Source organism: Trichosurus vulpecula, chromosome 5 (genome assembly GCF_011100635.1).
Source record: "Trichosurus vulpecula isolate mTriVul1 chromosome 5, mTriVul1.pri, whole genome shotgun sequence".
Classification (NCBI taxonomy): domain Eukaryota; kingdom Metazoa; phylum Chordata; class Mammalia; order Diprotodontia; family Phalangeridae; genus Trichosurus; species Trichosurus vulpecula.
In genome coordinates, this window is record NC_050577.1 from 289,754,341 (window position 1) to 289,898,519 (window position 144,179).

Genomic DNA, 144,179 nt, shown 5'->3' on the forward strand with positions numbered 1-144,179 from the left:
ATTGACTCTAGGATAAAATATACTTAAGTCTTCTGTTGATCTTTTAAAACCCCATACAAATTGACACCAACCTAGCTTTCCAAACTCACTGGGCATTACTCCCATCTCTGTGATCCAGCCAAATTTCTCTTCTCTGTTCCTCACCCATGACACTCCATCTCCCATCTTTTGGATATCTACCCTGCTTATCCCTGATACCCGGAATTCCCTCCCTCCTCACCTCCCCCCAACAGCATCCCCCTTTTCTTTTAAGACTCTGCTCAAGCATGACTCTATACAATAAGCCTTTCCTGACCTCCCTTTCTGCTAGGGCCTTCCCTCCCAAACAACCTTGTATGAAACTACTTTATATGTCTTCACTTTGTATTTATTCAGTATATGTTTATATGTGTGCAGCTTGTCTTGGCAATTAGGGTGAGCTCCTTAAAAGTAGAGATTGTTTCATTGCATCCCCAGGACCTGATATAAGGCTGGCAGTAATAGGTGCTTAATAAATGCTTGCTAATTAATACATTTGTGTTGAAGTGATGAATGAATTAATGGAAGGATTGTAATTTGAACCCCCAAATTCTCTAGATTCCAAATCCAGTACTCATTCCACCAAATCTCACTACATTCTTTCTCTGTGGCCATGGCAATGTGTTGTTTTGTTTTCCTAGGAGCTAGTCTAGGGATTCTTCCTCTTGAAGTAAGCCTCGAAGCCAAGAGCACCAGTCATGAGTGTCCACTTTTATGACAATATCAGGGTCACAGGTTTAGGGACCTCTGAGTTCATCTAATCTACCTCCTCCATTTTACAGATGAGGAAGCTGAGGCCCAAGGGGGTTAAGGTCACATAAGTAGTAGGCATCAGAGGCAAATTAAGAACTCAAGTCTCATGCATCCAAAGCCAGTGTTCTTTCTATTGTACCATGCTTCCTGAAGTCAAGAATACCAGCTGGAAAGCTATTGTGGTCATCAAAATGCCAGGTAATGAGAGCATGGGGAAGGAATGAAGGAGGAACAGTGGGAATGGAGCAGAAAGGGAGGAAGCCTCTTCTTTTGAAGGAACATATGGCTCTAGTTGGTGACAGAGAAGAGTAGTTGAAAGAGATCGCCACCAGATGAAAAGCCATGACTGCAAATCCAAGGTACTCAGAGATGTCTCATGCCAGGGAACCTGGATTGCATGGGCAAACCATATCAGCATAACCACCGGGAATGAGAATGAGAAAAAAAAAGTTCCTTTTCATTTGTGTGCAAAATATGAGGGCTGCTCAAAAAGTTGGTTTACAACATTAATTACTAGTGTATTACACGGAGCACAGTAATTTTATTGGTCATACAATATTTTGTTAGGCATGTGTGGCAATCCTGTAAATTGGATCAGCTGTGACTGCGTTATTTTAATGAAAGATGGCTGCTCTCTTCAACACGTGGTCTCCAGATGAAGTGCACAATGGGATCTACTTTTTAAAGGGGAGAAAAGAAAGTGAGAGACTTGGGGTGGGAAAGGGGAGAGACAGAGACAGAGAGATGGAAGAGAGACAGAGAGAGGGAGAGAGGCAGAGCAATAGAGACAAAGGCAGAGAAATGAAAAAGAGAGGGAGGGAGAGACAGAGAGAAGGGAAAAAGGAATGGAGGGAAAGAGACAGAGGGAGGGAAGGAGAAACTACACAAGAAAAGAATAGTAAGATGCTGTTGAAATACTTGTAACAATGGCCTGCCTTGACATGAAATTAATTTCTTAGAAACACATTTTAGGGTTACTTACTATCTTTGTGACTCTGGGCAAGTTACTTGGCCTCCTTGGTCTCTGCTTTCCTCATTTGTCAAAAGGGGCTGGACAGAGAGGGATGTGAAACTTGGGAGTTTTCTCCTGGCTTCTACACCTGCATCTATGATCCATACTTCCCAACTCCTCCAATCACTGGCTAAACCTTGAAATAATGCTTACTGGAGCTCCAAACCATATCTTAGCTAAACTTTGCACCTTCCCAGCACCCACAAAAAGTAATCTGCAAACAGTTGGTGCTGAATAAATGCATGTTGAATTTAATGCTTTCAAGTCATTCTCCCCTCCCCTACCCCAGTCCCACCATATTGTCTTCTCATTTTAAATCCTAAAATTTGGTCTGGCTTCCTAAGGAGTTCCATCCACACTGACCTTTCTGATTCCCAGCCTCTCAAAGCATCCCACCCATCCACCCCCAAATGACCAGACCTTTTAACAGTAGGTTGCTTTCTTCCTCAACATCTTTTGTGGAAGCATTTTATTCACTGTTAGTGTCCTACATGGGCTGAAATATTACCAGTTACCTTGGCTATGTCTTGTCTCCCCATTCAGAGTATAAGTTCCTTGAGGTCAAGGAAGACAGTCATGGGCTTCTTTTCTCTTCCCCACAAGGGAAGGCACACAGTAAACACTCAATCATTACATAATGAATCTAACCTCATTGTTTTAATCCTAGCACCAATTTGGCAGGCCCCAAGTCCCCATGGGTCACTCTTTGACCAGTCAATCTCTTTTTGACTTGTACATATTCATATAAAATTCCCCTTAAAAAACTGGTCAAAATGAGTAGTAGTAGAAAGTTTTTAGACTTTAGAATGAGTCAGAGGACACTGGTTCGAATCCTTCCTGAGTGAACTTGGACAAATCATTTATTTCCTTGGCCTGTTTCCTCCTCATGTATACAATGAAGGACTGAGCTAATGGCTTATGAGTTCTTCTCACACTCTAGATCTATGGTCCTAGGACGCTATGTATGAACTGGATGAGGTGGTCCCTGCCAATTCCAAGCTCCTCCAGTTCTGTGATGGCAAAGCTCATTCATGCTTTATTCCCACTAATCATAAGTTATGGGAGGCCCATGGCGCAGGAAGGGGAGAAGAGAAGAGACCAAAGACAACAAAAAGATGCTAGGTCACAGCAATTCAGTTCAGCTCGTTGCATTTTTTATTTAACCTTAAAAAAAAAATCAGTATCCAATGAAAAATCCACTTTGGGTGAGTTCTCCAGCTTTTTCCCATGTACTGCTAAGGTCAAACAAACCAATGAGAGAAAACCAATTTTGGCTGGAGCCTTCAAACGCACTGCACCAATTAAATTACACCAAATATATTATTATACCTTTGAAATGGCTTTCAGACCAATAAATAAAAAAAAAGACAAATTCAAATAAAAAAGTCAACTTTGTATTACAAAAAAAATAGAAATTAAATAAAAACACAACACCGAGTGAAACAACTATGTGCAGTCAAGTTTTTCCTTTCTCTCTCTCTCTCTGTGTCTTCTTTTTTTAATCTTCTAGGAATGATAACATGCCAGTAAAACCCCTACAGAACATATCCAGTCTGACGATAAGCAGTCGACCATTCATTCACATTTGTACTTGAGAGAGCAGGCCTGGGCAACCCCCTCCCCAATTTCAACCTGAAAAAAAATGCTTCTGCTACCCAAATCAGCTGCATGAATGTGGAAGCTGATCCAGGTAACCACACTTTGATTTCTACCTGGCATCTCAAAGCACTTTCTGAACATTAGGGAAGATCTGCAGCTCACCCATGAAGGGAAGGACTGGTACACCCAATGGGCAGATGTGTAAACGGAGACACCAGGGGGTCTTGCCTAAGAGGGATGAATACCTGGAACACCAGGCTCCCTTTCCAGCATCATTAATTCCATGGAAATTAATTAAACATCACTCCTGTGAGGACTGGTTAAGAGGCAGGCTAGAATCCAGCAGAGAAGTTGGCTGAGGTGTTCCCCGCTATTTCAAGCTTGCCTTTAAAAGAATCCATGAACTTTTCTGCTCTGGAGTCAGAGGTCCCGGGTTCAGAATCCCACCTGATAACGACCTTTGTGACCTTAAGAAAGTCACAACCCCCCTGGGCCTCAATTTCCCCACCTGGAAATGCAGAGGTGGAACTAGATGGCCCCCGGGGTCCCTTTGGCTCTAGGTCAATGATCCTATGATTTTGAAAGTCTTGGAAACTTCCAAGGCCTCAACTTCTCCCTCTATAAAATGAGAGGTTGGGCTAAATGTCCTCCAAGGACCCTTCCAGCTCTAAAGTCATCATCACCTTTGCCCACAGAATGGAATACAGAAGTACACTGAGGGTGGAGGTGTGGGGGAGTGCATGGGAACAAGATGGTACTTCAGTGGGTCTGGAAATACACTGCGCCAAAGTGCTTTGAAGGGTATTAACAGTTGTTTGGCAAAGAAAAAAAAGTTGGTACTGAAAGCAATGGGCACATCTGCCACCTTTGTACTTGAATCACACAGGGGGCTTCTTGACCAGGCCAGCTAGGGTCCAAGGACAGCTGGCAGCAAAGAAGTTTTGGTCTATTGTTTGTTGCATTTGTGATGTACAAGATGGCACTGGGCTGAGCTACCAAGAGCCTTTGCCCCAGGGGCATGCATTTTTAGGAAACATCCATTTTCCTGGTTAAGTGCATGGTGGGGGAGGTGGGGAGATTAAATCAAACAGGGAACAACAGCATTAGGATGCGGTGGAAAGAACATAGATTGTTTAGCAGTCCTGAGAACCAGGTTCAAGTCTTGCCTCTCCGGCTAACTCTGTGGGACATTGAGGAAGGCGCTTCACCTCTTGACTCTTCATTTTTTTGATATGTGTGATCCCCAGCATCCTTTCTGGTTCTAACAGTCCTATGGGGCTGGGCCCTTCCTCTTGCCCGATCAGCTGGCCTAAGAAATCCAGGGGGGGATGATCTCCTAAAAGGCAGAGACTGGTTTTTGCCTTTTTTCTGTGCATTCCCATTGCTTAGCACAGTACCCAGCATGCAGTAAATGCTTAGTAAATGTGTATTGGTTGACTGGTGAAGAAGGAAGCAAGGCAGTGCCCTCCTGGCAAGGAGACAGATGAGCTCTGGATGGCATTCGTGATGCTCCAAAGTCTCTAGGGTGCATCCTCTTTCACCTTCCTAAGTCATCTCAAACAGCTACGTCCTCCCTCATTTCTCTGCCTCCCAGAATCTGGCAGTTTTCAATCAATGATTCCAATCTGTCCAGACCTGGGGACTCTGCCATATCCTCCCAACCACAATAATCCACCAGGAGGATAGAGAATCATCATGGGTTCTATCTCAGTGTTCCTGAGTCCAATCATCTAGCTTTCTTCCATTTCGGAGTCCTGAATCCTAACCGACTGAACCATGCTGATTCCTAACTTGGGAATCAGGAAGATCTAGGCTCAAATTCTGCCCCAGACACCTAGTACTTGTATGACCCTAGGCAAAATGCTTAACACGTCTGGGCCTCGGTTCCTCATCTATAAAATGAGGGGATTGGACTCAGGGGCTTCTCAAGTTCCTTCTATCGCTAATCTATGACCCCATGATCCATTTCAGTTTCCATTTAAAAGCCCAGAATTCTGATGCATCCTCCAAGCTTACGACCTAATGAGTTACATTCTGTTTGGAGGGAATGCACATTCCAGTGGCTTCTCCATTTCTTGACCCAACGCTATACCCTTCCCATATACTAACATTCTAGAAGCAACCTACTCTAACTCTCCAAGTCCTGTGCCCACCCCCTCTAGCAAGAGGGCACTGCTTGCAGACAATGAATTCAGCCGAATTAAACCCATAAACCCTTTGGAGATTAAAGACATGAACAAGGACATCCGGTTGTAAGACTGGGAGCCTGAGAGGCAGCATTCCAGTTAATACTACAACCTTAGAAAAGATTGATGTCTGTTCCTGAGGGGTTGGGGGCAGCTCTCAGTCACCTAGGCTAAAACTCAACAGACGGCTCCCCCAGCTTTATGTCCACTGCTAATTTTATTCTCTTGCTCCCGTGAAGCCTCTTCTCATAGCTAAGGACAAGTAGGACAACCAAGAGGCTTAACCCTCTCTTTTCCCCCCAGTTGCTCCCCAGGCAGCTATGAGAATGGGGCAGTGAAATAGATAAGAAGGTGGTAGGCAGCAAGAGGGAATGGAGAGCATCCATCTGGAGCCAGGAACCAAGCACTGGTTACATGTCTTTCCCACCAGCACCCAAAATACTCTTGTGACCAAGCTCAAGCTTTCTACTTAGAGTGATTATCAGGGCACTTACCCGATGGCATCCTGGCAGCCCAAGCTATGGATGCTCCTGCTCCCAAAGGGAGTGAACTCAGCTCATGGAGCAGGGCTTGGGGAGGGACTGCCTTGGGAAGCTCAATGGTTGGTTAGACTGACCCATTCCCACAGACTCCTAGGAAGAAAGAGTAGCCTCATTCGGGACTGACTCTCCCCAGTCTTGCCCAGAAGCAGCCTAAATGAGATTTCTAAAGAGAGACCTCCCAGACACTCATGCCAGATGCTGTGTCCTCAGAACAGATGGCATCAGGTATATGCTAATCAGACCAAATGGGCAGATGGGCAGCACTTCCTTTTCATGCGCCCTGTGTGGCTTGGCATGCTCACAGGATTTGGCAAAGGAAGACCCCCCCCAACAGGTTTTGAGATCCTTATTATCTGTCAGTAAACCAGTAACCAGGTGGGTATCACCACCAGCACAAAGGTGATCCCTCTGCCCCTACCCCCCCTCCCCATGCTCCCCGCCCACCCAGCTGCTAATTAAGTTTGTTGCAGATTTCTAGGGCTTTCTTATACACCTGAGTCACATCGTCCATGTCTGTGAGCAGGGAAAAACTATTGTCTACCAGCCGGTTTCGATACCGTTTTAGGTACTGAGGCCTTGGCCGGTTCTGAAGCCCCTCAAAATCCTGGATCTGGAGGAAGTTTTCGGCAGAGACGCAGCTCCGGATCCGCTGCTGGGCTGGCCGGCTCTCCTGCAGGTCGAGCAGATCAAAGGAGTCACTGGACAGGATGCTGTCGTCGCTGATCACGCTAGATGGGCGGCTGTAACTCCGAGAGAGCCCTTCCCCCGGCACGCCCCTCTCCTCCATGGATTCCAGCATGGGCACCCCAGGACTGACAAGCGTAGAGTCCGTGCTACTGGCTGAGTACTTGCTACTGTGTTTCAAGATGCCCTTCCTCCGGTAAGAGAGGTCGTGGGGGCCCCCCGGGGCTGAGTCGGGGACCCCTGGAGAGGGGAGGTTGGTGCCTCCTGGAGCATCATTACTATCCAACAATTCGGATGACTCGCTCCGTTCCGGAGAGGAGTAGTAACCAGATTCTCTCTGCTGGGTCTTCTTCAAGATGCCTTTTTTGGGCATCGTTGCCGACTGCTTGGGTCCAAGTTTGCTGGCTCCCTCGGTCTCCACAGGGCTCTTCAGGGGCGTCCCAGTCCTACATATCTCCTGTTCCATTTTAAAGCCCGAGGGCAGCGTGGGGCTGACCACCCCTTCAATGAAACCTGCGCTGTGAGACCGGTGCTCACTGTTGCTTCTCTTCTTCAGGATGCTCTTGGGCCTCTTGGAGCTGGATTTGCATGGGCTCTCCACTGGCCCATCCTGGCCCGATTGGGCAATGTCATTCTCCTTCTTAGACTTCTTCAGTGACCTCTGCCTTTCCAGCGCCCCTTCCGTGGCACCAGGTTTGGCCGAGCTTTTGACTTTGGTCTCCCCCTCCGCTTGCAGGCCAGTGGAGCGGTGGTGCCAGTCAATGATCCGCGCCAGCAGCGGGGACTCCGAGTCCCTCAGGGCATCACAGTCACACACACTGCTCCTGCAGCCCCAGTTGACCCACCAGTGGTTGGCGATATCCTCAATGGTGGCACGGCGTTCGGGGTTGACCATCAGCATCCACCTGATCAGTCCTCGGGCATCTAAAGCCAAGAACAGAAAAGTCTCTGGTTAAGAAACAAGATGCAAATTTGACTATGAAGAATGAGAGCTGGGCAGGCAGATGATTAAAGAGGCTCCAGGAAGGAAGGCCTTAACAGAAGCTGTAGATGAACCTATGCTACTGGATCTGAAGTGGATCGGCTTCAGGATTCATGCTGAAGGCCCATGATCCCCTCAGAGAAATGCGCTAGTGGGTTATCAAACAGCTGAATGTTCTTCCATATTAGTGAAGGAATGTCATAGAGCTTCGGACCTTTCCATCAACTCTGGTCATTTCTTTTTTAATGGAAAGGGGGGAAAATGGGCAGAGAGAGAAAAAAGTTCTTGACCTAGTTCTTGGCCTATCAGATTCTTCCAGCGGGTATCATCCCCCCTCCCCCCAAAAAAGGGAAACACAGATAACCAAATATTCCTTTATCACTTGGAAGGAACACTTATACAAACACACACATATGTATGCATGAATATCTGTGTATATGTATGTACATATATACATCCATATATGCATGTGTGTACACACACACACATCATTTAGAAATGACAAGTAAAATCTTCCCTGGACGGATGAGCCTGGGGCTAGGCTAAAACATACCCATGCATCAGAGTGGGGAAACTGAGGTCAGTAGATACCTGCACAATTGTGAGGACTTTCTCTTGGGTTCCGATGTACTTCAGGAAAGCAACAACCAATTGGGGACATGTGGATACTTAAAGATTGTATTTGGTTGGAATGGGTTATGGTTCCCTATTCCATTAGCAGTCAAATCATTTTTTCCATGTTTTGTTTAATTAGAGCATGGCGGTAGAATGCATAGGGAGCTCCCAATGAGGAAATTCTCATTCCCGTGCAGATTGCCTGGGTGACCCTAGATAAGTCACTTAACCTCTGTGGGCCTTAATTTCCACAAATGTGAAATAGAGTGATTAGACCAGGTTAGTGGTGCTAAAGTGGGGGGCCACATATTGACTTAGAAAACTACATATTAAACATTACTTTATTTCTATAAATATACTTATAGATTACATATAATATATTCATATATTTTATGATATATAAATTTTATATAATATATAATTTATATATAATATATTATATTACATATAATTTATCTATTTATATATTATATAATATATATTTGTATTTATGTATTTGTATTATATAAATGTTTATTTATATTTATATAAAAATATTTCTATTTTACTTTGGAGGGCAGCTAGGTGGTATAAAGGATAGAGCACCAGGCCTGGAGTCAGAAAGACCTGAGTGCAAATGTAGCCTCAGACTCTCACTAGCTGTGTGACCCTGGGCAAGTCACTTCACCCTGTTTGCCTCAGTTTTCTCATCTGTAAAACGAGCTGGAGAAGGAAATGACAAACCACTCCAGTATCTTTGCCAAGAAAACCCCAAACGGAGTCATGAAGAGTCAGACATGACAAAAAAAAAAAAGACAGACTGAACACACACACACACACACACACAATTTTACTTTTATCTATCTTGTTAAGTGTTTCCCAACTACATTTTAATCTGGCTCAGGTCACAAAGAGCTATGAGTGTTTGACCCCTCAGGACTGGGTGACCTCTGAGATTCCTTCCAATTGTTACTCTTTGAACATCTTCGGTCTTAAAGAGATGCCTGGGGCATGGAGACATTAAGTGACTAGCCCAGGATCATGAAGACAGCAAGAATCAGAGGTAGTACTTGAACAGAGGCCCTTTTGACTCCAAAGCCAGCTCTTGGTGCCATGCTATTCCTCCAACCCCTCCGGTTTTCACATAACCCACCTCCCACCGCAGGGTCAGGCAGGAGAACTGATCTGTATCAGGACCTGCTCTCAAATTTCAGTTTGTCTGTACTAACCCACTGGGAAACCTCTGCTCTCCCAGACCTAGCTGAAAAGACCCTATTGGAACTTCCGGGAGGCCAGACAAACCTACCATATATCTTAGTTTATAGGGTTGACCTTTTGAGGTTAAAGGGGGGAAAATAGTTCCCAAATTGGGGTCAGTTTATAGGCCAAATATTCCAGAAGCTAAGTCCCTGCCTGACCCCCACCTCTACCCCTCCCAGAGGCCTCAGGCCTACAAAGTTGCTACCAGGCTACCTTAAGCTAGCCCTTTGCTACATCCTCTGCCTATCAGCCACAGCTGAATAAAGAGGTTTCTCTATAGGCTGACTAGAATTTTGATCCAAAAAACTTCAGGCTGGATTATATGTCAGGTGAATTTAGACTGAGAGATAGAATGGCTGCAACCAAACAAAAGTTATTTCAAAAGGAGAGGAAAAGCAGGGAACGGGGAATGTTGATTGGTTAGAACGGCAGGGGAGGGGGACTGTAGATATGGTGGCTGTCACCAGCATAGGGAAGGCACCAGCTGCTGTAACTTCAGCAGCCATCCTCATGGCTGTGAGCAGAACCATTACCCCTTGGCCCAGTCCCTAATTCTGCAGCTATTTCAGAGTGACAGGGAGCAGGGTGAGGGTGCAGAGACCCCCTTTGTAGGAGGCTCTTCTTGGATGGCTGCCTCACCCATCTTTCTCCATAGGGTGTAGTGTTCTTTGTTAGGGGATGGAGAGGGGGGTAGAGTTGGGAGATGTACTTGCTGCAATAAAATGATGCCCAAGGTATTAGCTGGGCTTGGCAAGGTAGCAATGCTGAGCCTCCCCAGGTGCCCCTGGTGGCAATTCCCCCAGCTCTGCCACGCACCTGAAGGCTGGGTGGGTTCCCGGTATTCACCGCTGCTGATCTGGCGGATGAGGTTCTTGTGATCAAAGCCATCAAAGGGCATCGTCCCATAAACCAGAGTGTAAAGCAATACGCCCAAGGCCCAGCTGTCCACCTGGAGCAGGAGAATGAGAAGCAGGAGACAGATAAAGGCCAACCCCAGCAAAGTCTCCTCAGACCATGGGTTCTTACCCTTTTGGGGCCACGGCCCCCTTTGGCAGTCTAGTGAAGCCCATGGACCTCATCTCAGAATGTTTATAAATATAATACATAATTACATATATTATATATAATACATAATAAATAAAATACAGAGGATTACCAAAAAAAATTAAACTTTAATAGCTTAACATTTCACAAAGACTTTTGGAACACCCTGTATAGTTATCCAATTTTTTTTTCAAACCAAGATGAACTTTATTTCCAGGTCTTTGCTTCGACAAAAAGTGCGGTCACACAGATTTTGTTGTATATGAAAACTTTTTGTCATTTGTCATTTGTCACCTAATAGTGTTTTATTTTGTCCAATATTTTCTAAAGATAGTTTTCAACATGGATCCAAATATTAAAAAAAAAAAACAAACAAGTTCGTAGACCCTGGTGAAGAACCTCTGACCTAGATCATCAGCAGAATTAGGGGCAGCTGGCCTCCACCCTATTCCCACTTAAGACTCCCAGGCTGCACTTAGCAACTGTCATCTAGTAACTCGCTACAATCTGACAGAGAATCTCCAAAGCATTGCAGCTGAATGTCACAGGGGCATCCAGTAGGGGGGCCTGATTCATCCTTTCAGTGAGTGTGAAACAATAATTAAGTATTAATTAGTAATAATTTTTAGCAATTAGTAATAATAAGTGATCAAAAATTAGGCAGCTAGACGGGGCAACAAACAGAGTGCTGGGCCTGGAGCCAGGAAGACTTGTGTTCAAATACAGCTTCAGACAATTCCCAGCTCTGTGACCCGGGGTGAGTCACGATTTCCATCTTCCTCAGTTTCCTCATCCACAGAATGGGTGTAATTATAGCACCCACCTCCCAGGATTGTCGTGAGTACCACATTCATGATCACATTTGTGAAGCTCTTAGCACAGTGCCTGACACACAGTAGGTGCTTTATAAATCATCATTGTCATCAGCTAGCGATTGGCCTCAGTTTCCCCATCCACAGAACGGCGGTAATAGCAGCACCTCCTTACGAGGCTTGTTGTGAGACTCGGATGAGACAATACACGTGAAGCGCTCTGCCATCCACAAAGCCATGGGGTAAATGCTAGCTGTCATTATCACCCATCATTCAGTGCCCTCGTATGTATCCTTCTGGCTCGACAAGGGACTCACCCAGGATCACAGAGCCAGCACATATCAGAGGCAAGTCTTGAACCCACATCTTTATAACTCCCAGGGGAATATGGTGGCCCCAAAAAGCTACGGCTTGGCCTTCCTCGATGGCAGCAGAGGAGCCAGGACAAGGGAGGTGGCAATGCCACATCAGGAGCGCTGTGTTCCCTTGTTTGCGAATGACATTGATAAGCTGGGAAGTGTGTTCATATGGTGAAGACGATGATGAAGGCACTTTAGGTCATGCCTTATAACAACGAGGCAGGCACACAGTAAAAACAGAACTCTCTTTGGGGTCCGAGCAGTGTGCATTTACTAGCTGCACGACCTTGGGCAGCAATTCCAACTCCCTGGGTCTCAGTTTCCTCATCTGTAAAATGAGAGGGCTGGCCTAGATGAGGGGAGTCTTCCCCTTCTGTGTGTCATGGACCTCTCTGGGCAGTCTTGCACATAGACCCTTTCTTAAAATCATGCTTGTCACCCACATTCCTAACTGAAGAAATGCTCGATTTCAGACAGAGGGTAGTGAGAATGAAGATGTAAATGTTTGCCTGTCTGAGTTCACAGACCCCCAAACTATCCATTCACCCTAAGTTAAGGATTTCTAGCCTCTGAGGTCCTTTCCGGCTCTAATCCAGAGTCTATGTTTAATCTTTGGGGGACACAGCGGCCTACAGAGCTAAGGCTTAGGCTGCCTCGGTGGAAGCACAGGAGCCAGGAGGCCAATAAGAGAAACCCCAGGGAACATGCTGGCTATCTTCAAGTGTTTGAAGGGCCACCGCATGAAAGAGAGATTAGATTGTTTGTGTTTGGCCCCAGACAGAAAAACGGGGAGGATTCGGTGGGAGTGACAGAGGCAAATATAGGTTAGATTTCAGGGGAAAAACATCTTGATGATTTTGGCGGCCCAGAGGCTGTCTCCATAAAGCTAGTGAGCTTCCCATCACTGGAGGGCTTCAAGAAAAGACTGGATGGGCACTCATCAGGCCTGTTATAAATGGGACACCATTGGGATTGGAGTAGAGTGCCTTTGTGGTTGGGTCCTCCAAGGCCTTCCAGTCTGACCTTCTCATGTTATAGATGAGCAAACAGATACTCGGATGCAAAATGACTTCCCTGAGGTCATACTCTAGAAATTCTTTCTGATTCTCACACTGAATGATCATATGTGTGTCCCTATTAATATTTAATCTTCTTAGCTTGAGCCCAACATTCTAGCCCATTGAGGTCTTTCTGGATCCTGTCATCCAAAATATCCCTCTGCCTTTGTGTCATCTACAAATGTGATAATCACGTCATCTGAATCTCACATCAATCTGTTTAAAGAAGCCTTGAGACACAGAAAGGGATAGGTGGAAGAAGAACGTAGAGAAGACAGAAAAATGCGTGTGTGTGTGTGTGTGTGTGTGTATGTGTGTGTCTGTCTGTCTGTCTGTCTGTCTGTCTGTCTCATCCATTAGAAGACTCCATTGAAATCTATTTTTGTATTTAAATTCTACCCATCACACCAGCCCCATCACTCACCTCAGGGCCTCGGTACGGTCTTCCATTGACAATTTCTGGGGATGCATAAAGAGGGCTCCCACAAAAAGTCTGCAGAAATTTATCCTTCTGATAGAGGTTAGAGAGACCAAAGTCAGCAATCTGCAAAGAGAGTCAAGACACCATTCTGCTCATTAATTCAATTCAGATCAACTCAGTTCACTGAGCATTCGTTAAGCCCCACAGTGCCAACCGCCTAGTTCACCGGAATTCGGGCCAATGTTTCTGACATCTACACCTTTTTCCAACAAACACTGGCTATCTGTTGGGACAGGCTCATTTCCCATAGGAGTGTTCCTCCATTAGAACACTGGGTTGCATTGCCATTTACTCTTTGGCATTCTTTCTCCAGGAGAAGGTCCCTTCAACTTAGGGAAAAAGAAAGTTACAGTAGGAGATAACAGAAATGTCCACTGTCATGTGTGTAGCTCAGATGGAGTCACTCACTGGAAATTGGCTCGTAAAAATCCTGTGACCAAAAAGTCTATAAATAATCACGGCAAGTGCCTAATGACACATGATGTATAATCACTTAATTGGACATCTGTCTAGTAGAGTGAATATAAAATAATCGGTCCCCATTTACATTGTTAGTACAGTTTTCCATTTACTTTAAGTATAACATTTTGTATCAACTCCCATTACGGACAATTGGTGTGTGACCTTAGGGGTATATATATAAATAGAATTAAAAATGCACCTCCCTCCCTTCATTGCAGAAGTGGGGAATTATGGGTATAAAATATTGCATGTATGGTCAGATACCATTAAAAGGTTTGTTGGGATGCCTTTTTGATCCTCTTCCTTTTTTAATGTCTGTTACTGGGGATGGATGCATGGAGGAAAGGGGAGAACAGATACAGTTGTAAAGAATGTGATTTAACAACAAAAAGCCAATATTAAAATACAAGTAGAACGACCACCACTGGGCATTCACTAGCAGTATGACCCTGGGCAAGTCACTTCACCCTGTTTGCCTCAGTTTCCTCATCTGTAAAATGAGCTGGAGAAGGAAATGGCAAACTACTCCAGTGTATTTGCCAAGAAAACCCCAAAGGGAGTTGGACACGACTGAAACAACCCAACAATTAACAACAATTAAAAGGTAGCATCATTTCTTTCCAGCTGCCCAAGGATTCCTTTGGCTCCCCGAGAGCCATACTGCCCCCCTCTCATCCCGACCCCCACCCACCTTCCCCTTGACGTTCAGCTGACCTGGGGACCATATCCTGGGCTGGATTCTCTGAGAAGCAGCTTCTGTATTTTGAAACTTTTCTGTTCTGCGTGAACTATTTTTGTGACGGTGAAATTTAAAAACAATGGAAATGCTGAGGCTTGAAATTGGAGACTTTCTCCACGGTGCCCAAGCCTTACCATGCATTACCCGAGACAGACTGAATCATGCTGAGTATCCAGAGGGAGGCCCCTCATGGGCCCCTACAGGCTGGGTGACCTTTTTTATACTTCAGGCAAAATGTTAGCCACAATCTAGGGGTAAAACCCACAGCATCGGAGGATGCCAGATTAGAGCTGGAGGGGAAGAAGGCATGCGGCCCAATCCTCTCATTTTACAGATGACCAAACTGAGACCCACAGAGGTCAAATGACTTACTCGAGGTCACACAGGTGGCATCATGTGATTATTATTAAGGCATCAAGGCAGTATTGCCTAGTGGATAGAGAGACAGCCTCAAAGCCTGGATTCAAAGCCTGCCTCAAACACTAGCTACATGAGCAAGTGAGGGCAGAGAAGGTGCCAAGCTGAACTGAGAAAGGAAATCCCCTATACCAAAGGGAATTCCCTGCACCAATGAAGTCACACAGCCCATCCCTACGCCCCTCCTATTATGTGCTAAGTGTTTACATGCACAGAATCACAGATGTCGAGCTGAAAGGGACCTTAGGGTTGTCTCACCCAACTCCTTCATTTTACAGATGTGGACACAGAGCAGAATGAAGCCGGATGACAGAGGGCCTTGAATGCCAGATTAAGGTTCTTGGCCTTGATTAAGAAGGCTTCAGTGAAGTCTCTGCAGAAGGCATAACTAGCCAAAGGTCAAAGTTAGGTGATGCCACAGCAGATGAACACAGGGCCTGGAGTTAGAAAGACCTGAGTTCAAATCCAGCCTCAGATACATACTAGCTGCACGACCCTGGGCAAGTCATTTTACCTGTCTGCCTCAGTTTCCTCATCTGTAAAATGAAGATAATAATTACACCTCCTTCACAACAACCCCAGGGTTGTGAGAACCAAAGGAGATAGTATTTGTAAATGCCCAGAGTGGTGTCTGACTCTTTGTGCCCCCATTCGGAGTGTTCTTAGCAAAGATACTGGAATGGTTTGTCATTTCCTCCAACAGGGTGAAGTGACTTGGGCAGTGTCTGAGGCCAGTCTTCCCACCCGCTTCATCACCTAGCTGTCCCATTGTCTGGCACACAGTAGATGCTTAATAAATGCTTCTTCCCCATCCCCCGCCCCCATGCAGTTCCCTTTCTATATGCCATTGAGGAGTTTTGGCCTAGAAGTCTCCCTTCCTACCAGTCCAGAGCCTAACCGGGACACTGCGGATGCTCGGCTGAAAAGGCAGACACTATAGAATGAGCCTATTTTGTTTAAAAAAAAAAGGAAGAAAGGAAAAAAAAGAAATTTCAGTTGAATGAATGGAATGTCATTGAAAGCAGCTGGGGCACGAAGGCTGTCTGAGAACGCCATTCACTAAGCTCGGATTGCACTTAATTACTGAAATTCCACTTTCTTATCAAGCCCCCCTGAGGAGCTGGCAGAAAGCTGCTCTGAAGGCCCACGAAGTGTGCCCCGTCAATCAGAGGGCCAGTGGAGCTGGTTCAGGGGCCATTCTTAAGTGCCACAGTCTCCAGGATGCCCAGGGCCGAGGCCATGCCAAGGCTTCCCTCCCCCACACCTGTGGGTACAAGTATTGGATCTCACACACACATACACACACACACCAGGTACTCCAGCACATACATATACATACATGTGCATACATATACACAAGGCACACATAGACATGTATGTGCACACATATACATATACACGCGCACACACATGCAGTTACTCCAGCACAGCACACACATGCATGCATACATGCATGCTTGTGCACATACACACAGGTATTCCAACATACGTATACATGTGCACACATACGTACACACAGACACAAGCAGGTACTCCAGCACACGTGTAACACACACACACACACACGCACACACAAAAACAGGTATTCCAGCACATTATACATGTGCATGCACACATAAATACACATACACACAGGTACTCCAGCACACATATACATGTGCACACATACGTACACATACACACATACACTCAAACACAGGTTCTCCAGCATACTATCCACGTGCATGCACACAGGCACTCCAGCACATATGTACACATACATACATATACACGTATACGCTCACACCCAGGTACTCCGGCACACTATCCACATGCATGCATACATATATACACATACACACAGGTACTCCAGCACACGTACACACACGCATACAGCCAGCGGCTTTCACACCGGGGCAGGGCCGTCTTGTGTTCACTGTGGCCGGCTCAGGCTGAGAATATTTACATTGGGGCCAACTCCCATCCTCACAGACTGATGTTTATCCACTTCCCTCATTAAAGCTGTCAGAGCCCCGGACACAAGATTAATAGAAATCAAGATGACTTCATGTTCTGGGCACTTCCGTGAAAATGTATGAATTCCAAAAAACTGAAACAAAACAAGAAAAAACAAAACTCCCCTCGTCTGAGGAGTTGAAAAGCTTGCATGTTAAGTCCAGGCACCAACATCACAGGAAGATTTATTCATGTTTACAACTGATGAGATCCAAGCAATCCATTCATTCAACATTTATTATAGACCTGCTTTCAAACAATTAATTAAGGAGCATTTATTAAGCACCTACTATGAACTAGGCTGGGCAGCTGGGTGGTGCAGTGGATAGAGCACCAGGCCTGGGGTCAGGAAGATCTGAATCCAAATCCAGCCTCAGATATTTATTAGCTGTATAGCCCATGGAGAGTCACTTAACCCTGTCTGCCTCAGTTTCCTCATCTGGAAAATGAGCTATAGAAAGAAATGGCAAACCACTCTAGTATCTTTGCCAAGAAAACCCAAACCAGGTCACAAAGAGTCCAACGTGACTGAAATGACTCACAACAAAAAATGAATTAGGCACTACAGAAAGATACAGAGACAAAAATGAAACAGCTCTGCCCCTCAGGGAGCTTATATTCTCCTAGGACACTAACACACACATGCTCAGAATAAGTCAAAACAAAGGAATTTCAGATGGAACAGAGCACTGAGAATTGGGGGAATCAAGAATCCTGGGTGGGAACTAACGTATTAAGGGCTTTCTATGTTCCAGGAACAGTTCTAGGCACTGGAGATAAAAAAATAAAATAGTCCCTCAGAGGTTTACATTCTATGGAGGGAGACAACATTTAAATATATAACTAGATACAAAGTAGACACAATGAATACAAGACTATTTTTCCCTGGGGTATGATACAAGTGCAAAACGCATAAGATTTGGAGTCAAAGGACCTGGGTTCAAATTTTGCCTTGGCTACTTTGTAACCTGGGGCAATTGCATCTGTCTCCTCATCTGTAAAATAAAAGGGACTCAGACTTTCCAATTCTCAATCTGTGATCTTCTAGTGGATGAGAAAATGAATGCCCAGAGAAAGGGCCCAATATCACAAAGCTAGTAACAGGCAGACACCAAGAATTCGAACCCGGTAATCATACGCTATACTGATACTTATCCCCCAAACCCTAGAAAGTTCGGTAGTGCTGAAAAGACCTTTAGACACCAACACGTCCAGCCCCCTCATTTCTCAGATGGGCCCGGAACAAGGTCACGGAGCAGTAAGAATCAGCGGCGAGTCGAGGGCTCCCTGAGGTCCTCTCCTACACAACCCCCATTGTTTGCTCAGGAAGACTCTTTGGGAGGCTCTGGAAGAAGACATTGCATTGACCCGGCTGGGAATCTCCAAAGAATGTATGTATTCTCTAGTTCCCACTGATGTCACAGCACAAAACCATCTCCCTTCCCCCAAGTTGCCAGACAACAGCGACTCATTTGCTTGGTGTCTTTGATCTACCAAGTAACATTCAGGTCATGGTGATGCAAAGAGACAGTGGTGGGTAGAGGGGCAGACTCTAAGACAGGGGCAGGGGCAAGGGGGACCTTGAAGGAGGGTGAGCTAGACAGCTTTCAGTTCTCAATCTGTTCCCATAACCTCTCTAAGCCTCCATTTTCTCCTCTGTATAATAGGCATACCTGTCAAAATCACCTCACAGGACTGTTGTGAGGCTAGCTAGGATTTCATTTACAAAATCAGCAACTTTCCAAGAATAGCTTGACTGGGCAAAAAGTGTGAGTTCAGATCCTCCAAAGTGGCTCCAATCTACTTCTCAGACTTAGCTCCCATCATTCATCTCGAGCCCAGACGGATTACTTGGCGTCCTCAGAATCCATTTGACCTTACCTTCCTACTTTAGCTCAGCAGTTGGAGCCCCACCTCCTTCCACCCTATCCACTAGTTCATAATCCAGGGTGCAGTGGATAGAGCGCTGGACCTGGAATCAGGAAGACTCATCTTCCTGAGTTCAAATGTGATCTCTGACACTAACTGTGTGACTCTGGGCAAGTCATTTCACCCTGTTGGCCTCAGTTTCCTCATCTGTAAATGCTGGAAAACAAAATGGCAAATCACTCTGCCAAGAAAATCCCAAATGGGGCCATGAAGAGTCAGACACAACTGAAAAAAACTGATCACTCTCTTGGTTCACCATCCACTTTCTCCATGAAGCCTTCCCTTTCCTCTGCAATAGGAAATAAAAGCTCTGTGCACCTTCTATACTTTGTTCCTAGACTAATTTGTATTATCTTACCATCCCAGCTAGACTGTATGCTCTTTGAGGGCAGGGATGGAGTCTTTTCTCTGCATATCCCTCCCTCTGACCCCTAGCACCTGGCACAGTGTATGGTTTTTAAACTGTCTATGGTTTCATCAACATAGAATGCTTCCTCTACCAATGCAGATCTGGGTCTCACCTTCCTCATCTGTAAAATGGTAGCAGTGTCATCGTATCTATCTTAAACACGATGTTAGACAGCTTGTTGGTATAAAACAACTGAAAAGAACCAAAGAAAACAAAACCAAAAAGAATCCTCTTCCAAACCCCTAACGTCATCTAACAATTCTTGGAATAGAATTAGCTTCCTTCACTCTCTAGCAATCCATCAAGGATCATTCATTAAGCCTTTACTATGTGCCAGCGATTGTGCAGAGAGCTGAGGTCACGAGAGAAAGCAGGACGAGCTCCTGCCCTAAAGGAGTTTGTGTCCTTCCCGCCGTCCGTTTCTTTATTCCGACCTTCCCCAACACCCAATAACATGATGAGCGTTTCCATATGAAGCCACAAACGGGTGTTACTTTTGTCTTTAAGAGCATGACCCATTTGGCCTGATCCAACCAAAGCTGTCTTCTCTGTTTGCTACAAACCGTTCTGCTCTTTTCACTTTTTAAATATTTTAATGACCCTTTTTTCTTTTATTTTCCTTTTCCCATTTTGGTAACCCTCTCCTTCTCCAACTCCCCCTCCCCTGGGGAAAGAAAGAAAAATAAAACCCTCATATCAGATATGCATGGCCAAGCAAAACAAACATTCAGATTCTAGTGGGAGAGGCAACATGTAAAATCATTAGGTATATAGAAGCTGCAGGAGCAGCCAGGTGATGCAGGTTTGAGTGCCACACCTGGAGTTAGGAAGACCTGAGTTCAAATCCAACCTCAGACACTTACTAGCTGTGTGACCCTGGGCAAGTCACTTAACTCCCTTGGCCTCAGTTTCCTCAAATGTCAAATGAGCTGGAGAAGGAAATGGCAAATCGCTTCAGGATCTCTGCCAAGAAAAGCCCAAATGAGGTCACAAAGAGTTAGACACAGACTGAAATGACTGAATACAGAAGATACATATAGAAGAGATAGAAAGTAAACTTAGCCAATAAGGAGCTGGGAAGACCAATTAAGACTGAAGAAAGTGGGATTTGAGCTAAGTCTAAAAGGAGTCCAGGGATTATAAGAAGTGAGGAGTGAGTGCAGGCCAGGCATGGGGCACAGCCTGTGCAAAGATGCAGACATAGGAGAGGTATGATGCATGTGAGGAACAGCAGGTAAGCCAGGCCGATGGACTGAAATGTTTGTGGAAGGCGGTGACAGGTAATGTGGTTATGAAAAGCTTTAAATGCCCTCCCCATGAAAAAGGACCTTTTTTGAGGGGAAAGGACTTTTTTTTATTTTAATGAAGGTAATAGGGAGCCACCAGGAGTTATAGAGGGAGATATGCCATGGTCAGATCTAGGCTTCAGGATAATCACTGTGAGCTGAATAGAGGCTAAGTTGGAGTAAAGAAAGACTTTAGGCAAGGAGATTGATCTCAAGGGTTATTGTAGGAAACAAATGACATGATGCATGTAAAGTGTTCAGTAAACCTTCAAGCTCTTTATAAATATCAATCGTCATTACTACTATCATTCGTGCCATTACTTTCATCTTTTCCATTGGTGTTCAGATAGACGGTTCTGGGACAAGTGGCCATCAGGCCCCACTGAATATACAGGCACATAAATGACTCTTTCAGAGTATTATCATCATTATTAGTGCCTACTTTGCAAACTTAAAATCTTAGACTTCATTTTTTTTTTGTTTTTTAGTTTTTGGCAGGGCAATTGGGGTTAAGTGACTTGCCCAAGGTCACATAGCTAGTACATGTGTCAAGTGTCTGAGGCCAGATTTGAACTCAGGTCCTCCTGAGTCCAGGGCCGGTGCGCTACTCACCGCGCCACCTAGCTGCCCCTAAAATCTCAAACTTTAGTTGGCTTGTTTAGAGTCACATGGTTAGTAGGTATCTTGCGCAGGATTTGAACTTGGGTCTTGCTGACTCTAAGTCCAGCAAAGATCCACTCTGCCATCTGGCTGGTGCCTGTGTTTGTCCCAATAGAAGTGCTGCATATGGGGGACTGGCCCATGACTGAGACGTGTCCCAGGGACCACCTGCTTGGTAGCAGATAGTCCTCCAGTGAGTCCTACCACAATGTTCGGGCATCTTTAGCCCAGCTGTTTCACCATGACTGGAATCAAGCCAGACAGTTTAGCTCTGTGAACGGATCTCAGGGCCAGTCACTTTGAGTCAAGACACAGACTAGACAGACTAACCAGGGAAGCTTATGTATGACCTTGGACAAGTCACTTAACCTACTCTGTAAAATGGGGGGTTAGATTGGTTGGCCTCTATGATACTATTAGATGTCAATATTCCAATGATCTCCCTGGTATATATTCTACCAAAAGAGATTTCCATCCAGTCACACCCAATTGTGGGGTAACAGATTTAAAAATAGAAGCGACCTCAGCAGCCACCTGGTCCTACCCATTCATTTTACAGGTGAAGAAACTAAGACCAAAGTGCCCTGATACAGCTTTGGTAGTGAAGCCAGGATTCGAACTTGGCTCCCATGCCTCCAAATCCAACACTCCACCAGGGGAGGGTTTGCTAGGACCCCCATTTTGCTCAAGGCAAGAACATAACCTTGACCTGGCTAGAAAGCATCTGAGGTCCGATTCAAATTCAGGTCTTCCTGACTCCAGACCCAGCACACTGAAAAGAATGATTGACTCATCACAGGCATTGATTTAGAGCTGGAAGGGACCTTAGAAGTCAAGAATCCAATGCTCCAATGGAATGCACCAACTGATTCTGAACAGGCCACATCATCTCTCTAGACCCTGGTTTTTTCATCGATAAAATGAAGAAATTGGCTCTAAATCGAGCTCTGAGTCTATGATCCTATGATCCTGAGGGCCGGTGGAAAGAACAGTCACCAGTGGGTCAAGTCTTAAATCCAAATCCCATCTCTGGAACTTCCTATCTGTGTAGCCCTGGGCACATCTCCAGGTGTTCCTTTTCTGGACCCAAGTTTCCTCATCTGTGAAATGAGGTGGTCTATGAGGTCCTTTCCTGCTTGAAATCTAGGCTCTTTCTTGTTGTTGAGCTCTGTTAAGGCCAATCTGCCTGTTTAAGTGCCCACAGGTTTCCATTTTGCTTCGGGGGCCAATCCCTTCAGTCCTCCTACATTTTCATTGTAGCAAAGGGCAACGGGGTCTGGACACAGTGACCAGGCAGCAAGAAAGCTTCCCTGCCTCCCTTGAGGAAAGTCCCCAGCCCAAGGCCACTGGGACTGAGTCCTCATTACAAGTCACTTTGCAGGAAAATGCTATGAGAATTGTCAGCATTCCATTCTCCCATCATTATTAATTGCGAGCTAATGACCACGCTGGACTGGATTCTTATTTTAGAGACAGGCTTCCACAGAGTACGGAAATGCAGCCAAAGGAAGAAGTGCATTTCTCTCATTTTTTTTTCCTGTCGACCGACGGGGGCGAATATTTTTAGAATCTACACCCCTCACAACTGCCAGAGAGCTCATTTCCAGCTCCAGATGTGCTGGGTGTAGAGGCCTGTCAAGCATGCTACACCAGGGAAGGGGGATAAGCTTCCCTGCAAACATGGAGACACAGGACACAGTGGGCATCCACAGGATGTGAGCAGGCTTTCAAGTTACAAGGCCCCCCTAAGCATGAAGGGAAAACGGGATCCAAATCCTAAAAAGTATTGTTGGAGGTGGGCTCCAAAATAGAAACTGTTTGCTGGCATGCCACTGATTGCCTAAGAGCCCATCTGTTAGGTTCCTCTAAACCAGTTTAGGCTGCTGACTTTCTGAAGGCAAAGCCAACTTGTACATCATGGGCCTGCTGGCCAGCTTGTGGCCATGTGTTCGTCTTTGGGTGCAAATGCCTTTTATAAATGTTTCCTGCTAAAAGGCTGAGTCAGGAGGAGCTGAGAATATGGAGTGATCACACAATCAAAGCCTGCAGGAAATGCAACACAAGTCAGGAAGCAAGAAGATAAAATGGCTGGGGAGTCCAGAGGCAAGACCCAGTTCCCCAGCTAAAGCAAGGGTGGGCAACCTGTGGCCTTCTAGGTCCTCTGGTGCAGCCTTTTAACAGAGTCCAAGTTTTACAGAACAAATCCTTTTGTGAAGGGGATTTGTTCTATGAAGTTTGGATTCAATCAAAGGGTCACACTTGAGGACCTAGGGGGATTTCCTCTGTAAAGTTTGAATTCAGTCAAAGGGCTGCACTTGAGGACCTAGAGGGCCACATGTGGTCTCGAGGCCACAGGTTCCCCACCCCTGCATGACGAGAGGATCAGAGGCAAGTTGTTTTCTCTTATAAAATGAGGGGAGTGGGCTAGCTGATCTCAAGGTTCCTTCTGGCCACCAAGGTCATAGGAGCTTAGATATAGAACTAGAGAAGATCTTAAAAGCCATCAACTCCAATCTCTTAATTTGATAAAGAAACTGAGGTTCAGAGAAGTCCCCCAAAGTCACAAAGGCATCAAGAACCAGGGCTGGGATTCGAATGCTATCATTCCAATTGTGGTTGGTGAATTCAGGAGAACTAACAGGGGTATGGCATAAGATCATATTTGTAGAGTTGATAGAGACCCCAGAGGTGGTCTAGTCTAATCACTTCATTTAAGAGAGAAGAAACCTTGGCTTCTAGGAGGGACCTTGCATGCATCAGTAGTAGGCCAGGTGGGCTTTGAATCTATGTACCATGCTACATCAAAACCACAAACATAATGGAATATTACTGTGTATAAGAATTGGCAAAGATAATGAATTCAGAAAAATTTGGTTAGACTTCTACAAACTGATACAGAGTGAAATAAGCAGGACTAGAAGAATATCCACAATGATGATGTAAAATTAAATGACTAAATGAAAACTTAAAAGCCCAACTCAACAACTGAAAAAACCAACAATGGTCCCATAGAATGGATAATGCTCTCTGGTTAGCAATGAGGTGGGGGACTGCTTGGGCAGAACGTTGTATACATTGCCACATTCAATCACAACACTCTCCATTAGAATGCAAAACTGTTGGAAGTAAGCACACTGTGCTTGTATCCCCAGCGCCTTATGGTGCTTGACATATTGTGGGTTGATTGATTGACAATGTTAGTTGTTTGCAGTTAACTGCTTTTCTTTTATTACTAGGGAGAGTTGGGGGGAGGGAGGATATATAAAAACGACCATGGTTTTTTAAAAAGATGCCAATAAAATTTCTCTAAAAAAATAAAATATGTCAATGATGTTATCCCTTGTACAAATGGACAAAAGAATACAGTGGCTTCTTAGGGTGAAAGATACATTTTCCGTTCTTTCATTTTAATGGCAAATGGCCAAAAAAAAGAGCCATAATTTCCAAGTACAAGCCAGAGTCTGGGCTCATCAGAATTTTCGTTTTAAAAGCGCTACCCCGGGCAGTTTCCCTATCCAAGGTACAATGGTCCCAGGCTTGATGCGCTCAGCTCCCACTGAACCGTCTGACCCAACATAGTTTCCTTTCTAGCTTATGCAAATCAGTCATTCTCCTAGGATTCTGGCTCATTGTCCCTGTCCAATCGCAGTGTAGAATTGTAACCATTCTTCTTTTCCCACTGGGGAATTTTATGACTAGCTGGAAAGCTATTTGGCTTACCTCTACTGGCACTACATCATGCAGACCAAAAGGTCATGCCTTGCTGGAAGACCCGATGCTAGCTCATTCACTGCCTTGAAAAAGGCTCTTTTTTGTTTCGAAAGCGATGGGGGAGGAAAGCAATGTTCCTAACTGCCTCCCTCCTATTGAAAAGAGATAGGAAGGCACCCACAGAAAGGAAAGGCTCATATACAAGAACATATTCATAGCAGCACTTTTGGTGACAGTGAAGAAACGGAAGGAAAGTGGGTGCCTGTAACTTGTGGAATGGCTGAACAGACAAAGATTCGCAAATTAAAGGACATAAAAAATGATGAATTCTGAGTAACCTGGGAAAATTCTCTGAACTGATGCAGAGCAAAGTAAGCAGAACCAAGAGAACAATATATGAGGCAACCCCAGGCATGTAAACAAAAAGAACAATAGAACAAAACCAAATTTTGTGTAATTATAATGATCAGTCTCAGTCATGGAGGAGAGGTGAGGTAATGCACCTCCCTCCTTTCACTAGAGAAGTAAGGGACTATGGGGATGGTATGTTTTATATGCTATCAGATACATCGATTGGTTTTGCCTAACTTTTTTCTTTGTTTCAAGACAATGTCGGGGGAGGAAGAGGAAGACGGAAATTGCTCCAATATAAACAAAATAAGAAAATAATGAGATAATCTTTTTAAAAGGAATCATCCCTATTCTTTAAGCCAAGTCATCCTCAAGAATATACCCTTTTATTAGATACTGTGTTTAGAAAATCTCTTTATATTGTTTAAAATCATTGTTTATTCAAAGGTATGTTCCTGTAGTTTTACTGCATATGATAAAAACTATAGACCTTTAGAGTTGGAAAGGGTCTCAAAGGTTGTCTAAGATCACATTTCTATCCCCATCAAGGCATCCCTACCAAGTCATCCCTGACAGATGTTTGGACACATATACTACCATATGGTTTGGATGCATATAGTCCCAGCCTCTGTCTGAACACATATAGTCCTATAAGAGCTCAGTACCAAATAAAGTAGCCATGACCATTAGACAGTTCTAATTACTAGAAAATACTTTCTTACACTGAGTCAAAAGCTCCTTCCTTTTAAGTCCTTCTCAGTTCTTCCTTCTGGGGCAAAACATCATGTATCTAAGCCTTCTTCCACAGAGAGCCCTTTGAGTATCTGAAGACAGACATCATAGCCATCTTCCCTAAGCTCAACACCGCTGAGCTCTCTGAGCTACCAGCCCATATGACATGGTTTTCAGGTACCTAATCATCTCTCATTTGTCAATGTCCCTCCTAAAACATACTACCAAACACTGAACCCAATACTCCAGATACAGGCTGTCACCACAGGCACTACTGAGACTGTTTACCATGATCTAGACACAATGGTAGTCATCACCACATGGTCAAAGCCTACTTCTACTGACAGTCAAAACCAATTAAGATACACCCACCCAGAATCTTGCTCTTTGGACAGAAGTGAGGAGTCAGCTCAAAAGCTGAGCATTAGCTTCTGGGGACAGTTATATAAGATTATAGGATGGCATTTAAAGCTGAAAGAAATCTCAGAAGTCATCTAGCCCAACCCCCTTATTTTAGAGATGAGGATACCGAGGGCCAGGCAGGTTGATGTGACTGCTCAAGGTCATACAGAAAGTGGTAAAGCTGGGATATGAGCCCAAGTCCTCTCATTCCAGAAATAAAAAAATGTATTATCTCATCTGACCCTCACAACATCCCCAAGAAGTAGAGAGTGTGGATTTCATTATCACCATTATGGGTTAGGAAATTAAAGTGTAGAGGTGATGGTTGGCCCACGGTCACCCAACTAGGTAAGAGGAAATAGGGGTAACCAGGTCTTCTGACTCCAATTCAAGTGTTTTTGCACTTTCTTACAATTATTGGGTCATAGATTTAAAGCTGGAAAGGACCTTAAAAATCATCAAGTATAAACCACTCATTAGATAGAAGAGGAAATGAGACCCAAGGAGGTTAAGTGATTTGTCCAAGGTCACATAGGTAGAGTCAAAGCTGGGATTTGAACCCAAACTCTCTGGCTCTTTCCATTATCACATACTGTCCCTCTCTGTTTCAACAGATGGCTGTCCTTTACTGACATTTTCTTTTTTCCCCATGGATTGCCCATTAGACTGGGGGAAGAGAAGACTGAACCAGGATGACCCTTCATTCATTGAGGGTGAAAAAGATAACCAAGGCCTGGGAGCTGGGAGTCATGGCACATAAACAGAAACCCGGAAGGCCAAAGCAACTCCATCTGAGTAAAGGAAATCTTCTCCCCATGCCTCTCAGTTCCCTGGACAGAAATAACAACAAAGGAGGCAGAGAAGAACCCTTCCCATGCTTTGTCTGGGGATCACTGACATGACTCTGACGTCATGGATGGCCAATTGGGAAGCCCTGACGGTGCCTGGAGACCTAAGGCCATTCCATGCTCAAGCTCATGTGGTGTACAAGGTTTATTTTAAAACTGCATTTGCTTATTTTCGAGACGTGATCAAAAGGACACTCGGCGCAGTCAGTAGGAGGTACTTGAATCTTGTAGGCCAAGAAAGTTTTTTCTAACCCCAGCAGCCGCCAGCAATAATACTATCTAGCAAGTAAACTCTTCAATGAACATACTTTGCTCTTTTCCACAAGCAAATGTCGATGCTGCTGCCATAATTTGTTTTATCAAGGGCTTGGCGGAGAGCTGGGAATGAAGCAATGGTAGGGAAGGATAGTGGTCCCATAGATTCTAAAATATTTACAGTGGCATGTACCACAGTAGCAAAGGATGGAAAGCAAAGTGGGTGCCCACTGGCTAGAGAATGGCTGAACAAATCAAGGTCTGTGGATATAAGGGGATATTATTTTGCTATCTTTTTTGTGGCAGCAAAAAACTGGAAACAGCCTCAATGCCCATCATTGGGCATTGAATGGCTAACCATATTGTGGTACGAGAACAGAACAGAATCGTAGTGAGCTGTTAGAAACGATCAAGGTGATAGATGCAGAGAAGCATGGGAAGACTTATATGAACTGATGCAGAAGGAAGGGAGCAGAGGCAGGAAAGCAATGTACACAGTGACTACAGTAATGTAAATGAAAATGAAAAGAACAATTAACAAAACAAAACCAAATACACAGAAAGTATAATGACCAAGCTTAGCTCCAAAGAATAGATATGAAAAGGTATCTTCTCTCTTGCTTTGCGGAGGTGGGGAACTATGGGTGTGAAACACTGCTTATAATGGCCTTTTTCAATCTTGGCTGAATTCTCTTCCCACCCTTTATTATTCTCCGTTATAAGGGATGACTCTCTGGGACAAGATGAAGGGAAGGATACATTGGGAAAATATAGGTAATATAAAAACAAAAGGTAGAAATAAAAATTGACTTTAAAAAAAAGAATATTACTCTGCCGTGAAAAATTATGAACATAAAGATTTCAGAGAAACTTGGAAAGACTTTCACAAACATACAGAGAAAAGTAAGCAGGATCATCAATTTCCATGATGGCTAGAATAACATAAGGGAAAACAACAAAGAAAGAATTCATAACTCTGAATGATGTAGTGATGTAACTGCAGAAGGATGGCTGATAAAGAAAGCTTCAAAGGTCTAGGAATAGAAAGGAAAAAAATGACACCAATCCTGCCCTCATGGAGTTTACATTCTATCACTTATCTCAGTGGGAATCTTCAGTGGGAGGACAATAAGCATACTTCTATCAGATGGAGAGTTATGTTGATTTGTTTAGCTTATCTGAGTTTCTTTTGTTACAAGGACAGAGGAGGAGGGGAAGGGAGAGTCATTGATTGGGAAGTGACAGTGATGCTTTAAAAAGCACATCAATAAAATATGTCCTTTAAAAATGATTCAGAACCCTACAACAAAGCCAAACTCTATTTAGCCTCAGTTGATTTCAGTGTTCTTAATATGGGATTTTGAGCCAAAAGGGACTTTAGTTTAAACCTCCTCATTTACAGATGAAGAAACTAAGTCCCAGAGAAAGGAAGTAAGTTGTCCATGGTAGGATTTGAACACAAGTCTGGATGCCAAATCTAGTGCTCTTTCTATAATACCACCTTTCCCTTCGAGCCAAGGTCGTAGAGGTACTGACCCTTTTATCTATAGAATGAGTAAGATCATTCAAGAGCAAGTCCAGCCCCTACCTCATTGAAATATCCCCCAAAGCTTACATCATGTATTATGGGCTAGCTCTGCTCAGTAGCAACTAAAGACCTCCAAAATGTTTGAATATGAGAGGGGCAACCCCAACCCCTTGGCAACCAGTCAAAAAGTGAGAGTCGGTGAAGGCAGAGCTGGAGTGAAGCTATTCCCTTGTTGAAATACCCAAGGCTTGTACATTTATCAATTATCCCAGAGCCTTACCTTAATATTACAGTTATCATCAAGCAAGATATTCTCCAGCTTCAAATCCCTATGGACAACACCGTTCTGAAACAAGAAGATGGGACACGGGATGAGAAGAAGGTTGGGGGGAGAGAGAAAGAAAGAGACAAGGGAAATGAGGAGGGGGCAGAGAGTGATGAGACAGAGAATAAGGCAAAGACAAAGGGGATAGACAGAATGAGACGGGGGAGGGGAGAGAAAAAAGCATGAGTCAGAAAGAAAGCTGCAGGGACAGTGAATGAAGAGACAAAGACAATAAGGCAAAGACAGATGGGGATAAATGGAATGAGACAGAATGAGAGAGACAAAGAAAGACGGGGGAAGGGAATGAGTCAGGGACAGACAGAATAAGAAAGAATGAGACACGGATGGTGAAAATGAGAGAGAGAAGAGATGAGACAGAGACAAAAAGAATGAGACAGGGTCAGCAAAAAACAAAGAGAGAGGAGCCAGGGACAGAGAACGAGAGAGTGACAGAGAGCCAGAGAGAGACAGGCAGAGAGAGAAAAGGAAGGAGGTCTTTGAACAAAGGGAAATGTTGGACAGATTAAAGAATTGGGCCAGCAGGGGTGGTCTTTGTATCTATACTTTGGGGCTGTTTTTTATGGTCATAACACTCCCAGCCCAGGGACTAGTGACAAGAGCCATATTAGTCACTTGCTGTGTGTGGTTAAGGGAAAAATGACTGGAATCCGTTTCTCCCCCAATGCCTGTAAAACAGTGGAGGGGAGGGGGGAGAACGACTCTTTTTTGGAATGTAATTCCACTGTGCGAATACAATATATTCTTCCCAGACATCAGCAAACAGTATCTGCCGCTGACATCAGTCCTGAGGAAAGCACTGATTTTCCCCCCTCTCAGGTCCTCTCGGATCTGGAAAGCTCTCACCTTACCCAAGCAAAGATTGGCAATCAAAAGGAACAAGTTCATTTGGGGTGCCAAGCCTTTCTCTAAATCATTCAAACTGGGCCCAGACAGCTTTCAGGGAGGATTTCTGAGCTGTGTGGCAGGCACTGGCTGTGCTTCACTCCACTGAGCACAACTCAACGTGAGGGTCTGGAGGAGACCATAAACAGAGGGAGGGGAAAGGAGAATGATAACAGCCCAGCAAAGCAATGGCACTTTTTCCAATGGAAAATCAAAGAATGGCTCTGAAACTAGGCTTTCATGATTCCCAAGTGACCAGTCAAAAAGTTGGTTTTTGGTTTTTTTTTTTTTTTTCACAAGGGGGAAGAGGAAGGGCAATAGAATCTTAATGCCAGAAGGGGATTTTTAGATATCAGAAAGTCTATCATTATTTTACTGAGGGGGAAACTGAGACCAAAAAGAAGTAAGCACCCAGCCCAGAGTTACATCGTAACAGAACAAAGTCACAAGCCCAAGCCTAATGACTCTTGGAAAGCGGCCCATTCCACCACAACAGAATTGTCTTATGGAAAGATCCCAGGTCAGCTGCAGTCAGAGGTATGTGACTTGTAGCTAAGTATCATAGTTCTTTAAATCTTGCTCCTTATTGTATTACATCAGCTGGTTCTTTTGTTCTAATAGGCTCAATTTTTTTTTTAACTGAATCGACTTTCAATTGATACACGCAACAGAGAAAAGAATCCCCAAAGCCCATTCTGTCTCTCACCTTATGGCAATAGTGCACTGCAGAGATTATCTGCCGAAAGAAGTGTCTCGTCTCCCTCTCGCTGAGCCTCCGCCGCTCACTGATGTAGTCATACAGCTCCCCTTTGCTGGCATACTCCATGATGATCACAATCTTATCCTTATTCTCAAACACTGGAGAGGAGAACAATAGAGGGAAATACAAATTCAGCCAAAAAGCTCACAAGAAAACACTAGAGGAGACCAGAAAGTCTGCCAGAGAGCTCAAGCGTGCCATGAGAGGCCAGAAGGAATCTGGCATTTACAAGGTCAAGGCAGCTCTCCACAGACAAGCAGGTTCCTTATTCAGACAGACCAACAGCACTGTAGAATTAGTAAGACTGACTTTGTTAAATTTTAAAAAATGTACTTAGTCAAAAGCTTTAGAGCTAAAAGGAAACTTAGAGGCCGCAAATGTCTAACTCCCTCATTTTACGGATAGGGAAACTGAGGCTTGGAGAGCTGTAAAGTGTCTTAGAATCCTAGATCCAGAGCAGTTTTTCTTTTGAACCCCAGAAGGGACCTTTGAAAGCCTTCTAGATCAACCTCTTCATTTTACAGAGAGGGAAACTGAGGACCAGGAATCTTTGCTCAAGATCACACGGTTAGTAAGGAGTCTCAGCAGGATTGACACCAAAGTCCTCTGACTCAATCCCATGTTCTTTCCACTCCTTCCATTCTGATCTAACTAGAAAACATCAGGGCTAATGTTAACTATTTATTCTAGGTCACTCAACCCAGGAAGCCCAGGCATGGGAATGCTACATTGTCCAAGGCAAGGATACTTTGGGTTCCTAGGTACCCTTCAAAGTAATTTCAGTCTACTCTACCACTCTCCATTAGCCTACCAGTCAGTGGTTAAACCAATTCAACAATTTGTTAAGCACTTATTAAGTACCACTATGTGCCAGGAATCCAAAGACTGAAATGACTCAGTCACTGGAGCTAATATTCACCTGAAGGAAAACAATGTGTGCAAAGAGAAGTACGTACAATCTTTAAACACCAAATAATTTGGTTGAGAATGGGGCACTACGATGGGAGGAACCAAGAAAGGTGTCTTGTGTGAAGTCACTTAAGCTGAGCCATGAAAGGAGATAAGGATTCCAAGAGGTGGGGGTGGAAGAGTGGCAGTGGGGATGAGTAGCATGAGGAACAGCTTGCACAAAGATATGGAATTAGGAAAGTTAGCCAGTCAGACAGGTGGGCTAATACACAGAGTTCACTGAGGTGGGCTGATCTGTGTAATTAGCTGGGAAAGACAGGCTGGAACCAGATTGTGAAGGGCTCGCCAAGTAGGGGAGTTTCTAATTTTATCCTAAGGTAATAGGGAGCAACAGAGACTTCTTGAGGAAATGAATCACATGATCACACCTAAAAAAATGTTTGTAGCAGGAAGGAAGGAAGAAAAGAAGAAGAGAAGAAAAGGACAAAAGGAGGGAAAGAAAGATAGAGGGAAGGTGGAAGGAAGGAAGGAAGGAAGGAAGGAAGGAAGGAAGGAAGGAAGGAAGGAAGGGAGGAAGGAAGGAAGGAAGGAAGAAGGAAGGAAAGAAGGAAGAAAGGAAGGAAGAAGGGGGGAGGGGAAGGAGGGAAGGAGGGAGGGAGGGAGGAAGGAAGAAAGGAAGGAATGAAGGAAGGAAGAAATGAAGGAAGGAAGGAAAGAGAGAGGGAAGGAAGAAGGAAGAAAGGGAAGGAGGAAGGCTTCTCCCCAGCATCCAAAGTTCCACTCACATGCAGACATCCTTCATTCATTGTTTGGTCTCCCACCTAGACACAAGGCTCTAGAAGTCCCTCCCTGTCCTTTTTAGCTCCTAAGCCTCAGTCAGGCCTCTAAGATAAAATGAATTGAGAGAGAAAGAGGAAAGACAGGAAAAGCCAGAGAAAATTGGCTGCTCCCCATCGGCTGGCCTCCCTGCACCCCGAAGCTCAGGCTTTTGCCAGAGACCTTAGCCTGCATGCACATTCATTAACAATAAACTTTGGAAAGTGGGAGAGCTATCTCTGGATGCAGCTCTGGCTCCTAGTCCAAGAACGATTAGGCCGCTGTACCCTAGGGAGGCCTGGTTTCCACGTTAAAAAAAAAAAAAGGAGGAATACAGCTTTGACAGGTTGGTGGGCCAGTGTCAATACACACAAATTCCCATCCCTCAGAACTCAACAGAACAAAGGGTCACTGGGCCGCTCAGTGGATAAAAGGCAAGGCCTGGAGTTAGGAAGACTTGAGTTCAAATCAAACAGCAGATACTTGTTAGGTGTGTCTGCCTCAGTTTCCTCCACTGAAAAATGGGGATAATAATGCACCTATTTCTCAGGGTTGTCATGAGGGTCAAACGAGATGGCAATTGCAGAGTACTCGGCAGAGTGCCTGACACATAGTAGGTGCTTAATAAATCTTTGTTCCCTTCCCCTTCCCTACACCAGGCCAAAACCAGCAGTCAGACCTATTGTTGGCTCTGCATAGACAAAGCGATTGACTAGAACCGTTGAAATTTTCACTTTTACAACTTTGGAAAAGTTTTCTCTGTGTGTCTGTATGTGTGCACACACACGTGTGCATGTGTATGTAAATGCACATGTATGTAATGTGTGTGTGGTATGTATATAACACATGTGTATGACATACATGCATAAAGGGAAAATGTACAATTCCACCTTCATTTTTATGTTTATGCAAAGGGGGAGTATAGAATGACAAGACAGAATCCAAGACAGTGTCATTGATTTATAGACACCCCATTTAACATTTGTTATGACATACCTACTATGCCCAAAAAATCTTAGTGAGGTTTGAAGCTTAGCCTCTTTATTTTCCTCAACACTTAACAATAGATTATATAGGGCAGGTGCTTAATAAATGGTTTCTGAATGAATGAATGGTTTCTCTGGTACCTTCCAGCTCAAAAAACATGACCCTATGACCTATGAACTTTAAATTAAAACACCCTAAACAACAAAATCTAGGCTGAGTGTGTTAGGTCTGAAAGTAATTAGGGATAGGGAGAAGGAGGCGAGATCAAAATGGCTAAAGGTCATCCCCAACCTTGCTAGCATCTATATAAGGTTTGCAAAGTTTACAAGTTAATTGTTTTAAAATCCTGATTTCTGATTTGGAGACAATCAGCTATTTGGGTGTTGTGTTTGGTTTTGAGTGCCTTAAGTAAAGAGATGGGTATTTCTTTCTCTCAAAGGCTTAGGTCCCGGGATGGTCTGCTTACCGTATCTGAAAGTTTTTTTGAGGCAGCCAAGGGGCAAGAAAGTCAGGCAGACCTGAGTTTGAATTCTGCCTCAGTCCCTTGATCAGTTCCATGAGTCTCTTTACCCTGTCTGCCTCAGTTTCCCCATATGCCAAATGAGGTTAATCACAGCCCTCTACCCTTACAGGTTTGTTGTGATGACAGTGCTTTGTGGAAAGTGCTCTGCAAATTTTAAGGTGCTTTATAAAGATTAGTTATTATTACAATGACTCTTATTATCATCTTGTCCACTTGCCTCCCCACCTCAGCCAGGACTGAGGATTACCTCCAGGAATTCTCAACCCTTTGTCCAGCAGTAAATCATGTGTCTGAAAGTGGCTTGTTTATCCTGCTCGACTGTCAGCTCTTTTAAGCACCTGGAACACTCACAATGTCAAGTTTGCATTCCCAAAGACACCTCCATGAGAGGCTGTTCTGATGCCTCAACATGGAATGGAAAAGGCTACGAATGCCAGAAAAGCACAAACCCCAACAGGTGGTGCCATGACAGAGAGTCTTCCAGGACAGTCTTGGCAACAGTTGGTGTCTGCTTTCCAAGGACCAGCTTAGCTAAGCACTGGGGCTCATCTCCAATAGGCTGGCCACTTGGGAATGAATTCCTTGTCCATGGCAACCAGTGAAACAAAGAAAAATACAAGACAGCCCTCAGCACTGCCTGGCCCCCTTCCGGTCCTAGACTGACAGGGGGCAGACAAGGCCAACAATCACTTTTCAGAAAGTCTCTAAACATCTACTTAGAATTTACAGGGGCATGTAGAGGGCAGCCCAGTAGGATGGGCTGACATCTCCACTGTTAGAGATGGCATCGACAATCCAAAAGCATCAGGAAGAGGGTCAGAATCACAGAAGCTGAACTCAAAAGTCAAGTGTGGGACAGGGCAAAGAGCAGTCATCAATCAGGGGGCTTGAGTTCAAATCCAGCCTCAGATACTTATTAGCTGTGTGACCCTGGGCAAGTTATTTAGCCTTGTTTGCCTCAGTTTCTTCATCGTAAAATGAGCTGGGGAAAGAGAGGGCAAACCACTCCAGTATCTTTAGCAAGAAAACTCCAAATGACAAAGAGTCAGACACGACTCTGAACAACAACAAAACAGCTTTCAGTCTAGAATCCTACGATGCTACCTATCTCTGTAACTCTAGAGAAGTTGGACCAGATGGCCTTGGAGGTCCCTGAATCTCATAATCTGATCACACCTGGTTGTTAAATATAATCAATTGGGGGGAGGGAGAGGAGCATCCCCTGCCATCTTTGCACAAAGATGAAGTGACAATAGCCAGCATTTATACAGCACTGACAAAGCATTTTACACATTTACCTCACAACAACCCGGGGAGCTATAATTATATTTATTTTACAGTTGAAGAAATTAAGGCAGATAGAAGTTAAGTGACTTGCCCAGAATCACACAGCTAGCAAGAGTCTGAAGCTGGATTTGAACTCTCTTCAGTCCTGGTGCTATATCCTCGCCACCCAGCTGCCCCAAAAAATGATTCATGGAATTGGATTATAATGGGGTTGATATAAATCAAAGGATACTCCACCACTCTCCTGGCAGAAAAAAATGTTACTTCCCCTGAGTCAGTGTGCGGCCAGCTATTTATAAGGCTCTGAGAGTGGATGGAGCGTGTGTTTATGTTACTAGTCATGAGGCAAAATTTTCTTTTCTACAAGTAGGGAAAGGTTTCCTTTCTGAAGAGCCAAAACCTGTGTCTCCTGCCTAGACCATCTAATCAGGAGCCTGACAGCCCCCAAAAGGGTAGGACAGGCTTTTGTCCATTGCCAGAGAGAGTGGGAAGCTGTAAAAACCAGCACAGAAACCCAGCTCATCACTCAGAGTTGTTAAGGCAGGCAGGAGTGCCGTAGTACCAAGTCCTTGGAGGGACTTATCCATGAAAGAATCTAAGTCCTACCTCCTCCTTCAGGAAGCCCACCTGAACTGCCCCAGCTCACAGCACTCTCTCTGCCTCATGAGAAATATAACAGTCATGAAAGGCTCCCTGGCAGATGTGAGACTTGAGCTAGGCCTTGAAGAATGGGCCCAATTCTGATTCTCTGGTGATTCCCACATGATCTGGACACACACTGACATTTGACAAGCTTTGCTCTTAAATACAAAACTCTCTAGAAGGAGGAACTCTCTCCCTCCCAAACAGAAACTTGGAGGAATTCTGCTCCTTTGGAGGCCCGGTTACTCCAGCAACAGTCCTTTCTTCAAACGAATTGTGGGTTTCATCAGATGTTGAATCTAAAAGTTTGCTTTTGCCCCCAGTTGTCTGGCTTTCAACCAGTTAATGACCCTGCCCCTAATGATTCCCTCCCCACTGCCCTGAAGGTCAATACCAAAATTTGTGTTACAGCTGAAAATGACTCTCATATAAGAAAAACAATGCTTTGGCCAAAGGGAGGGGGCCAAGCACATGGAGCAACTATGTTACTACCTTTTTAAAGATAGAATCCACAGTTTTTTGTTTTTGTTTTTATTTTAAGTAACTGTCAGAGAAGACCAATTTCCTATACAACTGCACTTCCTGGTCTCCCTTGTATATTGCAGTGGCTATGTTTGTTGATCGTTATTAAGTTCTCAGTGAAAGAAGAACCATTTTTTTTTATGCTTTGATCCCAGAGAACACCAACAGAGGAAAAAAGGGGTCTGCTTTTCTGTGTCAGTTTCTAAACAGAGCAAACTCTTAGAAGAAATGAATTTCTAAAGGCAGAAGAAAAAGGAAGTCACTTTTCAAAAGAAAATCTCTTTTTAACACAATGCCAAAATAAAAATGCAAGAGACTGCATTGCTTTTTTTTTTTTAATTAGAGAAAATGGTGGCTACTTTATTATGCCCTGGTTTCCTTTGCTTTCATGTAACCCCAGGCTAAGAACGCTCATTTGTTGGTTTTAGGAAAGAAGGATGGAGCACCTAGGTTTGGAACAGTTCAAATTCTCCTCATGCCTTCCCCTTCTATCAAGGCAATCTGCGAGAGCAGCTCCAGGATGTTGACATTCCTTCCATCTGGTGTCTTTCCACTCAATGGTATTTTTATTACTTGCTGAGCAGTCACAGTCCCTAAGTACCTTTCCACTGCTAAAGAGAGTAGCCTGATTAAAGGTCTTCCGATCCAACCATATGGGCTGCCTCCCCTTTAAGGAACACAGGCTGAGAGCAAAGTATCCAGCCCAAATCCAAGCATCTGCAACTCGGCTCAGCTCACAGATGCAAAGCTGAAAGAGGCTTATAAGCAAAGCTAGTCCAACCCCCTCATTTTACAGATGAGGAAACCGAGGACCACACAGATTTGGGTTTGGATGGAACCCTATAGGTCAGCTAGTCCAACTCTCTCATTTTTAGAGGGGGAAACTGAGACCCCCAATTAGAATGTGAGCTCCTTAAGATCAGAGACTGTCCTGATTTGCTTTTTGTAACTTTGGGGCTTAGGACAGCATTTAGTATGCGGAAAGCATTTAATAAATGTTTTTCATCCATTGACTAGCCCGAGCTCACACAGGCAGCAAAGTTGAGAACTGAGCTCAGGTTATCAGACTAAATTAAGCACTCTTCTCATTGACCCAAAGAATAGCTAGGAGATACAGAGGATAGTGTCAGACCTTGAGTCAGGAAGACCTGAGTTCAAATCTGGCCTCAGACATTTACTACCTGTATGACCCTGGGCAACTCATTTAACCCTGTTTGCCTCAGTTTCCTCATTTGTAAAATGAGAAGGGAATGGCAAACCACTCTAATATCTTTGCCAAGAAAGATGGGGTGACCCCCAAATGGGGTCATGAAGAGTCAAACACGACTGAATAACCAATCACCCTGTGTTGTCTCCTAATGCACATATTGGATTGAGTGATGTCTAAGGTCACTTCCAGGGCTAAACCTTTAATTCTAAGAACTTCCCTGCAAATAATCATTGAGCCTCCATTTGGACTCATCCGAGGCTGCCATTTTGCACCAGCATTAATTATTAGAAAGCTTTCCCTTCCATTGGGCATAAATCTATTTTTCCAGATCTCTCACCCATTACCGTCCCCTACGGCCAGGCAGAACAAAGCTAATTAACCTCTCTTCCACATGATAGTCATGCACTTGCTTATCTTCTGCAAGTCTTGTCTTCCAGGCTGAGTATGAGCAGCTCCTTCACTGTTTGCTCATGAAGGAGTCTTCTAAGCACCAATTCTGGTTATCCTTTTCTGGATGCCTTCAGGCACTGTCAAGCGTCTCTTCTGAAATGTGTCCCTGTGGCGTGTGATAAATACTCGAACCATTAGATCTTAGAAAAGAGTGGGCAGGGGGATGATACAGCCAGAAGAACTGGCGGCATCTTGGCTTGCACTAAGAGGGATGTGGCTTCCAGGAATAAGGAATGTTAGTCCCCCTCCCCTCTGGCCTTGTCAGTCAACATCTGGAGTCCTGTGTTCAGTCCTTGGACCCACAGTTTAAGAAAGATATCGATCAGCTGCGAAGTTTCCTGAGGTGGGCAACCACATTGATAGAGAAAGGCTCTGAAACCTTGTCATATGGAGAAAGTTTGAAGGAAGTGGGCATGTTTAGGCTGGAAAAGAGAAGATTCTGATGATAACTGCTTGCAAGTATTTGAAGGGGAAAGAGGGATCTACCTTGTTTGGTCACAGAGGAGAGAATCAGGAGCAGTGGTACAAATTAGAAAGAGGCAAACTGAAGCTTGACATCAGCAAAAATCTTATAATAATTAGAGCTATTCCAAAATAGAATAGGCTGCCTGAGACGTGATGGGTTCTCCCTCCTTGGAAACCTTCAAGCAAAGGCTGAACGACCATTCACATCTGTTATAGCAAGGACTCCTTTCACCTATGGGATGGACTAGATGACCACTGAGGTCCCTGCCAACTCTCGAAATTCTGTGTTTCTATTAGCTCATCTAATTCAGTCCTTCCTTTTACATATAGGAAAACTGAGGCTCAAAGATATAAAATGACTTGTCTGAAGTCACAGCCAATCAGTGGCAAAGACCCATTCCTGCCTGGTCCTACTTTCCTAACACCATGCTACCATGCTATTGTTGGCCAAGGAAAGTCGATAAGCATTTATTAAGCACCTACTCTATACTAGACACTTCCCAAAATCACTAAAGTACAAAAACATTTTCCATGTTTTATTTAAAAAAAAAAACCATACACAACTTGTTCATGTAAGATGCAGTATTCAATCAGCAGGAGAAAACATTAAATTCCAGGAAACTCCAAAGGGTGAGGTGGGACAGCTTTATGTTCTCCTTAATCACCAAAGAAAACAACGAAAATGATAGACCTGAAGGTCAAGCAGCTCATTTAATAGGAAGCTAATTAGAAAAGTAGCTAAACAGCATCAGAAAAAAAGGGTCTTTCTTAATTGAAGGTGGAGAAAAGTCATAGCTACTTTCAAATGCCTTGTCATGAACCTTGATTTTGATCCAATAGATGGGGACTTAATATGTAACTGGTGAAACTTGACATCAAAGGGTAATTTCCCCCCACCACTTGACAATTAGCCATGGGAATAAAAGAGTAAACACAAGTACAACATATCTCTCTGCCAAACTCAACAGCCTGTTTTAGTGTGCTGGGAGCCCCAGGAGAAGGGGAGTTGACATGTGAGTAACTAAACAAACCACTGGGTTGGGAACTGGACCACAAAAACATCAATACTCGTTGGCCAATTGCTGTAGGACCCAAACCAGAAAGAACATCAGCCCTGGAGTGTGAGGACAGCGGATGAACCCACACCTCTGATGCTTACTATCCATGACCTTGGTCAAGTCCCTTCAGTTCCTGTTGCCTCAAGTTCCTCATCCCTCATTTCCTCATTCTGGAAAATGAGGGGCTGACCAAGAGGGTCTTTGAGGTCCCTTACACTCTGAAATCCTTTCATTCCAGTGACCTCGTCTGCTTCTAAACCTCTATCATCATGAGAGTGTACCTGTGTTGGAATTAATGAGGAAGGAAGACTAACAGATTTCATTCCCTTTTGCCCCTGTTGGTAAGGACCTTGTCCTTGGGACATCATACAGCAGCATGTTTGGTACCTCCATTACTCTTATCATATAATTTTTATCAATCATAGTATACAGAGGTGGATGGAACCTTAGAGAGTCTCTCTCATTCTAGTTATCTGGAGCTATATCTTTGCTCTATTTCCCATGCCTGCGATACCATCCCTTCTTACTTCCACTTATTGCCAAGACTCAGTTCCAATTGGACCTTCTGCAGGAAGCCTGTCCCAGTTAACCCTTCCCTGGCTCATTCCCCTGAGTGACTTCTCTGAGATAACTTTCCATCTACTCTATCTACATCTGTACCTGGTTGTTTGCATACTGTCTCCCCCTTCAAATGAGCTTGAGGGCAGTAGATTTTTTTCCTTTCTTTGTGTCCCCCACATAGTAAGGGCTTAATAAATCCTGGGTGCTTGCTTATTTCCTACTAGACTGTAAGCCTATAGAATTACACAAAAACTATACAAGAAAGATCTCCACATCACTGATAACCATGTGGGGTTACTGACCTAGAGCCAGACATCCTGGAGAATGAAGTCAAGTGGGCCTTAGGAAGCCTTGCTACCAATAAGTACAATTGAGGGAATGACGGAATTCCTGCTGACCTATTTAAAACCCTAAAAGATGATACTGTTAGAATGCTGCACTCAATATGCCAGCAAATTTGGAAAACTCAACAGTGGCCACTGGATTAGAAAAGATCAGTTTACATCCCAATCCTAAAGAAGGGCAATGCCAAAGAATGTTCAAATTACTGAATAACTGCACCCATTTCGCACACCAACAAGTTATCCTTAAGATTCTGTAGGTTAGACTTCAGCAATATGTGAACTGAGAATTGCTAGAAGGAGAGTCTGGTTTTTGAAGAGGCAGAGGAACTAGAAACCAAATTGCCCACTTTTACGGATCATGGAGAAATCAAGAGAGCTCCAGAAAAACTTCTGCTTTATTGACTACACCAAAACTTTTGACTGGGTGGATCACAATAAAATGTGACAAGTCCTAAAAGAGATGGGAGTACCAGATCATCTTACTTGTCTCCTGAGGAACCTGTATGCCGGTCAGGAAGCAACAGTTAGAACCAAACATGCAACAGCTGATTGGTTTAAGATTGGAAAAGGATAAGGCCGTATATTGTCACCTTGTTTATTTAACTTATATGCAGAGTACATCATGCAAAATACCAGGCTGGGTGAATCAAAAGCCAGAATTAGAATTGCTGGGAGAAATATCACCAATCTCAGATATACAGACGATACCACTCTGATGACAGAAGGGAAAAGGAATGAAGAAGCTTCTTGATGAGGGTGAAAGAGGAGGGTGTAAAAGCTGCCTTGAAGCTTAACATTAAAAAAATTGAGATCTAGACAACTGGTCCCATCACTTCCTGGCAAACAGAGGGAGGAGAAATGGAAGCAGTGTCAGATTTTATACACTTGAGCTCAAAGATCACTGCAGATGGTGACTGCACCCATAAAATTAAAAAGATGCTTCCTCCTTAGAAGGAAAGCTATGGCAAACCTGGACAACACTAAAAAAGCAGAGTCATCACCTTGCAGACAAAGTTCTCTATATTCAGAGCTATGGGTTTTTCCAATAGCAATGTGTGGCTGTGAGAGTTGGATTATAAGGAAAGCCAAGCACTGCAGAATTGATGCTTTCAAATTGTGGTGCTGGAGAAGACTTTTGAGAGTCCCTTGGACAGCAAAGAGATCAAATCAGTCAACACTTAGAGACATTAATTCAGGCTATTCACTGGAAGGTCAAATACTGACACTAAAGCTTAACTACTTTTGTCACATAATGAGAAGCAGGACTCATTGGAAAAGACCGGATATTGGGAAATATTGAAGGCAAAAAGAGAAGGGGGTAGCAGAGGATAAGATGGATAGTGTCATGGAAGCAATGAACATAAGCTTGGACATTGGATGATAGAAGGGCCTACTATGCTATAGTCCATGGGGTCACAAAGAGTTAGACACAACTGAACAACAACAGACTTTAAGCCATGCAAGATCATGGCTTATCCAAAGTTTGCATCCCCCTCAGTGCCTAGCAAAGTGGTGAGCACACAGTAGACAGTTTCCCCAACAGATTACTTTAATTCAATTAGACAAATATTTACTAAAGACCTACTATAGGCAAGTTCAGGCAGTTATGTGGTACAGTGGATAGACCACTGAGCTTAGAATCAGGAAGATTCATCTTCATGAGTTCGAATCCGGCCTGAGACACTTACTAACTATATGACCTTAGGCAAGTCACTTAATTCTGTTTGTCTCACTTTATTCATCTATAAATTGAGCTAGAGAAGGAAGTGAAAAAAGACTCCAGTATCTTTTCCAAGAAAATCCCAAAATGGAGTCACAAAGAGTGGGACACAACTGAACAACAAACAATAAGCAAGTTGAGGTGAAGTGTGGCACAGTGGATAAAGGGTGAACCTTAAAGTCAAGAACTGGAATCAAGTCTTGCTGGCTGTATCACCCCGAGCAAGTCTCTTAACCTCGTAGTGCCCCAAGCAACCCTCTAAAACTGTAACCAGTGAGCTGATGCATAAAAAAAATCAGCCCATTGGCCACGTCTGACAATTCCACACCTATATTCCACCAGGCAAGGGGCATATTTCACCACCAATCTCTAAAAGTCATTATTTAAATCTATTTTTCCAAAGCTGATCTCCCACAACTCCCCTTCACAAACCCACCACTCTAGTCCGACTGTCTACACCACAAACTGTCACCTCTTTTGTTACATCATTTTTTTTGACATGGCATGTGATATTGCATTCTCTATATTTGAATTCTGTCCACCCTTCAGGGCCTGGCTCCAATCTCACCTCTATGAAGACTTCCTGGACCATTCTAGTCTAAAATGACCCCCTAGTACCATAAACTTCTTTGTCTCTTCCTCTCAGGAAGTCTTCATTATTCCATACTTGCCTCTTATATGTGTCTGACACATAGTAGGTGCTTAGCAAATGTTTGCTGACTGATTGATAGATTACAGAAGTGGGAATCATTATCACCATCATGCTGAAAAACCAAGACAAAAAGCTTCTGGTCACAGAAATGAGGGCCTGGAAATTACCAAGGGGTGGGTGGACACCAGACTTCCTCAGTTTTTTATCTTCACGCATAGGATGATGACCAGATGGAATTCGGGAATTCCCTAGGGTCGTCTCAAGAAAGATATGAGCTACAAGATTTCACATATTGGATATCATGGGCTTTCAGAGAAAGGGGCCTGGGGAGGGTCCCATGAAACATCCCGCTTTGAAGTCAAAGCTCAGGTCCTGAAATGAGAACCAGGGAGATCTGTTTTTATCTCTCCCAGCCGATTCTCAGAACATCAAAGGTTTGACAAAGCCCTTCCTTTTCAGCCACTCTCTCCATATCACCAATTACCTTCCTACTGAGAAGATGGAATTTCTTTTGACTGAGAACAGGGATCCCACCTCTTGAAGATCAAGGGGGAAGATAATTTTTCTCCCACCCCATTACAAAATATATCAGCCAGGCTAGAAAGCTCACTGGAATCCATTTGTGTTTACTTAGCATTAAAGACAGGGGCCCGATTCTGGTTGGAGCAGAGTTGACAAATTTGGGGATTAATCACCTACCATTCACTCCCTCCCAAGGGGTCAAAAAAATACTGATTGTTGTACGACCCAAGGATGGTGGTCTGGTATGTCAGCCTTCATCTGTCCTGAGAATCACAGATCTGGAGTTGGAAAGGATCTCAGGGGTCACCTGGTCCAATCCCCTTATTTTACAGATGCGATAACAAAACCCAGGAAGTTAAGTGACTTGTCCAAGGTCACCCAGGTAGTATGCATCAAAAAGTGGGGTTTGAAGCCAAGCCATCTGGTTTTAAACCCAGGGCTCTTTCAACAAGTGCCTGCTATGTGCAGAGTAGCTTAGAATCACTCTTCTGTATGAGCTGGTCTTGGAAGATCTGGGTTCGAGGCTAGCCTCTGGCTGCATGACCCCACTAAGTCACCTAGGTTGGCTCTAGGCAACTCCCCAAGACTGTCAGTTACAGAAGGTGATGACTTGCAATGGTAGAGGGACTTTCCTCCTTTGGGAATCCCCTCTACCAGTGAAATCACAGGTTTGTTTGTTTGTTTGTTTGTTTGTTTTTATCACTACATGATAGACAAGAGGGGAACAAAGACAGAAGTGAGGATAATGCCTGCCCTCAATGTGCTAGCATTCTATGTACATAAAAGAGAAGTCGATTCAGAGTACATACAAATGAAATGCTAAGCAACTATTTGGAGGGGGGACCAACAACTTGAGGGATGAGGTTAGGGCTCCTGTTGGCAATGGAAGTCCTTGAGCTAAGCCTTGAAGGAAGCCGGGGCTTTAGAAGGTGGAGGTATGGGAGGAAGGGCACTCCAGGAATGGAAAGGCAGGAAAGGAGGGGTGTAGATGGGTCCCAGAACATGGCTGCCATCCAGTACAACATGGAGTTTTGGAAAAGACAGAAGACCTGGGTTCGAGTCCTAGCTCTGAAAACAACATGCAAGGTGATCCCTTCTGTTGGTTTTTTGGATTCTCCTTAGAAAAAGAGACAAGGAGGTTGCGCCAGATGAGCTCTGTCTGCCCAGCATGGCCACTCAGTATGGTCTTGGTGAAATAGCACTTTACAGGCCTAGGCACTTCTTACATCTGAGGGGCTAAGAACATCCAAGTTTCCACCTGGGATCTCAGCAGGAAAAATGTTTTAAAAATAGTTAACCAAAATGTCACATCTCTAAAGCCTTTAGGAGTTTATAAAACAATACCCTCCTAAAGATTCCCAAAGAGCTGGGTAGTAAATTTGATCACCATTTTTTCTGGACTCAATTTGTGATGTCGTTGCTCTGTGGCTTATAGCCTCAGGAAGCTGCCTAGGGCTCTGACAGTGACTTAGCCAGGGTCACACAGCCAAGATGTGACAGAGGTGAGGTTTTATCACTATCTACTATGCCATCTGTTTCTCATTCTCCTTTATATAGAGGAAGAACCTGAGGGTCAGAGAAGGGAATTCACTTATCCAGGATCATAAAGTCACAGGGCACTTTCTGGAGCCCAGTATGATGGTCTTTCTACTAGTCCACACCAATGGGACAAAAGAATTGATGAGAGGCAACGGGGGATAGGAGGACACCGGACCGGGGAGTCAAGAACTCTTGGGGTCCAATCTTGCCTTAGGTATTCCTGGCTGTGTGATCTTGGACAAGTCACAAGCTTTGGTTTCCTTATCTATAAAATGAGGGTGAGAGTTAGTCTGACATATTGGCTAGAACATCACCAGCTTCGGCTCCAGGAAAACGCCACTGACAGCTACCCCTGCATGACATGGTGCAAGGCTTTTCTCTGGTTTCAGTTTCCTCATTGTGAAATGAGCAGAGCTGAAGTAGATAACCTTCTGAGTCTTTACATTTTCAGCTCTAACATCCCGTGAGTCTCAGTACCTGTTAAGACATCAGGTTTTTTTGGACATGGCCAATGTAAGAATTTATTTATTTTGTTCTGACTATACATTTTTGTAGCAGGATATTTGTTTTTCATGCTTTCTCATTGGAGGGAAGGGAAGGAGAGAAGGTGAACTTTGAGTGATTAAAAAAAGAATTTAAATTTTTTTTTAAAAAATGAAACTATTCTATGAGTCTGTTATTCTCTACACCATCCAAATTCTGACCCTATTTAACCTTCCAACAGCCGCTGATAGAAACATTCAAGCATACTCACAGTTTGACAGCAACCACGACCAAAAAACCTCCAAAAACACTTGAGAAAGGTGCACTAGCAAACACTCAGGATAAGATATTACCAAAGTCAGTTTCTAATATTAGGAATGGCTGACATCACTTATATACTTCATGGGGACAGTGTTCAGCACACAGAAGAGCACAGATGGAGGCTGGGAGAGACCTCAGAGGCCTCAATCATCTCTCCATCTTACAGGTGACTCAGACTTAGGTCTAAGGAGAATTAAGTGACTTACTTAGACAGGATTTGAACCCAGATCTTTCTGACTCAAAGTCAGAGGCTCCATTCGCTGCACTACCCTGCCTCTCAACCCAGTGAGGCACATACTACAGATATTACTGTCTCCATTTAACAGCTGAGGAGACTCAGACTCAGACTGACTTTCTGCCTTTCTCCCTTTCCTTCCCCCTCCCCATCTTTCCCTCTTCCTCCCCTCTCTTTCCCCCTCTCTCACCCTCCTTCCCCTATTATATTATACCAGAGATAACTCAGGCTACATTTGCAAACCATCTGCTGGACAAGTAGCCTCCTCTCTCCTGGCGTCCCTTGGGCCTGTTTGGAGTTTATTCATTTATTCAAGATCAGGACATGTGTTTATCAAAAGAACAACATTTTGAACAACTCATGGCTGCTCTAAGACAACTCCATCCCAAAGCCGCCTCCTCTCTGAAATGGGATCCTAGCCTGGGTGCCATCTCCTCTGGAAAGGCTCCCTCCATTCTCCCCAAGGGCTCACAATCGCTTTCCCCAAATTCTCTTCTGTTTGCTTATCTGTGCACAGGCTATACACAAGTCAGCTCAAGCCAATGTACATTTACTAGGCACTTACTTTGTACCGGCCACTGTTGTAATTGCTGAAAAGGAAGGAAGGAAGGAAGGAAGGAGAGAGAGAGAGAGAGAGAGAGAGAGAGAGAGAGAGAGAGAGAGAGAGAGAGAGAGAGAGAAGGACAGAAAGAGAAAGAAAGAAGGAAAGAGAGAGGAAGAAGGAAAGAAGGAGAAAGAAGGAAAGAGAGAGGAAGAAGGAAAGAAAGAAAGGATATAATCTGCTCCTTAAAGACACCAAGGGGATAGGTGCCAGACCTGTTATTTCCCTGGTACAGGGAGCTCCATACTATAGTCTATACACTCTATACACTATATTCTACACAATGTATAGTCTCAATTGCTGCCCAGGGCATTGGAAAGTTAAGTGATCTGCCCAAGTTCACACAGCCAGTATACCTCAGAATCAAGACATGAGCCCAGTTCTCTCTGGCTTTGAGGCCAGCTCTCTATCCACTCCACCATACCGAGGACAGGGACTATTTCATATTTGTCTTTTAATCCTTTGCCCTTAGAATGATGTATTGTACACAGTAGGTATTTAATAAATGCTTGCTAAATTACACATGTCATCATATTCTTTCAATGTATTGATCAGTTTTGTGGGGTTTTTTATTTGTTATAAGGGATAGTTCTCTGGGAGACAAAAAGGAATTTCAACGATATAAAACCAAAAGATATCAAAGAAAAATATATATTAAAAATAAACAAATAAATGCTTGTTAAATTAAATACACAACCACCCCACTCCCCAAATAGCTGTCTTGGCTTGTTTTTGTTTGTTTATCTTTCAGGGAAATCTGTACGCAGACTCTGTCCTAGAAAGCAGCCATGGTTGTTGGGTTGCTGTGTGACAAGAAACAGTTGGGACACAGATCATCACACACCAGTGATATTTTACAAGTAGGTCTAACCAGGTGCATCTAAGGTCACCATGAGGGTTAAGTAGGCTGCCAGCCCACCTGGCCATTTTATAAACCGAACCATAAGGACTGGCTTTCACCAGACACATAATCCCCTGAAAGACTCTTTGGTCTGAAACGAAGGGTTGGTGGAGGGTGCCAGGGAAGAATCACTGACCTTCATAAATGCTGATGATATGGGGATGGCTGAGAGACGACATGATCTCAATCTCCCGTCGGATGTGGACCATGTCCTGCTCATCTTTAATCTTATCCTTACGGATGGATTTTATGGCAACCTATAAAGTCAGGAAATGAAATGTTATTCAGGGATCTAAACAGATGCAAATCAGCCATTGAAAGAGTTGGGAAAATAAATACAGATGTCACTTGGCAAGATACACGATGAAGAAAACAGAGATTGGGGAAAAAAGAAAAACTCCGTCATTTCTTTCGTTTATCGCAAAAACAACCTTTCCACAGACACAGGGAGCATGAATTGTGACCGGCAGGGCATCGAGGATTTGGGGTTGGGGTCTTCCTATGGCTGATGCTTAACAATGATTGCAGCATTGACAATAGAAAGCAAGATAAAAACCCATTTTAAAGAGTGCCAAGGACTAAATGGGCCACATACGCCAACGGATCCACAACAGGCAGCTGTCACATCTGTGACTGTGGAACAAAGACCTCATCGCGTGCAATGGGCATGACCCGTTTAGACACCACTTTTTACCCTGCTCACCATGTTTCTGAAACTGATAAGAAACTTCAGCCTTCAATATGGCAAGTGAAAAAAGCAACAGGAGTCCTGGGTTGGAGCCCAAGCTACATATGTAATTCAGTCCAGCTCTGTGACCACTTCCAAGTCACTTTGCCTCTCCTAGCCTCAGTTTCCTCATCCCTATAATGGGATAATAATCCTGCACTAACCCATCTCAAAGAGTTGTTATAAGGAAATCTTTTTGTAAAAGTTTTGCATTTGTATCCAGGCACATAATAAGGTGCTTAAGAAATGCTTATTGATTGACTAAACTTGAGATTCCACCAATAAAGGGAATTCCCAGTAAGTGAACCAAGGGAGACTGACACCTTCTAGGGAATTCAGTCTTAGAGAGTTGCTTGCAGCATTGAGAAGTTAGATGACTCACTCAGGGTCACACAGTCAGTATGTGTCAGAGGAAGGACTCAAATGTGATTTTCCTGACTCCAAGGCCAGCTTTCAATCTCAGATCTTCCTGACTATGTCTAGTACTTGTGCCAAGTTGACCCCCAAGAAGGGACTGACTGAGCTGCCACCCAAAATCAGATACCAAAAACTCTAGATAAATGTGGTCTCTGAGGGGAGTTACTGTATTAAATGAAATAGCTAGTGAAGAAAACCACCATGGGCCAGTTTACCCAGCCCTCATGTAAACCGAAATGATAATAAAAGGCCAAAAATTGACAACAGACAATCTAACAAGGAAAAACCTGCTTGCCAATGGAACCATCTCTGTCTGTAAACAAGCTGGTAATGTGATCTGTCTGTTCTGGCAACAAGAAAAAGAAAAAATTAACTACTTGGGTATAAGACCAGAAAAATTAATGCCAGCTACAGAAAGCCTGGTTCTGCTGTGCCCGCAGCTCTCTTGAGACCCTCCTCCTATGACCTTAGCTCTGACCCGAAGGCCTCCTTTCATGGATGACAGACAGGTCAGCCAACCGTCTGGACAGTGAGAGCATGAAACAAACTCCCCAGAGAAAACCCGTCTTTAGTCAGTGACACTCCATCAAACCAAGCCTCATCTCCAATTCACAAAAAGAACAACCAGCTTCAATGATCCTCAACTTCTGTTTTTTAACTTCCACAGATAAAGGTAGTGACCATCCCAACTACAGATTTTCTCCCCAACTCCAATCCCCAATCAAGAACCAAATTGAAACATTACTGGAACATAAACATCAATCAATTCATCATAGTAAGGTCCAGTATAATTGAAAGACTTGGAGTCAGGAGATCTGGGTTCAAATCCAGCCTTGACCAAAATCACTTTACTTCTCTAAGATTTGCTTTGTTATATCCAACAACAAAATAAAGAAGCTGAAAGTGATCATCTCTACAATCCTTCCCACTTCTGACATTCCACTTTCTAAGTGCCATCCCAACTCTAACTTCCCCTATCCTAACACCCCTCTAGGCTCTGACATTCCCTATTCTAAGCTCCCTCCCAGCTCTGACATTCCTGTTCTAAGCTCCCTCCCAGCTCTGATATTCCCTGTTTTAACCTGTTCTAAGCTCCCTTCCAGCTCTGACATTCCTGTTGTAAACTCCTTCCCAGCTCTAACATTCCCTGTTCTCAGCTCCCTCCCAGCTCTGACATTCCTGTTGTAAACTCCTTCCCAGCTCTAACATTCCCTGTTCTAAGCTCCCTCCCAGCTCTGACATTCCCTGTTCTCAGCTCCCTCCCAGCTCAGATATTCCCTGGAGTTCCCAGCTCTGTTTTATGTGTAATTCCAGGCCAAATTCTTACTGTAGCCTAATTCTATTCTCAGCCCTAGGTCCGAGGCTAGTAAAAGCTCTTGGGACTCTTTAATGCCACTGCTTGCATTTATGGAGTAGTTTATAATCTGCAAAGTGCACTCCTCCTCTGAGAGAGGTAGGGAAAGTGTTAGTTCTCTCATTTTAGAGATAAGAAAACTGAGATTATCTGGAACTTCCCAAGGGCCAGGAAGCTAGCTAGTAAGGAGCAAAGCTATGAGTGGAATTCAGGTCCTTTGGCTTCAAATTTTGTGTTTCTCCCCCTCCCCCCGCCCCCAAGGGGCTTAAAGGTTTTGTTTTTCTTTTTTTTTCTCCCGATGGGGAGTTGATGAAGGGTAAAGAGAGCAAATAAATTGTTAATTGAATTTTTTTTAATTTAATTTTTTAAAGTAAGACCTTAAAGACCATCTGGTCCTTTTGCCGAGCTATTTTTTCCTCTCTTTTTTACTTCTATAGTTCTCTGGGAGGGAAAAATACATTGGGAAATTTTGGTGATATAAAAATCAAAGATATCAGTTAAAATGTATTTTAAAATTTTTTTTAAAAAAAGCTTATTTGGACCAATCCCTTCATTATACATACAGGAGACAAAGGCTGGCCTTCTCTTACCTCCCCACCCCATATCACCAGCAGGGTGGAGGGGGCCTCACAGAAGGAACCAGAAACAAACCCTACCAGAGTCTCATTATCCCCCAAATGAGCCCCAGGGCTCCTTCTCAGCCGATGTTATAACACCAGGCAGCATCACCCTCTCTAAGTGCCCCCAGGCCCTGTCATCCTGCTCCAACAACTGTAGAACTCTGCCTCCAAATCCTTTATTTTCCTCTTTGACCCCTGGGATCCTTAATACTTTTTCCTGGGGGGCGGGGGGTGGTGTGTAGGCTGTGAACCCATGTCTAGACCATGTAGACAACCAGGATGTGGGTGGCTCTTGGACTCACTCCTGCATTCTTATATGAACTAAATACAGGCCTGGGGGTGGAAGGGGGGGGGACACCCCTCTGATTATGCAAGGGTTGCACTTGGCTGTGCAGAAGAACTCAAGAAGGCCCCTATTGTCAGATATACAATAAGGATAAATTCCTTCCCCATCCATGGTCCATGGAGGAATAATACCATTCACGGGGGGGGGGGGGGGGGGGGGGGGGAAGGGGGGAGAACCAGCTGGCTTGTGAATCCCAGCTAATAGTGAAGAAACAGGCAATCCCACCTCCCCCTCTCCCCATCTGCCAAAGGGGATGCTGAAGACAGGGAACAAAAGGGAAAATGTTTGGATTCTCAATGCAACTCCATTAAGTGCCAGGGAAACTTGAGGTGTCCAACCAACACTGGACAAGCCTGCTCCCCACAGCTCCATCAAAGCCCCTCCTCTTTCCACTATAACCCTCCCATTGACCCTGTAAAAGAAGGATGATGGTTTTGGCTCCAATCACCTCCCAGGGATGCTGTGAAGGGAGTACCTAAGAGGGATGTGCTTCTTGGGGAGGAATCCTAGAGTGTTTAAGTAGGAAGGAAGCTCAGAGACCATCCCTAGCAATGGAGGCAGAGAACCTAGGTTTGAAGCCTGCCTCAGATACTTAGTAGTTGTGCCTCAGTTTCCTCATCCGAGAAAGTGAGAACTCAATGGCCTCTAAGGTTCCCTTCCAGATCTAAGACTATCATGTGACCTTGGCCAAGTCACTTAACTTCATTGGACCTCAGTTTCCTAATCTGCAAAATGATCAGGTTAGTCTAGATCTCACCCAGCTGTAACCAGTGACCACACTGGACGAGCCCCAGACAGATTGGACCAACTTTCCTAAAGTCACCCAGCATCTTGGCCAGTAGAATGTTATTGTTTGAAGGCTGGAGTTAGGAGGAGATGGGGGGAGGACAGAAGAAAGTTTTTATTTTATTGTTTCTCATCTTTGTATTCCCTAGGACCTAGCAGAGGGCCTTGTACACAGAAGGCACTTAATAAATGTTTGTTGACCTGAATTACAAACTGAACCGGAATGAGAATCCAGGACTCTAGGGTCAATGCTCAAACACTGAAGAGAAGAGAATAGGCTATAAGTCTTCCAGCTAGCCAAATGAATCATAAAATCACAGATTTAGAGCAGAAAGAGATCCATGAGGCTGCCTCATGCAATCTTCCCATTTTACTGATGACAAAACTGAGGCCCAGAGTGTTGAATGTTTTGCCCATGGTCAGTGAGTGGCCAAGTCACATTTCAAACTGAGGTCCTTTGGCTAGAAAAGCAGGCTTTGCCCTGCACTCCGGAGGTGCCACAAGGCGGAATGTTCCAGGGACAAGTGATTGGTGTAGACAAGGAAGGACAGAGGGTTCAGAGGAGGAAGAGATCGATGAGGGCTGGTCAAGAAAGGCTAGGGGGGAGGGGGAGAAGTGGGAAGAAGAAAGACATTCTCACCCTATGGTTACTTGGGGAATGAATCTTGGGCATGGGAGCTCACCACACCCATCTTCGCCCTTCCATCAGTAAATCTGCTTCCTTGATAAATGCTTTTATTTAATTCAAACACTCTGCCAGGTATAATGGAAAATACCCTGCATTTGGAGGCTCTGAAGATAGATACTGTGCCAAACAGTCCTAGTCTTCAAGGGAGTCATAGTGTACAGAACTGTCGGGCCTAGAGCTGGGAAGTTTAAATCCAGCCTCAGATACTTACTATGTGACCCTGGGCAAGTCACTTCACCCTGTTTGCCTCAGTTTCCTCATCTGTAAAATGAACTGAAGAAGGAAATGGCAAACCACTCCAGGATCTTTGCCAAGAAAACCCCAAATGGGGTTCACGAAGAATCAGACATGACTGACTAACAAAAATGGGGATAGTAAAAGCACCTCCCTCCAGGGTCGATGTGAGGTGCAAATGACATAATTGTAAAGTGTTTAGCACATAGTAGGCATTATATAAATGTTAGCTATCACTAGCAATATTCACCTGCACTTGCTCTAAAATTTCTAATCTTATAGAGATGCTTGGGGCATAACGGGGTTAAGTGACTTGGGTCATCATGTGTCCAAAGTTAAACCTGAACCCAGATCTTCCCAATTCTAAGGCAAGCTCCCGGTCCCCAATGCCTTGCAAGCTCTCCCAATGTGGTTACTGAGTTACAATTTAATTTTTTTAAATGTCTGTTATAATAAACTTTTCAAAGAGTTATAGCTTGCTCTCAGAGAAGGCAGAGGAACCTCACCCATGAAGGAGACCTGAGTTGGCCGGCTCAGGAAATCAGGTGTTACAGTTAAGATTACCCAGGATAGCCCATGTAAAATACATTCTGGAGTCTAGACATTGCAGCCGGGCTTATAAAAGGATCTCTTTTGCATGGACCACCCTACAGTTTGATACTTCAAACCTCTGCAGAGCACCTGGCTTAATATTAGACCCATGGATTACCCACCTCCGGGGCCTGAAAATTTAAGAGAGATTTGGCCAGGCCAATTCCCATCTCTTGTTAAATCAAACAGGCCAGGTCCTCTCATTGTGGCTGAATATTTTTCTCCTTTGAACAGTTATACACTCCGAGTTTTGCTGAATGTGTTTTTCCCACTGTGGCTGCTATAGATGGGAAGAGCTTTGATGGTCATAGACCACAGTTATAAATCTCTGTTAGATTCGCTCCCAGAGGGGTCCAATGTACAGATGCCATGACCAGGATAAATAGAGGTTGGGGCAAATCATACTGTATCCCAACCTCAGTTCTCTTTGCTCCCCAACACATACACACGTGCACATGTGCACACACACACATAAACACACGTGTGCACACACACACGCACTCGCGCATACGCACACACACAGACACACACACATTTTTATTCAACGAACACCTAGTTAACATTTTTCAGATGAGAAAAATGAAACCCAGAGAATTCAAATGATTTGTCCAAGACCATACAGTAGCTAATGTAAGATGACGTGCGTACCCTGATCCTTTGACTCCAAATCCAGCACTCTTGGCATTGAATCATGAAAGCAAAAGGCGTTAAAGTCAAAGGCATCCTTCCGGATCTTAATTCAGCAGCTGAGGTTCATCCCATCTCCAGGGTCATTTTTGTTGTTGGTGGTGTTGAATCATTTTGGTTGTGTCTGACTCTCTGTGACCCCATTTCGGGATTTTCTTGGCAGAGATACTGGAGTGGTTTGCCATTTCCTTCTCCAGCCAATTTTACAGATGAGGAAACTGAGGCAAACAGGGATAAGTGACTTGCCCAAGGTCACATAGTTAGTGAGTGTCTGAGGCCAGATTTGACCCTAGTCATGATGCTCTATCCAGTGGCCAGTATGGGAGCAGCCAAAGAAACTCTCTTTGACCTTGATCCTACTCTTGGTTCCACTACTAACAATCTAAATCACTTTCTCTCTCTGAGCCTGCATTTCCTCTTTTATAAAATGAGGGGAAAATAAAATCTAGATTTTTGCCTAAAGCCCATTACAGCTCCAATATTTCACAGTTCTATCAAAAGCAGGGATAAATCAAATCCTACAATTGAGGTTCTGGGTTTGTTTGTTTTAATCAATTGCCCAAGTAATGACTTAAATTTATGGATTTTAGTGCCATGAAGAGCTTTATTTATGTTTTCAAAACTGTGACCAACACAGTGCCCAGTCATGATTTAAGAAAAATGATGGTGAGGAATGTACCCTGATACCTGGCAGTGAGGTGGTGGACTAGGGGTGCAGAATAAGGCATACTTTTTCATATATAGCCAATGTGTGTATTTGTTTTGGCTGGCCAAAAGTATTTTGTTACAAGGCAGGGTTCTTTGAGGGAAGAAAGAGAATCATTAGGAAAAATTACACTTTTTTAAACAAAGTAAAAAGCATTGATAAATTATTTTTAAAATGAGGCAGTATGTCACAGTGATTAGAAACCCAGGAAGAGCTAAGTTTAAGTCCCATCTCTGACACATACTGACTGTATGATCCTGGGCAAGTCACAACCACTCTGAAGCCTTAATTTCCTCATCTATAAAATGGGGATAATTACAGCCCCTCTCACAGGTTGTTGCAAGAATGAAATAATATAAGTGCTTTTGCAAACTATACCATAAAAATAATAACTGTTATTATTATCCTTGAGGCAACTCTATGTAACAATTAGGCAGGATTCTTTAAAAACACTTTCCTAGGAGCAATGTCATCATCATCACCATCATCATCACCACCATCATCACCATCACCACCATCATCATCATCACCATCATCATCACCATCATCATCACCACCACCACCACCACCATCATCACCACCACCACCATCACCACCACCATCATCACCACCACCACCATCACCACCACCACCATCACTACCACCATCATCATCACCATCATCACCACCATCACCATCACCACCACCATCATCACTACCACCACCATCACTACCACCATCATCATCATCACCACCATCATCACATCACCACCATCATCACCATCACCATCATCATCACCATCATCATCATTACCATCATCACCATCATCATCACCATCACCACCACCACTACCACCACCATCATCATCACCACCATCACCATCACCACCACCATCATCATCACCATCACCATCATCACCATCATCACTACCATCACCATCACCACCACCATCATCATCATCATCATCATGAAGCAAACTGCTGTTTAGCTTGGAGAGAAAGTTTGGGGGAAGGAGGAAGACAGTCTAGTTGTCTTCAAATAGTCTAAAGGTTGTCAAAGGGAAGATCTGTTGCATGTAGCTCCAAAAGGCAGAATGAAGACTAATGCACAGAAGTAACTGGGTGGGGTGGGGTGGGAAACCAGCTCAATGTAATCAAAACCCTTTCCTAAGAATTGGAGTTCTCAGAAGATAACTATCTCAAAGTTCTCTGACAATGAAAAAGCTATCTCAGGAAGTAGTGAGCTGCCCAGCTCTGAGTCTTCCACCATTTCTCAGGAATGCCACAAAGTCTCTCAACAGGAGTTAAACTAAACTCTCTCTTGCATCTGTTCCCATGTGAAGATTCTGCAATTCTAGGAATGGATGCAAGAAGACTTGCTTCTATCTTGTCAGTATTTCAGATAAGTGAAGACAACTTTTATTTAATCCCAGGCAGGGTTGGCAGCTTTCCAGCCATTCATATTGTGAATCCATATTTAGAACAGGACACAAACTACATAAAATGCCAAGATCTTTACAGACATCTGGGGGAGGGATTTGTTTTAGAGAAGGGTCTAGAGGCCACTCTCCATAAAGAAGGAAAAATAAAATTACACTAAAGGCCAACCTGGGCAGAGAGGTGGCACCATAGTGATGAGGGCACAGTCTCTGGGAACCCCTTGAACCCTTGAACTCTCCTTGAATCTTGCCACTCGACCTGGCCTTGGCCTGAGGCTATAACCATTAAGCCCAAATGCCTACCTTGCCCAGTCCTCTATTGTCCAGCTGTTTCCCACCCTTAATCCTGTTTCCCATCCTTAATCCTGATCAAAATATCTATACCCTAGCTCTGTTACCCTAGCCCTTCATGGTCTGTCATTTCCATATAGCCTTCAGCTATTTCCCCCACCCTGGAGTCTGACCTCGTCCTTAAGTCCCTCCCTAGACCCCTCCTCTGGTCACCCCAGACCACCCCTCAATCCCTCCCACAACCTTTGTGTATATAATCTCCATCTTGCCTCCACGAGGGTGGTCAGAACCAATCTAGCTCAGATGGGTCTGGCCCTTTTTCCTTACAGGTGTCGCAAGGGGTGGGATCTCTCGGGGCAGGCTTATTTGGCTAACTCTTAATAAACTTTATCCCTTCCCTTGGCTGAGAAGGCTTGAGTCGAATTCTTTCGGCAGGACCCGGCGTGTCGGTACTTTGGGGTGTCGAGCACCTCTCACCCCAAACCCTCATCAATAGTACACCTGGAGTCAACAAGACTCCATTTCATGAGTTCAAATCCAGCCTCAGACACTTACTAGCTGTGTGACCTTAGGCAAGTCACTTAACCCTGTTGGTCTCAGTTTCCTCATCAGTAAAAAGAGCTGGAGAAGGATATGGCCCAAACCACTCCAGGATCTTTGCCAAGAAAACCCCAAATGGGTTCATGAAGAGTCAGACATGACTGAAAAATGATTCAACAACAAAAGAGGCCAGCCTAAGTGGGGCTCTTGCCTTTGTCTAAGACTGAGCAGCAGCGACTGCTGGAGGTTGCTTAGGAGGAGGGTTGTCTAAGGAGCCTTGTCCTGCTTGGCCCCAGAGGATAGAATGGGAGCTATGGATGGAAGTTACAAACAGGCCCATTTAGTCTCAATAATGGGAGGAAATGTTTCCTAAGAAGGAGAGCTATCAGTAAGTGGAATAGGCTAGCCCTTGAGGAATTCATAGATCTAGAGATGGAAAGGACCTCAGAGATCTTGTAAATCAACAAACTCATTGTTTTCCCTTTAGAGAATGTCAACATACCCAAAGACTCGAGGAAACTGAGGCCTGAGACCTAGAAAGGAGAAGTGATTGACCCAAGGTCACACAGCCAGCATTTGAACCCAGGCCCTTTGTCTCCAAAGTCAGCTTTCCATGATATTATAGGTGTGGGTTCTCCCCCCAGTGGAATGGTCTAGTTGACCACTTGTTCAGTTTTCTCATTGATAGTGGAGATTCTTCTTGGGCATGAGTTTAGTGGGATAGCATTCTAACTTTTTGGTCATTGCCATTCACATAAGAACAAGACTAATGAACACAGCATGGGGTGGCTGCCCAGGAGAAAATCATGGCACCAGAGTAAATCTGGAAATCAACCAATGACAAATGATCAGAGGCCATCATTGAGCCAACTCTATGTAACACTCAGGCAGGTTTCATTAAAATCACTTTCCTGGAACAAGCTGTAATGTGTTAAAACCCTCAAGGGGCTCTGGGAGCTGTGCTATGGGGCTCACAAGACTTTTTCATCTTTTAGACTTTTTTCCTTGGACCTTTTCTAAGAGCAAATCTGTTTGAGAACCAAGAGTTACATGTTTGACAACAAAAACCCATTCCCCAGGGGGTTGGGATGGAGGAGGGTGGGGAGAGCCAGGGAAGGGGCTGGGTGGAGAAAGGGTTCCACCCATGGGAATGGCAGGGAAGGTAGAAGTGAAATACCCTCCAGGAGTTGTTTTCCCCTACAGAACGTCAACGTACCCACAGATAATTACTAATGTAATAGTCATAATTATAGCCCACATTATACAATACTTTAAAAGTTTACAGGTTTTTACCCTTTTGTCACCAACACTGTTTTAACCTATGAAAAGAAAAAAAACTTGAAGGTGGATTAACTCATAACTTTTTTGCTTCCCAGAAGCAGATATTTTGGTCCTATCAATGACAATCGATGTTTTAGACCCCATTTCCAACGTATGCCCCAAGGAGATCAAAGAAAAAGGCAACATACATACATGCATACATATATATGTGTGTATATATACATGTATGCATATATGTATGTGTGTGTTTTTACCCAAGTATTCATAGCAGTGATCTTGGTGGAAATAAAGACCTGAGAGCAAAGTGGGTGCTCATGAACAAGGAAAGGTTGACTAAATTACAAAAGTGCCCTCAAACTCAAATTGTGCCACATACTCCCATAGAAAACTGCAAATTCACGTTATCTATGTCATATTGTACTTTTAGTTATTTTGTTAAACACTTCCCCATTATATTTTAATCTAGGACAGGCCGCAAGTTTGACACCTCTGAACTACAGTATCTGAATGTGATAGAATATTATTTTGTGATAAGAAATAAAAAGTATGAGGAATTTCTAGAAGCATGGAAAGATTTGTCTGAAATGATATAGACTTAAAATACAGATACAGAAGAAGAATAAACTCAGGTACTGTTGTTGTTCAGTCATGTGTGACTCTTAGTAGACCCATTTGGGGTTTCCTTACACTAGAGTGGATTGCCATTTCCTTCTCCGGTGGATTAAGGCAAACAGAGGCTAAGTGAATTGTCCAGGGTCACCCAGCAAGTAAGTGTCTGAAACTGGATTTGAACTCAGGTCTATCCACTGAGTCACCTGGCTGGAGTAAGTGACATACCCACAGTTGTAAGTATCGGAGTCTGGATTTGAAATCAGATCTTCCTGACTCCAGGCCGAGCTGAGCTGACTAGCTGCCTCTCAGGGACTACAACAATGTAAATGAAAAGATCATTAATAGCAAACTGAATTGAGTAATTGAAAAACAAGTGACAGTCTTTGAGAAAAGAGCAGAGAGGTGGGGCATTATGAGGGCAGAATGGTATATACATATGGATAGATGGATATAGCTATAGATAGATAAAGATAGATATATACAAAGATACGTAAAGATAGATATAAAAATAGATGATAGAGAGATATGGGTATATAAAGATATAGATATATCAAAAGATAGATATAAAAATAGATAGATGATAGAGATATGGGTATATAAAGATATAGATATATCGAAAGATAGATATAAAGATATAGATAGATAGATAGATAGATAGATAGATAGATAGATAGATGGATAGATAGGATAGATAGATAAATGGGATGGGTAGATAGAGTCAGTTGCAGTCACACTACAGTGAATTTTTTAATAATTATTTTTCTTTGTAACAAGGGAAGGTAAACTATGGAGATGGGACATTTCAGAAAGAAACAAACTGCATCAACAGAATATTTTGTTTTGTTTTGCTTTTTTTAAAAAAAGATTCTGATTCTTCCTCTGAGTCCTAACAGTCAGGGTGGTTTGATGCAAAGAGCACCAGACATAGGAGGACCTGGGTTCAAATCTTGACTGATAGCCATCTAACCTCAAGGATCATTTAATCCTCAGGGCCTCAAATGTCTCCATCTGGAAAATCAAGGTGCTGCCTACCTGCCTTACCGTGTTCGTGTGGGGTCTCTAATCTATAAATAGCAGCTAATGAGGGTTGGATGGAGGGAGGTAAGTAAGAGTATTGCAAGCCGTGTGGATAAAATGCCCAAGGAGAGGGAAGCAAAGATCCGGCCTGACTCATTCCCCTGCGGTTCTGTTAACTGCCCCGAGACACTTTTTCAGGATTCCACTGATGCTTTCCATGTTTGGATGATAAATGTCAAGTCTGGTTTTATTTGAAGAGGTTGAAGTAGCTTGGAATCTCAAAGAGTTATCAACATGGAAATTTATTCCCTTCCCTCTGCTCGCCCTTCAAGGACTGAGCTAAAAATGTCAGCCTATCATTGCAAGAGGTGATTCTGCATGAGGAGAAGGAATGAGGAACTGTGGGATGGCAGGAAATCGGCTCCTTTTCCTCTGCATTTTCTCCTTAGGGTTTGAGTTCTGATAGCACTGGCCAAAACCCAAAAGTCAGTTTATGAGAAGGCTCCTGTTGAATGGTGCATGCATACCCACCAAAAACAAAGCAGAAAAAAAAATTCAAAAATGGTGTTGAAACCAGGACTGGAAACCAGGGCTTTGCCCCAGGGCACCAGACTTGGAGGATGCCAACTACATTCAGCAATCCTTAGGCAACACAGAAACAACAGTGTGGTACCTAGTTGGGAAGACTAATGAGTGAATAATCAACCAGCAAGGATTTGTTAACTGCTTGTGATGTACCAGGCACTGTGAGCTTCCACTAAGCAGTGGAGTACAGTTAAATTGCATAAGGTGTATGTAAGCAGACTGGGAAGATAGGAAGAGACAAGCTTATGTAGGGCTTTAGAAGGCCAAACAGACAGACTTTCTATTTGATCCTGGAGGCAATAATCACTGGAGTTGACTGAATAGGGGGGATAACAGTCAGTCTTGAGCTTTAGGAAAATCAATCTGGCAGCTGATGGAGGATGGATTGGACTGGGAAGTGACTTGAAGCAGGCAGATGATGAAGGCCTGTACCAGTGTGGTAGCAGTGTCAGAGGAGAAAAGGAGGGATATTTGAGAGAAGTTACAAAAGTAAAATTGACAGGAGTTGGCACATGATTGGCTGGGGATGGAAAAAGTGAGAAGTCAAGATGAAAGTTCAGCTTTGGACATGTGGATTTTAAGAGACCTATGAGATATCCAGTTTAAGATGTCCAATAGGGAGTTGGAGATGCAAGATTGGAGGTGAGAAAAGAGATTAGAGCTAGAAAAATAGATCTAAGAATCATCAGCATAGAGATGCTAGTTCAATCCATGGCAGCTGAGTATAGAGGGGGAGGAGAAGAGGCCCCAGGATAGAGTCATGTGGGGGCACCCATAGTTAGCGAGTGTGACCTGGATGAACATCCAGCAAAGAAGACTGACCAAGAGGTCAGACAAGTTATGAGGAGAACCTCGATACCAATGTCTTGAAAACCTAGTAAAGAAGATGGTATTATCAAGGAAAAGAGGGAGCTCTTGGCAAAGGTTTTGGCATTGAAAGGCAGATGGAAACTGTCACCAGATAAAGGGATTTCAGAATTCATGAACATGGAGGTGGTACAGTTATGAGTTGTGGCAAGATCCAGGGTATGATCATCTTTGCACATAGCTTTGGTAGGTTGGAGTAGGAGTGATTCTATGGAGAAAAGAAGCATGAGTTAGTGGGGAAAAATTAATGCTGGATTTGTCTACATTCAAATCCCTTTTCTTCCATTTATTAGGTGTGTGTTGACCATGGACAAGTCATTTAATCTTTCTAAGATTCGATTTTCTCATCTGTTAAATGGCATTAATCTCTCTTGTACTATCTATGTCACAGGATTGATGTGAGGAAAGCATTCTGTGAACTTCGGGGTGCATGTGTGTGTGTGTGTGTGTGTGTGTGTGTGTTAGTACAGTATAGCTGACAGTCGGTCAAGTACTACCTCCAGCACATATTGTCTCTCTAAGCAGGGGGAAATCATCTCACTTTACAATGCCTTCAGGCAACTTTCTAAATCTATTCTGTTCCAGGGAAGCTGATAGATCTACATTGTTAGGGGGTGTGGCCCCTCCCTCCCCCAGAGGTTGTATAATTATGACCAAGCTTATCCCCAAAGAAATGAAACAGAGACCTCCTCCTGCTTTGGAGACGTGGGGGACTATGGGTGCAGAATAGGGCATCAACTGCCAGATTTGGTGGATGTGTCATTAATTTTATTCAATTGCTTTTTTTTTCTTTCCTTTTGAATCTGATCCAGTGGATAGCACAATGGGTATGGGAGGAAGGAAGACTATATTTGGAAACCAAAGTGATGGAAAAACTAAAAATACAAATTTTTTTTAAATATAGTTAGGCAGTCTAGGCTGAACATACCCAAAAGACAAGTTCCTGGCAGGAGTGTGGGCTTTTATTCAGCGGGTAGAGGGTTCAAGTCATACATTAACTGGTCTCTACGAGTCTCCTGGCCTTCCTTGTGTGCCAGTGCCGTGGGTTAACACAAAGACCAGTATGTGAAATTCCCCTAATTCAACTTAAGACGCATCTAGGAAGGCCAGAACCAGAGAGCACAAAAATGAGGCAATCTCAAGCGTGTTTCTCCAGTTGCCAAACAGCTGCTTACTTCTTCTGCCTTCCCCCACTGTCCAAAGCCAAATGCAATATCCGATCGGAATTTCTGCAGAAGAGAAGTCAACTCACTTTCCTTCCAGGTTACAATTTTCCTGGAACACCACAAGGCTAAGGTTACATGTAAACCGGAGGAACAAAACGGGTAGCGTCTGATTGTTCTGTGTCTGTTTATGTCGTGGCTTGGAAGAGCCCAGGCTTATACAACTATTATCTATCAGCCTCCAAGCACGGCACAACTCAGCCAGCACACACGTGGCAGAGAGACAAATTCAGTGTCGAAGAGCCTGGTCCATCGTCTACACTGAGAGAGCTTTCCTTCCAGAAGAGGGAGATCCTAGGATTTAGAGCTGGAGAGATCTTCAGAGATCAATTCTCATTTTAAAGAAAGGGAAAATGGGGCCCAGAAAAAATAAAGTGCATTAAGACTATAAAGTCAACAGTAGGCACTGATTGAGCACTTACTGTGTGCCAAGAATTAAATAAAAATACAAGCAGACAGTCCTGCTCTCAAAGAAGTTTGCATTCTAATGGAGGAATACAGTGTATAAAGGAGAGATGAAGAGGGATGGGAAGAGAAAGAGAGGAGTTTGGAGAGAGAGCAGTCATCAAAGCTGCCCTGGATCCTTCCTTAAAATGGAGATTCCAGGAGGAAGTCACCAAGAGGAAGAAGGGGCATCAGAAGAGGGGGATCTTCCAGGGTGAGAAGCTGCAACAGTATCTTCCATAAGGAGCAGCTCACTCTTTTTAAAGAGAGACAGGGTGGTACTATGTAGCACTAGCTTTGAAGTTGGTGGACCCTGGTTCAAACCATGCATCTGTCACTTACTACTTATGTAACACCTATGAGTTCATGCAGTTGCAGCCCAAGAGAAGGGAAATGGCTTCAGGCAAACTGCTTTCAGGCTAGAAGGAAGCTCGGCTAGTCCATTTGACAAGGGAGGAAACCAGGGCCCAGAGAGGAAGTAACTTATGAGCATAGATTTGGAGCTGGAAAGGAACTCCGAGGGCTCATCTAGGCCAACCCCCTCATTTTACAGAGGGAGAGGCAGGCCTTGAAGTGATTTACTCAAGGGTCACAAGGGTAATAAGTAGAAGAATCAATCAGGATAATTTGAACCCAGGGCCTTGGTCTCTTTTCAGTGTATCAGGATGGGTGTTACCATACATCTAAGTATCACAGATATTTAACCTAAGTCCCATGACTAAGTCCCTATCCAACGCTCTTTATTTTCTGTCTTCCCCATATATCCTCTATTCCACCACTAATAAGCTAAGCTAGAAAGTGACAGTCATAAATCTCCTTCCAAATCATGTTTTGTTTGGCAACCTGCTGAGCAGACTTGCCTCAGTAGAAGGGCAGGGCAGCATTCTTCCAAGTCAGCCACACCCAGGACTTCACTTTCCATCAAAACTCCCTGCTAGTTTCCAAAGCCCTATCTGACAGCATCCCACGTGAACAGACACATTGCTAGAACAGTTTTATTCGCACCTGATTAATTCGTTGAGGACATTTCTTTTAATTATTAACTTCATTCTGAAGACACATCAAGTCTCCTCCCGCTCCAGTCCATCCACAGGGGTTCCAGCTATTAAGGTGCAAGGTGATCTTCCTGAAGCACAAGTCTGACCATGTGACACCCCACCCCCACCCCCACCCCCATTCAATGAATTCCAGTAGTTCCCTTATCACCTCCAGGATCAAATAGAAAATCTTTCCTTTGGCTTTTAAAGCATTTCATATCCAGGCCTCTTCCTACCTTTCTAGTCTTTGATTCAGTGATGTTGTTTGTCCTTCCTTCTCAGAGAGGATCATGACATTAGCAAAGGTGATGCCATGACTTGCAAGTGGATTGGGTTTAAGTGAGGCAGGGCAGTGCAAAGTTACCAGCCTCACTTTCTCCTCTGGAGCCATCTAGGTCCACTGGCTAGACAAAGATCATGATGCCTGAAGACAGCCCCAATCCATTGGCCTCCTAGCTAACATTTATGTAGTACTTACCTATGCGCCAAGCACTATGCTAAGGGCTTTACAAAAATCTCATTTGATCCTCACAACAACCCTATGAGCTAGGTGCTATTTTTGCCCCCATTTTACGGATGAGGAAATTGAGCAAACAGAGGTTAAGTGACTTGCCCAAGATCATGACACTAGTAAATGTCTGAGGTCACATTTGAACTCTGGTCTGTCTGATTACAGGGGCAGTACTTTATCTACTACACCACCTGACTGACAGACAGGCAGTGTCTCTAGCCAACCTCCATGCCTGGAAGGCTCTTCTTCATCTCTACCTCCCTGATTCCCTGGCTTCCTTCAGATCTCAGCCAAAATCTCACATTCTATAAGAAGCCTTTCCCTATCCCCCCTAATGATAGTTCCTTCCCACTGTGAACTGCATGTACATGGTGGTTTGTATGTTGTCTCCCCTATTCGACTGTGAATTCCTTCCTTAAGGATGGAGACTATTTTTTTGTCTTTCATTGAACTTAACACTATGCCTGACACACAGTAGGCACTTAATAAATGCTTATGGATTATTGACATCACTGGCCTTATAGATCCAAGATACAAGTGTAAATACCTTTAGACAGAGCACAAAGCTGATGTGAAATCTTGATCTTGTGACAGAGAAGCAGAAGAGGTAGAATGGTACATACTTGCTAAGAGGTAGTCACTCTTATTTTTGCATAACTAGTTTGGAGGGAGTGTTCTATCAATGTAGGAGATGGGACGTCCAAATATGACCATGATAGAGGAAAAAAGGAATCAATAAAAGTTTTTTTTAATTTATCCTGAAACTGGTCTGTCTGGTTTTGGCATCCAAAATGGTCGGCTCGAAGAAAATCCATTGCAAAGCACAACCCATGGTCTCTCTTTAAATAGCCTTTTAAGTCTAAGCCACAGAAAAGGTTATCTTAGTTAACCAAAGGAAAGGTTTTGCTACAGAGCTGTGTCTTTTGATATTGTCATTCACGGAATCCTAGCTCTAGATCTGGAAGGGTCTTCACTGGCTACCTAGTCCAACCCCTGACTTTACAGAGAAGACCTAAAAAGGTTAAGTGGCTTGCACAAAGTCACACATTAAGTAACTGAAATAGAATTAGAACCTAGGTCCTCTCACTCCAAAGCCTGTGCTAAGCTGAGTGGAGAAGGTCTGGGGTGAAGCAACCTGTGTTGTAGCATGTGTCCTACCACTTGTTTGCTTTGTGTCCATGTGTCCTTCCTGTTTCTGGGCCCAAGCTTCCTTATCTGTAGAATGGGTGAGGGAGTTGGCCTTATAACCTCTAAGGTCCCTTCCAGCCTTGGCCATAAGACCCAGGGTGGTCATTCCCCCCTATCTGAACCTCAAAATAAATTAAAAGGAGTTGAACTAGATGACCCTTCAGTTCCCTTCTACATCTCCCAGTACGTGATCCTGTGACTAGGAAGTATATAAGGACACCGATTACATGGAATCTAAGGCTGATTTCTTTCAGCACTGCCATTTTATGAGGGTAGCCCACTTGATTTATAGCATTCAGGTTGGGCAAAGGTATGTGAATGCACCTGGGTGTGGAGACCAGCAACAACTAAGCCCCTGGCAAGAACTCAGCTTTTCATCCAGGCCCAAAACATCATAGACACAAAAGCTCTTCCAGTAGGGGCTGCTCCAAGTAGAAGCTCTGCCCTCTTCCACTGAGTGCAAAACCTCTCCCTGCTGTCTGTCCACCAAACAGAGGATCCAAGCTTAGTAAAGGTAGGATCTAGAAGGGACCTCAGGAATCGAGTCCTACAACAGACAAGGAAACTGAGGCCTGGAGGCAAAGTCACAGGATCACAGAATCACTGACCTACAGCAGGTTCTTAACCCACAGGCTTGTCAACTTGCTTTAAAAAAAAATTTGATAACAGTATTTCAAGAGTATTGGTTTCCTTCATAATCCAATGTATTTTATTTTATGCATTTAGAAGCATGATTCTGAGAAGTCATCCATAGGCTTCATTCCAAGTCACACCTCATCCCTCGACTTGGCACACTTTCCTTCAATTAAGAAACATTCGTTAAATGCCTACCATGTACCAGACACTGTTCTAGGCACCAAGGATACAAAGACAAGAATAAAACAGTCCCTGCTCTCAAGGAGATTCTATCCTACTGGGAGAAACAAGTATACATCTAAGGGAAGACAAAATATATTCAAACTAAACACAGGGTATTTTTTTTATGGGGAGTAGGGTGGGACACTACTGTCTTGGGGGATCTTCATGTAGAAGATGCCACTAGTTTGGAAGGAACTTAAGGGTACTAAGAAGAAGAGGTGAGGAGGCAGGACATTCCAGACAAGGGAGTCTGCTCATGAAAAGGCACTGAAAGAGGAGATGAAATCTCTTCAGAGTTTGGGCCACCAGGAAAATTGGTTCAGACAACATATTGTAGAAGCGTCCACTGAGCTGAGCTGAGAATAAGAACAACTGGAATGCCAGGAGAAATGAGAAGGACAACACTCCTTCTTGGGGTTGGCGCCGATTCAATGGCAATACTTCAAAAGAAGCATCCCCTAACAACAGCATTGTCATAGCCAGCAGCCACAGCCCAGAAAGCTGCCTTCTGATGTTGCCATACACCCAAATACCAATACTCCCCAGATGTTCTCTATGTAAAACACTTGGTTGGAAACACCCGGCCCTGCTTTCCAGAAAGCCATTACATTTGCTTAATGGTCTTGTACGGTTCAACTAAAGTATCCTGGAGCCGACATCTGAACACAAGCCCACTCCAATGTGTGCGCCCCATCTGAGGGAAAGATGAGAAGGCAAAAGAGAGAGCACTTTCCATGATTTATGCAGCTTTTATGATGGGGCGGTCCATCCACAGTAAGCCAGGCTGCAGACAATAGCCCAAAACGCTTTCAAGTGCATCTCGGGGCCCAGCCCGACACTAATCCTGGCTGATGTTGAAACATAAAGACCGGACACAGATGCCAAGTAGAGCTGGGGCCAAGATAAATACTTTCACCTGAACTCTCCAGATCATTAAGACAAAAAGGAGGCTTTACCGGGTTTGGAGCAGCTCGCTTATCTGGATAGAAGAAGGACGGGATCATGGGAAGCAGGGCTCTTAGGTTAAGATTTCTTAAGACTACCCATTATCGCGAATCCTTAATAAACTGTCTTTTTCTTTGGCTGAGAAGGCTTGAGTCAAACTCATTCAACAGGACTCGGGGTGTTGGTATGCTGGGGTCTTAAGCACCCCCAAAAACATATGGTTCCCCAAACTCATCATTTTCTTTAACCTCATCAGCCCAGACATAAGGTGATGGGGGCCTACCCCAGGATGGTGGCAGTGTCAGAAGACAGAAAGGCGCACAGGTGTAAGATGTTATTAAGGTAAAATTGACAGGCCTTGGCAACAGATTGGGTATAGGAGGGTAAGAAAAGCATTCTGAATGACCCCTAGGATGGTGGCACCCTCGTAGTAACAAGGATTGGGTCATCCCACTAAGCACCAGATGCCAAACCAACCTAAGGATCTATGTGAGCTCAGAGTGTAAATAGAAAGACAATCCTTCCAAATGCCTCAGGAAAACTGGTAGTTTATCCAAACAGCTGATACAATTAGGCCTCATTTTAAGACCAAAAGGAAATGAGATGGAATGGGGGAGGGGGGAGAAGGATACACAAGATTTTCCTCCATTGACTTTTAAATGCTACAGATGGATGATGAGTCAGCAAAGGAGATAGACAACAAGAAATAAGCCAGGTAGAGGGGACTCTTTTATATAAGACCCTGGGACCTCGCCCCCCCCCCCTTTATTACAATAGAAAGAGGCACCACCTGGCATATAGTAAGCATTTAACAAATACTTGCTGGATGGTTAAAGAGGTAAGGGTAATCAAAAATCATGTGGCATTTACCAACTGCCACCATGGAAATGAACAATGCAGTACCTTTCTCCACACTACCAGATGTCTCCCACCCCACCCCACTCCACTCAGTCTCCTGCTGAAAGAATTGAAATAACAGGATCAGATAATGGTGTTTTATTTTGGGTTGGTATTTTTATAGGCCATTAGTGAGTTTCCAACTGGTATGTAGCTCTTCCAAGCCTGAGGAAAAGGTGTGACTCCAAACTAAGCCCCAGTCCTGATCAGCATTCAGATGCACAGGAGTCTTCCCCATGCCCATCCTCTCCTAGATGCCCAGACCCCAGGAATGGGCCACCCCACTGAGTACCAGATGCCAAACCAACCTAAGAATCTATCTGAGCTCAGAACAGGAACACAAAGGCAACCCTTCCAAAGGCCACCAGAAAATTGGTAACTAATCCAAACAGCTCACCCAATCAGGTCTCATTCTGAGACCAAAAGGAAATGGGATGTAATTTCAGGGGGCTGGAGGGGAGAGGAAAAAGGAGAAGATGCACAATATTTGCTAGGATTTTCCTCCGTTGACTTTTAGATAGGAAAAAGGATTTAAGCAAATCTCAAAGGAGAGAGGATGGGAGTCTGAGTGGGTTCTTTTGGGTGAAGCACTTTCAGCCCCAGAATTACATAGGGATGTTCCATTTTAATTACTCAAGGAAGAGAGATAATATGCCTTTTAGAGTGCCTCCAGGCCATGCATTTAAATGACTACAGTCTTTTGGGATAATCAGTATGGTTTCCTCAACAATTGCTTCCATAATATAGGAATCAGCTCTAACAACTACAGAAGACTAGCAGGATAGGTCCAGTTATTCATATTCTAGTCAATAACCTCATCCAAAGGGAGACCCAGAATAATCATTTCATTATCTGAGACGAGTTAATGAAAGGATGCAATGAAAAAAATACCCCTTCTAAAGACAGAGGGCTTGAGTTGAGTCCTGCCTGTTACAGGTGGGGCCATGGCCAAACCATTGGTGCCCCTGGACTTAGAAGACTGGACTAGCCAACTAGAGGTTGGCCCTCTAAGACGCCTTCCAGGCTCTGTCTGTGATCCCAATTATCACTACTAACCAACTGTGTGACCTTGGCCAAGTCACTTAATGAATGAATCACACCTTGCCCCCATGTTCAGTACAGGAAAAATTAGGATTCTCATATAGAGCAAAGTTATTCCAATCATCACTTGCACAGCCTTTGGAATTTTAAGTTTAAACTGAATGTCAGGGAATCTTGAAATCCCCTGGGTCTGCTTGTCCAAAAAGCCTATGTTTTCTCAGGAGCACCCTGAGAAGCCAGCAGCACCGGCTGATGCTCAGCCCTGGCCAAATGCTGAGTGGCTGCAGCCTTCCAGTCCTCTGCCTTTCCGGATTTTTGCTGCTAGCTGCCCATCCACACACCCACGCAGCTCATTACTTCCTCTGACACAGCCACTTCACTCAGCTTGGGAAACTGGGGGCGATTAGCTAACTGGAGAGAAAAATGCAGCAAATGCATCATCAGTGAGCATTCTCTATCAGAGCACACAGACACACACACACAGGGAAGTCTGTGCCCTAAGTGTGCCAAATATGAAATGCTGATTTTTAGCCTCTTTCCCTCTGTGGTCACGCTGTTGCCCAAACTTGGTATTTTATCTCCCACCTCCATACTTTTGCACACACTGTCCCCTACACCTGAAATGCATTCCAGCTTTTAGAATCCCTGGTTTCCTTCAACTCTGGCTGAATTCATCTGCTACCTTCCCAAAAGAAGCCTTTCCTAAGAGTCCATACTTATCATTGCTCTTCCTTCTTCCCTAAAACTGAGGAGAAAAAAAAATCTTTACAGGTTTCTTTAATAAACATCCCAATTCTAAGACATATGAAGAAATGGTTTAAATTCATAAGAATAAGAGACATTTCCCAATGGAGAAATTGTTGAAGGATAGGAACAGACAATTTTCTAAGGAAGTGATCCATAGTCAAGTGAAAAAAGGTTCCAAATCATTAATAATTCTAGAAATGCACATTAAAGCAACTCTGAAGTTCCACCTTATGCCCATCAATCAGATTTGTAAAGGTGAGGAAACAAGGAAAATGACAAATGATGGAGAAGTTGTGGGAAAACATGTACATTATAGCAGCTCTTGTTGTGGTGAGAAAAAAATGGAAAGTAGGGGGCTATCCATCAATTGGAATGGCTAAATAAATTATCACAAACGAAAATAATGGAAGACTCTAAAGCTAAAAGAAATGAAGAAGGAAGGTAGTTTCAGAGAAACCTAGGAAGACTTGTATCAACTGATGCAAAGTGAAGTCAGGCAGAACTAGAAAAAATCATACTATTATAAATTATAAAAGGGAACAGTTTTGAAAAACTTAAGAGCTCTGACCAATAAATGATCGACCGTGATTCCAAAGCACTGATAAAAAAAAAAGAGCACTGCCCACCTCATGGTGGAGAGATGACGAACTAGTATACAGAATAAGAAATATATTTTTAGATTTGACCAATATGGAATGACATTTTGCTTGTCTCTGCTTGTATGATAGGGCAACTCTTTTCTTTTTTCTTCCTTCCTTTCTTCTTCTCTTTCTTTTCCAGAAAGTGAAAAGAGGTAGGAGAAAGAAAAATATGAAATGTTTGACAACTTAAAAAGTAAAAGAATAAAATGTTTTTAAAAGAAAACAGGCAGGAGCACACTGTTGGCAGAGCTGTGACTTGATCCAGTCCCTCTGGAAAGCAATTTGGAGCTATGCATCCAGAATTACTATAATTACTATTTAATGTTTTCATTTTTAAAAAGCTGCAACCATCTAAAAAGCAAATTAATTTCATACTCTTTAGTTCATCATGAAAAAGTTCCACTTTGAACTTGTATATAAATATAAAATATAAATAAATATAAAATAAAATATAAAAATGTAAATAAATATAAAATAAAATATAAAATATAAATAAATATAAAAGGATAAGATGGTGGGATGTCAAAAAGCATTTATTAAGTGTCTAGTATATGCCAGGCACTATGCCTGTTAGAAAGAAGGGTCACAAATGGCTCCTGTTCTCAATGTCAGCTGGGTTAGAGTGACGTCCAAGGGACTCAGAATCCAGCAGAATCTCAGAGCTGAAAGGGACCTCTGGGGCAGATTCATGCAACAGGCAGCCATCAGAGGATTAGCTGTCTCTTTAGTAAAGAATGAAAAATTCCATGCACTCAAATTGGAAAAGCTCACCCCACCTCCAATACCTACCAAAATGGCTCCTTCTGTAACCTGAGGTTGGGACAATGGAGGGATCTGGGAGTTGGGTATAATACCAACCCCCTAGTCCAGCACTGAAAACCCTCCACAATCTGGGTTCTAATAATGAACTTCCCACTCTTGTTGCAATAATATTCTCCCTCATTGAGCCTTTTGAATGCAGAATGGGCCTTAGGTCCAGGAAGCTCTGGGTTTGAGTCCTTCCCTTGACATATGCTAGCTTGGGATAAATGTCCCTCTCTGTGTCCCCAGACAACTATAAGTCAGAGAAGATGATGGCCAGGTTTCCCCAACCAGAGAGTTTAGCCATGTATAGCAAAAAAAAAAAAAAAAAATCACAGGTTAATGCCTAACCCTATCCCTACTCTCCCTCCAACATCTTACAATACAGTCATCTCCCACCTCCATGCCTTTCTATAGGCTCACCCTCAGACCTGGAATGCTCTCCCTTCCTCACCTCTGTCTCTCTGAATCCCTAAATTTTAATCAAAACAAATCCCAAGTATCACTTCTTCCAGGCCTTCCATGATTCCTGGCAGTTGTGAGTATTTTCTTTCTCTTCGAATTCCTCTGTACAGCCTTGACATATACACTCCATCCCCTCAGCAGAATGGAAGTCCTTTGGGGCCAGGGACTCTTTTTCTATCTAGCATGGTCCCTGCCCCATAGCAAGTGCTTAAGAAATAATTGTGGAATCCATTCATTGAACTGAACACTAGGAACAAAGCCTTGTACTTCAACAGAACTGGTCCTTCTTCCCCCTGACAATTACCCACCCCACTCCCTTCCACCTATCTGCCAGGGATTGGGTCTGAGGACCATGTGACTTGGAATTTGGATCATAGGCTAATAATAGATTTGGGGCTGGAAAGATCTCAGGGGCCATCTGGCACAACTCCCTAATTTTTACAAACGGGTAAACTGAGGTACAGGGGAGACTTGGAACTAGAGGACAGTAGATCTAGCACTAGAAGGGAACTCAGAGGCCAACCAGCCCAACCCTCTCATTTTACAGATGGGGAAACTGAGGCATTTGGCTAGAGAAAATAGGTAGTAATTTTCAGACAAGATCTGAACTTAGCCAGATGTCACCAGAGTCAGTCCTCTTGCCTCTGTACCAAACCTTGTGAGTTTTTTGTATCTCACACTTCCATCTGTTACACAGATACACACTGGCCATTCTCAGGAGAGGGGCTGGAATCTTCAGGGGGTTGGGAGGAGAGGGGAGGGAGTCTTAAGGATACTATGGAGCTCCAAAAGCGATCTGCTGGTGGGGGTGGCCATTGGCTGTGAGACATATGGACAAGATGAGAGTTGCCTTCCACCCTCCCTCCTTAGAGAGCTGTCCTTGTACTTCAAGGGAGACAGCACTGGAAGCAGCTGTCTGGCAGTGGTGGCAGGGATGCTGCTGAGGAATGGGGGATGGGAGGGAGGGACTAATAGGAGTGTTTGGGGGAAGGGGGGCTCTCATTCCTTAACCATTATTAGAGCCTACCCTGAACTCTCCCACCCTGGATCTCCTAAAGCCTCATCACATTCAGCAAGGAATTCTCCACCCTCCTCCAGGGCTCTCAAAATGGCTTTATGAGGATGTGGGGTCTCCTCTCTCCAACTAGATTATAAGGACCTGGAGGGCAGGGGCCATCTCTTAGGGAGCTCTAGAAGTACTAAACACAAAATAAATCACTCATTAAAGGCACGTCCCTTAATTTCCTCATCAATAAAATGAGGGAGTGGTCTGTTGTTGTTTGGTCATGTCCGACTCTTCGTGACCCCATTTGGGGTTTTCTTAGCAAAGATACTAGAGTGGTTTGCCATTTCCTTCTCCAGCTCATTTTACAGATGGGGAAACTGAGACAAACAGGGTGAAGTGACTCGTCCAAGGTCACACAACTAGTCACAAATAAAGCTGAGGCTGGATTTGAACTCAGGAAGATAAGTCTTATGTCTCTGTCCACTGTGCCACCTAGCTCAAGCCCCTCCCACATCTGACATTCTACAAGGTCTTCTGGATCTAAATCTAGCACACTTTCCAACTCCATATGCAGTCTGAGGACCTAAGTCAAATACTGTCCTGGCTACTTAAAGCTTCATGATCTGGAACATGATTTGGACTAACCTCCCTGAGACCACGATCACAGCAGACTGTTGGACGAGATCACCGTTCAGGGACCTTGCACTTGTAAATCTATAATCCAATGATATTATATATTATAGAACATAATACAGAAATATATAATATACTATATAAATATATAATACAAATATAATATGAAATATGTAGATATGCTATGTAAGTCTATTATATAAAATAGAAACTACCATAGATAAATCATATATAAAAAATAGCTGTTCCTTATTTAATAACATCTTCAAGATTTAAAATGAAATTTACCTATATCCCTCATCTGATCCTCACAGAAGTCCTTCGAGGACAAGTGCTAACATCTCCCAGAAGCTCAGACACCCACCCAGGGTCACCCAGGCAGTAACTGTCAGAGGGAGGATTTGAGCCCAGGTGTCTCTTCTTGCAGGATGGCTAGGTGGCGCCACAGCACATGAAGTGCCATGCGTAGAGTCAGGAGGATTCATCTCCCCGAGTTCAAATCTGGCCTCCGACACTTTCTAGCTAGATGATCCTGGGTCAATCACTTATCCCTGTTTGCCTCAGTTTCCTCATGTGTAAAATGAGCTGGAGAAGGAAATGGCAAACCACTCCAGTATCTTTGCCAAAAAAACCCCAAATGGGGTCACAAAAGTTCAGACACGACTGAAACAACTGGACAACAGTAACAAATCTCCTATTGTACATGCATGCATACTATAAGCAACATGAAAATGAAAGCTCTTTTTCTGCTTCAAAAAGACTATTGAAGAGGATGACTAAAAGCTTCAACAACACCCCCCCACACACACACCAAGCCTAGCTTTTACATTCAGTTAAAGGTTCCTGCAGGGTTCTACATGAATTAAACATCTGGTGTCCCTGGTAAATTGCCAGGATACTTTACCAATATGGCCAGACTCTATTCACGGGTGGTGCGTCATCTGGCCCAGCCCCTTAGCATTCAATGGCCCAGGATCTCCCAATTCATACAATGTTCCCTGTTGTCTGAGTCGGCTGACGATAAATCTGTTCTGTTTCAGAGCAGATACTTAACAAATCATAGCTCCCACGTGCTTCCAGACTTTCATGTGGGCAGAAGAAATGAAGGTCACCGTGTCTGCCGGCGAGGGCCTCAGAGGACAGGAAACAACCACAGGAAACAAAAGCTACCGAAGGAAGGTCTGCCTGATCTTGTCTTTCTAAATGCCGGGGCCATCGAATGTAAAGGCTGGAGATGAGCAAAGGAGAGGGCAGGCCGTAGAGTGGCCTGCCCGCCTTCGCAGACTTTACCTTGTATCCAGCCAGGTTTCCCATACCTGGCTTAGTTCTTCAACCATATTTAATTCAATGCAATTCCACAAGTATTCGTTAAAACACCTACTATGAGCCAGGCACCGTACTAAGCTCTGGATATACAGAGACAAAAATTTTAAAAAACAAAACTCCCTGCCTTCAAAGGGCTTATGGTCTACTACGGCTTACTCACTCATGACATCTCCACTACTACTGGAATGAAATCTTCTCCATCTCCACCTCTGTGAATCCCTTGATTCTTTCAAAACTCAGTTGATTTAATAGTAGTAGTAATAATACCAAATATTAATAATAATATTAAATGCTACTTAATATTAAATAATACTACTTAATATTTAATGTTAAGTAGCATTTAATATTATTACTACTTAATTAAGTAGCATTTAATATTAATAACAACCTAACAAAAGTGTTAAAAGTCGGCTTTGAACCCAGGCCTGATTACATGACATGAGCTACAACACAGCTGAAAGCCAGTCATTCTGCAGCAGCTAGCATTTACGTGGTGCTTTAAAGTTTGCAAACCTTTGATTCTCCAAACAGCCCTGTGACATAGGTGCTATTATCATTCTCACTCTACAGAGGAAGAAGCTGAGACTGATCAAGGCTAAGTGACTCGACCAGGGTCACGCAGCTTGTAAAGAGTCTGGAGCAACATTTTAATCCTGGTCTTCCCAACTCAGTCCAGTGTTCTATCCGCTAAGCCACCTACATGCCTTGCCAGTCTTACATCCCCATCCATGGCCAGTACTCTCCCCAAAAAATTAGTTTGCATTTTTTCTGGTATATATTGTGTATGCAGTCATACACATGCATTTTGTCCTCCCCAGTGGAATCAATGTTCCTTGACCATAGGGATGTTTGTTTTCATCTTGTTTCTCCAGAGTCTAACAGAGTATACAGTAGGTGTTTAACAAATGCTTGCTGCTTGTATCAGGAATCCAGTAAGTACTTAATAAATCCTTATTTCTTTCCTTCCTTGATCATATTTTTGGAGCTGCGAAGGGCCTTAAAGGTCATCTAGTCCAACCCATTCATTTTACACATAGGGAAATTAAGGTCAACGCTCTGTGCCTCAGTTTCCTCATCTGCAAAATGAGTGAGTTGGACTAGAAGATATAGAGTCAAATCAAAGCTCAGAGCTTTATTCAGGGGAAGTAAAACTTCTGATTTGAACCCAAGTCCTCTAACTCCACATCCATTACTACAGACATTATTCTATGAGATTTCAGGAAGACCTGAATTCAAGTCTGAATATTCAAGTCTTTGATACAGTATCACCTGCAGGGCCTTGGCCAAGCTGGGTGAAAAAGTACCTGGGTGGGCTCCATGTGACCTCAGCCCAGGAGCTTAGCTTCCACCGGGCCTCAGTTTACATCTCTTTGACATGAGAAGGGCTGGATTACATGACCTGGGATGTCCCTTCCAGCTTGTTCCTATGAGGTCACTGAATTTCTCAGCACCACGAGGCACCTGAGACTCTCTGCGACAGTGCAGGTAGGAATCTGCCTTTGTGGATGGAGTTTCCATTAAGGGAGTTCCTACAAGGATGAAATCCCGGGTAACTACGAGGATACCAAGGCCCAAGAGGGTTCAGTGTTCCAGGTAGCCCAGAGGCAAAGGAGAACCAGGATTCAGACTCCAAGTCTCTGTACTGGTTGTAGTTCTACATTTGGTGAAATGTATCACCAGGAACCCAAAGGTTCAAGTAAATAATCCTTTTACTAAAAATATATTCTAGGGGCAGCTAGATGGTACAGTGGAAAGAGCACCAGCCATGGAATCAGGAGGACCTGAGTTCAAATCTGGCCCCAGACACTTGACACGTGTACTAGCTGTGTGACCCTGGGCAAGTCACTTAACCCCACTGCCTAGCCAAAAAACAAACAAAAAAAACCATATTCTAATACCCCCAGGTAAAGGCAGTGCAGAAAGATAAAAACCACTGGAAAGGAGGTTCCCTGGGATCTTAGGACCTTCCCACCACAGCCCTAAGAACTACTTTTGTGACTGCTCGAGGCCAAAGGACCCACGACTGGGCCCCAGATCATTTACCCAAGGATAAAGTGAACCCAAATGTTCCTGTCTATACCACAGCTTCCTGGCTCACTACAGTCTTGGCTGGTGTAACCCCCACAGGGCGGGTGGGTGTGGTGAGGCGTAACTCACACCTTCCCCAGTTCACCAACATCTTTACCAACAACACCCTCTCACTCCTGTGAGCCTCAATCTTCTCATCTGTAGAATGGGCACCAGAGCTTTCACAACTGCACAGCACGTAGCAGATCTCTATTTGGCTGGAATGCATAGTTCCAAGTACAAATGAATTAGATGCCAGTCCTACCCCCACTAGCTCTATCTCTCTTGCACAAATCACTTCCTTTCCCTGGCTTCAACTTCCTGGTCTGTTACTGGACACAGTCAGACGACAGAATGTCTGAGGTCCCTTCCAGCTGTTAAAAAAAACCAACATGCTGGTGGTTCTTAACCTTTATGGAAGGGCTGTCAATACTGATGGCAGCCAACCCTTTCCCCACTGGTTTCCAGAGACATCCTCACAGGACATTCCTCCAACAAATGGTCCAACTAACAAGTTAGCCTCCTAGATTTTTATTTTTCCAACCCAAGCTATGAATAACTTTTGGCTGGCGCTAGAAATACCCATTTTTGGTCAGAAGGCTGCCCTTGCCCAGCAAGTATCCAGGACTTCAAGCGACCAACCAACTTCAAGATGGCGGCACCAGGGATGCCCAGAGATAATCCTGGTTTATTCTGGCATCCTCACTGTGTTCCTGATGCCTCCCAGGGCAGGTGATGCAAGCTATCTCAAACAAGAGATAATGAGGTTCAGCCTGGAATCAGAACTTGGCCCTCGTTCACGATCCCATGATGCCCTCCGCCATGGAACGGACTTGCATGTGATACCACTGAGTTCCTACTCCAAGGTTACGGTAGGACAAATCAACGCTGAGGGCAGGTGCCCACATTGTGTCATCTGGATGGGCAACGGCCGACCCACTTTCAAAACAAAAGTTTTGTAACACACCCAAGGAAGCCAGAAATGCCCCAGGATCCACTGTGAGACCAAAGCTTCCTTTCACTGTTTCCTGTGATCTCACCCTACTAATTGCAAATGGGCATGTTCTTAATGATTTGATTATTTGCTGAAGTCCAAGGAAGAAAACTCCAATCCCACCTACTAACAGAGGCAACAGGGAAGAAGGGGGGGGGGGGGCGGTGTCTGATGGAGAGGCGATGGCCAGATTACAGTCCTGGCTCTGACACTTACTAGCTGAGCAGTAACCTTGCCTCTCTGAGGCTCAGTCTCCTTATCTGTAAAATGTGTGTGGTCATCCATTGGTCTTCTCCACTTCTCATAAGGACCTGAGGCTAATATAGTAAAGTCAGATCTGGAATTGAAATGAGACAGAGTAAGGGCAGCTAGGTGCCTCAGTGGATACAGAGCCAGGCCTGGAGTCAGGAAGACCTGAGTTCAAATCCAGCCTCAGATACTTACTAGGCAAGTCACTTAAGCTTCGTCTGCCTCGGTTTTGTCATCTGTAAAATGCAGATAGTAACAGCACCCACCACCCAGGGTTGTTGTGAGTATGGCATGCAGAAAGACCCTGGCAAGCTCTCTCTACACCAGCTAAATGCAGAAGAACATAAGCTCCCTGAGGGGAAGTATTGTTTTATTTTTTATTTTTTTTATTTATAACCCCTGGGCCTAGCACATAGTAGGCACTTAAGAATGGTTGCCGCATTAAAGTGATAATAGGATAATAATAATATTCCCCTAGAGTTCTTCACAGGGCTCTTTTGAGCAATTATGACGCTTGGGAGTCTGAAAAATTAGGGTTCCAAATCCCACGTTGGACACCGACCAAGCTGTGTGACCCTGGGTAAGTCACTTTTACCTTCCCTGTGCCTCAGTTTCTTCATCGGTAAATGGGGGGCAATCCTAGCACTTACTTCCCAAGGTTGTGAGAATCAAACAAGGGAACATTCATCAAGTACTTCGCAAGTTTTAAAATGCTCTACAAAATATTATTTATTGTCATCATCACTGTCCCTGGTCACCCAACTAGCTGAGACTGAAAAGAGGACTCGAACCCAGACCACCTGAGCCCACAAAATAGGGATAATAAGCAACTACCTCCCAGGGCTGTGTTGCGAAACCCAAATGAGATCATGTTTGCAAAAGGCTTTGCCCTTGGGGCAGCTAGGTGGTACAGTGGGTACCAGCCCTGGAGTCAGGAGGACCTGAGTTCAAATCCAGCCTCAGACACTTGACACATGTACTAGCTGTGTGACTTTGGGCAAGTCATTTAACCCCCAATTGCCCTGCCCAAAAAAAAAAGGCAAACAAAAAAAAAGGCTTTGCCCTTTCTAAAGTATCCAGAAATATCAGCTATTATTAACCTTTAAACCACTGTAGAAATGTGACCCGTAATCAGTGGCTTGCCTCCAAACTGTCAGTTTGACACACAAAACAAGGTGAAAAATCCACCCAGAAAGAGCCAAAATTACCTAGCAATAGCTGGCATTTGTAGAATGCATTAGGATTTGTGAATCCTTTGACAAATATTATTTAATACCCATAATCCTTGGAGGTAAGAGCTGTTATTATCTCCACTTTATAGGTAGAAAACTGAGGCAGACAGAAATGTCCATGTCTGAGGCTGGATTTGAACTCAGGTCTTCTCGACCCCAGGCCCAGATAGCTGTTATCCACTGTCCTAAGTGGTTTGTCCTTGCTTACATAATCTGGTAACTATTTTTTCTCCTTCCTTTTTTAATTCACCAGTGAATGAATGGAAAGAGTTATCACCAGCACTAGATGTATGTATGTGTGTGTGTGTGTATGTGTGTATACACTTGTATGTGCATATATACATAAATGTGTGTGTGTATGTCTATATACACACATATATACTTAGGAATGGAAGGAAGGATACTGTACCCTGTATCATCCTACTTTGCACAGAACCCAAGAGGTAGAAAAGACTTTAGGGAACCCTTCCAGCCCATTTTACAGATGAAAACACCAAGACCCAAAGAAGGAAGTGACTGGCCCAAGGTCACACAGACGGTAAATGGCCAAGCTCAGAAGAGAATTCAGATCTGTTGACACTGCTCCCACACCAGATAATAAATGTTTTTAAAACACCAACACATCACTTCGCTAAGCCCTGGGGAAGACACAGAAATTTGAAGAAGATATAGTCCTCACTTTCATGGACTAATTTACAGTCTTAATGGGAATAAAGCCCATATGAAGATAACCTATGATCTCCTCAGGGTTGGAAACCACACCCCACCCCCAACCCCCAGGAGTTTCCCCCATCAGGGCAAAGAGGAATCTTCTGGATTCAGAAAGTCGGGGGGATTAAGAGGTTGCACGATTTCTACAACTAGAGGTAAGATATAAAACTCAGATCTCCCCAGCCAAGGCTCATTCTCCATCTCCTGCAGGATAGACAATATAGCCTGATAAGTACATTAGAAAAGGGAAAATAAAATTCACTGATAGCAGGGAGTTGTTTGTATTCTTAGTACCTGGCACATGGTAAGTAGTAGGTGCTTAATAATTGCACGTTTAAATGAGTTGGATTGTAGAGGGAAGGTGACAGGAGATCAAGGAGGGCTACCTTTGGCTTTGGGTAAAGACATTACCAGATGGACTCTTCAAACCCAAGGTATACTGGAAAGAGTCCATCTCTGTGCAAGAGGACCCGGATTCAAATTCCAGTTGCTTTCTTCTCGGTGATGTTAGGCTTGTCATAGAATGTCCCTAGGGCTCACCTGTAAAGTGAGGTGGTTGTATTAAATAGCCCCTGAAGTTCCACTTCTATGATCACAGCCCCAGGCAACTAACCCTAGAACATTCGAAGTTGTTGGGCAGTGGCTTTTCAGCATTGACCATAGGGGTTTCCTCCATATGGGGATTTACAGATAGATAGACAGACAGACAGATAGATAGAGACACACAGACAGATAGAGACATACAGATAGATAGACAGACAGACAGACAGACAGACAGATAGATAGATAGATGATAGATCTATGAAGAAAAGAGAAGGGTGGGACTGGATTGGAATAGATGACTTCTGAGATGCCTTCCCACCCTGAATGGAAAAGCCTATGAAACATTAATGAAGGGAGTCATTGAAGGGGACCTCCCACTCCTCTTTACTTGGGTGCTGCCTTCAGAGAAACTCACATCATCATCCCCCTGGCAATAGTGAGACCCAAGACCTGACTTCCAATCCCATCATGGTGGAAGGAGGAAACACCACTAATAATGGATAGTATCTCGGCTCTGCTCTTCCAAAGAGGTTGTAAATCAAAAAGCAGGAGACCAAATTCAGAAACCCACTGGCTCCCAGAATAGACACACACCATCCTGGGAATTCCTCCCAATTCCACTACAAATCTGTTTCTGCTTGACCTGTCGGTTCAAGATTTGTATCATTAATAGCTGCTTCTGGCTAATTCTACTCTAATTTGCACTGTATGGAGACACAACCCTCCACTCAGACTAAATAAGGAAAAGGGAAAACCTGATATAGAAATTCAGCAGCCCAGGTTAGGAGGGCTGCCTCCCTACTCCAGCAGCAGACTGAACTCTGTCACCAATGGCAGCTGGGTATATCGGAGAGAGGGCTGGATCTGCATTCAGAAGGTCTGGATTCAAATTGCACCTCATCCATTAGGTGGCTGTGGGACTCTGGACAAGGCACGACCTCTCAGAGCCTCATCATCCCTAAAATAGGAATGATAATGCTTGAGCCTACACAGAAAAGAAGCTGGGTTCAAGCCCCAGCTCAGACGCAGACTGACTAGACAAGTCTGGGCAAGGTAAGTCATTTCTCAAGCCCCAGGCAACTAACCCTAGAACATTCAAAGTTGCAGAACAGTGGCTATTCAGCTTTGACTATAGGGGTTCCTCCATTTTACATTTCGAGGATTTCCAGATAGATAGATAGATAGATAGATAGATAGATAGATGGAGGAATGAATGAATAAATATAAATAAATTAATAAAAGAATAAATAGATGAATAAATATGCATATAAATGAATGAATAAAAGAATATATAGATAAATAAATGAATGAATATACATGTAAATAAATAAATGAATGAATGAATAAAAGAAGAGCTAGATGGGTTGTTGTTTGTCCTTCATTCTTTCAAAGAAGACTATGATATCACAAGTATGGACCAACCTATGAGAAATAAAAAAAAAAATCATACTACCTCTCCGCTGATCAGGAAGTTCTAAGGAATAACAATAAAGATGTTTTTGTGGTTGGAGGAGGCCAGATTTGTGATTTTCACAGAGTATTTCCAGTGTGAAAATTCCCTCCACTGATGTACATCACAGAGCCTTGTCCATGGTTACACAGCCATTATGTAGCCATCAAAGGATTCAAACCCATGTTCTCCTGACTGCAAATCCAGAACTCTCTAGCCACCATGCCAGAGGGGCGGTATGGCTCAGTGGACAGAGTTCAGCAAAGTACCATGGGGGAGGGGGAGGGAAGGGGGCACTGATTTGTTAAGAGTATCTGGGTTCAAATCTTACCTCAGACACTAGCTGATTTGACAAGTCACATTAATCTCTATATGCCTCAGTTTCCCCATCTGGAAAATCATATAATAATAGTACCTCCCTTCCATGCCTGTTCAGAGGCTCAAATGACATTTAAATGCTTTTGTCAAACAATCCACTACAGAAATGCCAGCCATCATATGCCTCTCTGCCCAGTAAAGCACTTTACAAATTGAAGGCACTAAATAAATTTGAGTGATTATTATCCAGGAGTATACAAGGATCCCCAACTTGGGCTGCAGAGTGACCTTGGCACCAGGGTACCTGACCAGCTCCAAGCAGAGGGAGGCCAACCCCGTTCTCAGTGCACCCCCTGCTGGCGAAAGCACGAAAATACTGCGCTTCTCTATAAAGACAACAGAAATGAAGCTTGCTGTCCATTGAGGAAGCCCCCTTTCACTCTGCCCTCCTCCAGGAGGAATAATGACCAGGAGGAAATTTACCATTAACTTTCAACTAGAGACAAAAATCCCCAGAGTGAAAAAGCTGCTAGTCTTAAGTACCTGAGCACCGCCACCCATCCACCCAGGCCATTCCCCACCCCCCTCCCAAGGGCAGATCTCCAACCCTAGCCAAATCTAGCTACCTTCACTGCCCAGTTTGCCAGCTACAACTCAGAATCTGTCCAGTTTTTTTTTCAGGATCTCCTGCAGCTGGAGGAGGGGGAAAGAGCCAGGCTTTTGCTTGTCTCAGAGGTAAGCTAAGATCATATCCACTCCAAGAAACCAATTCACGTTTTTCCAAGTCTGCATTCCCTCTTAAAGTCCTTCTGCTCTACTGAATGTCCTGTCCAGGACTAGTGTGGCACAGAACACACCCAGAATGCTCAGTCTGGGTGCCCTAAGCTGCTGCCCTAGCTGAATGCAACATTCAAGGGGCAGCTACTTCCCAAAAAGTAAGGAAGGCTCACCATCCTACTTTAAGGTGCCCCTGAGAGCAGCGAGCACCCCCACCACCACCCAGGATAGAACACAAGCCTAGTGAAAGATGAAGAAGGCATTTGTACAAATATTTCAGTCCTACCCCCTCCCTCCCCCAAAAAAGATCTTTTACCTGAAATACCAGATACTTAAAAGCATTTTAGTCTTGTACCACTATCCAGATGGTTACCTCATTTTTTCCATATCACTGTGGGTGTGCAGACTCAGGGAAAAAAAATCAACGATCCCACTTCATTGAACGATTTATTTTTCCTGTTTTCCTGTGGTCAGTGCAGAGATTAGAGCCCTCTTAGCACACACTCCCCACCCCCAACAACAACAACAATAACAAATTAAACCCCACTAGGCACCAGGTCACTCCATAAACACGTTCCTAACTAGTTTCTGGCTCTGATTTGCAAGCTATGAAAATGACTTTAATCTGCTTTAAAGATTCAGGGACTTTTCTGCCACATAAACATCTCCCTCCAGCTAACTGCCTGTCACTTTCCACAAAGACCAATGAGTATGTAGACAGAAATCAGCACTAAAATGACAGCATAGGGCTGGGGGTGAGGGGGGAGAATGAGAGAAACCCACCCAAAGCTCTTGCCCACTCTCAAGCATTAAAAAGCAATCAATAGTCAGTCTGGGCCAGATCACCCTGGGCATTGGAGCAAGGAGGGAGCCCGGTTTCAAAGGCAAGGAATCTGGAATACAGCCTCTGGCTGGTTACAAATGCAGAAAACCTGAGTTTCTCCTCACACACCCACCTATTCTCAAAGCAAGCTAAACCGTCAGTAGCCCCCTTCATGCAGGGTTCTTTTCTGTCCCTGCTAAGCTGGCTGAGACCAATACTCATTTCCAGCAGCTACACCAAGAGCCTGCCACCCGCCTCTTAGGAGCAATGCAGCCCCAGGGGCCAAGTGGGTGCGTGCACATACAGTGTATGGGTGGATGCTGGAACAGACGGTCCGCGTGTGCTCGCGTGCCTCCTGCTGCATTAGCTAGGGGAGGTGGAGGGGGGCGAGCCGTTTCTGACCTGAAGATGTGTGTGTCTGGAGAAGAGGCGTTAAGATATCACTGCGGATGGATCTGAATGGGAGTGCTTGAAGGAGAATACAAACGCACGACCCCCATCCCCAAGTGCACTCAAGTGTTCTGCAACGGGGGTCAATACCCGCGCCCCCTACCCACCCAAGTATGTGCAGACAAGATGTAACAAGTGTTTAGAGATGGATACTGGAACACGCCGGTTTCAGTGGTTGGCCAGGGACAGGAGGCTTGGGGAGGGGGCTCCCGGAGAAGTTCCTAAATATTGAGTCTCCCCCTTTCCCCCTACCCCCGCCAACACAAACAAACATACACACAAATACACAGAGACCCACGCCACCTCGGTCTCCAGCCCCCTCCAAGCAGGGGGGTCAAAGGGAGGCTGCCCTTACCACTCTCCCGGAGAACCTCTCCGTGGCCCTCTTGACTTTGCCGTAGGTGCCCTTGCCCAGGGTCTCTTGCAGCTCGTAACGGTGTTTGAGGTTGTGTTTGTGATGGTGTCGTTTCACACCATGCTGCTGCTGCTGCTGCTGCTGTTGCTGCTGCTGCTGCTTCCTCAGCTCCGGGGCCGCCCCGGACGCCAGGGTGCCCGAGCTGGCCACCGAGCCCGCTGGGGCTGAGGTCCCAGTGGCCGCCACGGCCGCTGCAGCCCCAGACCCCGGGTCCGAGGAACCGCAGCCCGGGGGCGGAGGGGGGCCGGCCAGCTGCGGAGGCGCAGCCCCCTCCATCAGCCAGAGCGGGAGGCGTGGGCTGGGCCGGGCTGGAGGGTCCCGGGGACTTCCCGGCCGGTCAGTCTCGGTCTTTTCCAGCGCCCCCAGCTCCGGCCCGAGCCGGGTCACTGACGGCTGCGGAGGCTGCGGACTGTGCTGTGGCCGCGGCCGCTGCTGCTGCTGCTCCTGCTGCTGCTGCAGCTGCTGCACATCTGGCGGAGCCCGCGCGCCCCGCCCCGGCCCGGCCCGCACCGGCCGCTCGCCCGCCCGCAGCCGAGGCTCGGCAGAGGTGGCGGCGGGGGCAGCCGAGCCGCTGGGGTTGGTGAAGGGGAGGGCGGAGGGAGGGAAGCAGGGGGAGGGCTGGCCGGCCGCCGCGCCCCCGACCCCTCCCGGCAGAGCTGGCGGGGCGGGGTGGGGCGGGGGAAGGGAGGGGACGGGGCGGGGGGCGGAGCAGCTCGCTGGCCCCGGCCCCCAGGACTGGCTGGGAGGAGTGGCCGGCGCGTCTGGGGCTTCCCCCGCCTCCCAGCCGGCGGCGGCGGCGGCTACCGCGGAGCCTGGCCCGAGACCCCCGGGATTTGGAGGAAGACGAGGAGGGGAGGGGGCTGCGTGTCTGAGCTCGCTCTTTGTGCAGCCGGGGAGGAGGAGGAGGGGGAAGAGGAGGCTGGAAACTGGGGGGAGGAGGAGGAGGAAGCAGCCCCCCAACACACACACACACCCCCAGGCCTAGGCGACAGCGGCAAGCCAGGCAGTACTGAAGCCACGGGAGCGCGGATCTCAAGCCCCCAGCTCCAGCTGCTCGCCCGGCTCTCCCCTTCTCTTCCTCCCCGCCCAGGCCTTCCCGGCCTCCTCTCGCTGCGGGTGGACGCAGCCCGGGAGGGCTGGGGCAGCCCAGAGCCTGCACCGTCACGGTCACTGCGGAGCCGGGGCTGGGGGCAGGGGGGGTTGGGGGCCCGGAGCCCGGGCCACCCCTTCGTTTTTCTTTAAATGCAGCACTGGCAGAGGGGAGGCCAGCCGCGGCCGAAGGCCGGGAGGTGATTGGGCAGAGAGGGGAAAGGGAGACCGAGAGGGGTGTACGGTTACAGGAGGTGAGTCACTGCCTCTTTCCTCCCTCCTTCCACGCCGTCCCCGATCCCCTCCTTCCCGGCCTTTGGCCGCGCACCCCAGCCTTCGGAGCCCCCCACCCCCACTTGGCTGGAGAATTGAGCTTGGGGGGCCCAAAGCGGCCGCTTCCCTCCAGCCCAGGCCCCCTCCTTGGAGCAGGGTGGAGTTGGAGGCGGAGGCTGGGGGTGAGTAGGTCGGAGGCTGGAGAGAAGTCCAGGCCAAGACCCTGACCTTGGCCTACCATCCTCCTCTCTGGGCAATTTGAGGTTGGAAGGCCAAGGATGCTTCCAGGTAGAACCAGCTGGTAAGGAGCTTTTTGCCCGGGGGCCGGGCGAGTACATACAAGAATTATGCATAGCTAGCATCCGGTCTGCCGTTGTGGCCAGAGCAGATAGATACAAGCCACAAAGCTAATGTTCCAGATCAGGGCCTGAGAGGGCCCTAAGCACCAGCAAGAAGGTCCAGGGGCTGCCGAAACGTTCCTGGAACAATGTTTTCCTTTCTGCCAACTGCAGATGGCTGGACGCTCTTCCAGAGAAGCCCTGGGAACTAGATGGGGGACGGTTCATCCATGCTCCCCAGGGATTGGTTTTAGTATCTGGGGGTGTTCTAAGAGAGACCTGGACCTTAACTGGGCATGGCCTGAGTCTTCTAGAAGAGAATGCTAGCTGGTGGAAAAGGAAGCCATGTGGAATGCAAAGTGAGACCTAAATGAATTTTTAGTAGCTGCAGAATCACTAAAGGGATAGAGAGAGCCCTGTCTCTTAACCAGGGAATTGTGGGTTCAGATTCCACACATCTTGACTCTGCTAACCTGGACAAGTTGCTTAACCTCTCAATACACTCCCCCCTCCCCATCTCTGTAAGATCATGATTAAGTTGCCCTTAAGGTGAGGGTCTATTTGGATAGAAGGAGCTACATACCAGTGGAATCTCAAGTCCAGATCCCTATATCTAAAGGTCGATTAGAAGCACAAAGCCAAGTGACAAGGACTTCAGACAGTCCAGAATTTTGAAAATCATGGGAGTGTGACTTTGTGTTGTACAGTGAGTGACCTGTTGGAGTCTCTTACATTTACCACTTTCTCTTCATTTCTATTTCCAGTGTCAGTCAATAAACATTTATTAGGTACCTGCTATATGCCAAACACTTGTACTAAGTGCTGGGGATACAAAGAAAAGCAAAAAATCATTCCTGCCCTCATGGGGGGGGCGGGGAGGGGAGAGGTGGGATAGAACAACCACATACAAATAAACCATAAACCAGATAAATTTGAAATAATTAACAGAGGAAAGGGATTAAGAGGATTTGGGAAAGGCTTCCTCTAGAAGGTAGGATTTTAGCTGGGACTTGAAGGAAGCCAGGCTGTGAAGATGAGGAGAGAGAGAGACAGACATCCCGTTCATGAAGGACAGCCAGTGACAATGCCCCAAACTGGGAGTATCTTGACAGAGTGACAGCAAGGAAGCCAGTATTACCTATGGATTGTAGAGTATGTGAAGGGGTGTAAGGTGTAAGACTTAGTAAGGAGGTGGGATCTGAATACCAAACAGGATTTCATATCTGATCCTGGAGGCCATAGGGAGCCACTGGAATTTATTGAGTAGGGAGGTGACTGTGGTCAGGGACCTGCACTTTAGGAAAATCACTTTGGTGGCTGGTTGGAGAATGGATTGGAATGGGAAAAGACTTGAAGCAGACAGACCCACCAGCAGCTATTGAAGGCCTTTACCAAGATGGCGACTATGTCAGAGGAAAGAAAGCAACACATGTGAGAGATGTTACAAAGGTAAAATTGACAAGCCTTGACATCTGTTCCAACTCCATTTTACAGATGAGAAAATGAATGATAAGTGGCTGTATCAACTCATCTGACTCCAAATCCAGCACCCTCTGTACTACACCAGTAAGGCAGGCTAGATTAGATGGCCTCTGAGGTCCCTTTCATTTCCATATCTGTGACACTGTGACACTGTGACTACCCCAACATTATGAAAAGAAGAAACGATTTGTCTGTACAAAATATTTAATATTAAAATTTTTAAATCTTAATATAAATTAATCTTTATATTTTTAATATTAATTAATAAGAGGGATAGTAGAGATCTGTATGATCTCATGGGGGAAAAAAAAACCCTGAACTGGCCATCAGAAGATCTGGGTTCTACTCCTGACTGCTACTTACTCGCTGTGTAACATTGGGTCTTCCCTTCTCTGGGCTTAAGTTTCCTCTTCTTTAAAATAAGTCGGTTAGACTAAGTGACTTCTAAGGGCCCCTCTGGGACATGTAGGTGGTGTAGTGAATAGAGGGCCAGTCTTGGAGTTGGGAAGACCTGAGTTCAAATCCAACTTTGGACACTTATTTGCTATGTGACCCTGGACAAGTCACTTAACCCTGTCTGCCTCAGTTTCCTCATCTGTCAAATGAGCTGGAGAAGGAAGTGGTAAACCAGTCCAGTATCTTTGCCAAAAAAAGAGTTGGACACGACTGAACAACAAAAAGGGCCCTTCTAGTCTAAAGTCCTAAAATGTTTCTGTAGAGTATAACAAAGTAGTCCACGGACCCCCACGGTTCCAAAAAGATCAAAAAATCTATCCAGTCCAACTAAGTGCAGTCTATTTCTTTAATCTAGTAAGAAACAGTTCTTCTTAGTTTTGTTTTGTTTTTTTTTTTTTTTGCTGTTGTTTTTTGGCAGGGCAATTGGGGTTAAGTGACTTGCCCAAGGTCACACAGCCAGTAAAAATGTGTCAAGTGTCTGCAGTCACATTTGAACTCCAGTCCTCCTGACTCCAGGGCCAGTGCTCTACTATCTGCGCCACCTAGCTGCCCAAGAAACAGTTCTTATGATTGCCATTCATTAATGACACAAAATTGAGCAAAAGTCTGAAATTTCCAAATAAATATCTCCATAACCTAGATGCCCCCTACCTTTCCAGTTCTCCATATCACCCTCCTTCTCTAGTTTCCTAATCAAACTGGCCAACCCCACATTCTATCCTCACCCCCCGCCCCCCATGCTTCTACATAGGCTGGCCCCTAAGGCTAGCATGCAGTCTCCTCATTTCTCCTCTTAGAATTCCTCAGCTTTCTTCAGTGCACAGCTTGGCCACCACCCTCTAGCTACATCAAGGGCTCTCGACCTTTCTTGTGCCCCTGGACCCCTCTGGCAATCTGCTGAAGCCTAGGGACCCCTTCTCAAAGTCAGCCCGACCAGGACAGGATAGTAGACGGTATCAATGGAGCAAAGTATCCAGATGGCAGAAGGTGATAGTCTCACTGACCTCTGCCCTATTCAGGCCACATCAAGAAGCCAATGTTTGGTTTTGAGAGTCACACTTGAGGAAGGGATGGTAACAAACCTCTCCCGAGGAGGGTAACTAGAATGATGATGGAGGTACAAAATCAAATCGTACTTGAGTGAGTTGAAGAATCATAGATGTAGAACTGGAAAAGACCTTACAAGCCAAGCCCATTTTATAGATAAGGGACCAAGATCAAGTGAGACTGGCCAACTTGACCTCCATTAGGCGAGGACTGTGATTTGATCACAGGTCCTTTTATTCAAAGGGAACATATCTTTCACTATACTATGCTGCTTCTGAGGAATTTGACACAATTAGCATGGGGAATTGATAGCACAGGAGGGACAAGATAGCTGTGTTCAAACATCCAGAGAGTTGTTACATGGAAGAAGGATGGAACTTGAGTCCAGAAGGAAGACCTTGGACTGGCAGGAAGCATGCTGGCATAGGACATAGATTGCTGAATCCTGTCTCAGATGCTTTCTAGATATGTGACTGGATGAGTCACCTAGGCTCCCCCCACCTGTAAAATGACCCAGTGTCAGACTTGATGGCCTCCAAAGTGCTTCTCAGCAGTAAGTCTGTGATCTATGAAGTTAGGAAGTCAGAATCAGATTTTAGCTCCATCTAAGGAAGAGCATGCTTCCAATGAGAGCCTGCTTCTCCAAAGCAGAATGGGCTGCCTTGATGGGGAGAGGGCTTCCCATCACTGGAAGTGTTCAAGCAAAGACTGAATGGCCATCTGCCAAGAATGCAGTAGAGGGGAGTCTGGGGTTAAGCCTTCAAGGTCCTCCTATGATTCTCGGGGTTCAGTAGATAGAGATACCAAGCCTGGAGTCAGGAAGACTCATCATCCTGAGTTCAAATCCAGCTTCAGACACTTATTAGCTGTGTGACCTGTTTGCCTAAGTTTCCTCATCTATCAGATGAGCTGGAGAAAGAAATGGCAAACCACTCCAGTGTCTTTGCCAAGAAAACCTCAAATGGGGGCATGAGGAGTTGGACAGAACTGAACAACAAAATTTCTAAGATTCTTCATACTATGAAAACAGAGCAACATACATTAGAATTGAACTGGATTGCTTAAATCAGAAGCATTTTGTGTCATTTGTGACGTGGCTTAGCATAATTGGGGAAGCAGCAGTTCCCTTCGGCCACCATCTTGACCTTGTGTTTCTAGAAGACTTTGTATATATAGACACTTCACACATGAAATGTCAAGGAGGGGGAACACTGAGTATCCCCCAAACAGTCAAAAACAAATTAAATATGTAAATGGAGAATATGATTTGGGGCATTACACTGACATCCAACCACAATAACACATTGGGGGATACATGACATTTTCATGTAGAACAGATGAGTACATGAGCGCTGAGAATTGCTGTGGAAGCAAAGAGACACAAATCAGAATTCGGCAGTTACAAGGTATCTTCCTTCTCAGCATTCGCCTTACTACTAGACTGGAAGCTTCTTGAGGGCCAGAGCTGTGTCTTATCTAAATTTCGAATCACCACTTCCACCCCCATCCCGGTTTGGTTTGTCACCATGCTTTTCACACAGGAGCTCTTCCTTGAATTCAGTCAAGCCATAAGCATTTATTAAGCCACTACAGTGTGCCACAGGAGCTCTTCCTTGAATTCAATCAAGCCATAAGCATTTATTAAGCTACTACAGTGTGCCAGATATTGGAGAGAGTGCTAGGGATAGAGACAAAAGTGAAACAATCTCTGCTCTCAAGGAATTTACAATCTGGATGATATTTACACGTTGATAGTTACAAAATAATTAGAAGTTAATTGGAGAAAGGGCCCTGGCAGCTGGGGCAGAGGTGTTGAATTGGTTACTACCAGGCTGCACAGCAAAGAGGAAACCATCTAACCCACATCCTGAATTTTGATTTGTTGTTGATGTTGCTGAGTGGTGTTCAACTCTTCATGATCCCATTGGGTGTTTTCTTGGCAAAGAGCCTGGAGTGGTTTTCCATTTCCTTCTCTGGCTCATTTTACAGATGAGGAAACTGAGGCAAACAAGGTGAAGTGACTTGCCCAGGGTCACCCAACTAGTAAGTGTCTGAGGCCACATCTGAACTCATGAAGATGAGTCTTCCTGACTCCAGGCCTGGCACCCTATGCACTTCATCGCTGGTCTCATTTTCCCCCTGCTATAAAATATAAGGGCAGCTAAGTGTCAAAGTAGATAAAGTGTTTGGCTTGATAAGTCAGGAAGACTCACCTTGGTGAGTTCAAATCTGGTCTCAGACACTTACCAGCTGTGTGACTCTGGGCAAGTCGCTTAACTTTGTTTGCCTCAGTTTCCTCATCTGTAAAATGAGCTGGAGGAGGAAATGGCCAACCACTCTGGTATCTCTGTCAAGAAAACCCCATGGGGTCACAAAGAGTCTGACACAAATGAAAGGAATGAACAACATATATTTGTTTGCATGTTGTCTCCACCATTAGATTACAAGCTTCTTGAGAGCAGGGACTATCTTTCGCCTTTTTTTGTATCCCCACCACTTAACACAGTGCCTGACACATAGTAGGTGCTTAATGTTTATTGATTGACTGTTTTTTGTCTCCTTCATTAGACTGTGAGCTGTCTGTGAGTAACCATTGTCTTTTACCTCTTTTTATATCCCCTAGAGCTTAGTACAGTGCCTGGATCATAGTAGGGGCTTAATAAATGTTTATTAATTGACTGGTCCTAAGTTTGTTGTTGTGGATTTTAAATTCAACTAAAGTTAGTATCTTCCTTTAAATCTTAGATAGTAAAAGTTTCTTTAAACAACTTGGTGGTCAAAGTGTTACTGATAACCTGTAATGAATTCACACATTTATTGTTGTTTGTCCTTGCTCTTGAAGAGGACCAAGATATCAGGGAGGGGATGCCACTACTTGCAAGTGAATTGGATTTAAATGAGGAAGGGCTGTGAAAAGTCACCAGCCTCACTTTCTCCTCCAGAGCCATCTGGGTCCAGTGGTGAGATATGGATCAGGACGCCTGGAGATGGCCCTGGATGCAGTGTGAGGCCTTTGCCTTTTTAAGTTAAAGTCTTCTACAGGTCTCAGTTTAACTGAGACAATGCCCATTCGGGTGACTAAGGCTAGGTAAGAAGTGAGGCTGAGAATGAATGCCTCTTTTACCCAGTCAAAAAAAAAAAATCAACCTGGGAGGGGACGACCCTCTGGGTTTCTGGCCCAAACAAACAATTGCTACTTACATTGACTCTGAGCCAGTCTGCACGCAAACAGTGACCAAGTAGGGCTTGGCCTGGGACTTATTGTGGGCCAATCAGTGAGAGCCAGAGTGATTTGGGTTTAAGGAGTGGTCCTTAAGAAAAAAAAAAGGTTTCGGTGATCAGAGTTACATTCCTTTGGGCAGAGTATCAGCAGGTAAGGGTATGATGCCCAATCTGGACAGAGGAAAAGAGAAAAAGAGGAGAAGGAAAGAGAAGGGAGAGGAGCAAAGAAGAAGGGAGGGGAGGGAAGGAGAGGGGAGAGGAGGGTAGGGGAAGAGAGAGGAGGGGAGAAAAGGGGAGCAGAGGAGAGGGGAAGGGAGGAGGGGGGGAGGGGAGGGGAAGAGAGAGGAAGGGAGAAGAGGGGAGCAGAGGAGAAGAGAGAAGAGGGGAAGGGAGGAGAGGGGAGGAGAGGGGAGGGGAAGAGAGAGATGGGGAGAAAAAGGGAGCAGAGGAAAGGAGAGAGGAAGGGAGGAGAGAGGAAGGGAAGGGAGAGAAGGAGAGGGGAGGGGAGGGGAAGACAGAGGAGGGGAAAAGAGGGGAGCAGAGGAGAGGAGAGGAAAGGGGAAGGGAGGAGAGGCGAGGGGAGGGGAGGAATTGCTTAGTACAGTATGATGGAAAGAGCACTGAACTTGAATTCAGAAGACCTTGGTTCTAGTTAATCAACTAACAAGCATTTGTCCTTACTTTACTATTAACTCCAAGCTTCAGTTTCCCCCTCTGCAACATAAAGATGTTGAACTAGGTGCTTTATAAGTTGCCTTCTCATTTTCCAGTTCTGTGACTCATATTCTAGCTATCCAACCCTAAGCAAGTTGCTTCTCTGTGGGCCTCAGTTTCCTCATTTGTAAAATGAGGGAGAGAGACTGCATGATCTCTCTATCTCTCTCTTTTTTTTTTTTACTTTTGGAGGCAATGGGGGTTAAGTGACTTGCCCAAGGTCACACTGCTCTAAGTGTCTGAGGCCATATTTGATCTCATATCCTTCTGACTCTAGGGCCAGTGCTCTATCCAATGTGCTGCTACCTGCCCCACCTCTGATCTCTTAAGTGCCTTCTAGGTCTGACCTTCTGAAATTCTTCAAAAAGTCGTAAAGTCATAGATTTGCTGTTCAAGTAGACCTCAGTGGTCATCAAGCTCAGACTCTTTATTTTACAGGTGAAGAAACTGAGGCCCAGACAGATTAAGGGTCAGACAGCAAGTAAGTGGCTGAGTCAGCAGAATCTGAACCCAGGTTGTTCCGATGCCAGGTCCAAAGTCCTACTGCACTCTCTCAGGGACCTTCACCTTCCCTTTCCCCATTCAAAGTTCCTCTGGGGTTTTGTTTGTTTTGTTTTTCAATAGTATCTTGAAACTGAAAAATAATACAGTCTCTTCCTGGGGAATAAAATGAAAGGGATTAGTCTGGGAGGGCTGTAATAAAGAGAAAAAAAATTCCCAGGCCACAGGGGAAGGACTGGCAACGCCCCAGAAACACCACACAATCCCACCCTGGAAAACGAGAACAATCAGAGGTCAGAGGGCCAGCTCGAGAACAACCCATGTCGCCAGCCAGGAAATCCACAGAGTACTTTGGTGCCCGAAAGCTACCTTCGACTCTGGCTTTCTGGAATCCTCTGGCTTTCACTGAGGTCCCTGAAGTGGAACCTGGTTGTACAGATTAGAGTATCTAGAAATGGGGGTGGACAGGGGAGGACTGAGGTCACCTCTTCTAACCGGTCACTATCGGTATGGTCCTGGGCAAGTCACTTCCCACCCGCTTCCCCCAACCTCACCCCCATCACTGAGTTTCCTCAACTATAAAATAAGGAGGTGGGGCTTCTGAGTGAAGTAGCTTGATTTACCCAAGATGACTCAGGTGATATATAGCAAAGCTGGAATTCAAAACCCAGCTTTTCTGACTCATTCTATTGTCCCATCAGAGGTTCTTCACTTTCCTTGTGTCCTAGACTCCTCTGGAAGGCAGTCTGGTGAAGCCTGGGGACCCCTTCCCAGAATCCTGTTTTTAAATGCATAAAACAAAATACACAGGATTACAAAGGAAACCAGGTATATTGAAATAGAGTTACTAAAATAACCATAAAACTAAATTCATAGGCTTTTGAAATGTCTCCTGGGACCCCAAGTTAAGAACTCCTGTACTAGACCATCTTTACAAGTGTGATAATTGTGAAAAGGAGAGGAGAGGAGAAGGGAAGGGAAAGGGGCATCTAGTCCAACATTCTGTCTTCATAGATGAGGAAACTGAGGCTCAGTGTATCAAGTACCCAAGTGAATATCCATTTTTCATCTCCTCTTCTCACGGGGAGAAGGCCAACAATTGGGGAGGGGCATCAGAAAAGTTCTCAAATAAGAGCTGAGACCTGAGCAGGTAGAGCAGGAATTATAAAAGGTAGAAATTGGATCAAAGGTCTTTTCCAGCTCCAAACCCTATGACCATTGAAACAATTATCTGCATAACTTGGCCACCAGACAATACATCTCAAGCAAAAGCAATGTCAAGGCCAGTCCTCATCTCTTTGTCTCCCTCCCTTTGTGTTCCTTCATCTCTGTCTCTGTGTCCTCTTTCTATCCATCTCTTTCTATCCCTCTCTGTTACTGTCTGCGTGTGTCTCTCTGTCTCTGTGTCTCTCTCCATCTCTGTCTCTCTGCTTCTTTCTGTCTGTCTCTGTCTCTGTCTCCCCCCCTCTCTCTCCCTCCCCTTCCCTCCCTCCCTCCCTCTGTCTCTCTCTCTCTCTTTCTCTCTCACTCTCTCTCTCTCTCTCTCTCTCTCTCTCTCTGCCTGCCTGCCTGCCTCTTTCTCTTTTAACCAGGGTGGCCCTGGCTTCTCTCCCCAAACAAGTAAGGTACAGGGCTACAGGGCCTTGGTGCCAGGCCCTCTGTTGAGTCATGTTTACTGTCACCAGGGATTTGGGCTCCTAAAGGCAGGCATGAGGACAAGAACATTTCTGGCATGTTGCAAGCCTGTCAGTGACGAGAGAAGCATGCTGTCCACCTGTTCCCGAGCAGTGACATGTCCCCTTAGATGGTACAAAGCTCCCATCCGCCTGGCCTGAGTGGAGACAGGCTGCGCAGCTGACTGCCCGGTGAGTAAGACGTTACCCATTTCATCGATGTCCAGGCAACACCTCCTCCCCTGCCCCCTGAAATTCCACTGTCACCAGCACATAATTGCCAGCCATTTCTAACTCTGCCTCCTTCCTGGGGCACAAGGCTCTAGAACAGGGGTGGGGAATCCCTTAATGAAAGGATTTGTTTTGTGAAGTTTGGGTTCAGTCAGAGGGTTGCACTTGGGGACCTAGAGGGCCTTGACTATGCAAGGAAACTGAGCTCTCCTACCTATCCCAGAAGATGCCTCACTGCATACTTCACGTTTGTTACAAATGATACGATAATACCCCAGAGACCGCTTCATTTTACAAATGAGGAAACTGAGACCCAGACAAATTAAGCGACTCTCAAGGTCATAGACTCTTAGGCTCACAGATTTATAGCTGGAAGAGACCTCGGGGCAATTGAGTCCATTCTTCTCACTTTACAGATGAGGAAACTGAGGCACAGGGGGTTAAGTGATTTGCCACATACATACAATAAGTATCAAAGGCAAAATTTGAACCCAGGCTGTCCAACTCCAGAATTGGCACATTTTCCTCGGTATCCCAGGGCACCAGCCTGCTGCTTCTTCCTGTATCTGTAGCCACAGAGAATAGAGGAAAGGAAGCAGGATTTTCAGCCAGGAGACCCGGGAGTCAAGTCCCACTACCTGCTACTTACTTCCTATGTGACCCTGGGCAGGTTATTCAGCTTCCCTGTGCCTTGGTTTCCCCAGGGTCCTATGAGAGAGTCGGCCTAGATCAGGGGTGGGTTACCTGTATCCACATGTGGCCCTCTAGGTCCTCAAGAGCTCCGAGCATTCTCCCTGGCTGTTCCCCATGCCTATAGTGCTCCCCCTCCTCCACTTCAACTTCTGACCTCCCTTGCTCCCTTGAAGTCCCAACCACAATCTCATCTTTTACAGGAAGCCTTTCCCGACCTCTCTTAATTCTAGTGCTTTGCCTTTGTTTTTTCCTATTCATTCTGTACCGGCAGCTAGGCAACACAGTGGATAAAACACTGGGCCTAAAGTCAGGAAGACTCAATCTTCCAAGTTCAAATCCAGTCTCAGACACTTAACTGGCTGTGTGACCTTGGGCAAGTCATTCAGCCCTGTTTGCCTCAATTTCCATTCGTAAAATGAGCTGGAAAAGGAAATAGCAAATCACTCCAGTATCTTTGTCAAGAAACCCCCAAATGGGGTCACAAAGTGTTGGTCACAAATGAACAACAACAAATGTACCCTGTATATATAACTCGCTTTGTATGTTTTTGTTGGCACACTGTGTCCCTCCATAGATTGTAATCTCCTTGAGGGCAGGGACTATCTTTTGCCTCTTTTTGTAACCCCAGCACTTAGCAGAGTGCTTGGCACACAGTAGGTATTTAATAAATGCTTATTGACTGACTAAGGTCACACTGATAGTGGTTAGAAGAAGCATCTGAATCTAGATTAAACTTTAGGTGAAGAGTTCCCTGAGACCTTCCCTTCTTTCCTGACTCTGTTCCCTCCCATTTTTTTCTTGCACATTATATTAATACACATTTAAGGTTTGTTTAGGTCACCTAAAGAGTCTGTCTGGTCCAGAATTATAATTAGCAACATTGGCACCTAGGGCCGGTTCAGTTGTATGGGGTGAAGGGAGGGACCTCAGATTGTGTGGTCCTTGTGGTGGGTGGGGAGAAGCCCCAGGACTAACATTTGTATAATGCCTACTATGTGCCAGGCACTGTGCTAAGTGCTTTATAAATATCATCTCATGTAGTAGCAGTAGTAGTAATGGCTGACATTTCTATAATGCCTACTATGTGCCAGGCACTGTGCTAAGTGCTTTATAAATATCATCTCATGTAGTAGCAGTAGTAGTAATGGCTGACATTTCTATAATGCCTACTATGTGCCAGGCACTGTGCTAAGCGCTTTACAAATATCATCTCATGTAGTAGCAGTAGTGTTAAGATGATGAGAACAATGGCTAACTGCTGGGGTGGCAGAGAGAGCAAGGTGGAGCCCTCCGGTGGGGGAGCGGCCTTCAGCAGCTCGGGGGAGGATATAGGATTCGGCAACATAACTGAAGAAGCGACCAGATGACGGACACTTCCTCTCCACGGACCTTCCTATTTTAACCAACTGTCCTTGCTAACAAAGTTCACTTGTTTCAACCTCCTGGGGAAATGTCCATGCTATCTATACCTGCTACATTTCAGCCCTCCTTGACAAAGTGCCAGCTGCCTGGCCCCAGTTACAGTTCTGACCTCATCCAACCCTCTTTAAAAATAAATCTTTTTATTTAATTTTTAACATTTTTATTCTTCTTACAGAATAGGAAACCAAGGCCCAGACCAAGATCACATAAGCTACAAAGTTGGACTTTGAAGTCAAGATCCTTTGACTCAAACTCCAGGACTCTTCCTGCTGCCTTTTCTGCACTGTGTAGCCTGGTGAAAAGAGTCCTAGAATTGATGTTTGCAAAGACCCAGGTTCAAATCCCACCTCTGGCACTTACTGTGTGACTAGGGGCAGATTACTTCCAAAGAAGCAGTTATAGAAATGTTAGTGGTATGGCTTTGTGTGGCTTCAAAGCCAGAAGACCTGGGTTCAAGCTAAGCCTCCCACATATACTGGCTGTACTTGTGGACAAGACTTTTCATACCCCAGAAGTCTAGACATCCCTCTAAGGTCACAAAAGAAGGTGCCAACCTGCTTTGGCAGAGGTTGCTTCCTCACCTGGGAGTTCCCTATGCCAATTAAATCTTAGGTCCAGTCCCTAGCCCTATTAGAATTCTCTATCCCTTTGGGAAGCAAAACCAACGCAAGCTGTACAAATGGCTGAAACTTCCTGCTGCTGAGAAAGTGTTGCATTCACCCCACACTAAGTGAAGATAATTTCTCTATCAGGTTAATTCAATCCTGAAGGCTCAGACTTTTGTGGAAATAAGTGGCACAAGTGTTATTATTATGTCCACTTTACAGATAAGAAAACTCAGGCCTAGAGGAGAGAAGTAGCTAGCCCTCGTATCAGCGGGGTCTCCATCCCAAAGTGCATCATTCTGACCCATCTACCGCACGTGGGAAAGTCTTTGGAGATCACCCAGCCCAAGGTTTCTTAGCTGAGGGCCCACGAACTTGTATGATATTTGGATCACTGTATTTCAATAGAATTGGTTTCCTTTGTAATCCTGTGTATTTTATTTTATACATTTAAAAACATGATTCTGAGAAGGAGTCCCTGGGCTTCACTGGACTGACTGCCAGAGGGGCCAAAAAGCTAAATAAACCCTGCTCTAATCCAATCCTCTTGGATTAAAAAAAAAGTTTTATTGATTTCTTCTTTTTGTTTTCTTTAGACCAAGAATTTCCCAGATATGTCCTCTTACCCAGTGGACCTTCCCTAGTAACAAAAGGCAGCTAGTTGGGACAGTAGATAGAGGGCCAAATCTGGAGCCAGCCAGATCTGAGTTCTGGGACACTGCCGAGCTGTGTGACTCTGGGCAAGTCACTTAACCCCAATTGCCCTGCCTTCCCCCCTGCAGAAAAAAAGAACTATATAAATGTTACTGTTATTATTATATGAGATCATATTGTTAAAGTGCTTAGCACAATGCCCGGCACATAGTAGGCACTATGTAAATGTTAACTATGATGATGATGATGATGATGAGACATGAAATAATATTTGTAAAATAGTGCCAGGTACATAGTAAGTGCTATGTAAATGTTATTGTTATTATTGTCATTATTATTAGAGATAATAAGAATAAAACACTTAGCAGAGTGCCTGGCACAGAGTGAGCGCCATCTGAAAGTTAGCCATTGTTGCTGTCAGCATTATTATTACTACTGGTCTCTGTAAAGCGCTTGGCACAGTGCCCGGCCCATAGTAGGCATTATATAAATGTTAGCCAGTACTACTACTGCTACTACATGAGATGATCTTTATAAAGCACTTAGCACAGTGCCCGGCCCATAGTAGGCATTACATAAATGTTAGCCATTACTACCACTGCTACTACATGAGATGATCTTTATAAAGCACTTAGCCGGGCAGAGCCAAGATGGCGGCTGGAGAGCAGGGACTTGCCTAGGGCTCTCCCCCAGGACCCGGCAAGCACCTATAAAAAGGACTCTGAACCAATTCTAGAACTGCAGAACCCACAAAATAGCAGAGGGAAGCAGGGCTCCAGCCCAGGACAGCCTGGATGGTCACTGGGTAAGGTCTATCGCACCATGCTGGGAGCGGAGCAGAGCCCAGCATGGGCCTCGCCCGGGCCAACCAGGGTGGAACAAGCCCTAGCACCCTGAATCAGTGAGCTGTGGCAGTTACCAGACTTCTCAACCCACAAATACCAAAGACAACAGAGAAGGTTAGTGGGAAAAGCTGCAGGGACAGAGTGAAAGGAGTTCGGGGTTTGGCCACCGCCCTGGGGGCAGCGGAGGTGGTGCAGCTCTGAGGACAGAACTACAGCTGCAGTTGCTTCCGGCCCCAGCCCCACCTGGTTGGAGGAATTAAGTGGCAGATCACAGCAGGAGTGCAGAGCCTGCTCAGATCTGAGTCAAGGTCCAGGTTGGCAGTTCTTGGGGGAGGAGGAGCACTGGTACGCAGAGCTTGCTGTGTAGAAAAAGCTCTGAAAACAACAGCGCAGTCCCTCAAGCTTGGGACAAAGTACTCTCTACTCTACAAGCAGTCATACCCCCACGAAAAACTCAAGGGTCAAGTAGTTGGCTGGGAACATGGCCAGGAAGTGAAAACGGACTCAGATTCAGACTCAGACTTTGGAAACTTTCTTTGGTGACAAAGAAGACCAAAACATGCAGTCAGAAGAAGTCAACAAAGTCAAAGAGCCCACATCAAAAACCTCCAAGAAAAACATGAACTGGTCTCAGGCCATGGAAGAGCTCAAAAAGGATTGGGAAAAGCAAGTTAGAGAAGTAGAGGAAAAATTGGGAAAAGAAATGAGAATGATGAGAGAAAACCATGAAAAACAAGTCAGTGACTTGCTGAAGGAGACCCTAAAAAATACTGCAGAAAATATAAAGCACTTAGCACAGTGCCTGGCCCATAGTAGGCATTATACAAATGTTAGCTATTACTACTACTGCTACTACTACTACTACTACTACTACTACCACTACTATTACATGAGGTAATATTTGTAACAGTGCCTGGCACATAGTAGGTACTACATAAATGTTAGCCATTGTTATTATCATTATTACTAAACAGTGAAATGTAACCAACTGTTAAAATGATCCTGTCTGATAGCACATGCTACATTCAGTCTCTGAAGCCCCCCACCTCTCTACCCAGAGGAGGAAAATGTGGTTCATCACCTGTTCTCTAGGTCTGAGATGGGTCACTGCATTTACTCTTCTTCTTAGGCTCATTTTCCTCTCCTTTGTTGCAGTCATTGCTTCTGTTGTTCTCCTGGTTCTACTTATCCCTCTCTGCATTGGGGCACACAAGTCTTTCCATATGTCTCTGTTTCTCATATTTATCAGTTCCTCTGGTGCAAAAAGTATTCCAGTACATTACTGTAGCACAATTATTTTGGTCATTTCCCCTTCAATGGAGATCCATTTTTTCCTTTTGTTTCTAGTTTCTTGACAGTATATAAAATATATATATTTATATACATATGTATGTATGTATGCATATATATATAATATATACACAAACGCTACTATGAACATTTTGTATATAACTTTCAGTCGATCAATAAACAAGCATTTATTAATTTCTTACTGTGTACTAAGCAGATGTTGGAAAGACAAAGAATTTAACAATCCCTGCTCTTAGCCTATTGGAGGAGCCAAGTATGTCTAGAAATATGTGCAGCATAAAAACAAAAAGAATCAATATGAATCAATAAAAAGGTAGTTTGGGAGGGAAGACACCAGCAATTAGGGGCATCAGGAGAGGCTTCTTGCAAAAGATGATGCTTAAGTTACATCTTAAAGAACAGAGGGATCTATGCTCCAAAGTGGAGACAATTCCTCAAAGGATATGCTTGATAAAGGGATTTCTGAGTCAAAGGATATCAAAAACGGAGTGGTGTTTTTCTCCGAATTCCAGCTTCCAATCCCATAATGTTCTGGACCTGCCTTTCTCATCTCATGATGCAGCACCTTTCTTCCCACAGTCTACAACGTGGGCAGACTGGCATTCTTGCAGTTCCTTTAACACAACATTCTGTGTTCCCTATCTGTTCCTCTGAATTGACTGCCCCATGCCTGGAATGCTCTCCCCCGGCAATGCTCCCCCCCTACCTCTACCTCTTACAGTCTCTTCCTTTAAGACTTAGCTCAAACATTACCCTGTACATAAAGCTTTTCCCAACCCCCACCTCCAAGCCTGATCTCTAGTGCCCACCCCTGCAAAATTAATTGGGATTTATTTTGTACCTACTTTATATATATACATACATACAGTATATAGATTCTTGGAACACCTTACGTATTGTCTTCCAGTAGAATACAGGCTCCTTGAGAGGCAAGGATTGTTTCTTTTTTGTCCTGTCATCCCTGATGACTGGCACCTATCAACCACTTAATAAATGATCCTTGAATTGAATTGAGGAAAAGTGATAGTCTTTAGAATGTGAGCTCCCTTAGGGCAGGAACTGATTTTTATTTTTGTTTTTTGCCTTCTAATCCCCAGCGCTTAGCATAATGCCTGACCCACTTAACAAACACTTTCTGATTGATAGTCTGATAGAGATGGGTGAAGGTGAGGCTCTATTTGCTCATCCTTCATTCTGGAAGAGGACCCATAATATCTCAAGGGTGATGTCTTGACTTGTTAGTGATTTAGATTTAAGCGAGGTGGAGCTCCCAAGGTGACCTGCCCAGTCTCACAGCAAGTTGGTGGCAGAACCAGGACCAGGTTGTCCAGTGGCCACTGACCCACATCTATCTGGCTAATTGCTAACTCTTCCTTTGCCACTGTGCTGTACCAACACAGCCAGAAGGGATTGTCCTCCAAGGCATAAATAATTTCCTTTCTGTTGACAAATTGTACACAAAGAAAAATCCTAAAGATCAGCTCATAAAATAATCCTAAGAATTTGGTTTTTTCTCAGTCCATCAGTCTGCCAACAAGCACTTAATAAGTTTCTACCATGTGCCAAACATTTTGCCAAGCTTTGGGGATAGAAAGACATGAACTGAACAGCCCTTCCCCTCAAGCAACTGAAGAGATTGCCTGTCTGTGAAATAGGATAGAGAAGGGAAGGAGCATCAGACTGTCTTCCCAGTATAAAATAAAAGTGGGCATTTGGCAGACATCTGTGGGCTTTGATGTCTAGGTCAACTATGTGCCCAACCAGACAGAACAGCTAAGGGCATGCTTCATCCCAATCCCTACCTCATGCAGATGCTACAAAAAAAAAAAAACCCACTCATGCCTAAAATGTTTGGCCTGGCTATATCCACTGACCAGCCTAGCAGTTAAGTGCTAATGTTAGAAGTGCATAACTACCAATGGATAATGTTCTGCTGAAATTAGAATCAGAAATAGCTTCTGCCAGCGCCACCAAGTGGCTAAGGATGCAGGCATTCAAACCCTCTCCCCTTAGAAGCCCCAGAAACAGGAAACCACTATTCCAGGGGCAGGGGAAGGGGGGAGGAGTTGAATTCCATTCCTTCATTCCAAGCATCAGAATCCAGACCGGTGGCCCTCAAAGAAAAAAGAGGCAAGGGTTGAGATGAAAGGGTGGGCACAATTCAGTCAACTTCAGAGGGGATTGCTTCTCAATGTGGCTTCCATCAAACATTAGGAAGAGATATCTTAAGCACAAATCAACCACCAATTTATTGTATGACCTTAAGTGCCATTATTTAATATCTCAGTTTCCTCTTCTATAAAATGGAGATCATACTTATCTAGTCCATTCTGTTAATTTATCTTTCTTGGTGACACAGTGGACAGAGTGCTGGACCTCATTTTGAATCCTCTCTCCCATAGTTACCAACTGTGTGGCCCTGGGCAGAGTGCTTTAACTTCTCTCCCAGCCTCAGTATCTTCAGCTGAAAAATAGAAAAAATCCTTATCTGTTCTGTCAGCATACTTTGCTATTTTTATTCACTAATAATAACAATAGCTAGGATTTATTCAGAGCGTCAAGTTGCCAAAGAGCCTTACATGCTATCTGGTTTGATCCTGCCAGCTACTATGGGAGGCAGGCTCTAATAATAGTTTTAGAAAATAGTTTCGATGGTTCCTGCTTTGTTTGAAGTTTAGACATGCGAGTCCCCTGCACTAGAAGAAAACAGGAATGTGAAGAAGTCTGAGAAACACGGGAAGAAGTAGACGAACCAATACATGGTGAAATAATCAGAACCAGCAAAACCCTATCCACCATGACTACAACGAAGTAAAAGAAAACAAGCATTGCAGAATTATAATGACAGCCTTGTTCCCAGAAAAGAGCTGAGAAAACGCTTCCCTCTTTAAAGAGAGAAGGAACTGTGGGTGCAGAATGTTGCAAATGCTAGCAGATCTGTCTATTGATGTGCGGGCAGATTTTGGTCCTTTGTAATGGCAGAAGTAGGAGCAGCAGCAGCAGTAATAGTAGTAATCTTAATAATGGTAGTTGTAGTAGTAACTGTGGTAGTAGTAATGGTAGTTGTAGTAGTAACAGTGGTAGTAGTAATGGTAGTTACCATGTAGCAGTAACAGTAGTTATCGTCATTATAGCAGCAGCAGCAGCAAGAGTAGGAGTCGCAGCAGCCATAGTTTTGGTAATACCAGTAGTAGTGGCGGCGGCAGTCATAGTAATGTATTGTTGTTGGTCAGTCATTTCAGTCTTTCCCAACTCTCTGTGACCTCGTTGGGGGTTTTCTTGACAAAGATACTGGAGTCGTTGGCCATTTCCTTCTCTAGCTCCTTTTACAGATGAGGAAACTGAGGCAGACAAGGTTAAGTGACTTGCGCGGGGTCACGCAGCTGGTAAGAGTCTGCGGCCAGATTTGCACTCGGGCCTTCCTGACTCCTGGCTGGGCACTCTGTCTCCTGCATCACCTAGCTGCCCAATCATAACAATGATGACCATAATCATAACCATAGCTTGCTTTTTTTCCACTTAGCACTTTCTAGTGAGTAACATATCCACAGAGCCCCCTAGCTGCACATCTGAATAGTGCTCCACAAACAACGTCTCATTTTATCCTCATCAAAAAACAAAATTCCTGAGAAGCAGGCACTATCATTATCTCCATTTTGTGGACGAGGAAGCTGAGGCAGAGGTCAAATGGCCTGCCCAGGATCTCACCTCCAGGATTTCCAGTCTTCCTCACTCCGGGTCCTGGGCCACCTGTATACAAATCTTTGTTACAAAGAAAGGCTCCCTGGGCAGGGGAGTAGGCCAATGGCGCATTAAAAAAAAGAAATGTAAGTGACGTTTAAAAAGGGGATCAGGGAATACTACGAGATAATCTATAGACAGGTAGTAGAGGAAGTGAGTTGGCTCAGTGGGTAGGGCTCTGGGCTCCTCCTCAGACTTGTCCTGAGGATCAGTTGAGATAATATTTGTAAAGCACTTAGCGTAGCGTCAGATGCACAGTAGGCACTATATAAATGCTAGATATTATTATCATCAATAAAACGGGGTTTTTTGGGTAATTGAAACAATAAGAAACTGGCTTGTCTAATTCATGAGATCAGCGCACGTACAAAAAGCAATACGGCACGACAGTTCACTCTGGAGCCGGAGGACCTACATTCAGAAAAAATCTTACCACTTACTCGCTGTTTGAACTAGGAGCCAGGTAACATCTTGTGGCCTCAATTTCCTCATTCAGATAATTAGGGGATGACATCTAAGTCCCTTCCCTCCCACGATCCTTTTGGCTCCTATGCTTAGAATAGTGGGTTGAGGATGATGCGGGCTCGCATTCTGCATCTGATACTTGCTAGCTACGTGACCTTGGACCAATCATTTGACCTCTATATTTCAGGCCAGTCCCTAGGATTTAACCAATAAATCATGGATTGCTTATTAATTAATTGAAAAAATGTGCAATAAAATGACCAACTCTTGGCTGTAGCCCAGAGGAAATTAGATAGAGGGAATGGCCTGCCTACAGAAATAATCACTAGTATTTATATAGGAAGTTAAGGTTTATAAAGTACTTGTATATCTCATTTGATCCTCACGACAACCCTGCAAGGTCAACTGAGGCAGACAGAGGTTAAGAGTCTTGCCCAGGGTCATACAGCTAGTAGGTATCTAAAGCATGATTTCCACTCAAGTCTTCCCGACTCTTGGTCACTACGCTCCTGACTGTGCCTAGGAGCTACCCAGGCAAAGTGGGAGTGGTTTCCTGCACCGGGAGTCACCCACAATTATGGAATCATGTATCTTTTGCACATTTCCATGAGATAACTTTCTGGCCATTGCAGCCACACTGGCAGCTGAGTCTCAATGGTCTGGCTTGCTATTTGGCACATGATATTTAGAGTCTGAAGAAGGTGACTGCACCTCAGCTTCCTCCTTTGTTAAGGGGCTAGACTACATGATCCTTTAGGGGCTTTCCAGCTTTGGAGTCATGCTTCAACCGAATGCTGGGGTACCCCAGGGTACCCCAAGATCTCCTGAGAGATCTTTGACCACCCCCTCCGGGCTAGAGCCAAGAGGTGATCATTTTATTGCATTTTTTAATCAAAATTGTATTTTCTCTCTGTATTCCTCCATTGAAAAATAAAAGGGGGGGAGCTAAACCTTTTACTCACTGGTCACTGGACCAGAGCCTTTCTCTTGAGGCCACTGCCACAACCACAAGATAACCTGGGGGGGGCAGGCAGGAAGTGTGGGTGTGCTAAGAGAAGAGGGCATTTTTCCCAAAGGTACCTGTGCAGCAACTGCTGTGGTTACCCAGTATGAGTACTTGACAAGGGGCAGATGCCTAGGTGAGAAATGAAGGTGTTTGCACAGGCGACCGTCAGCTAGGTGGTGCAGTGGATGGGGTATCCGGCCTGGAGTCAGAAAGATCTAAGCTCAAATCCAGGCTCTGACACTTACTAGCTGTGTTACCCTGGGCAAGCCACTTGACCCTGTTTGCCTCAGTTTCCTCATCTGTAAAATGAAGTGAAGAAGGAATGACAAACCACTCCATTGTCTTTGCCAAGAAAACCCCAGAAGGGGTCACAGAGGATCAGACACAGCTGAGAAACAACAACAAAAGGGAATGGGAAGAATGGGGAGTGTAGGAAGATAAGGGTGGGCTTGGCTGTGCTATCTAGAAATCCCTCGATCTGCAATCAAAGGAACAGTGGAACTGTCCCCATCTTCCACCTCCTCATTGGTTGATCACACGAGTCTACCATTTCTAGAGTTATGGTTTGTGTCTTAGAACATGTTGATTTAGAGAGGCTGATGGTCAGTCAGTCCATCAATAATGTATTAACCACCTACTATGTGCCTAGGCACTGCCAAAGGGCTGGGGGTACAAAAAAGACAAAAAGTAGTCCCTGCCCTCAAAGAGCTTCTATTCTAATAGGGGAGACAACCTGTAATGGGCAAGTCCAGTGAGAAGTTAGGCAACTGACTACTTTGATTTTAGGACAAAGATTAGGTCAGAGTGGGTGAATTTGGGAGTCAACTATTTAAGGATTCTAGAGATGATAATACAACTACTGGGAACTGAAGAGATGGCCAAGGAAGAGGAAGTACATGATTAAGGATAATTCACAAGCTCTCCAGCCTGTTCTCCATCTCTCTGTCTCTGTTCCCCTCCCTCTGTCTCTGTCTCTCTCTGTCTCTTTTCTCTCTCTCCTCTCTCTCTGTCCTGTCTCTTCTCCTGTCTCTCTCTCGTCTTGTCTCTCTCTCTCTCTCTCTCTCTCTCTCTCACACACACACACACACACACACACACACACACACACCCCTAGAAAAAAAGGGATTTATAATGAGTGTGCTAGTAAATGCTTAACAACTGGCACTCTGAAAAAAACAAAGCAAGCATGCAAGACACACTTTTATGTTTAATTTTCATTATTAACACTTTCTCCCATCACTTTCTTAAATTTCAAAAGAAAACTTTGGAAGAAAACTCAGGCAAACAAAGACTCAAGTTTTTTCCTAAAACAACCAGGGAGTTGTTTCCAAGCAGTAAGAGCTTCATACCCTCTCCCAAAATATTCTTCTGAAGGCTACTAGGTAGCACATGGTACATAGAGCGCCAGACTCATAGTCAAGAAGACTCATCTTTCTAGGTTCAAATCTGGCCTCATATACTTACTAGCTGTGTGACCCTGGGCAAGTCACTTAACCCTATACGCCTCAGTTTCCTCACCTGTAAAATGAGCTGGAGAGGGAAATGGCAGTATCTCCACCAAGAAAACCCCAACTGGAAAATGATTGAATAACAAAACTATTCCACTGAAGAAACAAAAAGTAATAACAAGAAGCGGCAAGGGACTATGGGTATGGAACATTATATGTATGATAGGGCTTGGCTCCTGCATTATTGAGTCTTGCTAAATCGTCTTTTTTTCTTTACTTTTTTCTTCTTTATCATAAAGAATCTATATCTAATCTCTGGGTGGGAAAGAGGAAAAATATCTTGGAAATGAAAGTGATGTACATGGATAATTAGAGAAATGTCATTAAAGCAACTCTAAGGTTCCACTTCACATCCATCAGATTGGCAAAAATGTCCAAAGAGGAAAACAACAAAGGTTGAAGGGGAGGCAGGAAAACAGGCCTCCTCATGCACTCTTGGGAGACCTCTAAATCGGTCTAGCCATTCTGGAAAGCAATTTGGAACCATGTCTAAATGATACTAAACTGTGCATACCATTTGACCTAGCAATGTCACTATTAGGCCTATGCCCAAAAGAGAGCAATGAAATAGGAAAAGTACTCACATGTATAAAAATATTTATGTAGATCTTTTCAATAGTAGCAAAAAACCAAAAACTAAGGGAGGTGCCCACCTGTCGGGGAATGGCTAAACAAGTGGTACATGAAGACAGCAGAATATTATTGTGTGACAAGAAAGGAAGGGACAGTTTCAGATTAAACTAGGAAGATCTTTATGATTTGGTGGAGTGAAATGAGAAGGCAATTTATACAGCAACATCACCACTGTGAAGACAAACAACTTTGAGCAACTTAAGCAATCTGATCGGTGCAATGAGCAATTGTGATTCCAGAAGACTGATAATAAAATCTGCTCCCCAACTCTCAGCAGAGAAGTGATGCAGTCAAGGGACAGAATGAGACTCGTTTCTGGATAGGGCCAATGTGGGACTTTGTTTTGTGTACTATACATGTTTTAAAGAAGATTTTCTTTTTCTTTTTTTTTATTCCAGTGGTAGGAGCCAGTGAGAGGGAAAGAAAGCAAATGACTTTTTGAAATCTTTAAATTTTTAAAAGAAAAAAAAGTAATGAATGTGAAAAGTAATAGGAACAACATTTTAAAAATGAAAAGATATCCATTATAAATAAAAGATTCCACTTTTCATATCATAGTTCCTCAGTTTCTTCACCTATAAAATGGAGGTGATGACCCTGGTGCCAGCTGACTCACAAGAGTGCTGTGTGTTTCCCTTATTCAATGACATCTGTAATTTCATCTGCCTGGGTTCTCCTGCCAATGGCAAAGATTGCAGCTCATCTGTGTTTGCCCATGCTGTTGTACTCTTCTCTGTTTCCTTGCATATGTTCACCACAAGAGGGCCCACCCAATGGGTAGGACAACTTCCAACTAGATGTCTTAGCACTGCTTGGGGGTACCAAATGAGCTTCTCATACATCTGCTGCCCATCAATCCTTCTCCTTGCTTTTTGGCTGAGCCAACCTCCTTTTCCAGTTATAAATTTCTGTGAAATTGTCTTTTTCTCCTATTCATTTCATTATAGGTAACATGCTACAGCCCACTCACGCCCACTGTGTACTTCTCTACTGCCCCTTGGGTGACTCATAGCTTCAATTCTTTGTAGATTTCGGTGTTCCATGACTCACAGCCCTAGAGTATGAACATTGTAAAGTTGCTGTTAAAAAAGAAAAGAAGAAGAAGAAAAGAAGGAGGAGGAGGAAAAGTAGGAAGAGGAGGAGGAGGAGGAGAAGAAGAAGAAGAAGAAGAAGAAGAAGAAGAAGAAGAAGAAGAAGAAGAAGAAGAAGAAGAAGAAGAAGAAGAGGAGGAGGAGGAGGAGGAGAAGGAAAAGAAGGAGGAGGAGGAGGAAGAAGAAGAAGAAGAAGAAGGAAGAAGAAGAAGAAGAAGAGAGAGAGAGAAGAGGAGGAAGGAGGAGGAGGAGGAAAAGGAGAAGAAGAAGAAGAAGAAGAAGAAGAAGAAGAAGAAGAAGAAGAAGAAGAAGAAGAGGAGGAAGAAAAAGAAGAAGAAGAGGAAGAAGAAGAAGTGTTTTTGTTTAGGGAAAAAATATGGGGTCATTAACAGTTCTGCAGTTTCCCAAATGTAATCCAGCTCACTTTCCTTCTGTATCATTCTGGACACAATTCTTCTTAAAAATTATTTTTATTAATATATTTTATTTCTTATATGACTCTCATTTCCAAACACATTCCTCCTCCATCTCCTACTCAGTGAGCCATCTCTTGTAATAAAGAATACTAAAAGAATTAGAAAAAAAAACTTTCAGTAAAACCAAACAATCCACTGAAGCTGACAGTAAATGCAATGATCCCATTGGCATAGTCCCTGCCATCTCTGCAAAGAGGGGAGGGAAGGTGCAGTCCACTGTAACTAGCATTACTGTGCAGGAAGAGATGGAGCAGAGATATGGACATAGAAGGGGTCTCATTTTGTAGATGAGGAAACTGAGTGAGATTTAGTGATCTCTCACAACTAATATGTGTCTGAGACAGGATTTGAACTCCAATCCCAGGACTCTATTCATGGTGTCAGCCAAACATCTCATCTGCACTTGGAATTGGACTTGGTCTTCCCCTTCCTAGGGAACTCTCAGAAAGCTAAAGGGGATTTTAAAGAGGAAAGAGTCCAAACCTGTGGTCAGGGGCATGACGGAGGGAAATGCTGAGTAGACCTGGAGATCAGGCATGCTTTTTTGAAACGGGAGGTTGGTAGAACCACAACACAGTAAAGCCAGAGTGGGCTTCTTTGTTTGACACAGCATGAACTCTAGATACAAGGAGTGTCTGAATCCCTGGCTAAGATAGAGGAGCTCAGTAGGTATTCCCTGACCATAGAGGGAAGCTTCACCTAGGGGGAGGTGCTGTGAGCTACAAAGCAGGATAGTAGGGAGTGTTAAATGGAAACATAATGACAAAAAGCAGTAACCAGAACACAGAAAGGAATACTGCCCGTGGAACTATAAGACCCTCACTAAGACAAGAGGACCGAGGAGCCCCACATGGTAGGTATAAATGTACAGTTTACTCAATGAATGTCCATACCAGAGGTGATACGGCTTCTGGAGAAGGGCTGATAAGGACATTCCTATCCAAAAGGGACTTTAATGTGAGTTCTGTTTGCTTATTTGTTTTCCTGACCTTAAAAAAACTTGGTCATTCTTTGAGGCTTGTGAACCTTGTGCTTGCAAGGGGAGTTGGTGACAGCACAACTGGGGAGTGAGAGATAGAAAGTTTCCAGATTATCTGAATCCAGATGAGTGATCTAGAAAACAAAGATCCAGAAAATGGAAAATCCCTCCAAAATGTACCTTGGTCCTTTGTGTCCCATGAGAGCCTCTGACACAAAAGTTATATGTATAAAAGTTTTACATGTATATATAATATAAACATATATTATATATGTGTATATGTATGTGTGTATGTGTGTGTATATATATACATATATATATATTAGTCAGATATTATTCTTTTAAGGAATTTCCCTTTCATATGGAGCAGCTTAGTGCTGAAAGGGGCAGAAAAAGTATCTTAGCATAAAGAAAAACATGTAAATCAACTAAAGGATGGTATTGATATTACTTCTGTCATGGTCAAATATTTTGATGCTCAAGAGGGGTAGGAAAAGAACTTTGGTTAAATAAAAACTGTAAAATATATGTGTAAAGAAATAGTTTTCAGATAGGTTGGAGTAGTTTGGGACAGATAATACAATGTGTAAATATAAGTTTTAAATCATCTACAGGATAGAGGGTGATGACTTGTTTGTATGTGAATAGTCTGATGGTTTTTAGGGGACAGAGAGAGAACTTTTAGTTATTAAAAACTAAAAGAAAATGTGATTATGAAGGATTGGTTTCTAGACACAGAATGCACAATCTGGGCCATGCTGAGATCTGATAAATGGGTGGGAGCTGCAGGGTATTGTGATAGCTCCACTCATTTGCATGTAACTCTTTTAAAATTTTAAGAGCCAAAACTTACAAAATGAAAAATTATATAACTATTCAGGCACTTAATAAACAAATCCAGCTGATTTTATGGGGGGGAAAATTGGCAAATTGTTACCACATAAATGAAAGGTGAGTCACTTGGTACCAGAAGGCTCTGATTTATCCTTGGAGGACATAGAAAGCAGAGGCTGAGAAGCTCTTGTGGTGAAGAGACTGAAGAATAGGAGAGAGGGGAAAATTTTCTTTGTTGGAGTTTTTTTTACTGGAGTTCCAGCAATTGCCCTTCAGCACAACCTAGAACTTAAGAGAGGTAAAGCCCCTCAGAAAAGTCTGTTGCTCCTTGTTGTTTTCTTCTGGTTTGAGAGGAGAGCAGAAAGGGAAGAGACAGGTTATGCTGCTGTTATCGGGTAGGAAGAGAGGTTGAGAGTTAACTTAAAGAGGCAGACACCTGGTGAATAAAAGCTGACTAAGCATATTTACCTCACCTGTCTTGTCGTCTAGGTGTTGTCTAGGTAGGTGATGGGTTTGCTGTATTAGAACATGGTCATGCCTAACTGAAGAAAGGTGGTGACCCTGGGTTCTTAAATGCTGTACCCATGGAATGAATGCAAATTCTAGCAGATCCTACCAATCTCTAAAGTATTGGCCTGATGGCAGACTGTCCAACTTCTATCTGAAGAATAACTGTGCTTAGTTCAGAGAAACTCATGGGATCACAGGATCATAGATTTATATGGAAGGGGGATCTTAGATGCCATTCAGTCAACCCCCTCATTTTACAGATGAAGAAATCGAGGTCCATGGAGGTGACAGGATCATAGATCTAGAAATGAAATTGATCTTGGAGGCTATCTAGTGGAAGCCTCTCACTTTACAGATGAGGAAACTGAGGCCCAGAGAAGAGAAATGACTTGTCCTGGGTCTCACAGCTAGTGAGTATCTCAGGTTGAATTTGAATGCAGGTCTTTCTGACTCCAAAGCTAACGAATGATCTTCCTACTTCACCAAGCTGCCAGTCATCAGGAAAATCAGTAATGATTTTGTTTTGAACTCTCAAATGCACTAATCATAGAATCATCAGTTTAGAGTTCAGAGGGACCTTAGAGGATTCCTGGTCCAACTCCCTTGTTTTATAGATGAGAAAACTGAAGCTAAAGTAAATAAAGTAACTTGTCCTTGGTCATACAAGTGGGATCATAGGAAGATAGGCTGGAATTGAACTCGAGATCACCTAGTCCAACTTCCTTATTTTACAAATGAAGAAATCAAGAACCTAGGGAGATTAGATGTCTTTCTCAAGGTCACACAGATAGTAATTGGTGGAGCTAGAATTTGAATTTAAGTCAATGATTTCAAGTTGGGAACTCCAAGTCCAAATGTACTGAACTCAATAAATATTTGTTGGATAAATTAATCAACCAGTCCATTTATTCTTAGATTATCAAGACTGAAAAGGACATTAGAAGTCCAGTCTGATCCCCCTCACTTTACAGAGGAGGCCCCCCCTTAATTCTAGTGCCTTCCCTCCATTCATTATCTCCAATTTATTTTGTCTATATCTTGTTTGTACATAGCTGCTTGCACGTTGTTTTTCCCATTAGACTATAAGCTCCTTGAGGTCAAGGACCCTCTTTTGCCTTTTTTTGTATCCCCAGTGCTTTACACAGTATCTGGCACATAGTAGGCAAATATTAATATTTATTGACTGATTAACTAATAAATATTTATTGACTGATTAACTAAAGTCACACTGGCAGTGAGTAGCTGAGCCAGGATCTGAACCCAGGCCTCTGACCCCCAATTCTACACTCATCCCCCTGCACTATTCTCCTTTTACCCAAAGATGGGAAATGAGCCAGAAATCCTATGAACCTTGTGATCATTGAAAAGAACCTTGGAGATTACGGAATTCAAACTCTCTCATTTGACAAAGGAGGAAACTCAGTCCCACTAAGTAAACAAATAAACACATAAAAAAGGAAGTAAAAAAGAGGAAGTTCAAAGTCATCCAAGGGGTGCTACTAGTTAATCCCAGAACTGGAGCTTCAGCCTAGGTTCCTTAGCTTCCCAGCTAAGGTGCTCTTTTTCCTATACCATTCTTACCCAGGGATCATGTCCACAGTCAACAGAGAAATGTGAACATGGCCAAACCTGATACAATGGAAAGGACTCTTACATCCCTACGGAATTTGGAGAGTAAGCTGATGTATGTGGGAAGGGTGGATAAGAGTGGAGAGGGAAATCTTTCCAGGTTGGAGAGGCAAAGAACAGATATACTGTTGTCTGCTATTTGCTCTAGGGTTCAGACAACAGCTCTCCTCCAAAAAACAAAACAAAACTGTGGGTTGAACAAATAGAAGCAATAGACATAGGAACAAGGGTGAATGAAGAGTGAGTAACATTCTGAGCCTCAAAGAGCCCTGTCACATAAAAGGAAAGGCTTTGAGGCAAAGTCTTCAAAGGCTGTCTCAGATTAGTTTTCTTTTTTTTTCTGTAAAAGAAACTAAAAAACTAGCCTGGCTGTAGCATACCAGGCTTCCCCAGCTCTTCTGACCTCAGGTCCCAAGAAGATATCTACTGTGCTTTCTGAAAAGGTAGTAAGGAACCCACTAGAGATGTCGCATGGTAGAGAAGCAAGGTCTTCCATGGTGGAATATATATTCTGCTAGAGCATATGGTGGTAACTTACATGGTAACTATGACATAGGGTCATAAATCTAATCTGACCAGGGACCTCAGAGGCCATCTTGCCCATTTTACAGACAAGGGTACTGAGAAGTTGGGGCTTGGGATTATAGGATCATAGATTTAGAGCAGAAAAGGACCTTGGTCCAGCTTCTGGAAGGCACAGAGAGATTAAATGACTTGCTCAGAGTCAGTTTTTCCTAGTTTTTCACCCTTTTCTTTACAATAGCTCATAAACATCTTCACATTTTAAACATTTTCCATATTCATTTATTAATCCATTACATTCATGTATCACAGGTTTCTTTTAGCTATCCCCAAATCAGTGGGCAAAAGATAGGCATTTCTTATTTTTTTTAAATTCAAAATAAGGAGGATCCTTTACACAAATAAACAAGGCAGTGTTGTGTGTGTGTGTGTATATATATAATATTCATTTATTATATATAAATTTAAAACAAGTTATATATAATGATTCATGGTTTCATTGAGAATTCTTTTTTTCTGCCCTTTTTATATGAAAATATTAGTTTTTTGTTTAGTTTTTTTTTAGTTTTTTATTTTTTTAGTTATTTTTATTTTTCCCCAGTTACATATAAAAACAATTTTTAACATTCATTTTTGGAACTTTGAGTTCCAAATTCTCCCGGTTCCTCGCTCCCCAACCCCCTCACCGAGTAGGCAGGCAATTTGATATAGGTTATACGTGTGTAGTCATGCAAAACATATTTTCACATATATTAGTGTTTTTCAAATTCATAATGAGTAGAAAAAATGTCACTTATGGAGCCCTCATTCATCTGGATCTTTCTATTATGAGAATACCCCCTCACACACAGAAGCACACAGAATCTCAGAGTTAGAAAGTACCTAAAGCACTATCTAGTCTAAGCCATACCCTCAAAATAATCCCTTCTATTGTATTCTATCTCTAGCTTTCTCGCAATTTTAAAAACGGGGGGGGGGGGGATTGGGGGGGTGGATGAAGCTTAATGCAATTAAGCTTCTATTAAAATCACTATTTTCTTCCCCACCATGTTTTACCTCAGAATTAAGGTTTTCTTTGTTGTTCAGTTGTATCTGACTCTTCATTACCCACATTTGGGGTTTTCTTGGCAAAGATACTAGAGTGATTTGCCATTTCCTTCTCCAGCTCGTTTTCCAGATGAGAAAACTGAGGTAAACAGCGGGAAGCAATTTTCTCTGGGTCACCCAGCTACTAAGTGTCTGAAGCCACATTTGAACTCAGGTCTTCCTGACTCCAGGCCTGGCACTCTATCCACCATGCCACCTAGAACTCCAGAACTGAGGTTACCTTTAAGCTAACACTTTGTCCATAGTCACACAGTTAGACTACGCTCCATACCTACTGACTCCAAACACACTCTATCACACTGAAACCCCACTAGAGGGAGAGGAAGCATGGAAACCTTGAGCCAATCAGTCACCCTCTTTGGCCCTCAGTTTCCCCAACTATAAAATAAAGAGGTTTGTTCAGATGATCTCTAAGGTCTCTTCTAGCTAATCCTAGCTTTTACCCTAACTGCACCCTTGGTGCAGTGGAAGGTACATAGTAGGGGCTGAATAAATACTTGTTAGCTCATTAAGAAAATTACTAACAAAAATTCTTTCAGACATGACCCGTAATCCTCCCACTCTTGAAACAGAACCAGTATTAAGAGAGCCATGGCATGGTACCATTGAAAGAGCATTAGACTTGGAGTTAGGCAAACCTGAGTTTGAATCCTTCTTAGATGCTTACCACCTGTGTGATCCTGTATTGGTCATTTAACCTCAATGAGAGCTAGTTTGCTCATTCATAAAATGATAGGGTTGGAGTCAGCATACTCCACAGCCTCTTCCAAATCTATCATTCTATGAATAATAATTGTAATGGGGCTTTGGCTTGCCCAGATCACCTAGGATGGAGGCACCCATTTGGGAGACAGCAGGGATCTCCTTCTGGGAGAAGATACTCTGCTTTGGCCTACTGTGGGATTGGGAGCAGCCTCTTTCCATTGGCTATGTTGCTGGAACTGGTTACATCTTTAAACCTATCTGATGGACATACGGTTTCTCTCTTTCTGTTGGTGTCCAGGGATGAAGATCTGGTTCACCCGCTGCAGAGACACCATTTAGTAAGCTAAGTAGAAGAGAGCCCTCTTCCCTTTCTCCTTAGGCCCTGTGGCCCTAAGAAATAGGCTTGGGGTTTGGGTCTTATTTCATTTGTCCTTTTCAGTTCTGAGTGCAGGGAGAAGAGTCCCAGACTCAGGAGCTGGAACCACCAGGGATCTAGAAGCCCAGGATTCCAGGCCGGAGCTTGCAACTAGACCCACAAGGGAGCCCTTTTAAAACCAAGGTACCTGGATGCAAGCCCAGAGGGCTTTGGACTCAGAACTTGTGGGACTAATGTTATGTAGCAACTGCATTAAGTTGTGAATCTAATCTCACTCCCCTCTTCAGAGTCTGAGGGGATAAAGCAGGAGTTTATGCCCACCCACCCCCTCCGGTTGGACAGTGATGTTGTATGTCTGTTCTTGCTATACTTTTGAAGCAAATATTCCTTTTAAAAAAGCAAATCTATTAAATTGTTAAATGAAACTGGGTTGCTTGGACCCCCCTAGATTGGAAGAAACACAATCAGTGGGAACTTGAGACAATGGCAAAGGAAAGATCCCCCAAACCCATTAAGGATCCTGGAGGACCCTGGGAGTAGGCCCAAAATGTAACGTACCTGTCCATCGGGCAGTGGGGGTGGGAGTGGGGGGCGAGGAGAGTCACTGTCATACAAAAATAATGGTTTGCACTTGAAGTTCATAAACTTCAAGTTTTTGTGAAGTACTCTGGTCATGATAACCTCTAGGTAGATGGTAGAAACTAGGGTAACTTACATTTCTATGAGACCTGAGGGTTTGTACGACCCTGGTTGGACTTGTATGACCTGGAAAGTTCAAGTATAAGGCCTTATGTGAATGAGCCGAGACTTTCATCAGTGTGAAGGAACTTCCACTGCGGGAATCTCCCTCAGGAACCCAGCTCCTAATCCGGTTATCACTTAGTAGATAAATCAAGGATGTTTTCTCTGGTCACAAGACTCAGAGAGTTTAAGTGACTTGTCCATGGGTCACACATCCAGACCCTTACCTTCTGTTTCTAAGACTAGTCCACCGTAACACCCTGAGGCCCTGCTAGAGGCGAAGGAAGAATGGCAACCTTGAGCCAATCACTTACCCTCTCTGTGACTCAGTTTCCTCAGACATGAGGATACAATGGTATCAGATGACTCTTATAACTCTCATCATCCGACGTTTCTAGAGAAGCTAGGCAAATGGCCCGAGCAGCATTGTGGGCAGCAGAGATGGGCCATCTAATCTGAAACAAATGGTGAGTTGGAGCAGGGGTGCGGAAGGCCCAGACTGAAGAATAGAGGCGCCTATGAAGGAAAAGGCAGCCCTGACCTGCCTGCATGCAGTGTGTGAAAGACAGAGGTCACAGGGCTGGCCTTCTCAGCTTCGTTCACACACAGTGGAGGGAGGGGGAGGGAGGAGGAGGCGGCGGAGAGCTCCGCTCAGGCACCAGCAGCCTCTCCCTTCCATCCCAAGGACAGCTCTCTGTGAAAGGGGACGGGGTCACTGGCGGCCGCTCCAGGCTGTCCCTGCCAACATCAATGAGGCGGCCTTGATCTCTGAAGGTCCCAGCTCGCTCTGATTGTACTTTATGGAAGAAAGGTACTAAGCAGCATTAGTCATGGGAACTAGGGAAAGCATCGGCCTCAGAGCTCGGAAGAAGTCAGTTTAGGACAAAGGGAGGAAACTACAGTAAAAGCTGCTGTATCTGTCATTCTCTCAATGGGAAATCTCTTTCAGCCGCTACTTGCATGCTTGGCCAGTACCTCGATGATGGATCCCAGCTGGGACACACGCAGACTGCAGGGTCCTGGAAGGCCTGCCTCTGAGTCGTTAACCAAAGACTCAGTAGCATTCAGGGCTGGGCAGCCTGAGTCAGCCTAGAAAAAGGCTGAGTGTGAATCAGAAGACCCGAGTTCAAGGCTTAACCTTGCCTCAAAGAAAAGTTTTAACGATTTCTATTTTTCGAGGAATAGATATTTTAAGATGTTAATAAGACCCAGTTATTTTATTTTTTATTTTTTAAATAATAATATTTATTTTTAAGGAGTATTTTTAATTAAGTATATAATTATTTTCAAGTAGTATTTTAAGATTATTTTAAGATGTTAGTTAAGACCCAATTAGTTTTATTTTTCAAATAATACATATTTAACTAAGTATTTATTTTTCAAGTGATAAGTATTTTAAGATATCAATAAGACCCAGTTATTTTTATTTTTCAAATAATAAGTGTTTAATTAAGTATTAATTTTTCAAATAACAAGTATTTAAATTATTTAATTATTTATTTTTCAAGTAATATTTTAAGATGCTAATAAGACCATTATTTTTTCAAATAATAAGTATTTTAATTAGTATTTATTTTTAGCTAATAAGTATTTTTAATTATTTATTTAAGTATTTATTTTTCAAGTAATAAGTGTTTTTAATTAAATTTTTTAATTTTTAAATTAAGGACATGTTCCTCCCACCATTCCCTCCCCCATTTAGCAAATTAACAAACAAACCCAAAAAACAAATCCTTTAATAGAGATCTACATCCAGCAAAACAAATTCCTGTGTTAGCCATGTCCAAAAACATATGTGCCTTTCTGCTTTTTAAGTTCATTACTTCTCTATCAGGAAGCGAATAGCATGTTTCATCTTCATTCTTTTTAGACGGATGCCTTCTGATTACACTGATCAGAGCTCCAAAATCTTTAAAGTGGTTTTCCTCTATAATATTATCTCTATATAAATTGGTCTCCTAGTTCTGCTCACTTCATTCAACATCACTTCACAATGGTCTTCCCAATTTCCTCTGCAATTGTCTGTTTCATCATTTCATACAGCAGTGGAATGATTGGTCCAGTCTAGGGTGAAATTTGGGCTTTCACTCTCCCTACCTACTTTTTCAATTCCATATTTCCTTGGGTTACAGGAGCTGGAAGGGTCCATTTGGTCCAACCTGCTCATTTTACTGATGAAGAAACTGAGACCCATGGAGGTAAAAGGACTTTCCCAAGATTACACAAGTAAATATTGAAGGTCGGATTTGAAACTCTTTTCACCTCAAGCCTACTGTACCTCTTACTACAGCACACTCCTCAATTTGGTAAACTCATCATGTAATTTGGTAAACTACATCAATTACAGATGTAGAACTGGAAAGGATCTCAGAGTCCGTCAAGTCAGAGCCTTTCCTTTTAAGGATATGAAGAAATGAAGGCATGGGGTGGTTCATGGGATCTTAGCTCTAGAGCTATAAGGAATCTCAGAGGCCATGTAGTCCAACCTTTTAATTTTAAAGATGGATAGGACCATGAGTCATTTGGGGAAATTAAGCTGCTTAAGTCTTATTATAGAATTGACATCAGAAAGAACAATAGTGACCTCTTACATGTGTCCCTCTGTCTCCAAATCAGAGCCGATCCTGGCTGGACAATGGATGGACCCAATTCAACAGTTCTCACGTGATATCATCTATTTACATGAAATGATATGAGCTATATTCACACAAGCTTTTCAAGTTTTATTCCCCAATATTAATTCTCCAAAGATTATTTTCTTTCTCTCTTTCTTCCTTCTTCTTTTCCTTCCTCTTTATTTCTTCTTTCTTTCTTCCTCCCTCCCTTCCTCTTCCCCCTTGTTCACTATATCCACCTTTCTTCTGTCTGTCTCTTCATCTCTCTCTCTCCCTCTATTCTCTCTCTCTCCCTCTCTCTCTCTCTTTCTCTATCCCTCTCTCTCTCTCTCTTTCCCCCCATCTCACTCTCACTCTGTCTCTCTTTCTTGCTCTCTCTCTCTCTCTCTCTCTCTCCCTCTCTCTTTCTCTCTCTCTCTCCCCCCCTCCCTTGTCAAAAGCATCAATAGCCCAGCATGAGACAGAAAGTGTACATACTTTCCAAAGACAGAGTCCGATATTCACTGCAAGTTCCAAGGGATTAACATAAATGACAATGGGCAATATTTTTCTGCCATTAAAATACCTTCCTGTCAATGTGTAATTGAAAAGTCATTTCTCAGAAACAGAACCCAGAGGCAGCTTTGAGAATTAATAATAAATAAGGGACTTGAAATGGGGCCGAAACCATGCAGCTTGTCCAAGCAGAGCATAATATTACACACAGAGCATAGTCAAATAAGCACCAATTCCCCAGATCCTTTCACTGCCCCCATCTCCCCTTCCCTTCATCCAGAGAAAGGCTATTATTTGGTTGGCTTGACAACCTTGGGGAACTAAGCACTGGTCTTCATTTATGTGTTCTCATCTCGACCCTCAGCTCTTGAGCCAGATGACAACACGTGGTTCAGAAAACTCACTGTCCCCTGGGTGGGGTGGTTTTCTCTGTTTCCATTTTGCTTGTGTGGTGGGGTAGAAAGCCCTGGATTTGGAGTGAGAGTACATGGGTTCCCATCCTGGTTTATTTATCTGTGTGACTTTAGGCAAGTCACTTCCCATCTCTGGGCCTTGATTTTCTTATCTGTCAAACGGGCGGAGGGAGGATTGGACCAGGTGACTTCTAAGGTTCCTTCCAGCTCTCAGTCTATAATTCCAATGAGCTGAAAGCTGTGTCTATGTCTCGATCTTTATTCTTTCACTAATGTGTTCAGTTCTAGAGTCAGAGCTTAAGGATGCTGGTAAGTTAATGTCCAGAGAGTCACAACTATTGAGAGTGTGCTACCAGAGAATCACTTGAAGAAACCTGGAATATTTAGTTGGAGAAGAGAAGACTCAGAGGAAACATGCAGTTGCAGTCAAGTACATGAAGGAGAGGGCTGCTAGGTGGCATCATAGTGCACAGAGTGCTGGGAAGACTCATCTTCCTCAGTTCAAATTCAGCCTCAGACATTTACTAGCTGCAAGACCTTGGGCAAGTCACTTAACTCTGTTTTTCTCAGTTTCCTCATCTGTAAGATGAGCTAGAGAAGGAAATGGCAAACTACTCCAGGATCTTTGCCAAGAAAACCCCAAATGGGGTTCACAAAGAGTCAGACACAACTGAAACAACTGAACATGAAGGGGTGTCCCATGGGCAAGAAGTATTATATTTGTTCTCTTTGGTCCCAGGGGAAGTTAGGAAAAGTGGGTAAAAATTATAGAAAAGCAGATTTCAAGTCAACATAAGGAACCACTTTCTGACAATTAGAACTGACCAATAATAATAATAACTAGCATTTCTATAGTGCTTTAAAGAGGTGGCAAGAATATACCAAAGAAAAACCATAACATCACTGACAACCATGATGGTTTGGTTACTGACCTAAAGCCAGACATCCTAGAGAATGAAGTCAAGTGGGCCTTAGGAAGCCTTGCTAACAGTAAGCATAATGGGAGAGATGGAATTCCTGCTGAATTATTTAAAACCCTAAAAGACGAGGTTGTTAAAGTGCTGCATTCTATATGCCAACAAATTTGGAAAACTCAACAGTGGCCCCCAGATTGGAAAGATCAGTTTGTGCTCCAATCCTAAAGAAGGGCAATGCCAGGAAATGTTCTTATTACTAAACAATTGTGCTCATTTCACACACCATCAAGATTCTACGAGCTAGCCTTCAGCAAAATGTGAACCGAGAATCATGAGAAGAGCAGCTTGGTTTTCTAAGAGAGGAACTAGAGACCAAATGGCCAACATTTGCTGGATTATGGAGAAAAGCAAGGGAGTTCCAGAAAAACATCTACTTCTGCTTCATTGATTACACTAAAACCTTTGACTGTGTGGATCACAACAAAAAGGGGCAAGTCTTAAGAGATGGGACTACCAGATCATCTTACTTGTATCCCGAGGAACCTGTATTCAGGCCAAAAGCAACAGTTAGAATCAAACATGGAACGATTGATTAGTTTGAGATTGGAAAAGGAGTATGACAAGGCTGTGTATATTGTCACCTGACTTACTTATCTTATATGCAGAGAACGTCATGGAAATTACCAGACTGGATTAATCAAAAGCTGGAATTAAGAATGCTGGAAGTAATGTCAACAGTCTCAAACACGCAGATGCTACCACATTGATGGCAGAAAGTGAAGAGGAATGAAGAAACCTCTTGATGAGGGTGAAAGAGGAGGGTGTAAAAGCTGGCTTGAAGCTTAACATTAAAAAAACTATGATCTTGGCAACTAGTCCCATCACTTCCTGGCAAATAAAGGGAGAAGAAATGGAAGCAGTGTCCAATATTATACTCTTGGGCTCAAAGATCATTGCAGACGGCAATTGCAGCCGTGAAACTAAAAAAAGCCTCCTCCTTGGAAGGAAAGCTATGGGAAATCTGGACAGCAAACTAAAGTGCAGAGCCGTCACCTTGCCCACAAAGGTCCATATAGTCAAAACTACGGTCTTTCTAATAGTATCTTCCCAGGGTTGTTGTGAGGACCCAATGAGATCGCGTTTTTAAAGCATTTTGCACATTTTAAAGCCCTATAGAAATTATTATTAATGTGAGGTGGAAGCATCCAGGGAAAAGGAGAGGTAGAGAGAAGGGTCTATGAGAAAAATGAATGGTGCTGTAAGCCTGGGACAAAATCCTAAAAGAAACATGGGCGAGCGGAGGAGGCCGCTGCTGATTCTTATAATTGGCTGTACAAGGACTAAACTGAAAAAAGCATCGACTGATGAAAAACCTACCCCAGTTATGGCTCGAGTGTCCGCCGGTGTATTTGAGCACTTTTATTCACATATTTAACAACTTTGACCCATGTGAGTCCCTGAAAGTAGGTATGGTTTTCACCAAGAACCTATTTGCATTTATCATATGGCAAATGCCTGTAACCCCTGTCCCAAAGCCCTATGTTATGGGACTTTCTCCTTATTGTTGGAGATGAAGGCCACTTCCTGGGGCCCCTTCTGACCCTCTGGTCTCCTTCTTTAACTGGTGAGTTCCTCCTGGAGCTTTTATTTTGGGGAAGGGCCCAAGCTGGCCATTCTTTATTCTTCTTCCAGCACAGCTTCTGACCCTCAGGCTTCCCACACACACATTTTCAGTTCCTTCATGAAAATGTCAGCTTCCGAAGAGCAGATTTATATTTGTATCCTCAGGTTATGGCACAGTGCCTGGCACACAGTAAGTACTAAATAAATGCTCATTGATTGAATAAATGATCTCTAAGGTTACTTTCAACTCCAATTACCATCATCCTCTGAATAAAGGATCTCTGAATTCTATTCAATCTCTAAGATTCAGCAATAATCGTAATGGACATCTATATAGTGCTTACTATATGCTAGGTACTGCATTAAGTGCTTGACCATTATTATCTCATTTTAACCTCACAACGGCCCTGGGAGGTAGGTGCTACTATTATCCTCATTTTACAGAGGCAGAGAGGTTAAGCGGCTTGCTCAGGGTCACACGGCTAGTAAGTGTCTGAAGCCAGATTCGAACTAAAAAAAAAAAAAAGTCTTCCTAACTCCAGGCCTGGCACTGTACCACCTAGATTCTACAAAATAATCATTGTAACAACCATCAAAAGATGACTTTACACTCCAATAATTTTATTCAATTACAAAAACTGGGAATTTTAACCACCTACACAGTAGTGACTTGTCCCAGGACTGTTTCAATCTTAATTCCAGCAGATAAAAACTGAGCAGAATAAGAACACGATCACCAATAATAATGTATGATTCACTCTTTAAAGCCTTAAAGAGCTTCACAGCCCAGTGCCTTAGCACTTAATTACTCCCCAGTAGATTGTAAGCTCCTTGAGGGTATCACCAGCACCTGTCACAGAGCCTGGCACATAGTAGGCATTTATAAATATTTATTGATTTTTTGATTATGCTTGTAGAGAACTTTCAGCCTTTGCAAAGCATTTTCTTGTGCATTAATTTATCAGAGCCCCCAAATTACACTACAAAGTAGTTAAGGCATGCAATCTCTACTACTTTATTTTTTCCAATTTTTAACATTTTTTAAAAAAGTTTTGAGTTCCAAATTCTGTGCCTCTCTCCCTCCCTTCCCCCCCTCCCCAAGATGGTAAGCAATCAGATACAGGCTGTACATGTGCAATTATAGGGCAAGTATCTATGTTACAGATAAAGAGAAACATAATTTCTGAGAGGACTTGCATAGTTATACATCAAGTGTCAGAGTGGGGACTCAAGTCTAGATCTGCTTGTTCCATGTGCAGTGTCCTTTCCATTAGATAAAACAACATAAACTGCGGGGGATTTTTAATTTTTTTTAATTATTTGCTTGCTTATTTATTTATTTTTGCTGGGAAAGAGGATGCATCCTCCTGATTTCATCCAAATAGGAAATTCCTGGGTTGCAAACTCCGCCTCCCCTCCCCCCCCCATGTACATTTGGAACTTATCTCTAACATATGCACTAGAAAGTTACCTGGATCCCTGAGAGTTTAAGTGACTTGCCTAGGGTTGCTCAACCAGGCTATGTCAGAGGAAGGACTGGAACCCAGGTCTTCCTTCCATGCTGCTTCACACGAAGGAATGTAGTACATTTTGGGAAAACGACGGTTTCCCCCACGGAGGGACACTTGCCCATCTTGCTGCAGAGCATCGCCTAAGAGGTTAAAAATCCAAGTGCTGGGTTTCCTGCCTGGAGTTGTCCTCTCGACATCTGAACTCATTTTGCACCATGCTGTCCCTTCCCAAGAGAGCCTTCCCTTTAGCCTTGGGCCATGCTGAAAGCACAGTCCCCAAGGAGGCTAAATGAAAGCAACCCAGACCAGAAGGGCAGAATTTGACCTCCTGCAGCTGTGCACAGGCTTTGAGTGACCAATTACATAGCCTCCCGTGGAGGACTGGAAGACAAAACAGCCGAGGTGGGGGAAGTGGGGGAGGTGGGGGAGTAGGGTCAGCACGTAGCTGCAGAGAAGCTGGACAGCTCCTAAGATCCTTCCCTCCCCTCCCCCTACACTTGCCTGGCTCTCTTTAGTTCTTGTCGTGTTGGTAACCAAAAATGGGCTCCTTAGCACTTAGTCAACAAGTGCCCTTGACTAGTTTGGCTTTTTCCCCTGAACTGAATGCTGTTTGTATGTTGGATTGGAGTGAGCTTGTCGGCCCCTTCACCTTGCTTCCCTTGCTTAAGCAGATCGAAAGAACCTGTGCTTTCCCTGGCGTACCTTACGCCCCGAAACAGCTTCCGTTGGAGCCAGAGGCTGCTACAGCTATAGCCACAGCTGAAGCTGAAGCAGGAGCTGCCGGTAGCAGACCTGACCTACGTGAGGATTGAGGATTGAGGAGTGCTAAACAAGGACTTGAGGCCAGTGGGTAATCTTTTTACCATAGAGGGGAAGCATGTATATGATTTCGCTTTATATCATCACGCTTCTCTGTGGCCTCCTGGTTACTCTTGTGAGGCGGACTTATTGGGCCTGGAAGCTTTTGATCTTTTGAGCTTTATCAAAATGGGGATGCTGGTTTGTGGGTTGGTTACTGTGGAGCCTAAATATATGCTTTGATTCTTCTGCCTCCTACTTTGAAGATTCCTTATATCTTGGGGTTCCAAACCTTTCAGACATATATATGATCCTCTTTGAAATTATAAACTCTGCCCTCATACTACACTTGTATCAGAAGAATTCCACTTAATTAATGAGATCCAAAAAAGACCCAAAGAATGCCCAAGAAGTTTTCACCTTTGCAATTATTTAAAGTGCAAGAAGGATCAATAGGATTTCTAGGCAACATCTATCACTGATTATGTAAACTATTGTCTGGGGAGGTCAGTCCACTTCTGTTCATTTGTGGGAACAATTATGTCTGAGGGAAAGTATGAGGAATGAATGAAAAAGCCTTTATTAACTGCTTACAATATACCAGGAACTGGGTTAAGCCCAAAGCCAGGACAGTTCCTGCCTTCAAGGAGTTTACATTCTAATGAGGGAGCTAGTAGGTGTAGGAAAAAGGTGGCCAGGAAGAGGAATTTTGGTTTGGAAAGTTACTCGGAGAATGAAAGGTGTCATGGAGGAGAAGAAAGATAGACCCCACCTAGTGGCAACTACAATACTGAAGTGGTTCAGTCTTCAGACGGCATATAAACCTTGAGGCGTAAATCTTCAACAACCTGCCTGTGCTCCTGCACCAAGGAATGGGCGGGGGTGGGGAGGGGAGGGGGGAGGATATAGATTCCTAGGACTGGCTGGGTTCACCTGGTTGTCCATCCTTCCTCAGACCGACAGAACTCCAGTCTAAAATGAAGCATTTCTGCCTTGGGCTTGCCATCACAGAGCTAAAGGGACTTTAGAGATCAAAGAGTCCAAGTCAAGAAGGATCTATTAAGCGTTCGCAATGTGCCAAACACTATCCTGTGCGCTGAAGACATAAAGACCAAAAAAAGAAAAGAAAAGAAATTAAATTAAATGATGCCTGCCCTCAGGGAGCACCATTCTAAACACTGCCTCACATTTACATTCAGTTCAATGATTTATTCATCATTTACTACATTCCAGGGGCTGTGCAGAGCCCCGAGGATGCAAAGACAAAGTGAAACCATTCCTGTCCCCAATGGGCTTCCATTCTGGATAGCAGAAATGGAGACAAATAAAGCCAAAATGTATATGAAGTAAATATGAAGCCATTTGTGGAGATGGAACGGGACTCTGTAGGAGGTGACTTGAGCTGAGCCTTGGAAGGAGCTAGGGCTTTCAAGAGTTGGAGGTGAAGAGCCAGAGCATGTCAGGCACTGAAAAACTACCTTTGGTGCTTGTGCTATACCACCTAGCTCACAGATCTGCTGGGAGGAAAGCCCTTTGCAAACCTCAAAACACTTTGGAAATGTGAGCTATTTCATAACTATTATTTATGCTTGTCTAAGTATAAATATAAGGAATCCCTAGTCTCCAGTGGCTCATGTCCTTTCCCTCTTCAAATTACTTTGTATTTGCTTAAGATCGTAGATTTAGAGCTGGAGGGGACCTAAGAGGCCATCTAGTCCAACTCTCTAATTTTACAGAGAAAGAAACTGAGGCACAAAGGGATGGAATCATTTGCCTTAGTCACACAACTAGTAACAGAGGCAGCATTCGAATCCAGGTCTTGCTGATTCCAAGCCCCTTGGTCATTTGTCTCCATCACACCACTTCTCAAACATATGAGACCACAAAGGAACAGCTGTTCTTGTTTATTTAACCTCAGTCCCAAAGCTCTTTGGTATGGGACTCTCTCCTCATTGGTAGAGATGAATACCTTGCCCTACATGAGGGCGCCATCTTCTCTCCTGAAGCCAGAAGTGCCCAAAGCAATTCAAAGTTTGAAGAAGAGTCAGACACAGGGCAGGGATTCATCTCCATCGGTGAGGAGAGAGTCCCACACACAGGCTTTGGGTCTGGGGTTACATGTGATCTCTCTAGAAATGACTTTGTGTTCACTTACATCTACTGACATGCATACATTGGATCCTGGATTCAGAGGTAAAAGGGATCTTAAAAACCATCGAACCCATTCCCTTCATTTTATGGGTGAGGAAATAGTCTGTGATGGGTTAAGTTAATTAACCAAGGCTCTATGGCTAGTGGATGTCTGAGACAGAATTTGAATTCACGTCTTCTTCACTAGCACTCCATCAGTAGAATGTATGCTCTTTGAGGCCAGGAACTGTTTCCTTTTTTTGTCTTTGTATCCACAGCATCTAGTATAGTCCATGAATATAATGTTAATTTAATAAATGATTTTTATTAATATTTTATTTTTTCCCAATTACATGTAAAACAATTTTTAATGTTCATTTTTTTAAAATTTTGAGTTCTACTAATAACTTATTTTTCAAATAGATTGAATAAGAAAATGCCACCCACTGGCATAGATGTTTTGAACTAAAACAAAAGCTTTCTGTTTTCTTTAAGCAAAACTTGATGGGTATTTTCACCCTCGAGCCCAAATGAAACCCCTTGGAGCAGTCCCCGGCTCCCTGCTTTCTCTCCAATGAGACACAATGGTTTGCCAGCTGTGCAGCCACCCCCTTCTGGATGAATATAATTATGAAATTAATGTTCTATCCACTCTGTGACTGTGAAACCCATTCCCTGCCCAGTTTCTTCATGGAGCCAGTCATTCCTTCACCTATAAAACATACATGGCAGGTGTGAGTTTGGGAATCTGTGTTCCATGTCATTTCCTGATGCCGGGTTATAAAACCAAACCACTTAATTGGGGCAGGTGGGGTTTGGGGTTTAGGGGTACAGGGAGAAGGTAGGAATAGAGCTGGAGAAACTTTAATGAAAACCTGGTAAGCAGCCTTTTGAGCCAGAAGCAGATGTTTGAGGTACTCATTCCTGAAAGTTTAATCCTTGTTAAACAGCTGCTTTTAAAATAGAATTATAGTGGGGAGTTGGGAAGAGGGTTGTATTGGAAGGAACTTTGGAGACAATCTAGATTTGGAAAAAGCTTCTCTCTCTCTCCCTCTCTCCCTCTCTCCTCTCTCTCTCTCTCTCTCTCTCTCTCTCTCTCTCTCTCTCTCTCTCTCTCTCTCTCCCTCTTTCTCTCTCCTCCCTCTCTTTCTCTTTCCTCTCCTCTCTTCTCTGACTCTGTCTCTTCTCTCTCCTCTGTCTCTCTGTCTCTGTCTTCTCCCCTCCCCCGTCTCTGTGTCTCTACAAGGAAATGGGAATGCGCAGACTTCCCAGTGCTGTTCTCATTAGTATGAACTGCTTCAGCCAATCGCTCATCTGTTCCATTTGACTTTCACATAGCTATGCTCCAGTCTTTGTGTTGGCAGTTCAGCATCTCCTCCCCTGCCAATTCAGCCTCAGTGGTGGCACCAGCTACCTTCTGCTCACTCCCCTCCCCTTCCCCCCACCTCTCAGGTCTCTAAGACCTTAGTCACATCCTCCTTCCTCTCCCCGTATTTGCTCCAGCATGTCTTCCTTGGCAAGGCTTGCCCTCCTCCTCCCTTAGGAATAGAAGAGGCTGAAATCTCTAGAGTCTAGTAGATAAACATTGGAGAATTCTTTCTTTGAGAAGACATCCAATTTGAGATACCCAAAAGGTGGTTGGTGATGTGGGACTGGAGCTCAAGAAGGAACAGAAGATATACTGGGTAGGGGTAGCCTCCAAGAGAGTCTAAAAGCAGAAAAATTGAGTTGTGGGATCAGTCGAAAAGAGCCATTTAATGGAATGCCATTCACTGTCCACTTTCACCCTTGTACATCTTGAACAGAAGGAAAGGAGAGAAGGAAATTTCTCTCTCTTCCACCCCATCCAATTATGTCTCATAATAGAAGCTCAAGGCTATAGGCGATGCAATGCCCAGCAGACATCAGGCCATCTGCAGAGTCAAATCAAGTTAAGTCAGTAAGAGGAGTCTGATTCCTGGAGTGGGATCCTGCTTGGAAGGTGACAGTCCCAGAGCCAAGACTCCTTCTGGTTATCCATGGCCAAGAATGAGAGCCAGTCAGTGTTCAGACCAGGAAGGGTAACAAGGACCCCAGTAAAGCAATTCACCCAGCAGAGATGCCATCTCCCATGAAGAACAGCACAAGAATTTCACAAGAAGATATCTAGAAGGCCTTATACTAATATGGCCACATACACACGTTCTTTACATGTTAGCCTCTACATGAAATCTATGTATGTGGGCACTCTTCCCAGTGACACTCCATGTATCTGGAGGATAGTAAGCCCCAGGAATATAGAGGAGATATTTTTGTTACTACTGTTCATAATATGCCATTTCAACAAATGTCTTTTATTTTATCTGATTGTGACTTCTGAATGATCAAAGACAAGGCAAACACACCACTGGGGACTCATGAGTTAGAGTTTTAGGAGCACAGATCTGCCATCACTGAGACGACTCAAACTGAAAGTACAAATGGGCAGGGGGAAACAAAAGAATGGTGTTACATGTATGGATGTACGTATGTGTATAATACATGTTATTTCCTGCTACAGCATTTAAGCTATTTGAGATAAAGGGCTGTTTCATGTCTGTCTTTGTATTTACAGAGTTTGGCATATAGCAGGTGTATAATAAATGCTTAGTGATTGGTTGATAGTGATGCCAGGGTTTGGGCTATTTATCTTTTTCTGGTTTGGTTTTTCAATCCAACCATTCTCCTTTAGAGGAGAACGTTAAATGAATAAGACCTCTGTCTTCTTCCAGTTAGAAAGTGGGTTGCCCACCCTGAGTGACTGGCTCCTCACCAGGAAGAATTGGAGCACTCTCTCTGTGCCCCACCCTGCCCCATTTCCAGTCTTAATCCTCCTGTGCACAGCTCAGCAAGAGGGGAGACTTGCAGGGATTTGTGATAAATGAGGCATCTTCTCCTCTGCTGCTAAAAAGAGATACTTATTGGAATGGCTTCTTGGGCCAAAATCCATTTCCTCTCCATTCCCCAAAGCTAAGCAGGATGCCTTTCAGTCCTTGGTAACCAGAGAGTGCCAGGTGGACTCACGAGCTGGCTCCAGAGACCGCTCAGTCATCAATTATTGATGGGGAATGGAATAATAAGGTCAGGTCACTGACAGCCCAGGGTGAAGGGGAGAAGAGGAGGAGAAGAACCAGAGAACTTGGATCCTCAGTTAATAACAGATATCCAAGCCCACTTGGAACTGTGATGGAGTGCACAAGGCTATCCACAGAGCAGAAGGCAGTTTGCCAACTTCACGAAAATAACAAAAACCAACTGGGAGGCCAGCAATGGCCAAGACACGTGATGGCAGTTAGTCAACAAGCATTCAGTGAGTGCTTACTATGTTCTAGGCACTGTATTCAGCCCTGGAATACAGAAAAAAAGGCAAAAATCATCCCTGCCCTCAGGGAGCTTAAGTTATAATGGGTAAGACAACATGGAAACACTTACATATAAGATATGGATAGGGTAAATTGGAGGTAATTTCAGAGGGATAGCACTGGTGGTTAGGGTTGGAGACAAAGAAAGGCCTCTTGCAAAAGGTAAGAGTTGAGCTAAATGTTAAAGGAATTAAAGATGAGGAAAGTGAGCATTCAAGCATGAAAGACAGCCAATAAAAAGGCATGGAATCAGGAAATGGAGTGTCTCCTTCAAGGAACCACAAGAAGGCTAGCATCACTAGAGTAGTGGAAGTACTAAAGTGTAAGAAGACTGAAAAAGTAGGGAGGACTTTAAAAACCAAACAAATAATTCTTTATTTGATCCTGGAAGCAATAGGGAGCCACTGAGGATTTATCAAGTAGGGAGGTGACATAGCCAGGTCTACACTTTAGAAAAATCCCTTTGGCAGCTGAGTAGAGAATGGACTAGAGTAGGGAGAGATTCAAGGCAAGAAGGAAATTAAAAGACTCTTGTGATAGTCCAGGCATGAGGTGAAGAAGGTCTTTCTTTTAAGTTGTGACTTTCAGGTAGTCCAAGAATTCTTAAGTTATCTTTCCTCAATCTATTTTTCTAGGTCAATTATTTTTCCAGTGAGATATTTCACATTTTCTTCTATTTTTCATTCTTTTGACTTTCTTTTGTTGTTCTTGAAGTCTCAGGAAGTCATTAGCTTCCACTTGCCCAATTCTAATTTTTAAGGAATTATTTTCTTCATTGGGTTTTTTGTATCTCTTTTTCTATTTGGCCAATTCTGCTTTTTAAATAGTTATTTTCTTCAGTGAAATTTTGTACCTCCTTTTCCATTTGACCTATTCTGCTTTTCAAGGAGTTCTTTTCTTCTTCTTTTACCATTAGGCTAATTCTGTCTGAGTTGTTGTTGTTGTTGTTGGTGTGTGTGTGTGTGTGTGTGTGTGTGCGCGCGCGCATGGCAATAGGGGCTAAATGACTTGCCCAGGGTCACGTAGCTAGTAAGTGTCAAATGCCTGAGGTCAGATTTGAGTTCAGGTCCTCCTGACTCTAGGACCAGTGCTCTATCTGCTTTTTTTTTTTTAAGGCATTGTTTTCTTCAGTATATTTTATGCCTCTTTTACCAAGCTATTAATTCTCTTTTCATAATTTTCTTGCATAAGAATGTTACCAAATTTCTTTCTCATTTCTTTCACTAATTTTCCTCTATCTCTCTTATTTCTTTCTTTAACTCTCTCAGGAATTCTTAATAGTCTTGGGTCCAATTAGCATTTTTTTCTTTGAGGCTTTGCTTGCAGCTGTTTTCACATTTCACATTCTAAGTTTATATCTTGGTCTTCCCTGCCACCATAGTAGCTTTTATTGTTAAGTTTTTATTTGCCCAGTCTATTTCTTCCCTTTCAATTTTATGCTAAAGTTGGATTCTACTCACCTCAGGGGGACAGGGAGGCACTGTGCCAATTCTCAGGCTTTTTTGTTCTGCTGTTTTAAGAGCTAGTTCTGGGAGTCTAAAAGTTTTCAATGCTTCCAAGGTGGTGTGATCCAGGGAGAGGTGTGGTCACTGTTCTTCCTGGTCTGTGCTCTGGTCTTTACCCAGGAAAGGCCCCTACTGCCTTGTAGCTACAAGGTACTAGTGCTCCTTTTGGCCCTCGAACTGTGACCAGGTCCCTTGCTCCTTTTTGAGTTATCACAAGTGTCCTTCTCTGCCCTGAAACTACACTCCAGAAAGTCTCTGGGCTGAGAGCTCTAGAAGCCACTGCTACTGCTCCTGCAGCTAACTCCAAGGCTCACCACTGGTCCTGCTACTGTGGGCTGGCCACCACCCAGTTGTCACAGACCTCTCCTGCTGACCTCCTAAGTTAGTTGGACTGTAAAAATGTCACTCTGCCTCTCCAAAGTTTGATTTGAGGAGTTATTTTAAAGTTATTTGGAGGGGAATGTTGGAAGAGTTCAGCTGTGTTCTGGTCTGTACTCTCTCATCTTGGCTCCACTTTCCCTTCCTGAAAGATCTAATGTGCTCTAAGACATTTCCAAGCTCTAACATTTGGTATTCTAAGGTCCCTTCCCTATTCTGATATCCTCTGTCTATGGTCCCTCCCAACTCTGACATCCTGTTTTCTAAGGTACCTCACAGCTCTGCCATTCCATGTTTTAGTTTCCCTCCCGGTTGTGAAATTATGTTTTCTGCAGCCCCTTCTCTACTCTGACATTCTCTATTTTAAGGTCCTTTCCAGTTCTGACATTCCATGTTCTAGACATATCTGTTCTAGAGCTGACATTTTATATTCTAAAGATAATCTACTAGAAAGAATCATGATCTCAGAGAAAGCAAAAGCAAAAATAGATCTAAATGAAAGAGATAAGCAGGAAACCATATTGTGCTAAAAGGTACCATATACAATGAAGTAATATAAAGAAATTTTACAGCATGTTTCTCTGATGAAGGCCTCATTTCTAAATACACAGAGAACCAAGTCAAATTTGTAAAAATAAGAGCCATTCCCCAATTGATAAATGGTCAAAGGGTATGAACAGACAGTTTTCAGAAGAAGAAAGTGAAGCTATCTACATCATATGGAAAAATGTTCTAAATCACATTGATTGAAAGGCAAATTAAAACAACTATGAAATAGTACCTCACACCTATCAGAAATGACAGTTGCTGGAGGAGATAAAGGAAAACAGGTACACTAATAAATTGTTGGTGAAATTGTGAACAGGTCCAGCCATTCTGGAGAACAATCTGAAACTATGCCCAAAGGGCTTATAAGATTGTGCATATCCTTTGATCTAGCAATACCACTACTAGATCTGTACCCCCAAGAGATCAAAGGAAAAGGAAAAGAACATATATGTACAAAAATATTTATAGCAGCTCTTTTTGTGACAGAAAGAATTTGAAATAGAGGGGATGCCCATCAATTGGGGAATGGCTGAACAAGTTGTGGCATACGGTTGTGATGAAGTATTATTGTGTGATAAGAAATGAGGAGGAGGGTGGTTTCAGAAGAAACATGGCAAGACCTATATGAACTGATACAAAGTGAAGGGAGAAGAACCAGGAGGTCATTAGGCACTGTAAGAGCAATGTTGTATTGATGATTAACTATGAAAGACTTGGTTACTCTGATCGATACAATGATCCAAGACAATTCCAAAGGGCTTATAGTGAAATAATACTATCAACCTCCAGAGAGAATTGAGGAACTCTGAGTGTAAGTTGAAGCATACTTTTCTCTATTCAGGAGTGGGGGGAGAGTTGCGATATGGCTAATATGGAAATACGTTTTACATGATTTCACATGTATAACTGACATCATATTGTTTGCCTTCTCAGTGAGTGTGGAAGAGGTGGGAGGGAGGGAGAGAATGTGGAACTTAAAATTTAAAAAGAAAAGAAAGTTAAATAAATAATAATTTAAAAAGAACATATAAGATCTGAGTTGCTAAGGACCTAAGAACATAGAATACAGAATGTTAGAACATGTAATGTCAGGGCTTGAAGAGAGCTTAGAACATAGAATGTCAGGGATCAGAGTCCTTTGAAGGCAGACAGAGCCTGAACATGGAATGTTAGAGCATTGAATGTCAAAGCCAGAGGGACCTTAGCACATATCTATCTATCATTGTCCCAGTCCTTGCTCATACTGGATCTGCTCCTAGCAGAGAATGTGCCTTGTCTGCCAGGGACTTTCTGGATCTTTATTTACACAGAGAGCCTGGGGTCAGAGGTTCCTCTGAGAACTAGAATAACATCTGAGAAGAATACGCAGGCGTTTCAAGTGGAGGAAGCCACAACCAATAGCATGGGACAGATGGAGTGAAATGTAATAAGGAAAGTTTTTAAAAGGAAATTAATTATAAACACATGTTGAGGCAAAGAGGAGATGGCCAAGTCCTAGAAATGAGTAAGAAAAGGAAAAGAAAACAAGATAAGACTTGACATTTTATTTAAGGATTAGTAACCAGTTTTGGGGTGGCTAAGCAATATTGTGGATAGAGTGCTAAGTCTGGAGTCAGAAAGACCTGCATTCAAATCGAGCCTCAAACACTTATAGCTACATGACCCTGGTCAAGTCATTTCACTCTGTTTGCCTCAGTTTCCTCATCTGTAAAATGAGCTGGAGAAGGAAACAGCAAACCACTCCAGTATCTTTGCCAAGAAAACCCCTAATGGGGCCATGAAGAGTCAGGAGTACTGAACAACAGCAAGAACAAAACCAATTTTGAGGTCAATAGCTCCGATAGCCCAGCTGATCTCAGGAAGTAAATTTTGACCTAAGGGAAATTATTGGTATTGCTAATTCCAGTTCACAACTATTTTATTAAATTCATTAGAGAAACCATTTAAGAAATGGCAGGGGCCTTTGAGACCCACTTTTTCAAACTCAGGTGACAAAGCTGAGGTCCAGATACTTGGGGAAGGAAGGTCATTCTACCTCCCAGCTCTCCCAGATCTGATCTTCCCACCAGACCGCACTGCCTCCAAGTAGAGGGCTACATGTTCCACATACGTCTCTTCTGAAGATTCTTTGCACATGACACTACACCTCCCACCTCACTGTCTTTGCATTGGCTGGCCCCATCTTGTAGGGGCTGCTTCCAATGCCCTCTGAGTTCAGGTCCTATGTTGGGATGAAATAAGGCCCTTGTGAGTCATTGACCATTGAATGAAGGAAGAGGTTGACTCTACCCAGATGCAGCCAGGATATATAACAAGCTAGGATAGAGCAGCCCCTCACTATCTCATCTCCAGGGAATATGGTCTCCAACACCCACCAATCTAAGAGTCCTGGAGTCCACCTAGCTTGGGCTTTTTATTTGCCCATGTCAGGAAGGATTCATTAGAGAAGCAGAGACCAATCAGGCTTCCTGGGAAGAGGAAGCTTAACCAGGAAACTACTAAGAAAGCTGGAACCAAAGAAAGTTGTTTGTGGGGAGAGAGCTGTGTTAAGGGATGGGGAGCTGCATCAGGAAACTGCTGTCCTATAATACCCCAGCCAGTCTGGAAAGCACCTCTGCTTCTTAGCATCCCTGGCTTCCTTCAGGACTCAAATCAAGGACCATCTTTGACATGAATCCTTTCCCAGTCCTTCCTTCTGCTATTGCCTTCCTCCTCCAAGTAATCTGGTATGCGCTCAATTTGTATATTTACCAATGTTTGTGCATCTTGTCTCCCTCATTAGACTGGAAGCTCCCCGAGGTCAGTGACCTTGTTTTTGTCTCTGTATTATTCCTGGCACCTAGCAGGCATTTAATAAAAGCATTTTGATTGATTCATTGATAATGAGGCAACCTAACACAGTCCAGACCAGTGGTGGTGTTTCAATCCAATTTAATCACTATTTAACAAAGTGCCTACTGTATTTCAAGGACAGTTAGGTAGAACAGTGGATTCAGCATCAGCCCTAGAGTCAAGAGGACTTTAGTTCAAATCCAGCCTCAGACACCTACTGGTTGTGTGACCCTGGGCAAGTCACTTAACCCTGTTTGCCTCAGTTTCCTCATCTGCCAAATGAGCTGGAGAAGGAAATGGCAAAAACCACTCCAAAGTCTGTGCCAAGAAAACCCCATAGGGGGTCACGAAGAGTCAGACACAAGTGAAACAACTCAACGACTACAACATTGTGTGCCAAGCACCGTGCGGGCCTTGAGTGCCGTTACAACAACCAAAAAGACATAGCTCCTAACCTCAAAGAACTTACATTCTCCAGGCATTCGCAAACCTAACCATAAAAACAGAGATCTATATTTTCAGAAAATCAAATTTATAAAAATTAAAATAAAATACAGGTGTAGTGAAGTAGTCAGGGAAGTGATGACTTGTTGACCTGGGACCCCTCTCATTGTTATCGCTATGAAGAATTTTAAGAATCAACCAATGGTTTTGTTGATTCTATGTCCGGTGACAAGGTGATGCCTTGTCACCACTGAGAAGTCAGTCATTAAAGGGAAAGAAATGGGGAAGAGATCTAATCCCACCTCCGATGCTGGCTAGCTATTTGAGCTTGAGAAAGGCTCGATCCCTCCAAGGCCTTTGTTCCTTCATCTGTAAAGGGTGGAGATGAATGAATGTCTCGGGTCCCTTCCAGCTCCCAAATCCTTGGATGCCAAATGAGTCAGTCATGCGGTCAAAGAGCTGGAATTAGAAGATGCCTCGGAGGCCATCTAGTCCAACTCCCTCATGTTACAGATGAGGAAACTGAGGCCCAGACAGGAAGTAACCTGCCCAAGTCACACAAGTAATAAGTGGAAGACCCAGGTCCTCCAATTCCAAACCCAGGGCCCTTTCTACTCTACCGTTCCATTTCCTGATGTAATCTCACTAAGGCAGTAAACCTCCCTGACGCCAGACCCTGAACATCTCTCATTGTTAGCCGTTGGGAGAAGATAGACAATCCCTTAGAAAGTCCCCAAAGCACACACAAACTGAACTTATTATTACACAGGCGGATTATTCAGATGCTACCTTAAAAATATGATTTCCAAGATTACCCTTCCCCCTCTCTTGCTAGCTCTTTGTCCAGAGTAAAATTCCCTACACGGCTAACTCTATTGCGTAAAGGCTTCAAGATCATCAGGATTTCATTTAGGACAACTAACAGAGCCTCAGAAAGACTTACTAGGTACAAATATAGGACTTACTAGGTACAAATACCTCGGACATATTGCAGGTTCGGTTCCAGACCACCACAATAAAGTAAGTCACACAAATTTTTGGGTTTCTCAATGCATATAAAAGTTATATTTATACTATACTATAGTCAATTAAGTATGCAATAATATGTCTTAAAAATGTACATACCTTAATTAAAAATAGTTTATCGCTAAAAATGCTAACCATCATCTGAGCCTTCAGTGAGTTATAATCTTTTCTGCTGATGGAGGGTCTGGCCTCCGTGTTGATGCTGCTGACTGATCAGGGTGGTGGTTGCTGTAGGTTGGGGTGGCTGTGGCAATTTCTTGAAATAAGACAACAATGAAGTTAGCCACATAGATTGACTCTTCCTTTCATTTGAACACTTAGAGGCCATTGCAGGGTTACTTAATTGGCCGAATTTCAATATTGCCGTGTCTCTGGAAATAGGAAGATCTGAGGAGAGGGAGAGAACAGGGGGTTGGTGGAGCACTCAATAGACACGACATTCATCAATTAAGTTTGTGGCGCACCAAAGCAATTACAGTAGTAACATCAAAGATCACTGAGCAAATTGCCATAACAGATATGATAATAATGACAAAATTTGAAATACTGCAACAATTACCACAATGTGACACAGAAACTACATGTGAGAAAACACTGCCGGAAAAATGGCGCTGATAAATAGACTTGCTCAATGCAGGGTTCCTAGAAACCTTCAATTTGTAAAAATGAAATATCTGTAAAGTGCAATAAAATGAGGTAGGCCTGTATAAGGATCTGGGTTGAAAAGAAGGAGCTTCCAGATTGATTCTGGATATGTCTAATCCCTCCCTCCAGTGGGATTATAGACCTGAAGAGTAGCATTGGAGAGATAGTACCGTGTAGCAGATAGACATTAGCATCAAGACTACAAGCTGTGTGACCCTCAGCAAGTCACTTAAAATCTCTGTGCTTTAGTCTCCTCATTCGTCAAATACGGTTTATTCATATTCCCTGGTTCCTCTGAAACCACCATCATTTCTTATACCACGAATAGTGAGAAAGATCAGGATTAAAAGATTAAGAAAACCTCTCTGGAGGTTTCTAGGCAAAAAGCTGGGATAGTTGAAAGAAGGGATTCTTAGATGCCAAACTGTTAGCAGCCACATGAAAGAACGCCACCAAACCACCAGTAATAAGAGGAATGCAAATTAAGATAACTCTGACCTTTTGCCTCATGTCCATAATATTAGCAAACATGATAAAAGACTGAGTCAGTGTTTGAGTAGCTGTGGGAAAACAGACACACTAATGTACTGTTAGTAGAGTTTTGAATTGGTCTAATTATTTGGGATATCGATTTGGAACTATCACAGAGAAGACACTAAACTGTATGTATCATTTGATCCAGTGCTAACAGTACTGGGCATGTACCTTATAGAGCTCAAAGACAGAGGGAAGGGTTATATATTTATCAAAATACTCATATTGACATTTTTTGTGTTAGCAAATAAAAAGGAAATAAGATCCTCATTAATTGGGGGGAAAGGCAATAAGTGGTGGTATGTAAACGTAATGGAATATTATTTGTGTGCCAAAAGAAATAACAAATGAGAGGAATTCAGAAAAACATGGGAAGACTTGTATGAAATGATACAGAACAAAATAAACAAAACTAAGAGAGTAATTTTACAATGACCACATTAATGGAAAGGAAAATAACATTGGAAAACATCAGACCTCACTGAAGTGACCAGTTGTGATTTTGGAGGAGTGAAGATGAAGCATAGCTCCCTACTTGGCACAGAAGAAGGATGGGGGCTAAATCAACCAATCAGATAAGAGTTCATTAAGTACCTATTTGGTGCCGGGAGGTATGTTGGGTGGGGGCGGGGGGGGGGGGGGGGTAAAGGACAAAAATGAAGCAGTTCTTGCCTTCAAGGAGCTTCCATTCTATCAGGAGAGATAAACGTAGTTTATCGGTATATACAAAAATAGATACAAAGTAATGGGGAGTGGCTTGGAGCAGAGACACCAAAGGATCCTTGGGAGAGGTAATAAGGGCCTGAACTCAAGTGATGGCCATGTGAATGGAGAGGAGGGGTCAGGCAAAAGTTGTTGTGTTGACAGAAAGACAAATTGGGCAACCGATTGGATGTTAAGTGAGCGTGAGAAAGGAATCAAAGATGAATGAATGAAAAAAATTTTTTTTTAAATTTATTAATTAATTCCTGTATCCCAAGCACTATGCTAAACACTGGAAATACAAATGCAATGATGAAGACAGTCCCTACCCTCAAGGAGTTTCCATTCTGATAGTGTGTAGAAGGGTTGATATGGACATTGTGAACCTGGGTGACTGAAAAGATGGTGGTCCATTCAACAGCAAGAAGGAAGTCCAGAAGCTGGGTGTATTTAGAGGGGAAAGAAAATGAGTTCTATCTTGAATATAGCAAGTTTGACATGTCTATGGGTCATCCAGTTGGAAAATGGCTAATGCATAATTCATGACTAAAGACTCAAGAGTTCAGGAAAGAGAATGGGGCTGGATGTATAAATGTGGGAGACATTTACATAGAGATGATCATTGAACCAAAGGTTCAGAATGAGGCAGGCACACTCAGGCATGGATAATCAATTGTTTTCTTTTCCCTAACTGCACTTCTTTGTTAGAAGACAGGATGCCATGAGGGGTTGGGAAGCAGTGGTGATTTGGGAAGGGACGGCAAGGTGACAATAAAGTATCAATAAAACATTTACATATATTTTTTAAAAGAAAGGATTCTTAGTCAAGCAAGGTAAGAAACAGTCCCTTCTATTTCTATGATTCTGTGTTCTCTGGGATTAAGCCACTGCTTAGGTTCAGTATCCTTGGCGGAACTCCCTGGACAGCCAGTGGGCAAAGTGAGAGAGGGAGAAAGGAAGAGAAATTGCTGAAAAGGGGACAAGAGAAGTTTCCTACACTGCAATTGTGCTTAGGGCTGGTGCCAGCACAAAGCATTCCATAAGTGGCTGCTCAATTAGAACCAAGGGATATTGGATGGGAATGTGGGGGTTGGGAGAAAGGCTGAGGAAGGAGTTGGTGAAGAGAGAGTTACCTAATACTGTATCCTTCCCAGTAAGCCCTACCACACATACACCCCAGGGGAAAAGCCCCAGATGTTGTTCTTGGAATGAACCAAAAATATATTGATCAGGAGAAGAGAGGAATCAGTTGAAAATCAGATGTAAGTGATTGGTGAGGTGAGACAGATATCCTCTCTAGGCTGTACCCAAAGGCAGATGCCTATAGGCATGCCAGTTTTCATAAAGAACAGCTTTATAAGAGTCAAGAAAAGAAAATCGAGAAGAATAACAGTGCTTACCTATAAATCTCTGGACCAGTGAGGCAGCTCCACATAATACCCTTTAAGTAGAGCCTATAACTGGGAAATGATGAAGCATGAATGCCAACCAAGGAAGGGCCAAAGCTTAGCACCCACAATTCCTCAAGTCAATTCAATCATCTCACCCAACCAGTATTTATTAAGCACTTACCACTTGGCACACAGTGTACTAACCTCTGGAGAGAAAAAAAAAAGAAGCTATTCCTTGCCCTCAGGAAGCTTCCATTCTATTTCCATTCTCCAGGGTTGTTGATTGTCTATCCGAGCCAGCTGGACCTGGCAGCCTCTTCTCCAGACTTGTTTTTCATTGATCTCCATAGGTCTCAGGAATAGCATCAGCACCCATTTAGAGATGGAATTTGGGGACAGGACCAGGAGGGAGTCACAACAGAGTAAAAAAGCGGGAGGGGCTTCTGAGGACATGAATATTTTGTTCTGCAATCTCTGTTTTTTTAATCAGTCTATTTATGCCCCCCCCAGGCACTCATCCCAAGGATCCATGTGCCTGAACAGCCCTCAATAAGGATGGGGACATATTATTCAATTGTGATGTCATCCCTGCTCTGACATGTATTAGCAAGATGGCCTTGGACAAGTGGTCTCTCTAAGCTTCAATTTTCTCATCTATAAAATGGGTGGAATAATTTCTTCAGTATCTATCTCAAAGGGTTATCATAAGGATCAACATATACATGAAATACTTTGGAAACCCTGCCTGTTCAGGGGCCAAACCTGAGATTTCATTGGCGTGAGTAGCTCCCAGTGACTTGCTTAGCGTCACATAGCCAGAATGTGTCAGAGGCAAAACTTGAACACAAATCCATCCAACTCTTGAATCCAGCTTTCTGTCCATCATAACATGCTGTTGTCCCTTGTCACTTCTTACAATACATTAATTTTCTATTCCATTCAAATGCTGTAGCCTGTTTGGTCAAACTCCAATCAACGGACATCCGATTTTCCTTTTCTGTTTTTGTTGTTGTTGTTGTTGTCACAAAAAGCTATGGATATTTGGATACTGTGAGACATTCCTTTATATCATTGACTGACTCCCTTGGGGTATGCGCAGTTTAGTGAGTTTTCTTAAATGGTTCCAAATGGCTAGCCCAATTCACAACTCCACAAACAACATGTTGGTACCCAAAGCCTTCCGACATTCACTGCTCCTTCCATCACACTAGGTTTTATCTTCAGAGCCTCCTCTATGCCCAGCATTGCACAAGGTACATTAGGAGACACAAAACAGCTGTGTGATTTGGGCCCTGCCCTCTGGGTGTTTAACAGATATGACATAGGCAGAACATTAGGTGGCCCCAAAATGGAGGATCAACAAGAGACTGAACCACAAGGAGGAGAAACAAAACCTTGGCTTCACTCTCTAGTACAACTTGGCATTATTCAGATGTTAGAGGTCCAATGGAAAAGAGTCACTTCTCTAAGAATCCCTTTCAAGAGAATGCAAACCCTTTCCCAGGGCAGGGAACCTGAGGCCTTGAAGCCATGTGTGGCCATCTAGGTCCTCACCCTTTGACTGAATCCAAACTTCACAGAACAAATCCCACCAAAGGATTTATTCTGTGAAGTTTGGATTCAGTCAAAGGGCCTCACTTGAAGACTTAGAGGGCCACAGGTGGCCTTGAGGCCACAGGTTCCCCACCCCCGCCTAAGGCTTAGGCAGTGCTATAAGGTTAGAAGCCTGTACAGATAGATCCCTTGGGTAGAATTTGAGACACACTGGAATGTGAAGGTTTGACCATCTATCAACTCTAAATTCATTTCCCTTCCAAGGGTAATCTAAACCCTTAGGGTAATATTGTAAGACTGGAGCCTGGTACAGGTTCCTAGGGGGAAAATGGGACTTTTCAGAAGTAAGGAAAGTAGCTTGATTGTTACGGGCTCTTATGAATCCTTAGTGGTTTTGTGCATTCTTTCTGTGGGGTGAAAAAAAAAAGCCAGCCCTGTGTCCAGTATACATTGTG

General features: G+C 43.8%; 1 protein-coding gene across 1 annotated transcript; it reads right to left on the reverse strand.

Moving 5' to 3' along the window:
• Positions 1-2,915: 2,915 nt before the first annotated feature.
• On the reverse strand, positions 2,916-85,843 carry NUAK1 (NUAK family kinase 1). The gene is made up of 7 exons (XM_036761588.1): positions 85,344-85,843; positions 47,981-48,101; positions 31,043-31,194; positions 29,389-29,454; positions 13,328-13,447; positions 10,447-10,579; positions 2,916-7,718 (listed from the first exon to the last, which is right to left on the reverse strand). The coding sequence occupies exons 1-7, from the start codon at positions 85,677-85,679 to the stop codon at positions 6,562-6,564; spliced, it is 2,085 nt and encodes a 694-aa protein (XP_036617483.1). The 5' UTR covers positions 85,680-85,843; the 3' UTR covers positions 2,916-6,561.
• Between the last annotated feature and the right edge of the window lie 58,336 nt (positions 85,844-144,179).

Coding starts and splice junctions, on each gene's coding strand:
- NUAK1 (XM_036761588.1), bottom strand. CDS start 85,679: ATGGAGGGGGCTGCGCCTCCGCAGCTGGCCGGCCCCCCTCCGCCCCCG. Junction 13,448..29,388: donor ATGATAACTGTAATATTAAG/GTAAGGCTCTGG, acceptor CTCTCTTTGCAG/ATTGCTGACTTTGGTCTCTC. Junction 7,719..10,446: donor GGAACCCACCCAGCCTTCAG/GTGCGTGGCAGA, acceptor TCTTGGCTTTAG/ATGCCCGAGGACTGATCAGG.